Source organism: Myzus persicae, unplaced genomic scaffold (genome assembly GCF_001856785.1).
Source record: "Myzus persicae strain clone G006 unplaced genomic scaffold, MPER_G0061.0, whole genome shotgun sequence".
NCBI lineage: Eukaryota > Metazoa > Arthropoda > Insecta > Hemiptera > Aphididae > Myzus > Myzus persicae.
In genome coordinates, this window is record NW_019104206.1 from 1 (window position 1) to 115,859 (window position 115,859).

Below are 115,859 nucleotides of genomic sequence, written 5' to 3' on the forward strand. Positions count from 1 at the left end.
AATGATATTGTATCATTGAATTCAAATTTAATTCCATCCATTATACAGTGATCCACTTGTAACCTACTGTACAGCAGAGCGACATCCACTTACCCGCTATTTATTTTACAAAAAATTATGTATAACTAATAATTATAAACTATGACAATATGTAAGAAAACCATATTTTTTAGTTATAATGTGGTTACTGTTTTTCTTTTTTATTTGTAGGTAAGCCCCTAGTCGGGAAATTTTCACATAGGTCCTTTATTATCAAGTTGCGCCACTGCTGAGAGGAGCGTTTATATTTAATAAAACACAATTCAATTAAAATATATTCTCTGAACTTAGATCTAAATGTAGGGCTCAATCAAAAATTGATTATAATAAATACATTTCAGTCGGTTAACATTACAATTTTTTTTATAATTTATCTATTGTATATACACCAGTGCCGTGGCCTAGGGGCTTAATCAAGAGGTAGCCACTTCTGAGTTTTATAAGGGGTGGTGAGTCGTAGGTGGGTAGGTAATGGATAATCGCTCCAATAGGTGACCATTTACTATTAACTAATGGACGCTCACTAATTGCCTCCCATCTGACTATCGAATTGCCTCCCTTGAATTTTTTTAAAGAATTTACTCGAATTGCCTCTCTATACTCAAAAAAAGTATTCACTTGAATTGCTTCGTGTCTTAGGTAGTAACCCTCATTGTACTGAAATCGCCTTCCATAGCTAAAATTAATAACTTAAAAATCTTACATTATAGAAATATTCACAAATTAAATAGTAACTACTACAATAAATAATATTATATACATCGTGTTAACATTTTAGTAAATATATTGTTTCAAATTACATTCTGAGTGACACACTATCACACATCATTACGGTGAATCCCTTTATCCGGTTATTGGGGCAGCAGGGCGGGTGAAATATTAAAATAACCTCTGAAAAATGTCAAGTTCACCACGTCACTACTCACTGCCCACAATTATTGGTTTTATAGTATTTACCTGGGAAATAATGTGCATCTGCGATATATTATTTATTAACTAAAAGAGGTAACTATATGGTTGTAGATAATCATTTTAATCATGGACTAGGGCCAAGGATGCTCCAGGTACTTGTGTATTGTGTGACTGTCGACTGTGTACTTCCCACTAAAAATAAATTAACATACCTACATACGTTAATAAAATTCATTATATAATAGATATTTGATTGTACAAAAACAGTATGCTCATTATGTAGGTACATTGTACATAAATGCATTATTAAAAAATACCAAATCGAAACTTAACCATCATGTTTTAAAATAATGCAGCTAATACATGTACATGTACAACCATTCAAAATATGAACTATAGTCAATATCTACAAATTGATTTAAAAACAAAGTGAGATGATAAAAACGCATTTAGTCTAACTTAAATCATTTTCAATTTATCTTATTCTCGTGTAAGGTGTAACTAATAGAAGTACCTTAGTATGATAAACGTAAACCGATCAACTATTCGACATTTCGACCTTTTAATATAGATAAAGTCGATAAAGGTATAGGATAACTTGATAACTCATAGTCTCATACGTGGGTAGGTAATAGGTATATTATTGTTTTTATTAATAACTAATAAATAATAAAACACTGGGTAATTTTGTCATTTATAAATGTAAATAATATTTTTGAAATCAAGGATCAACTGTATATATTTTTTTATGTGTTTTTATGCTTAGTTATAAATATTGGTTACTTGGTTGGCTTTAATTTGGTTCACATAATATATCATATTATATAAAACGTAAAAAACCCATTGCAATTCACCGGATATCCAAAATTCTAAGCTTTCTAAAAAACTGTAGCTAAGGTTTTTTTTAAATTAACAATAGATATTTATTATGATTATTTCAATAATATTTAATACAATATAAGCTACAACTGAACATAAATATACATATATTAAATATAACGTATATCTATAAAATTAAAATTTACAATATAAAAAATTCAATTAAAATGAGTTATTAATTTTATGTTCAATAATATAAATAATAATATGCGATTTCATTGTTATAACTGAACTCTTATTATGATCATATGAATAATGTACGAGTTCAAGGTTTTAAAAAACCCTTCACCTTATCAAAATCTGCAATGATCTATGTTTTATAAGACTTAGTGTGAGCCAATAATAAGTCATAAATATTGAAATTTGAAATCTTTTATACTCATTATTTTTGCTGGGATTGCCTGGGATGTCCAACATATTATATCACCTTTTTATGTGTTTGATACCTATGCCTATTTTATACACTCATTATATTTTCATATTTTAAAATATTTTATTTTCAATATTGAATCTTGATCCGTTGAATAAAATTTCCATTCTGGTAAATTAATAATTATGTATGTTCAAATAGTTCAAACAAAATAAATACCTAACTTAATGTTGTCACCAACAAATTATTAGTTATATCTATTGGATAATAGATTCTGAGTGGAGCAAGGAATTAATTTTTTTACAATATTGTCTACGCCTTGCAATGTTGTGTGTTTTCTTTTTTGTGTAGTGTACGTGTCCGTTGCCACGGTTTGAAATAAACAATCTTTAATATTGGGTGGTTCCTGGCAGACAATTTTATCAAATTGGCACTTTGGGATAAAAAAAATAGGAAATGCTGAGAACTTTTCAGTGTTCATAGTATATGTAGCCATGTAGGTAACTGAAAAAAAAATGTTTATTATTATTTATTATTTATTGGAATATTTACGGAACACCAGTTTTTATATTACCTTTATTACGAATGAATATTAAAATATAGAATTTTTAGTCAACAGCAGTAACCTGTTATAGTCAAAGACCTAAACCGCGGGTTTATTGAAATTTAAATTCATAGAATAAAACTAAATTAGAAAATCGTAAAATGGTTTTATTTTAGATTTTTCTAAATATTTCTAGTGCGTTTTTAGGGTTTCAAGTAATTATTTTGTTTTTTTAGAGTTTTATATGGAGCTACAAAATGCCAACTATAACCAATAATTCAATTGTAATATTTCAATATATAATATACTGCAATATCTTCAACACCGCTAAAGCAGGGGCGTTGTGGGAGATATATGATATCAATACATCAAAGAAAAATAATGGACTATTTGATTATTCGAACAGCATCCGAAAATGAATAATAGTATAAATTATAAGATGTATTAGCCATTAGGTACCCATATAATAGCATAGTTCCGTTGTAGTTACTATTGGATAAATAGTTTGTAGCTACTTATTACGTATAGTATAATCGGGCATTTTCGATATTGGTACTTTCCGATGTAAATTCGTGACACGTTAAAGGCAGACCATAGCACTTGTGCTCGATAACAATTAAAAACAACACTTAGCTCGTATCGTCATGCAACTGTGTATAAATGTATTAGTAAGTAAAACGTTGAACGCGTAATAAAAAAAAATGGTATAAAATGTTTAATTATTATGAAGTCAATGCCGAGGTATTTGTATTTTTTACGGGACTATGCAACTGATGATGCGACTTGGTCCAGCGCAGACAAGGATGACCACGTGTCCGTCCCGCGGCGCGTCTGAACTGCCACGCGTTATTAATGGCCGCTGGACGGACCGCCTGCGCGCGATAAACGCGCGTGTGTGAGGTACCTACCGAGGTGTGTGTGTGCGAGTGTGTGTGCGTGTGTACGTACTTGCGATAAAGTGTTGTTGAGTTTGCAAAGCGGAATATCGTCTGGAATTTATTTTTCGTATTTATTTTTTTTTCGGTTAATACCGGTTCTTAAAGGCCGTTCATTGTCCTTGGGTGACTCTCGGGTCTGTTGACGCGCGCGAACGATCCCGTCTTCAGTCGTCGTCGTCGCCGTGGTATTATTACGCAGCGTGTTTGCGCTCATTCCGTCTTCTTCTCTCGCTCTCAAACATAATAATATTATATACATACCTGTACATTATACATTTCATTACATACATAATAATATTATACACACATTTTTCACACCACGTACGTGTTTGCGATGCACACACACACTCGCACACATGTATTATAAATTATAATATATTCGCACACACCCGCGAATACACACGATATAGATGAAGGTATAATACGTATTCTACTGTTTACACGGATCAACAACACACCAGATTTAGGTAGAGGAGGTACTTTTCAGTACTTACCCCCCGACACTTAGGTACGCAACGTAGATGTACTGTAGCCTGCAGGGTGATTATTTACAGTGAAAGCTCGTTTATTTATTAAATTATTTAAGTCGTTCAAAATATATTTTTTACACAATCCCAAAACTTAGGTAATTACAAAAGGATATTTTTGGAATAAAATTATATATTTACTTTAGGTGTTATCATTAGATATTATATTATCATATTGCAGTTATTTAGACAACATATTATACATTTTTAATTTCTTACTACAAAATATCATAATATTTTGGAGGGTTTTAAAAATTCAAAAAGTAAAAAATATTATTAACTACTTGTTCAAAATATTCAAAAACTACTTATTCTAATTTAGATAAATCTTATTCTTATTTAATTATAATTATAGAAAAAATGTTCTAATTTGAAAAAAATAACTTTGTTTCTTCCCCCAAAAAAATATAAGTGTCTCAGATTATGTTCTTTAAAGTTATGTAGGTAGGAATACCTCGAAGTTCATCAAATAGGAGGGTTCTTCACTCTGTGAACCATGTCTTGTATTTTTATTATTGTTATTTTCCATAAACCACATTCACTTATTGTAACACATAATTTAACAGATTGTGAAATAAGGAAACATTGTAGATAAAAAAATAAGAAAACAGATATACTCATAAATTTCAAAAATTTGAATTTGAAAAAATACAATATTTAAGGATAAAGAAGGGGATAATGCTACCTGGTGAATCCTCATGTATACATCATATGAATACAACCATAAACACACACATAAAATACATTTGTGCTGTAGGTATGTATATATAGGTACTATGTATGTATTGTAATATTATCATTTATTTTATAATTTAATAATAAATTACACCCATGGTATTACATTAACATATATAACTGATATATATAACTGCGCAATATCATACAGGTTATCATGGCTGTTCGAGTCGTATTGTACATAGGACTATAGAAGACCACTTTTTAGGTACCTGCGTTGTACGTTAAACATGCAGGACTCAAACTCCTATACGACTATACATCATGATATATATTATACTGTTCGATATGTATTCTTTTGGTGATAATTAAATATATATTATCAAAATATAAATAATGTTAAAGATGTATTGTCTAAAACACGGCTTTCTCCCAGAAAAAAAAAAATGAAAGTCGAAGTATTTGTATACACATCACGAAAATCCAACATTACATTATGATTTCTCTACGAATACGCGTCTTCACACCGTGTAGATACATACCGTACCTTACCGTTGATATTTATATATTATATATACGATGGTTGTTTTGGCATAATGTTAGGTATAATATTATCAATTTTTCGGAAAAAAGAGACATTGTACGGAATAATACTAAAAGCCTCTCATAAATAGAAAATGGTAAAAAAAGATCAATGATTATTGCGATACCGCGTAAATAAACGACAGAGTATAAAATCACCCAGCCCATACTTATAAAGATTTTGAAAATAATAACAGATTTCTGGTTCTGAAATTATTTTATATGTTTGATAAATTTTTATTTTTTTAACATATAATAGGTAACAACTACATTTATATGCACAATACACAGTGGCGCGAGTAGATATTTTCAATGGGTGGAGCTATATAAAAAATTGCACCTATGTATCAAAATAGTACCGAATCACCATGTGTACGCTACAGTATGTTCTGCAATATGGTCATATTTAATCTCCGTTAAAAAGCTTGACAATCACAAGATTCATACTTTTAAAAATATAAAAACGCACAATTTATTTATCCATATCGTGTTTGAAGTTCAAATTTTGATGAAATTGGATATTTAAACGAAAATAAAGATTTTTGTTTTTTTTATGTAATTAAAAAATGTTGTCCTTAGGGACTTGACACTTTACGTATCAGTATAATAATATTGATTATAGGTATTTATTAGTTATTATCTATGTACAATGAATTTTCCAAAATATTTTTGATTCATTTTGATTTATTCATACCATGAACATTGAAACTATGTATACATACCGTTCTCTAGTACATCACTATTGATATGTAACTATTAACTATATAAGTAGTAACTAGTAAGTAACTAATAAAAACTTAAAATATTACCAATATGTGAAATTGAAATAATATTATATGTGATTTGTTTTTACCTATAATTAGTTCAGCCTATCGTATTAACTTTTAAAGTCGTATTATAAATTCATATTATATATTACTGAATGACAGTATAATAGTTTTTGTTAAACTTGTTTATACATTGATATTTTACAATACGAATATTTAGAGGTAAATATTTCGGGGGATCAAAACAAATGGTTGACCATTTTAAATCGTTTACTATTAGAAGAATGTATAAATGGATATAATAATATGTTGTGCTAATGATAATTTAGAATGATTATATGGGATTCTAATTTAAATTAATGCTTGATACACTAAATGTATTTACTCTAACCTTCTAAGTTCTATGAATTTAATATATCTGATATTATCACTTAGAATTTTTAAAGGATACATTATTTTTCATAATTCATATATTTGTTACGAATTATATATAGTTATTCTAGTATTCTATTTAAAGTTATATGGATTATTTGCGTACCTATATATTAATATTCATAGCCTCACAGATTCTAATGATATTTTTACAAATATTTCTATTTTAACATCGATACATTATCATGTAGCTACATTATGATAAAAGTTAACTATGTGTTTTGTTATGTAGTAAAATGTAATTTTTTTCTAACTAGTTATTTTCACATTTTTTTCTCAAGTCATTTTGTACGCTTAGCTATAATACCTACCTAATCCCTAAGACTGGCCTTCAAGGCTTCAACAAAAAGTATTGTATCATCTGCATAATAATATAACGCCTATCAATAATGAAATCTAAGTATTTCATAATATGACATTCCGCAAATAACAATAGCTCTACACTTTATCTCTAAGTTATCCCTTATCATTGATCTTGACATTAAATCAATTGATAATGAAGCAGCACTTTTAGCTTCTAAGTGGAACGTTGAATCTATTGATTTTTCAATGATGTGTGTGATTAGTTTCTCTTACATGTTGACATTTTTTCTAGTAGAAAATATTATATGTTTCGATACTTCAGTATTTTTTTGGTAGGAAATCTAGTACGTACTTTTAAGAGGTCAAATTTGAAAATTCCCAGAGTACTTTTCAAAAATGTAGGAAAAACAAAAAAAATCAAGAAAAATATAAATTTTTGCTCAAAACCAATTTTTTGACAAATTCAATTTTGTTTTCTGGTGTAACTCCAAAAAAAAATAACAATGGACACATGCAATTTTTCATCTAACTGTTATATTATAATTGTATACATACCATAAAATGTTCAAAATATTCTAACTCTTTTTGAGCTATTTATAGGCAAAAGAAAATTTCAATTTTTATTAGATTTTTATGAAAATTATTGTCGATCAAAATTTTTTTTGCCCATTCAAAAAACTTCAAAATTTAATACAAGGTTACTCATACGTTATTGTTACTGGACTTAAGAAATACCTGAACGTAAATCCACAATAATTTATTTATGAACGTAAAAAATTAATATTTTGAAAAATTTCGTCATAATCACAAAAGTTATCAAATTATTTAGGATTAAATTATAAATTCCTAAAAAATATTTTGTATACATCTAAGAAAATGATACTGAAAATATATCTGAAAATGTAACTGAATATTCCTCACCGGTTGTCTGGTTTAAACAAAAAAAAAATAGAAGTAAGGTATTCTTCAAGAAACATACAAATCTTTTTTTATAGACATTTTAAATTCAAATTTAAAAAAGTTGGGTGTTCAAATGGAGAATAAAGATTTTCGTTGTTCTGGTGGAGTTAGGAAAATAAAATTTGTAGGGAATTTTTTTTTCATGCCTATATTATTATTTGTTATACACAATACAATTTTTCAAAATGTTTAAATTAATTTTAAGATGTTGTCTATTTATATTTTATACCACGAACCTATATACACACTCATACGCCGTTCTACGCGAAGTTGGTATTTACTCAATGTCTCTTGTTAGTAAAAATTATACATAATATATACATACACTATAATACACATATATAAATAATAATCTGTACTAATAAAATTTACGTATAATAATAAATTATAACATAATTTCAGTTTTTCCGCAAAAATTAATTCAACTTACTGTATTAAGTACTAATTTTAAAATATATTACTTTACTAGCTGTCTCGACTGGCGTTGCCCGTGCCAAAGATTTTTTTTTATAAATATATTTGTAAGTAAAAAAATGTATAGTATTATGTAAAATTTTGCATTTCTACAAATTATAATCTATATAATATGTATAAATGGATGTTTGTTTGTTAGCCAGAGACTCAAAAACTACCGGACAGTTTTCAATAAAAGTTATATCAATAAATTCTTAGAGACTTGAAGAGTATTTAAAGCGCAGTTTTTCAACCCTTATAGTTAGCTGAAGTTGTTTGTTTACATATACGGTTGATTATCATTTATTACATATTATATTATTATAATGATTAGCAAAATATTTTTTTTTTGGAAGAATTTAAAATGGCCAAATTTTAATCTAATAAAAAAATGTAATATTAAAAACGTTTATTCAATTCAAGTAGTTGCCGATGTACCGTTTAGGGACACGTTCCCAACGTGCCACGCAGTCCTTCTATGACATAGCTGAGGCACATATTATTGGCTGCAAGCCTGCAAAGAATATGATGAGGATAGCTGAGACTGAAGCAAGAGTAAATCAATACCCTATGGGTAGCCATATGCGTATTTCAGTATTTATAAATTGTATACATCAATGAATGATGACAGCAGAGGAGTAGTATTGTCCAAGCACTGGTTCTCTGCTGTCCGTTAAACAAGGGGGAAAGAAAGTCAAGTAAATAGTTAGTTTTTTATTATTTTTTAAAATGTCAATATTTTTTAAGTTAATTAATTTGAATATTAATAATTTGTTCCAAAATATTATTTTTGGGAAATTGCAGGCGTATAAGCAAATGTTAAATGTTAAATCATAGACTATATAATTTATAAAATTTTCATACTTTTTTTCATACGTCAAACTTGACGGCAAAGCATTTAGTTAAAGTATTCAAACACACGTATAGCAATATCCATCATAATTTATTTATTAAACGGGTAGTTTTGTTCAAATTTCCTCACCACCTTTGCTTAAAAACTACAACAATGGAATATTGAAGTCTGTTTAAAAGCATTACGTATTCAACATGGCGCGTTTTTTTTTATTGTGGTATCCCCGTTAAGCACTGAACTGGCTATCATATTCAGTGCAGTGCTTTTTAGACCTACTCCACTAGTATAAATAAAGTGTCAATTTAATCCACATTTTCACCACAAATGAATTTACTGTTAATGATAAATGGTGGATAAGTTTTTGTTTTTATGTACCTGTATAAGAATATAAAATACGAGTATAGGCATATGTGTTTTGACAAAGGGCCGACTAGGTTGACAATAATTTATTAAAAAAATAATTATGTAATTATGATGGTAAATGTGTGTGTACCCCAATTTGAGAACCGTCGGACTATAGCATACGCCTTACAACCATTTCTTAATTGTCGGTAGAATTTAGCTTATCGTGCACACATATAGTGCAGATTGTGTTGATTATAAGTAGAGGAAAAACAACTAAAATCATTTTTAACATTGATTTAAAGTTTAAACACTTGATATTAAACCTATAAAACAAAAAAAGTCAAACTTATTGGAAACACTTAAAAAATTACTCACTGTCATAATATTACGATAGAAATAATCAAATAAATAAATAATATTCGATTAGACATTTACGCAATGATGTATACATATAAAACAATATACAATTCTGAATTATCCTTATTAGCCAGCACGACATTACTTACTCTGATATTAATATACTAGCCAACATATTTTAGGGTGGCCAGGTATCAAATACGAGACTTCATTCTTTTCATTATGAATAAACATCTATTTTTAATGAAAATTAAAAAATTTTTTTTTTTAATATCTATTTGATCACAATTTTGCAATTAGTTAATAATAAATATTTTTTTAGTATTTATTAGTATTCATTAATATTAACTATTGCCTATTAATAATAAAAACTATAGAGCCAAATATTTTTCAGATAAAAAAAATTATTTCATAGAGACTGACATTACGGCGGGTGAAATCATTTACCTATATAGTATAATATACAATTTATGTACATAAATTGGGCTATAAATTATAATGATAGTATGTCTTATCGTCGGTCTTTTACGACTTCGTGGTCTATGCGGGCAGTGATCCATTACGACAAAGACCAAAAATAACTTTATAGTTTATAGGTATTCGAATAATCAAATTCGATACATTCTGCAAATCGGTTATCACAATAATTAAATGGTGAGAATAATATTATTATTCTACAAATGCATAATGATATATTTATTTATATTTTATATAGATAGGTAGATGAAGATAATAATTTTAAGTTTACGTAATTATCTTTGCTTATTTTTAAAAACGGAATATTTTAGTATCCCGGAGGCTGAGTCAGAACAACGGGACAGAAAAATACCGGATATCTGGTTACCCTAATCATATTAATGTAATATCAATTTTATATACGTGGGTATACGAGTATAATATATATAATAGTTGATTTGCTTTTTAAAGTAAAAGTTAAATTCCTGCCAGTATTATACTTAAACCTTAAATATGTTAACAATGTTATTCACATTATATCATTATTTATTTATATCATTATGTATCATTCACATTTTTCATACTCAATACATTCAAAACAAATTTTTCTTCGTTATCATGTAGGCACAAATGTTGAAATGTAAGTAGGTGAGAAAGGTACCTGCCTAGGTTAATGAAATAATTAAAACTAAGAAAACATGAAAAATAATGCTACAATATTAATATTATACTAATTCTAGTTATAACTATATATTAGTACTTTTTAGTATTATTTTTATAATCTACATTGACTCTTGCCACATAAAAGCAATGACAATTAATCAAAAAATCATATTTTATTATTTATTATCTAGGTGAAATAATTGGTTAATATCAATAAATCTCTCAAAAAATGTAAGTGTTTTGTTTATTCTTCGTCATGTATAGTATTCTACACTCGCTCAATTTTAACAATACACCAAATGCTTAATCAAGTATCTTAGTGTAATTTTGGCGAAAGTTTAGAAGTATTATAAAATTAATATCCGTATACATTAACCCGGCGCTTTTAGTTCTAAATATTTGTTTTTTTTTTTATAAAATATATCTGTAAAAAAAAATTATATGCCATATTTCTACTTAAGTTATAGTAGTAATATACCTAACAATAATTTGTAATCAAACCCTATAAATAAACGAAAAAATACTATTTTTTTGTGAGCTGAAAACTAAACTAATATGTGAAGTGTAAGCTACCCTTCAGCTAACTATAGGAGTTGAAAAAATAAGTCATAAACATCCTCAATATCTCAAGGAAATCTATTGTTATAACTTTTATTGAAAACAGTACAGTAGTTTTTGAGGCTATTAACACAGACAGTCAGACAAACAAACAGAATGCCCAACATTCATTTGTATATATTATATTGAAGACTAGCTGATACCTTGCACTTCGTTGTCTGTGAAAAATTCCACCACTTTAATAATAACCAACTCATAATTACTACATAGTTACCTAAGTTAATACAATATCTATAGCCATGTTAGCCCACATCGACAAAGACAACATTTTACAAATTATTTTCTATTTTTTTACTAATTTCATTTTACTGTAGGCAGATATGGTGCTAACAGTTTATTCCTATTTTATCTCTCAATATTTCGTGGACAGTTAAAATACTCAATTTTTTTTTAAAAAAACCGCATAACTATTAAATGAGTGGTTCCAGAGAATATGCGTGACAAAATTTCCATTCTCTTATTCATATATACCTAGATAGACATAAATATAATTACATTATAAAATATACTTAGTAATAACTAATAATATAGACGAACTGACCCTCTTCGAGCAGAATTATTTTTGTATACAATGATTTATTATTGAATTCAAATTTAACACATCCATTATTGGTGACCTACTCTGCGGCGAGGTATGCCCGATACAGCTATATATTATACAACTGTACAGCAGATTGGTTATACCTACTTTCCCACTTTTTTGAATTCATTTGATATAATGTCATTAATTGGTACGTTACGTATACAATTTGTAGCTTGTATATATTTGTATAATAATATATAAAAAAAAATCATAAATAATAGATAATAAACATTAAAATTATGATTATTTAGCAAACGACAATTATGCACCTATAGAAATTGTAATAATAACAAATATTCTTCTCATTAAATATCCAAAGTATTTATGCAACGGCTATAAAATGCGTAGGATAAAATTCAATAAAACAACACATTATTCAGTGGCGCCAAGTTCAAGTTTTCAGACCGGTTTCAGGCGCCATATACCTGGTCAACAGCAATAAAACAAAAAATGAGAAAAAGTGATAAAATACTAGATTTAGGATACATAATATTAAATTATTATCGTATAGACGTATAGTATAGAAATAATAAAAATAAAATAACCTACATGAAGTACGTATTACGGACAAATTGTATGATATATTAAATTAATAGGTGGAGGGGTATAAACTATGTATGGGTACTGCGTAATTCATTATAATAGTTTTATTTTTGTAAAATAAATAGTTTGGGCCATCTTGTCGTAGGTATATCTATAGTGATGGTATTTAATACACGTACTCAAAGGATAGAGGTTTGTTGAGGGCTCTGAGGTATGTCACTGCATGTGATACAACTCCACCTGATATGCTTCCAAAGTATAATATTATGTAACTATAGACTTTTACGTATTTATAAATAATAAATAAAATAAACAGCTATAACAGGTATCTAATTAAAACATAAGGTGGAAAAGAATCAATAAAAGTGACACATTTAACACATTTTTAAGGCACAAATATTTTTATTTTATTTTTCTTATTATTAATTAAAAGAAAGAATTTTAAAATCGTACGTATGTAATAGTGATAAATAACGAGACGACGATTGCAGTGCCGCTGATAATATAAATAATATAATCATTTTTAATAATATATTACCTATTTATAATAATGATTAATGATTATAATAATTTTAAATAGTACAATAAATACCCTAAACTTAGTGCATTATTTAACTCGTCAATAAACCCACTTTTACATAATCTATTTCAAATATAATTTAAATATTGCTGTAGATCAAACTTGAGTGGTAAAAACGGTAGAACACATACGACGAGATACGCCATAATTTACTATTATTATTTATTACCTATGTAAGTTCATTGTTGTAACTATAATTCAAACTGCTTTTAGATTTTCAATCTAATATTTGTTTTATTTCTATTATTTGTATTTTGTATTATAGGTAGTATATATTTAGGTAAGTGTACTTACAATATTATATAAACAATTCAAAATATGCTTCCAAATGCGTAGATAATCAAAAATCTGAATAAAATATTAATTTTAATCAGTAGATACAATTATATCATACTGGTATGTTTTAATTTTTCAGTGTCTACTTGCTACGCTGCAAATTTATTTCATTTTCTATCCGGTAAAGATCGTACCACCTACTGTGCCGTTATGTCTATAATTTTATTATTGTACAACAAACAAAAAGCGATTTCGAGTTTAGTAGATACCAGCTGGTATACAATTTGTTTAGATTGGAATATTATAACTCAAGTAAATAATTATGTATAGAAAAAGGTGGTACAGCCGTACAGACACGTAAACACGGGGGTTTAAGGGTTTAAACCTCCACCGAAATGTTTTCAATCAATATTATTTTTTGACATACAGCTTTATGTATAATACAATTTTGAATTTGTTTTAAAGATTGTTTCGTATAAACTATTAGACTATATTTACGTTCACGCGTACTACACAATACATATTATTTACAATCCTTGTACAGTTTATGACGTATATACCTATCCTTACCATATCTGCTGGTGTTATGCATTGTTTTATGATTTATTTAACAGTTTTCAGCACGTTTAGCATTTGAGGGTTTAAATATTTCTTGAAACATATTATAATATTCATGTATAGTGTCTATGCTATATAGGCCTATGTCCATCATGCAATGATGGTCATCATTTTTTTTTTTATACATAATATGTAACACTTTACTTCTTACAATTTATAGACGGCCACACGTTCTTTCAATAAAAATAAGTTTTTTAGAACATTTTTAAATTTAATACGACGACGAGTAAACGCACTCATTATCATTATAATTTATAATGTTTTGTTATAAATTACTTATGATTTAATATAAATTAAATAATATTGCTATACTCGCGAGTGTGTAATAATAATTTTGATGCACACCTATAATTATATTGTATTATACTACTGTATGGCCCAAACCATACGATGACCAAGGGACGAGGTTATATTATTTGATCACCTCATAACAATACATTCATATGCGGCCAAGAAAGATCTCATGTCTTACTCGCGGAACACCCATTAACTGCGGTCAACTACCAAGTAGGTACTTGTACCATGTACATATTTCACTGTTATGCTCATTTCATTAGATACTATTGACAAATTAAAGTAAAAGTGGGTTTTTAAGTTTAATGCATGATAATTTCATTTGTGCCACCATAATAATATTGGGGTATTATATGCTTTTTGTGTGTTATTCATAAAATGTTGATATTATTTTGTAAAAATTGATTCTCAGTTTTCATAAACAAAACTAATATTGCTGCCTGTTTTTTTCTAACAGATTATCATTTATCTTTATAGGCTAGAGTTAAGAATAATTCAATAATGTCGTGTGATATACAGATATGTATTATTCATATTTAAATAACATAATAATATTTGATTTATCACCAGAGAAATTGAAATTTAGGATTCCTAAAATTTTTTTTTTATAATTTATATTATATTATGTTCTAGTGTGCAGTGACTAACGTCTAACAATAATAAATTATTAGTTCTTAAAGTATTATTATACGAAAGCCCAAAATTAAACCAATAATACTTTAATGAATAATTGCATATATAAGTAATATTTTAAGATATAATACCTGCAAAGTAAATGGCGACTGGTGAGGCTTATATAATATTATGTATAGGTAGTGTCTTTAAGCTGTCATATAGTATATGCCATCTACCAGCGAAAATAAATGAAAAAAATTATTAAAACCTAACAGTATACCCCTATTCATTCCACAAAAAAAGATAAAAAGTTGTTTGAGTTGTTTAACATCCTTTCATTTGCGATGTAAAACTCTCCTTTCTTCACCCCTCTCCTTACGTATTTACAAATTCATCTCACTTCCACACTCATTACATAATTGGACAATTTATTAATTAAACAATTTGGTGGTTGATTCATCACTTCTTATAATTAAATCAAAATCTTTAAAGTATATAGACAAATATATAGGTGCAAAATAATTTATTCACCAAAATTAAAACCCTGACACCCCCTCCCCCCTCACCATGAATTAGTCTTTTAACTCACTTTATGGTTTACAAACAAATTTGAAATTGTAAGTAGGAAGGTACTGGGTACCCATATCGTTAAATAGTATTAAGAACCTACAAAAGAGCTCATTAATAAAAAGGTGCTGTAATAGTTGCTTAAAAAAGTAACTAATAAAATAATAACTAGTATCAATATTATTTACACATATTTTATATTTTATGAACAATAAATAATAACAAACAAAATATAATTTAATGACTTTAATGCGATTATTGCGATAACATGCCCGTGTAGTTGGCCCTTCTACTATGTTCAACTATTTCATTGAGTACTTCAACATATCTAATATTAATATATTATGCAACAGAGAAACATAAAATAAATGTTAAGTTCTATGAGATAGGTTGAGGAAAAAATATTTTAATGTTATAATATTATGTTAAATATGTTGCATTCTTTCTCATAGCTTAAAAATATTCAAAGATTTATTTATTTTTTGTATTGTTGAATTATCTGGGTTGCAAAATGATACCTCTGCCCTCCCCCCTGCAATTATGCCACTGATTGTGATTATGTACTTTCGATATTTTTAATCTACAAAAAAACAGTACCGATTTCGTCGAAAACTGTTATGGATTAAAAAATTCCCGATATTTTAATTTTTTTTTTATTTTTTCCAATTATTACTAAGAAAAGTATTGGGAATTTTCAATTTTTATCTTTCAAAAGTAGGTCAACTCGCTCTACTCAGAATCTAAAAAGATATTATTTATAATGTTCTGATGTGAAACATGATTATGATAAATAATTTTTTTTTTTTTTATAAATTATGGCGTTTATTGAAAATTTACAATCTGTACATTATATACAATAAGTAAATGTGATATAAGAATAATATAAAATGACTTTAAGTAACATGAAGGAAGACTCGCAGTCGAGTCACCTTTTACAAAGAATTAAAAAAAAAAATAATATGACTTATATAAATGTATTTTAATGGTTAAGCAGATCTCTGCACCAGTTGCGTTTGAGACGTCTTGTGGGGTTGTCTGGGAGAGTTTTTGAGGCCAGTTGAGAGATGAGGTGGTTGTGGTTCGTGAAGAGTTTCCCATGAAATCTTTTATAGAAATTGGTGGCTGTGTCGTGGACGGTTTTGATTTGGAGGTCATCATGGAGTAATTTGTTCGTTATGTACCATGGAGCTTTGGCAATGAAACGTCGACAAATTGATTGGAATGCTTGGATCGTGTTTGCATTTGATTTTTTGGTTGGGCCCCATAGTACGATGCCGTAGGTCCATAAGGGTCGGAGGAGGCATTAGTACATAAGGATTTTGTTTTAAATGTTGGTGTTAGATCTTAGTAAAGGTCTAAGTAGGTGAAATCTACTATTTAATTGTTTTCGTTTGTCCTTGAGATGAGGACCCCGGCTGAGTTTTCTGTCAAACGTGAGACCGAGATATTTGACACTCGTGCAATGAGGAATAGTGAAATTATTCATGATGATCGGCGGACAGTCATGTGGTCTTAAGGAAAAGGTTATATGCGATGACTTGGTTTCATTGATTTTAATTCCCCAATTGTTGAACCAAGGCATAGGATGTTTAAGTGAGTTTGGATTTGATGGCTGGCAAAGATAGGGTCAACACTTGAGGCAAATGATAAATAATTACAAAAGTTTTATTAGTAAATATATAATTGTCATTTCAACGTCAAGTTCAATATGATAATTGATAAGTACAATTACAATTATCTGAACGAAATAGACAACAACAATTCTGTGGGGGGAGGGGGGCTAAAATGTAGGTTCCCTAGATAAGTCTTTGTTTTTCCTGATTATTTTTAACCCTAAAATATCAGCTAGATCCAATCATCTATCAGAATCTATCCTAAAAGTTTATGGTTGTGATCTAAACTGCTCTCAACAGTGATAACAGACAAAAAACATTATTGTAAGACTAATACATTTATCACTCTTCCACTCAGATTCTAAAAATCGATTAAGTGAATCACTATTTTTAAACAGTAAAATATGAAAACGATTCTGAAGCTAAGCTTCGTTGAAAATTTAATATTTTTTGAATGAATAACCAGGAATGTCATTAAACAAGTTGAATTATTTAAATATATTTATTATTTCTATTATACCTACAGATTATAATCGATTATTATTTTTAATTTTCAAATATATTTGTTATATCGCTATTATAAATAATTGTTAATTTTTAATTCTCTAGTTTTGATGCTTTTAAAACTATTCCAACAAAACCCAAATTATTGTAATTTTTATTAAATATAAATAGGTACAACATGCATCTGTTGTAAATTGGGAATATTTTCAGCCGATTGTTCGTGGTGCATTATTGTAAAGATACGTGATATAATATTTAAAAAAATCATACTTTTAGAAACCGTTATCTACATTTAAGTCTCAATATTCTTATGAAAAAATGTAATCAGCTTACCTACTCTTTTTAAAACACAATGTTGTAATTTGTAACATAATCGTTCGGCGGAATATATTATGAACGCCTGGAAAATGCAAGTATAAGCAACACAACGACGTTCCATCTTCCGTGATTGTATATTTGTGCATAATAATATTATAATTCACCATGTACATTGTAGGGATGTAATAACGTATATATGTACACGAATCTCTCTATACTAACTGAATAATAAAAATATAAAGAATCATTGTATTTGAACAATACTGAGATTCCTGATGATTTAACTATTGCTATAACACAGTGGCGTAGCCAGGATTTTTTTCGGTTGGGGGGGGGGGGTCTGATCAATTTTTTACACAGCGGCGGTTTTGTTTTTGTTCGAATACCATAGACCATTAAAATAATTTTTAAATTTTATTAACATTTAGGGGGGGGGGGCTGCAGCCACTGCTATAACACTATTATTAACAATAGGTATTTTTGTTTAGGAAAATAAGCTTGAGCCGTAAACGCCTTTTTTGCTTGAAAGAACTGCGTTAGTATTGGTTATCTTAAGATTTACCTATGATTTTAGACATTGTTTTTCATATTTTTAATTATATTTAGTACCTATAGTCTCTGAGCAGGAACAACGCGCGTGTGTCAATTGCGTCTAAATGGGCTTAAATTTTGTATCATGCATTTAAACGATATAATAAATTATAAATAATCTATGTAATATTTGTTTTTACTTTATTAAAAATTACCGAATTTTTAACATAATGGTCATCCCAATTAAAACCTTTGGCATATTATAGTCATGTACTAATGTGACGTTTTACTATCATGTTGCATAAAATTTAAAAATGTGTATTTTATAATCAATGTTCATTATATTTACTGTCAAAATAATTTCAATTTTTTTTTATTATAAGAAATAAACAACATACATTTAATTTCAAAAAATGGAGGCATTATTCTTAATGTATATTATCACAGAATTAAGAAACCAATAGGAATTATTTTTGATAGTATTTTTGTTTATTAATTTTGATTGGTCAATATATTGAGTGATAACAACATAAATTGTAAAAATGATTGTAATTTATGATTTTGGATAATATATGTTAAATTTGTTAACACAATGTTATAACTTATAATAACAATATGTTGTCGCCGCCCGTAGGATATGGAACATGATCTGAAACGTCTACATTCTTAATTTTTATGCTTTTAGCTAATATTTTACGTAAATTTTAAGTTACTAATTAAACTTTATTAAACATACCAAACTAACGTAGTATCAAGTGCTTAAACTATTTTGCTATAACTTACTTTTATACTGTTCTATATTGCCAAATGAACTGTTGTTTATAATTTTACTACCTACTTAAAAGTAAGCATATACATTGTATAAGCATAGGGCCGGATTGGTATGGGTCAGCCCATTCGCATATTCACTGGCCTAAAATTACGTCTAAAATTGTTACGAGATGATAGATGGCTATTCGTATTTTAAAAATGAATTTACTTTCATCCACACTCACACAATCGCCCAAACTACTCAGTAGCTTGCCTAACCACTTCAGCACGATAGAAACAATTGTTTATAATTTGATGCCCTCAAAACATAGTGTTTATCATGATTAACATACATATCATCAATTTGTTTTTGCAGATACAATATGGCTGACCGCAAAGCAGAATTAGAGAAAAAGAAAGCTAAACTACAAGCCATCAGAGAACAAAAAGAAAGACTTCGCAAAGAAAAAGAAAAAAAAGATGTATGTAACAAATAACGGATAATACCATTAAAAGTTGTACATAAATTTAAAAAAAAATTGAGTATAATTTTACTTGTTAAATTTTTAATTTCATCCTTACATTGTTGTTTCATTTGATTGATTGCATATTACCTTCATTCTATATATCTATATAACTGTATTTTTATGTCTGATTGATTCTGAATTTTTTGTTGTTGCCACATCAAAAATACTTTTAAACTCATTTATAATAATTGCAAAAAGTACAATTGTATTGCAATATCTTTCATAATAGTTATCTTATTACTAAATTAATATTTTAAATTGCCAAACTAGTTTAATTTTTATCTCCACTAATTAATATATTAAATAGGGAGATGAAGCAGTTTTTCGTGGTATTGGTGTTGAGAAAGATCAAGGCAAAGAAATTGATGAAATGTTATCATCTCTCGGAGTTGCACCAGTTTCAGGTATATTTTTTTTATAATATTTAATTAGTTAAAATAAAGTTATTAATTTTCTAATTGATTTAGATGTATTGTCGAGTTTAACCACTTCACCTAATAAAAGTGAATTATTATATAGTTCAATGTCAACTCCTGATTCTAGTGCAAAAGGATCACTACCTCAAACTCCAGCAACTGGGTAAAATTGATTAAAACAAATATTAATGTTTATAAAATATCGCCAACTTACACATCAACTTTTGATTGGAAAGCACTACCGTGATAAAATTAATTGCTTCTGCTGCCTCAATCTATTTGTTTATAAACTTATATTGAGAAATGTTAACTGGTACAGTACTAATGTGTATGTGTGTGTGTGTTATTCAATTTAAATTAAAAATAATTAAAACTTGCTATTTGAAAAAAAATGTCAGTCACTTGCGTAGGCGTGCTCAGACTCTAGCTTTAGGTGCAGCATGCTAACATCTAGTATTCTAGTCCATTTTCCAATAATGTTTTACAGCTTTTGGTTTACTTTTTGAAATAGATCACACTAACTTACACTAATGGTGTTGAAAAAAAAATGAGAAATTGTTTTTTTTTTACTTTGGTAGGAAATAGGCTGCTATGCTAATTTTATTTATTTTTTTGGGGGGAGAAACCCCATACAAATTAAACATTTTTATGAAAGGCGGGCTGTAGAAATGTTTCTACGTATTTTCTAAGAAATGTATAAAAATAGTTTTTAATTTAAGTTATCATGTACATTGTATATAATTTGAGTAAATATCATTTTATGGCTCATTATTCAATATTTGGCTGCTAAGGCTACCCGAAAAAGAGTTCAAGGGCAGCATTTGCTGCCCCTGTGTGCACGCAAGAACTCACATTAGTACTTAAAGTTTACAATTTTTTGGTGGAGCACTTTCACCTGAAAAACACAACACACTTGCGCACCAACGATTTCATATAAAAAATAAAAAATACACAATCCTATAGCGCCCACAATTTATAATTTAGTGAAAACTATATCTTACATTTGTACTTTATGGGTTAACTTTATTTTAATCGGAACTCATTTTCTAATGATATTTTAATTTTCAGTCCAAAGCCTACAAAGAAAATTCGCGAGTTATCAATTGTTTCTCTTTCTTCTACAAATATTCCACCAAAAGAGGTAGAATGTTACACTAAAGCTGTTCAGACTACACATTCATCAAATGAAAGAGACGGTATGCTTTATATTTATTTTATATATTTTAATTTTAAATTAAGTATAAGCTTAAAACTAAGAAATGTGTGCATGATAATTTAGGTTTAATTTCTTTAAGTAATGTTACTTAATGATTTATACTTTAATACAACCATTGTCACTTGTTGTGTATTTATTATTGTTATGCTGCACTTGTTTCTGGTAAAATAAATTAAAGGATCCTGCACTTCTTCCCCTCTTAAAGGTTATTTTGAAGATTGGTGGAGGCCTAGAAAAGGTTAGATTCACAAATGTCCAGTAATAGTCTTTTAACTGACATTTTAAGACCACTTTTATGTTTAATCCAGGTGGTATACCCGGATCAAAGAATAATTAAAATGTACATAGAACTTACATAGAACTTAATTATATAATATATCAACATGAATATATAAAATATATATTAATCAAATTAAAAGTAACTATTTATCATGCATAGTTAAATGATAACGTTATCCATAAAAAAGTACTAACAGTTTTTGTGTATATCACTTGGATGTTTTATTTTCAATTTTATACTTATATTTATGTATTATAATTTTTTTTTTTTCCATTTGATGGGGACAATATCGGGAATCATGGAACATTTTCATCAACAGCTCAAGCATTTGGATATTACGGTAAGCTATTATTTAATATGAGTATAGGAATAATGTTAATAATTAGACCTTATAGAAATATCATTTTCAAAAATAGATGCATGGTATATGTTTTAAAATGTTGTAGTTAATTTTTTGTAGTTCATAGATGTAATAAAATTGACTACATTATTCATTTTGTTGGCAAATATATTAAATTTCAAAATAATTATAATAATAATACTTCAATTGGATAAAATTACATATTTGTTAAACAGAGTAATACTAGTTTTTAAAAGTATACTTTTAATAATATTAAATTACATCTAACAATAATAAATAATAATTATAATAATGAGAGTGGGACAATAAAACTTTCTTCATATATTAATAATTAATTAACGCAACCATCCAATGTAGGTGGTCCATATAATTTGGTAATACTTTCATTTGGTTTATTTGGTTATTCATGGATTTTAATATGATTTTAAATTGAAAACTTTATTATTAATACTTATACAACTATCTACTAACAATGATCAATTTATTACTTCATTTTTATTACTATTGCACTAATGCACTAGTCTTTATTATTTTTTTACTTGCACTGATTTTTTTTTTTGCTTCTTAAATACTTGAAATATTATATTTTGCAATTCAAATTTGTGTTTTAATTAGTTACATTGTTTATACATTTTTTTTTGCAATATACTAATAGAGTATACAATTTTAAATTATAATTTAGAATTAATTTTCTTATCTATCAAAAGTTGCTTGGAATGTGGTATAAGCTGTATATTTTTTGTAGTACAACTACTGAACAGTAAATTTAAATACTGGTTTATTATTTATTATTTAAGAGGATGTTATACCCACGGGGGTTGCCTCTGACTTACACATGCATAACAGCAAATTGTATGTTCTGAATTTCCCATTTAACATTGTTGCGTTTAATATTAGAGTGAATTGACCTATTATCAAATTTAAAAATAGGAATATTATCTACTATAAAGTGAATCTATATTTTTACATAGGTTTTTTTATACTTTATTTTTAATCCTAGTTTGAGTATTTAAAAAAATGTAAATTTTAAAATACTTATAACTAATATCAAAATAAAAATATAAAAAAAGTATGTGATTCACTAAATAATAATCTTACTTTTAAGTATATTATAGTAGTTACTATTATAATATGATTGTATTCACTCTAATATTGAACATAACAGAGTTAAATGTATTATTCAGAAAACATAATTTGACATTGTGTTAGTTTGTAAGACAGAGACAGTGCATGTGGGTATAGCATCCTCTTAGTTATATGTTGAAAATAATTTTCCTCTTCAGATTCAGTAACACAACAATAGAGGACCAGGGTTTATGTTTAAATGGAGGTTAGCCATAAAAAAGAAAAATTAATTTTTTTGGATTTATTTAATATTGAGGCTAATTTTTAATATGTAGAGAGGTAAAAGACTTCATTTTTGCAAAAAGATGGCCATTAAAGTTCTGAATAATTTGCTTTTTTTTAATTGTAAAAATATTATATATTATTCAAATTAGTAATTACAAGGTAGGTAACAAAAACAAGTTCGGTTATAAAGGCTGGTTCTTATTGACCATGTAGAAACAAAAATAGTATAAAAAAGCTTTTATATAATTATATTATACCAGTACGGGGGCCCCACAAAATCTAGTTGTGGCACCATTCAGATTATAAATAAATATAGCTCGTATAATTAGTAATAAAGGAAATATTATTATTATATCACTCCAGTGGATATATTTCTTCTTTATTTATTTATAAATTAAATACATTTCAAAAATAAAATTGTAAATAAATCACAAATAAAAAACCCTACTTTTGATGTTGGCCTAGCAGTTCTTACACTAAGTTGTTAACCTAATATTGAAATCTACAAAATAAAATTAGAGTTAAAAGTTTTTTTTTGTTTTAATGTCATTAAATATATGTTGTTTTTTTAAAATATTAATTGAACACTTCAAGATGTTATGTTTGTATACTAAAAAATGTAGACATGTTCAAAAGATTTTTTGAATTTATTCAACATAGTAATGAATATAATAATTTGGGTTACATTTTATTATAGTTTTGAATATTAAGAAAAAAAATATACCAGTAAAACCAATATATTTTATGTTTGCTCAGAATTTAAAATTATTATTACTAGTTGATTGAAAATGGTATATTATTATTAACTACTGAATGATGATTAAATTATAAACATAACTAAACAAATATATTATGATTTATGACTATTCACTATTATAATTTAATTCCAAATATTCTTTAATTATTAAAAACTAATACTTTTTTTAAAGATAGTTGATGGAATAATTTATTGTATCAGTACTTTTCAATTATTGCACAAACCAAAATAGCTCATCAAGATCTTGATAATTATTTGGTTAAGTTTATGTGGTATCAAATGCATAACAGTCCTTTTATTGGAATTCTAGAATGTATTGCAAAATATTTTCCTCCTCGAGTTAACTTACAAGTTTCTATATTTCTATAATACATTTAAATATTTAACTTGGTATTAATTTGATTTCTGGTTTTCGTTGCGTGTCCCATTTGGCCATTTTACATTTTACCTATCATTTAATTGGATACTGTTTTACCGTGTATATCAATTATATATTTTTTGATATGATCTTGTTTTGTAACTTTTAGTTTTAATTCTTATACATGTTGGTTACATAAATTAGCCAAATTAATTTTTTTTAAATTATGGTGCTCACTTGTTGTAGTTTTGATAATCAAATCATAATCAGGTAGTCTCACTAACCAAAAATTACTATAAAATCTTATGACATTGTGGGTAGTAATTGCTTATCTTCCTAGTATTTTACTGAAAATTAAAAAAATGTTTATTTTGTAATACTTATCTCTTATAATTTCTATTTCTTTATTACAAATCCATCTCAATTAAAGTCCTCACTTATTGCAGCAGTAGCGGTAAAATTATTTTGTGGTGGCCAGTGCTGCTACGGTGTGTGAGGACCTACATTTGTAAATAAGAACACATTTAGTATTTTAATTTTTAAACATTTATTTTTTATATAATTTTATACATTTATTGCACTTGGTTGTAATTAATAGTTTTTTGTAAATAGTATGTAGGTTTGCTTTTTGTTTTTTGAAATAGTAATTGTTTAACAATTAAACTTAATGAATTTTCTGAAATTTTGGTTTATAATTTTGTTTTCTTGGTATTGTATTAGTTTTATCAATACAACTGGTAGATAATTTTGAATAATGCATTATTTATATTATGTATTATCATTTAAAATATATTGATAATTATATTTAAATATACTGATATACATAATATATTATTATTATTGTCGTTATTAATTTGTATTTCTATAGTATTAGTCTATAGGGTTAATGTAAAAGGTTAAGCAGGGAAACATTTTATGTAATTTGATATTTCTATGTATATTATTATAACTAATATATATTAATATTTTGTATCCTATGATACACGTATTTCCCTGCTTTTGCCTTTTATAGAAATACATTAATTTAAGTTATATTTATACAAAAAGTGCAAAATTGATGCCTCTTGCAATTAACTACTTCACGGTGGTGTTTATGTCGTTTTGCTTGTTTTTGTTCTTTTTTCAAGACGAATACAACTTAAATCCTGGCTTGGAGTGGGAAGACGAATTTACAGGTAGGTACATCAGCAAATGCTTCAAAGCATTTTTTGAATTTGTAATTTAATTAGGTACCTAAAAATAATTTTTTAGTTTATAATTTGTATTTTTATTCCATGTGATTTAAATTTGGAAATTAATTTATTTTGTTGATGGAGGTTGCGTTAATTTTATGTTATGTATTGTAACTTATTCAATAAACAACAAGTTCATATGATATTTGTGTATTGCCTATTATGATTCAGAAGACTTAAACTTTTCTAACAATTCTAAAAGTAAACTGGGTTTTGAAATACTTATTAACAAACAGTTTTATTGTATTTGCTTTTATGTTGTAAATTTTATCTATTTATTTGAATTTAATAATCTTTTCAATCTTTTATACTTCATCAGATATTTTAATTTGATTTTCTGAATCTTATTTTATACATTATCAATGTTATCACAATGCTTATCCAAAGCCTCCTTTCATATTATAAAATATAAATGTTGACCTAATGTTTTTAATATTTGCTTAGATTTTTTTTCATATAACAAATATTATTTAATTTAAATATTGGTGGAAATAAATTTTAACACTATCTAACCAAATATAAATTAGTTTGGATACATATTAAATATGTATACTGTAAGCAACTATTGCTAGCCATTCCTAAGTAATTAACAGACAGTTCTTACGTATGATGATGGTTCTGGTCAAGCGGAAGATGAAGATATCAGCCTTACAAATTTGTCCACTTTCCAAAGCAAGCTGCCACCAGGTATTCTATCTCAAGGACTTCCACAAGTAAAGGAAGTTGCACCAGCTGTCACTTCACTGGAAAGAGAATTAATTATTAAAGAAGAACCTAAAAAAAGTAAAATAACTTCTTAGGCTTTGTATTTTTATGTAAATTACATCTTTTTTTTATTATTTAGTTAGAGAATTAAGTGATGCAGAAAAAATGATGATTGTTCATTCAGAAGATTTTCAACAATTTATGGACCGTGCAGGACGTGTGATGGAGCGGGCTTTATCTGAAAATGTAGATATTTATACAGATTATACTGGTGCTTTAGATGACAATGATGTTAAGTTAGTACAACCTAAATTAAAAAAATAGTAAACATTGTAAAATTGTTTATGTTTTATGTTTTTAGTGAAGACAAAAGTAGTACCCGATTATCATTGACACGTGTGTTCTATGATGAACATTGGTCTAAAAATCGTTTAGTTACTTCTTTAGATTGGTCTCCACAATTCCCTGAACTAACTGTAGCATCTTATAATATTTCTGATGCACCACATGAACCTGATGGTGTAGTCCTTGTATGGAATACTAAGTTTAAAAAGAATTCTCCTGAATATGTATTTCATTGTCAATCAAGAGTACTTTCAGCCACATTTGCTAGGTAATATATTGTTTTATTGAAACATTTGTGTTGGTACTAATTATAACATTATGTTTCATATAGGTTTCATCCAAATTTAATTTTAGGAAGTACTTATTCTGGACAAATAGTTTTGTGGGATAATCGAGCACAGAAGAAAACTCCTATTCAGAGAACACCATTATCAAATACTGCTCATACTGTATGTTATAATTTATAACAATTAATTATTTATATTATTTAAAAGTCATCCTTAGTCCTGTGATGAGATATTTTCTCACTTTGGTATTATTTAAGTTACCATTACCTATTGTAATAAGTGTATTGCCTAATCATCCACGTACTTTATTAGTGTAATCTAGAAATAATTGTATAGCATATATCATTATTTGATTGTTATTATTTGTCTAACTTGATCTATACTTGCACAGTGACACAAATTCTTTGTACGCAACAAATAATACTAAAATATTTTAATGCTCAGTAACTCAATTTTGAATGTTTATGTAAATGACGAGATAAATATTCAAGTATATAAGTTTAAAAGTGGTTGTAGCCAACACTAATTGCATAATAAATTTGTTTTAGTGATTTATAACATATAAAAAAATTTACTACTCGACCAATGACAAGTTAATGTTAGAATGAATTGACTTATTATACAACTTAAAGTTGAGAACCTTATCTGCTGGATTATTTTTCACAATATTCTGATTATCATGCAAATTATGACCATGTTATATATAACAATTTATAATTCTAGTACATCACAAAAAATTGATATATTGTAAAAAGCTAATATACAACATATATAACTTTAAGTGTGATAATAAGTAAATTCACTCTAATGTTAAATTCAACAACACAAGATTGGTTTTAATTAATGCAAATAGGCTATGTTGAGCATGGGTGAAAGGTAGAAAGAACATATTAAAGATATTGACTTACACGGTTTTTTTTGTATAATTTTTATTTTAGCACCCTGTGTACTGCATTCAAGTTGTAGGTACACAAAATGCACATAATCTCATTAGTATTTCAACTGATGGCCGATTGTGTTGCTGGAGTTTAGATATGTTAACTCAACCGGTTGAACGCCTTGATTTAACTGCCAAGCAATCTAAATCTGTGTCTGTATCTACTTTTGCCTTTTTGCATGATGATGTTAACAAATTTGTGTTTGGTAGTCAAGAAGGAGCTGCATATTCTGGTTGGTTTGCATTAAACCATTTCATTTTTACAAATTCAGTTGTATAATTCAATAATATTTTTAGCTTGTAGACATACAAAAAAAGCTGGTGTAGTTGAGAGTTATGAGAGCCATATAGCACCGATTACAGCCATTGATACCCATTGTGCTGTTGGAAACACTGATTTTAGTCACTTATTCTTGACAAGTTCAATAGATTGGACAATTAAGTTATGGAACATTAAGGTTTGATATTATTTTATTTTAATTATTTTATTTTCATGTTTAAATGATTTTTCAATGTTAATAAAGGAATCCAAACCAATTCATTCTTTTGAAAACAACAATGATTATGTAAGCAGTGTAGCTTGGTCTCCTGTGCATCCAGCTGTATTTGCTGCAATAGATGTTACTGGCCGTTTAGATTTATGGAATCTTAACAATAATACAGAATCACCAACAGCTAGTACAGTTCTTGACAACTCGCCATTATTAAAAAGTCTTATGTGGTCTCAGAATGGAACTCATTTAAGTGTTGGGGATGAGAATGGCAAAATATCCGTATTTCAAGTTGGAGAGGTTTGTATTAAAATTAAATATGTATAATAATATACTGTTGTAATTAGGTTGCTATGTAATCATGGTTTAAGTTTATAGTATACAAATAAAGCATTGTAAGATATTGTAGGAATTATAGTTACAATAATTATAATGATGTGTGATATCATTGAATTGTGAGAAAAAATTAATTTGGAACTTGGAGTTATAGGACATTGCACAGTCATGCATAGTTTGAGAATGAAAATACCAACAATATAACAAATAACTTTACGCTAATAACCATTGCCGTTGAAGCATTTTGTTCAATAAACAAAAAAATATATATATGTAATAAATCAAAATCTTATTATTCTAAAAAAAATATAATATGCTAAAAATAAAACGAGGGAGCATTATAATAGTAATATTCTTGTCTCTATGGTCATAGATTAAATATACTGAGTATATTTAATCTATGCTATGGTGGACTAATCTTATATGTATATATGAGAAATAGGACCATTCGCTTTTGTTCAGTTTTTTTTAAACAATTTTTTAATAAACCTTTTCCCATTTGTATAATGATTGTAATAATTTGTATTTTAATTTTTAAATGTAGCAAATGACTCAACCAAGACATGATGATTGGTCCAAACTTTCTAACACACTTCAAGAACTAAAGAGTAACCAGACAGACGAAATGGACAAATCTATTAACTACAGTTCAGGCTCAGTTTCTTCGGTTTTTTCTAGATCTTCTAGTATTTTGATGAAGTAATTTAACCATAATAAATAATAAGTTATATTATATTTAGTATGTGTCATGTTAATCTTACAGACATGTATCAATTTACAATCTTTATATAAAAAAACAGATGCTTGTTTTATTTAATTGCACTATTTAAAAATAAATTTACCTGTTAAACTTTGCATACTAATTTATTTATATTTTTAAACTTTACTTAATTTGTTTAATAATATACTGAAATAAAATATTGTCATTGATATTATCAAATATTTTTGGAAAGTAAGTGTGTACTTTAATTACTTTCCAATAATAAATAGGTAGATTAAAAATTGTACTCTTAAAATACTTAGAATTTTATTCACTAATGAAATGCTTAGAAATACATTAAGCCTTCACACCTACTTATTGTATAATAATGAACACCTGGATGTTTATGAATGTTGCACATTCAAGCTCTGACAAAAAAAAATAATTAAAGAAATAACTTGTAGACGATTATTGATTTGAAACAAGACTTCTTTCTCAAATTATACAACAGCCAAGTTGGAATATTAACGAATAACATTCTATTATTAAGTCAAATTATTAATTACAATACAATGTAAACATTCTGGTCAAACACCCTTGGTCTAATCACAAACTCCAATTAGACACTAACAGTATGCTAGGGAAGGACAAGCCGCATCCCGCCTTGGATATTCTTACAGCCCTTGGATTTATCACACATTTGTAAAAAAAATTTTTTGCAACTCGAATATTCCGGAATATGACAGTGTCCGTCAAATGAATGTAATTGACTCACAATGCGATAATGAATTAAAACACATTTTCAAAACATCAAAATCAAAAATAGATTTTTGTTACATTAATGTCAACAGAATAAAATGCTCTAGTCTGAGATATCTGGAACAAAAAGTTGTGATGCTATTGAATCAACTTACACCTGCAAATTGTTTTTTTTTTCAAAAATGAAATTCACCAAACAAATCTCTCAAACCTAAGAGTTGAAAACCTGCAACATCAATTTACAAAGATATGAAAATAAAAGCGCTTCTATAGATTTGCAAAAGCTAAGTGAACGAGTTGAGAAATAAATAATTATATTTATACTATCCATGTTTATAAATTGTGAATAATAAAGAAAATAATAATAATTCACTCTGTTAATTTTAATTAATACAACAAAACTTTTTTGTTTTGTCTAAATCTTATATGTACAATTTATTATGTGGCCCATGAGATTATAATGTATTTCTAAAGTGACCCACAAGCATAGACCTTGTACTAACATCATTTGGGTTGGCCGCTCCTGATCTATACTATCGCTACCACTCCTCACACCAAAATCTCCAATATTTTCTGGTAGGTATATTAGCTGAAAATCCATTCCGTTGTCTCAAAAGAAAACGGTTTCATGATTTATAATAGTAAAATGTCATAGGTCACTACTCACTAATGAGCAACTCCTATTTTCAAGTCACATAAACTTTTTTTTTTAAATATGCTTACTGTACAAATATAATGTATAGAAAATAATATATTATATGAATAGGCACCTACTACCTATATAAAAATTTTAAAATTTTAAAAAGTAAACCATCATAGACCTAACTAAATAATCTATGAAAGTTAGCTTATCGAAGAATGAACATAAAACGTTTACTTTCATAAAAGACTAGAACTTATAGTTCACGTTCAAGTTTGTTTCTTAAAAATGTGAACGAAGTGTGGAGAGAAGCATCAGGTTTTAGTGTGGCAAAAGGATACGGTTGAGATTAAAAGATGGATTTTTTTAAGAAAAGGATCAAAGAGAAGGAGTTGGAAGAAGAGATGAAATTACAGAATAGAAAATGGCACAAAAATAAATGCAAGATTTTTTAGGGAGAAATTGGAGGGTATCGATACTTATCGGGTCAATTTTGAGCGTTTAAGAAGTTCATGTGCAACATACAAACGATACATGAATCGCGGAAAAAAATCCCACAGAAAAGAAGCCAGCAAAAAAATTTAATTTAATAAATATGAACACATGTATAAGGTATAACTACATAATATATTGTGTTATAATTTTATAAGTTATCATTTATAACCAGTAGCGTAGCCAGGGGGGATGCTAAGGGGGCTGCAGCCCCCCCCCCCAAATGTTAATTAAATTAAAAAAATTTTTTAATGGTCTATGGTATTCGATCAAAAACTAAACCGCTGTGTAAAAAATTGATCAGCCCCCCCCCCCCGAAAAAAAATCCTGGCTACGCCACTGTTTATAACCATAGGTCTATAGATTGTTTTATATTTCGTTATTATGTAGTTAATGATTAATAGGTAAAACATCAGTCTTCGGTATATATCTAGTACATTTATACAAAAATTACACAACTATAAAAATAATAATTTAATAAGTCAATACAAAACAGGTGGTGGTGCCTATAATATTAATTCGTTGCTCAAGTTTAATATAGGAGGAATGGATACACACCAATGGACTTACTATTTTTTTTTTTTACTATTCATCATCATAGCATAACATCAGCTACTATAAAAAAAAAAATATATAGGCCATTAGTTATTATTATTATTTATGATAATTATATAATATTATTCACTTTTATTGTTAAATATTTTATTATGATTTTTCGAATTAAAATTTAAGAAATATTGTAAAAATATAAAATGAGTAGTACACCAGTATAATTGGACGCAAGAATGGACTTTAATTTCCGCGGGCTTTTTTTCCGCCTATTATTTTTCGTACAGACTCATACTTTGATACGAGTAGATACGTAACTATTCCTGTCGGTACGTAACTGTTCTCTATTGATAGGAATATAGGATAGACAGTATAGAATTTTTTTTTTTGAAAATCTTGATGGCGTGACTGCGTGTGTAAAATATATGTGGACTGTGGAGGACAGAACCCAACCTATGGACTCCGGAGTATGAAACTTGTGTAGGAGTGGGATAAGAGTGTCGTCCGTGGAAAAGATGCACCAGCGCCACCAGCAAACCCCAATCCCAATGCCCCATAATCCATGGTATACACAGATATACAATATAATGTATTATAATTATATATCTGGGACAGTATATTATTTTGGACTGGAGGACGAAGCAAGCTAAATTCAATTTAACAATCATATTATTGTCAATTGCATTACAATAATGTAAGTACAAAAGTGTAGTACATTTGGCTACACTGCAGTGTCATCTGTTATCTAACCCTACTAGTAGGGCACTGCTTGATTTTCAATGCAATGCGCCAATGCAAAGGCTTGGTAGGCGATACGTAAAATCTATTTTTCTCATTTTCAATTTCTACGTTTAGGTACCAACATTTGTTGTTAACTTTATAATATTAATAATAATTTAATAGTATTACCAAAAAAATTCAAAATGGTTATGCCAGGAATGACTCTAGATAGCTTGAAAAAACACAAGTCCGTAAGTACCGAATTTAATTTATTAAGTTCAATTTTAATATTTACTTCTAATACTTCAATGTTGTGTGTAGTATATTACGAAGGTCAAATATAAAGTTTATCAAGTAAAACTGTACTCTTATTTATTTTTCATAGTTAATCCCATTGTTTCTTTGTCTGGGTATTGGAATGGCTGGTGCTGGTTTCTATTTGACTCGATTGGCAATGAAAAGCCCAGAAGTGACATGGCATCCAAAGAAAAATCAAGAGCCGTGGGAAGCATATAAAGAAAAAACCTACAAAGTATGTTAATATTTTAGAAATATAGTGTTATTAATAAAATGTTCAAACTTACTTTTAACCCTTGATTGGTCTCACTTAAAACATAATGTATAACCTGATTCTGTGTAATCGCTGGACTAAAATCCGCCAGTTTTTGATTTTACAATCTATTTTTATAATCTATAATCAAACAAATAATTAATAATTTAAATATGAATAGCAATTAAAACAAATTGTTTTAGATATTAACTTATTCCTAAAAATTCCCTATTTTTAATTTAGAAATCAATTTATGAACTTTTTGGTTTCAAATTTGTCTTTTAAATGACACAATCTAATAAGGGTGTATATCTTAATATATTAATGTAGTATTAATGTACTAATATATTTAATTATTTAATTTTTATCCAATGCATGAAAGTTGAGAAACAGCAATGAATTCAACTATGCTTTTAGGACAGCTTGCAGCTGTATGCAAATGTACGTTTTTTTTCATCCATAGGTATTAATATTTTTTCAAATGATCTATTTTCTATAGTCACCTGATTTTTTCTATTTAATTATCCAAGACTTTACATTCTGTCATTTTGATGTTCAATTTTATCTCAGTAATATGCAGTATATTTCGGAAATTAATCATACAACTACTATTTTATACTACAATTAACTATTTTATCAATTATAAATTACAAACCTAGGTATATCATATTCAAATTATTTGGAAATTAAAAAGTAAACATCATTAATTTTTTATTTTGTTTTTAAACATAAATGGATTTTAAATGATTGCAAGCATTTGATTATAAATATAAAAAATAAATAAATTAATTAAAAATTAAAATTAATAAAATATTAAAAAAAAATACCGGGTTAAGTTCTGAAATAACATCTGTGAAAATGAATTTTTGGAAGTGATAGGTTCTTCTCAATAATCTATAAAAACTAGAGGTTTTAGCAATTTTACCCACCCTTAAAATATTGAATGTCTAAAATACAGTTATTTAAAAAAAAATCCATCTGTTTTATAAAATAAATAAAATGTCTACATTTTATACCATTTATTAATTTTTTATGGTCCTCACACATTGCATCGGTGGCAGTACAATTCTATTGCCTTGGCGGTGATGCTGTGAATTGTGTCCAGGCTGTATTAAACACTACCAATGCTGTGGTTTAATTTAATATTAAACTTATAACTAAACTCATTGTATTATTTGTTTCAGTTTTATTCTACTACATCAGATCCTCCAGTCAGCCCAGCTCCTAAATATTAGAAATTCACCAACATCAATATTGTTTGATCGGTTATATAAAATGAACATAGTGTTATGAATTTTTTTTTTGCTGTGTTTTCTATATTAAATAAAGAATTGATGTCAAATGTACTTAGATATTTGGTTATGAAAACATTATATTTATATACACTTTGTTCATCCAACATCGGTGAATTTTGTGTGGTAGTCTTGTGGCTTTATTCATAAAATATTGTCTAGAATATATATTATTTAACTTAATGAATAAATTGTTACGAGTAAAATGTTCCTTTGAACATTTTTCATTGTTTACGGTATAATGTATATTATTATGATTTATTTATTTTTTACTTCATATAATTACATTTCTTTTCATTACAATAATTATAATGCATAAAAAATATCAAGATGATACCTATTTTCTGTAAGCTCTTAGCGAGCATAGGAAATATAACTAAATAAAGGTCCCAAGCCCAACATTGAAATGCCAACCTTAAAGTTTACCCTAAAATTTAAAACTTAACTTGTTAAACTAAACTTAAATTGTTTTAACTTTTTTATTGCAAATGGATGATGCTCATAGAAAAAATATAACTTATGATCAATACAGCAAATGTTTCAATATAATTTAGTGGAATACTAGAATCTATAAATGGTCATTTCAAAAACAAGATGAACCATAATCATGATCCACCAGTGGCGAAGCATCATATGAGGCAGTGTTCACCAACAATTAAATTTTAATAACAAATATGATAAATTGGTTATAAATTATAATATTTTAAATGTCAAGTGGATGAGAAACCCTGATTTTATTTTTTTTTCCAAACTCATCTGTGTTATTTATACCCAATCATCCAAAAATTATACGCCATGGGTTGTCGAGACACCGAGTACAGGTTCACAACCACATGTCTCATAACGGATTTTTAGGTGGTGGTCAAGGTTGCACAAGGTTTTGGAATGCAAACGACAAAATTAATTTGTCCGTCACCTTGCACTCCGATGAGGCCATGCTTCATAATCATCAATCATCACACTCGTGGTCTCAATATGACCTTATTGTTATACTGTTATTACGTGGCTGCGTCTCGTACTCTCGCGACTCGTTCGGATTTCCACGACTTGTTGACCGTTGTACTTGCCCAGTTGTCCATAACAAATAGGTATTTATTTGGTTTTTAGAATATACTAATCGATATTATTGATTTTGAGCAGATCCGACGAATGTAATAAGTAATAACTAATAATGTATTATGTATAATATATTTTACAATAATATAGGTTTGAAATGTTCAATCGTAAATATGGTTTTTAATAAATTTGAGCATGTTTCCGTGAATGTCGTATTGTTGCATGATTTTTAACCCCCTGTGTCTCCAAACAGTGTCGTAAGCTTTTTTTAGATCGAGGCTGACTAGTATTATATTTTGATTGTTGATTAATTGTAGTGCAAGTTACTTGTTTATAATATGGCCATACATGGATGTTAAAACATTTAAAGAGGTTCAGAAAAACCGTTTAACGAATTACCGAAACTTTTTTTTTCTTATTATTATCATACATCTATTACAGTATTGTATTTTATTTGTTTTACTGCTTATAATTTAAAACGTTGGCACGAAAAATAGATGTGCAATCAGGTGTATAATGTCACAAGTGAATAATTGTACGAGTATTCCAATGTATATAGTAACGGTAATAAATATTCATAATAATATATCTCTTTTATTGTTGTATTTTTCTTTCGTTTTAGCTAATTGTATCGTTGTGTTTTTCTGAAAAACAGCTAAACATCGGTACTAGGTCAGTTTGGACGGTTTGGATATCTAATTTTCTACTACCGGTTTCCCCTGGACCTTATAATACGTAATACTACGTGACGTTTATACACATGTGACTGATTGGGAAATTTATTGCAAACCAACCGACAGAAACCTAACATATTATAATGTAGTATATATAGCTGACGGGAAAAATTTTTATTCCCTTTTCTCCCGCCCAAACGCTGTAGCGGGAAGAACTGCTGGCCGTAAATTAAAACAGACAGACTATTGTGACGCGTGAATATTTTAGCCATCAGGTCAAAAAAGAAAAAAAACGATCGAACCGTTTTTAAATCACGGAAAACGCGCATAATGGGTTACGACAGAGGGGAAAAATCGAAGCACATACTATATTATAATAATATATTATGTTATTAGAACTTTCGCACGCGTACGCAATCTCTAAAACATAATCACCCGATTTATGGTCGACTAGATTTGGCGTTAATTTATGATACGTCCGATTTTGCAACAAAAAAAACTGCCCTTGGGTAAAACAAAACTGGGCGGTCTTTTTCTTTTTAATTCCCTGTGAACATTTTATGATAATATTAATAAAAAATAGAGAAACGGACCACATGATGACCAAGATGTGATACCAATAATACCTATACACTTAGAAATAATAATTTTCATTACCTATATATAAATTTTATATGTACGCAATATGATGGATTCAAAATATAATTCAACTTTTACATACATCGGACAAGCGCTTGTAAATTTAATATCTAGCTAATAATCCATGAAAATTAAAGAGGTGCCAACGTATACACTGCCACCTTTTCATCTTTTCTTCAGCTAACTCCTCCTACAGTCCTACAGGTTCCATAGTGTAATACAATTGATATGATCACAGAAGAGCCACATTCCTGTTTAAAAAAAAAAACATAAAGGTCGACCCAAGACTCATATAATTAAAACGTTTGTTTTTTTTAAAATTAATGTAAGTGTAACAATATTTAATAGAGCACCTAATATTTTTCTGGCTGATACAAAATCAACAAAACATCGTTGCGAATTGCGATAGGTTTGACTAGAATAAATTATTTTTGTCACTCGAAGATTATTGACATAATGACATATGAGTCATTACCCACTTGCTACTCTACATTGAAGCATCGACTTGCGAGTCTGCTATATCATTGTAGGTACTAGCTTAATTCGTTTTTTGAATATGTTTACTTCGTCTGGATCTATCAAGCTGCTGTTGAGTGATACGAGTGATAAGATGAAGTTAGACGACCGTGCGATTAGTTCCCCCGTTGTGGATACATTGGACAGAGTCGACACGACAACGTGTACGTCTGAGCCGGAACTTCGGGTAACATCGGCTGGCATCCTGAAGACAAGCGAATTCGGTGGCCGTCGGTGGTCCTCAGCACCGAACATCCTTCTACGTTGTTCACGGACGGACCAATCAGAACCCGAAGCGCATGACAAATGTAGTGATACACCGGACAGAGTTGATACGACAACGTGTACGTCTGAGCCGGAACTTCGGGTAACATCGGCTGGCATCCTGAAGACAAGCGAATTCGGTGGCCGTCGGTGGTCCTCAGCACCGAACATCCTTCTACGTTGTTCACTGACGGACCAACCAGAACCCGAAGCGCATGACAAATGTATTGAAATAAATAAAAAAATGATCCTGCGTAAATGAGTTTTGTCTTGCATGTTGCGCGTAGGTCAGAGAGAAAACAAACAGTGCGCTGCCTTCATCATCTTAAGACTTCATTTGCAGCATAAAAAACATACTTTTATAGTTATATTGTTATGACTGATATATAGCTAGGTACAACAACATATTTTGTAAGTTTGAGTTGGGATAAATTTCTAAACAGAATCATGATTTATACCTATGTATATTGTATAATCTAGTGATTTGTCCACCCATTTTATAAATAAAAATGTAAAGGCTAAAGTAATTATGTTAAGGATTGTAGACACTCTTTATCAAAATGACAAAATATACATTTTATACAAAATAATAAATATAATTAAAAATCATTAAGTGTTTTAAAATTATATTTTTGGCTAAAATAATGCAATTATTATAATATCTTTTCATAATAGGTAGCTTTTAAAACATCTGTCAAAATAACAAATTTTGTAGTTAAAATATTCAATTTTAAAACTAAAGGGTTTCACATCAAAAATAACGACCATAACTTGTTTTTATTCTAAACTTTTTCAAAATTTGATCAGATACTGCGGTGACTGCATTTTCAATACTGCGGATCTGCATTTTAATTAATTACATTACTATAGAACCATTGCGTTTTTAACTATTTTATTTTATTTTTTAATTACCTGCAGGCTGCAGTTTATTTTATTAATACCCGATAATGGTACATTAAACAAGCAGCACAACTTCATCATAATATACCGAATTCAAGAAGTCTCCGACCACCGCGTTGAACACGTTTAACTTTTAAAGCTCTCGGCTGATCTGCACTGCATTGAGTGACTGCAAGACGTATATATCAATATTTGTAATTATTTAAAAAATTTATATTTTTTTAAATAAATTTAAAAAATCTAGATTTTTCAAAAATATACTCTATGTAAAAATATAATTATATATTTGCTATGTTAAATAAATAATATGGTTTTATTTTTATATGAGTAATTACTAATTATTATGGTAATATTGGTTTATTGTCTTGGTCGGCTTTGGGAGTTCGTAAAATCATATTATTAGTCAGCAGTCGCTTCATAAAAGAACATAATATGAAAAAAGAATTATCGAAAAATCTATAGGATCCATTTCGTAGATTTATAAAATTTGATATTTAAATATAAAGAATAATTAATACCAGTATACCACACTAAATTATTGAGCTATTCTAAGTTCTAACTGTAGATGGTCGTTAAGTTCAAAAACACAGAATATATATTGACCACTCAAAAGTACGAGTACCAACTAAATTCAAATGCTGCCAGAAATCACCAATAAAATCTAAGATCGAAGCTATTTTTCTATTACAAAACATGTACACGTATACACAAAAAAACTTACGTTCTTGTAAAATCACTATATTCATATCGTGCCACCCAGAATCTAAAAAACTGTACCTACAAGTATATAAAGCGAGTACAAATGAAATTGAAATGCCTATTATTATCTATCCACATTAATGATATTTAGAAAAATAAGAGTGCCCGAAATTCGACTCTGGCCACTAAGAACGACGGTCTTGCTGGCTAGTTACAAACGACGTCAGTGGCGTAGAGGCCCACCGAGAATTCGGGATTTTCCCGGTAGGCCCTATTTTGTGTTCATTTATCATTTATCAAGTACTGAACCCTGCGTGATGAGAATTTAAAATAATTTTAATAAAGATGCAAATTGACTAATATTATATTTTTAACCACTCTACAAGAAAAATACCATTATAATCTAGCTGTAAACTAGTATTATATTAGTGTTTTAAGCTGGACGTTAAAACGCTTACCAGCCGCATTCCCGCATTTATCTTACTTAAAAGACCATCTTTCTCACTTCTTTCAAGTCTTTCATTATTTTTAAGTTCACCCAGATCAATTGATAAACGAAAATGTTCGACAACAACAACACTACAATAATACATTTACACATTGCTACAATCCTATTTTAAAGTCTATCGAAACAGAATATATTTTTAACCGTGCATTATACAAGTTGTATTAACTTTCATTCCAAGTGCGAAACATGAAAAATAATAAATTAAAAGGACACCACAACAATACTACTCACTAGATAGTATAACATATTCAAGTTTACATCGTTAATGTGAGTTAAATATTGACAGTTGTATATTGTTGTATTTAGTATACACTATATACAGCGCCGTCCTAACCACCAATAACGCCATAGGGCATCAATATTTGACGCACCTCTCCCCCACCATAAAAAAATATTGACTTCACTTTTTTAATTAACCTATTTACTTAAATATTTTTAATACTTATTCATTAAAGGCTTCTGATTATTATTTTTATTATTATTATGTAATCTTATTTATATAAATGTATTTAATTTGTTTTTATGATTTTTTGAAGTTGACATCATTCTGAGTACATTAGAGAAAGAAATATATCACTATTTACACATGCCAGTATATATACAAATTATAAAAAAATCTTTGTATTTATAAAGTACATATAATTATGAGTTATTTATAATATATTAACATAAATAATCAAAGTAAATAATACCTTATATGTTTATAAGAACAAATAATTAATTTTAATAATTATAATTTCTATCTTGAGCCCCAATCGTTCTCTTTTTGGCCATTTGCAAGTAAAATAAAACACAAAACTAAAAACGTAAATATTAATTACTAAAACGTAACTAATATTATGATTATTACGCCACGGATGTATAATGTTAATAGTTAAGCCTAAATCATACGTTCTGCGTTGCTGTGTGTGGCGTGTACAACAGACAAGAGATAACACTATAACAGTCAACATTGAAAATTGTACATATTTTGTATTTTGTACAAGTGAATAAGTGATGTTTATTTACAGAACTCACAATCGAACTAACTCATTTATTTTTAGAATGGGTAAAATTGATGAATTATTATTGAATACTAGTATTTATATTTTATAATCAATGATACCTATACATATTATATCTTTGGGTAATTAACTAATAATAGTCATCATAGTTCACAGTCAGTCACAGATTATACCATAGAGGCATAGACGACCAGACGGATAGACATAATTTTCAAATAACTGTAACTGACTGGTATTAACCGATTAATAAGTATGTTTTATTGATATCGTAATAACTAATAACAGCAGAATAGTTATTCTGTGTAATAACTAATAACTACTGACATTTTCATAATTATTTTTGGTTGTTTTCTAGTTTATTTATAACTGGTGATTAGTTTAGTAGGTAGCTTGTTTCAATAATTATACTTGGCCACACTTCAGCGATTATATTTACCTAACGTTCTTAGACTTCAGTTCTCAAAAGGTTAAAATATTAAAATAATTTGGTTGTTTTTGCATTAGGTAACATCTTTCGTATTTATTTTATAGAAGCTGGAAACATTTAATTTTTTAAATAACTTAAAATTATCAAATCAATGGTGACACTTTATTTATTGAAAAATGCATTTTTTGATTTAATTTAGCATTTAATTGAAATGAATGCTGCAGGATTAAGTTTTAACAATCTACACATTTTTATAATTCATAAATAATTTCTACATTCCCTAACTGGATGAAAGAAAACATGTTACTAATAATACTTTCTCACTAATCAGATACTAAAACAAAAATTGAAAAATGAATAATGTATTTTGCTATTGTTCTTAATAAATTATACTAATAATAAAACACTCTTTTGCCGACTGTACGATATTTCGTCCAAGTCGAGAAGTGTAGATTGCTCATTGATATAATTACATTGCATTTAGCCATTTAGGCACATCGAATGTTGTACACGTTATTTATCGACTATCAAATTTCAAAAACATTGACAGTTGACGCACCTACCTATACATAGAACAAGAACACACAATATACAAGAACACATAATTTTCAATCGCTTTAGTTAATGTCGTTAATGATATGGAAATGTGCAGCCGATTGTAAACATGTGTTTCGATGGGTAAAAAATTGTACTATCCGTCTATCCCTCGTCGATTCCCAACTCAATATGGCGAGGCCAGCGGTTCTTAAACTTTTGTTGAACGCGGAACTCTGATGGAAGACTTTTAGAAATAGCGGACAACCCATTGATTTCCTTTCGAATACATTTTTTTTCGAAATATGTCATGTTTTCATAATCAATATTTTAATATACTCATATTGTGTATTACAAATCACATAAGTAGGTACACGTACATTAAAACATTCATGTTTATAAATATTTTGAAAACATATAATTTTTCATTAAAATGTAATATTTTATGAGTGCTGTGGACCCCCCTGGGAGGGGGGGGGCTGGGTGACAGACCACAGTTTAAGAATCGCTGGCATCGATTAATGTATAGACATAAATACAAGAATGAAGAATATTGTTATAATATGTATAAGAATTGTAGGTATCCATTAGTTACGCTTTTTAGGTTTCATAAATTAAAATGTGATATCGACCAAACAAACTACACAAAATATACATTTTGGAATATTCTATAATATACATAAATAATTGCAGTTGGCAATGTATTTTGATTCTTTAGGAACTATGTTGAATGTTAACTTACATATCGTAGGCACTTAATGTGTTAAACGGTACATACAAATCACGGATTTAATCATTTTCAGTTAAACGTTCAGCTAAAAAAATTATAATGTCTAAAAAAGTACGCAAAACTGATGAGGACTGTTTTGCATTGCCGGTAAAACGAAAAAAAAATCAGAATAAATCAACCAAAAAAACAAACGTCCACCACGGGTTTTCTGAGAAATCAATAAAAATGGTAACGATCATGTCTATCTTACTTATCCAAAACATGTCTTATTGCTTAACCTAATCGCTATCGCATGATCTATTGATGATTCAGCTGTCTATGGTTGATCCATTGCAACATTGAATATTAATATTAGGTACTATCCTGCCAATAAGGCGTATAAGGACAAATAGCATTTGTTATTAAGGAGAGGGAGGCTGATTGTATAGCACCTAAAGCTCCCTATTTTCACCTATGTTCCTAGTACCTACATAGTACATATTATACATTAAAGAATCATTAAATGTTTACATTTAAATGCAACTTTGCAATATAATATTAAAATGTGTTAAATGTTTTGGTATTACCAGTGGCGTACCTCTGTACACATCTATTTTCAATTGTGTGTGTGGGGGGGGGGGGGGGGAAGACCTATCAGTTTGCTGACCCAAAGAATTTTTACTCGCTTTGCTCAACATTTTTTAGTAATATATTAGATACATTGCTTACTATAAGTTGGAAGTTTATTTTTTATTTATATTAGTGTTTAATTCATACACCTATATAACTTTATTTAACTGTTCCTTTACTTATATATTGTTTTTTGAGTTGCTCATGCGAATATAAAAATATTAACAACTTATCATACTTTTACAGCACCCGCAAATACTTTACCCGAATAAGAAAAAAAAACTTTTTTTGACCTTCTATTCAAATTTCAAGTTTTTTTTGGACTGAGTGGAAAAAATTTTTTACCGCCGATAATTAAAAAAAACGAATGCAATTGTTAATTTTCTTGTGCCTATAAATAGCTCAAAAAGAGTCAAAATATTGAAAATGCAAATATAAACATTCGGTGAAAATTTCATGTACCTACGGTTATTTTTTTATGCACAACAAAATTCAAGATTTTATTAAAGAGTTATGATAATAATATCATGTTAACATTCTTCTTCGTATGTGCGAATCGCTTACTCACATGTGTAAAATAACATTTTTTACTCCTCGCCCTTAGACATAATTTTCAATTTAAGTATCACACTTTTTGCTAGTATGGTAATAATAAAATAAATAATAATAATAATAAAAGTAGTAATAGTAAAGTAGTAATAAAGTAGTAACACAGTCTACAATAGTTAGTAGTTACAGGCTATATTATAATCTAACCATTTATAATATTATAATAATATATGATACAGCCATAATATAGTATAATAACTACGTATTATTATCAACATAATATTATTGTAATTCGTATTTCGTAGTAGCATGGTTGTAGTGCAGTAGTGGAGTCATACTGGTTGCAGATATAAATCTTAATAAATACTATGACTATTTTTAGTTTTTACAGTTGAATTACTTATCATAAAAATAATTTTAAAAATGTAAAATTATTTGACAACTGGCTATAATATTTAATTGTTACGAAAGTCAAATTTAAATTAATTTTAATCCAACAAATTTTATGTTGATTGAATCTTATGATTTAATCGACTTAAATTTAAAAACAAAAACGTGGGGGGGGGGTGAGTCTTATTTTTTATAATTCTACGTGTAGTGAAAAAAATACCAAGGAGGATGTACGCCAATGGGTGGGTATTACCCATTACGAAGAGGCCATCCTTAGAGTTTATACTAATATTGTATTTTGTTTTTTGTTAGAAAGAAGCGAAAAAAGACCGTGAATGTCGAGAGGTGTTCCGCACAAATTTAGTGGATGAGTACTCTAAGTATTTAGATTCAGAAGACAATGCGGTATCGGACGAGAGCACATTTTTGAAATACTATTTTTTCATTACCCAAGGTGCTGAAGCTGACACTAATTATTTGGCTCCCATCGATCCACGAATAGTAAATGGTATACTTAGCAGATTGTCAGTCGAGTACCAAAAATCACCATTTTTACCGGAATTTAAAAACGAAATTCTTAACGTAAGCTTGTATTGTATAATATATAGGTACTGAATACTATAGGTAATATTAATAGTTGAGAAGTAGATAAACGGATTATTTAGACCAGTCTTAACGCGTTGAAAAAAGTAGTCTCACTTTAGCTCAAATTTGCTATTGTAGAAACATTTAATTTCTTTTGATTGATTGAACATTTAAAAATTAAAAGAAGAAGAAACTGCAGTGAAAGTCTGTCTATTTTATAGGCATATAGTAGGTATTGACTATTGAGTGCATGTTGTCAATGAGCTATGTAGGTATTACTGGTTTCTCCCAGCTTATCATTGTAATAGAATAGATACTTAAGTTATTACTTATTACATTTGATTTCAATGATGAAATACGAAATTCTGAGCGAAAACTGTCATGCGTTAGTCTCTATTTCTAAGGATATTTTATAATTTATACAACATCTATATTATTTACTGTGTGACTAGGATTAGAACCTACGCAAATAAAGACATCGGTAAACATTATTTTACTCATAAAAATAGTATTTTTAATTATGTTAAGTTTTACTATATAATATTAATATATGAATACTTATTTTATATAGTAACTATTAAGTTCTATTTAAATATAATTTGTTTATAATATATATTATATTATATAATAACATAATTACTTTTAGTTTTTTGTTAAAAAATTATTTTAAAAAGCTAAACAAAATTTCAAGCTTTAAATATTTATAAATAATTCAAATAGAAAGTAAAAATATTTTTGAAATTATATCATGTGTAGAAAATGATAAAATAAACATTTGGTTATTCGTTATTCGTATTTGAGTTACATAAAAATAATAAAATCGATATTGTCGTAAACGGGATAGGTACTGAGTAAAATGTATTCCCGTTTTCCAGTAATTTTCTGTTAGTCTTCACGATTACTTTGAATATTACTAAGAATTTTTACTTTGACCCTCCAACCATAGATCCAATTCGGCATTCACCACCAGAAACCACCCTTAAAGTTGATGGTTGAAACTTTACCTATTACCGCTCCAAAAGGTGATGTCATAGACACAAAAACACACTATGTTCAACACCTATTTGTTTCAATCCACCCCGTTCAGAATCAAAACCCCCCCAAAAAAGTTTTCTTAATGTATAATAACAATTTTTCACATATATTGGTTGTATGCAGGAATGTTATTTAAAAGCGATGAAAGAGGCTGTCGTAGCGTATTCATTGAACGATGTGTATGCGATACATAATAAATTACCGATACTAGACACTCCATTGCGAAAAGAGCTTCGAAAGGATAGTGCATTATGGAAGAAGTCAATGGTACGGGCCGCTTCGTTCCTTCGAGATAACTTGCACCAAGCCAACCCTTTGATAGCAGAAATGATCAAAATTTGGCACAGGAATTTTGAGTACGTCTATATAAAATATATTATTTTATAACCGTTTGAGGTTTATAAAGCTTATAATGGTGCTTAATTGAAAAATCACTTTGTTAGTATAATATAGTATCTCTAATCTCATTTAATTATTAATAATCAAGACAATTATTCTAAGTCTCAATAGGTATTTCAGTACCAAACTTGTAACTAAAGTAGAATAATTAACATTTTTTTTTTTTACTACAAATAAACACATTTAGATATCAAATTAATGTTACTTACCTAATTTTATAAATTATTTTAGACTAATTTATATATACGTCAATCATTATATTAACAGGCCAACCCAAGTATTTGATTATTCAGAAATGGCGGCCAGAGGTATTTTGAAATACACTTTACCCGAATATATGGTTTATGTACGGAAATGCATTGCTGACGCCAGTGTTTTTATGAGAATTAAATGGTTCGAAAGTGTACAGCAATTATTCCAACAAGTAATATTTAATTCTTAGAATAGGTACCTACCACATATAAATGTCCATATTTAAATTTAACCTGTAATATGTCTATGGTGTCTATATGTAGTAAATACTAATGTATTATAATACTATGATTTAAGATTTAGATATCAAATATAATTTATAGTAAATATTTACATAGGTTATATACTTATACATAGTATATACTATATATATATTATATAATATATGCGTTGATTTTGTCAACAATTTGTTTAACACATTAATTTCCTTATGAGCGGTTGAAATATATGATTTGGAATTTGGATACAACTAGATATCCAAACGTAAAATAACGATTTATCGGTTATCCATATTCCTCAAATGATTGTTTGTGCATAATTTTAAAAATATTAATCTTAGGGGAATTAATTGTTCAGAACGTAAAAATTCAGAAAACTTTTTCTGAATTATATTTAACTTCAACAGTATTATAGGTGGAAAATCATTTAAGTGTCCTGGGGGGCTAACATTTTTAACTTCGATATGACCGGGTAGCTTCGATCCCACACAATTATAAAAAGTTGTCGGTTTTTTTTTGGGGTGGGAGGGGTGGGGTGGTTTGTATGTTCAGTTGAAAATTATTAATTATTATTATATTAATTGTTTTTGTTTTAGACCAAACTTAGTCGTTTCATACCAAAGAAAGATAACATAAAAAAGCAAACTTCATTTTATAATTGTGTTGCATATATTATGAAAGTAAAATATGAAGAGTATGTGTACAAAATAATGCATGAATTTACGGAAGTTATGTGCAACCCAAAAGTATAAAACAATTTTTATTAATTTTTTTGGTTAACTATTTCATTCATTTTTGATTTAGACTAATCCTGGATTTGTAACAGATTTAATATATAGAAATACGATGTTACAATTTTATCCCACATTCCGAAAAATTCGGGATTTTATTATGTCTATTTATGATCAAATCAGAGAAATGGTTATGAATTTGGAACGCCTTGAACATAGATTATATAAGGATTATCCTTACACTATCAAAATTTTACAAGTACATGTTTAATAAAAAAACACACTAAACATTTCATATTATCATATTATATTTCTTAATATATATAGGTTAATATAGATATGAATATAGTAAATAAACAACGTAAAAAATTAACGTTGGTTTTGGACGATTATTGGGTATTGCCCGAATTAGTTATACACGATTTAGATGAACATCTTTATTTAATCAATGGACAAGCTCAAGATGAAATCGATAAATTTCTATCTACCGAACACACAATCGAAGAATATAAAAAATATGTGATTAATTATCATACAATTTCTTTAGATATACCAGTCGATGTTAGTCCTGAAATAGAAGTTGGAATATTTGAAGTACATCGTAGTGATACGATAAAGGCATTATGTAAGCAAGCAGAAAAATTGAAAAATATGATAGTCAGTCGAATGACAAGCACTTATTTAGCAATTGGAAAAAAGTAATTTCTATAATGTCTACAAATGTATATAGTAGATTCTGAGCAGATAAAGGAATGTATTATTTTTCCAATGATAATTTTTTGTTTGGATACCCTTTTGAGCAGAGAGAGTTGGTTTTTAAAATTGTTAAATTATAAATTTGAATTTTTTTTATTGTTTCAGTAATTTCCTTTTAGTTCGGAATCGTTTTTGAATGTGATGATTTATCCTTATATAATTAAAAATTATTATGTATGGATTTATCATTATTTTAAAAATGAGTATAAAATAGCACTTTTTGTTCTTAAGTTAAATATGTTCTCATTATTTTAGATTAAATGAAGAATATGCAACTTTACAAACTGTAGCCCTTACTCCGCCCAGAAATACTAGAGAGCTCGTGAATTTAAAAAAATATATAACAGATGTAAAAAATAATATGATTCCGGAGATGGAAGAACGAGCTAAAGTGGTGCTATCTTATGAATTATTTTTGTCAGATTACACTCTACTGACGGGTGTTGAATTAAAACAAAATGGAAAGACTTTTCAGTGGGTAGAACTAATTAATGTGGTTTTTGAGGAAAATACAAAAATGATTGAACAGAAAACAAAACAATTACAAGACTTCTTATTAAATCGTATTTATAAATTTAAAATTGAATTGGAAAATTATCAGAATCAAGTGGCCGAGTTTAAACAATTTGGAAACGTAGAGCTGTTATCTGTGTACTTGGATAAGGCGAATAGTCTAGATAATAAGTTAGGTAGTGCTTTAAGTACTATAGATGGATTTAACGAAGAAGAAAAACATTTTGGATGGAAAGAAAGTTCATATCCCTTAAGGAAAATAGTTAAGTTACTTAAAAATTAATTTGTTCATAGTTACTTAATGCAATTTGTTAATTAAGGTGGCAGATGCTTTAGCTCCATATAAAAAACTTTATGACAACTGCTCAGAGTTTTTAGAGAACTATGAAAAATGGATGAATGCTAAAATATGTACTTACGATCCAGAACAAATTGAACAAGATGTCACCATGTATTATCGTAACATTGTAAAATTAGAACGTACTTTTGTGGATTGTCCTGCGCCCTTAGCTATTGCTCTAGCGGTAATTTAAAATATTTTTTGTATTTTTCAAGTAAAACTGAAAATGAAATTATATAAAAAAAAATATATATTTTTATTAGGTAAAACAATCAGTTGAAGCATTTAAAGAACATATGGCTGTAGTTCTAACGTTAGGAAATCTAGGTTTAAAAGATCGCCACTGGGAAAAAATATCTGAAATAATTGGGTTTCCCTTGCATCCTAACCAAAATCTTTCACTATCAAAAATTATGGATTATAACTTGGATGAATTTGTACCAAAATTTGAAGTAGTCAGCGATGGCGCATCCAAAGAAACAGCTTTAGAAAAAAAATTACAAGCAATGGAAGAGGAATGGAAAGATTTATACTTTACATTAGTGCCACATAGGTTAATTGATTATAGTTGTACTCAACAAATATTACAATTTACAACAATACTAAATTTTTTAGAGATTCGGGTACTCATATATTATCTGGTGTAGACGATGTGCAACTGTTGCTTGATGATCATATACTAAAAACCACAACCATGAAAAATTCACCATTCATAAAACCGTTTGAAGAGAATATCAAGTAAATTATTTTTATAAATATTAATAAAATAGTAATTCAACAAAATATTTTATTATCATCTATTATTATTTTAATTAGAAATTGGGAAGCAAAATTACATCTCTTAAATGATATATTAGATTACTGGATTAAAGTCCAAATCACTTGGATGTATTTAGAGCCCATATTTTCCTCACCAGACATACAAACACAAATGCCTGAAGAATCCAGAAGATTCAATGTCGTCGATAAAGTATTTCTTTTTGTAAATATTAAAAACATTTTATATACTTAAAAAGTATTCTGAATTTAGGTTTGGAGAGATATGATAAAAGAAGCACAAAAAATAAAAAAAGTTATATTGTCTATAAATATTGATAAACTTTTAGACAAATTAAAAAAAAGCAATAGCTTATTGGAGTTGATTCAAAAAGGTCTTAATGATTATTTAGAAAAGAAACGGTTGTACTTCCCAAGATTTTTTTTCCTATCCAATGATGAACTTCTTGAAATTCTATCTGAAACAAAAGATCCGACGAGAGTGCAACCACATTTAAAAAAGTGTTTTGAAGGAATTGCCAAGCTAAAGTTTACCATTGAACAAGATGTAATTAGTATGATATCTAGCGAAGAAGAAATTATACATTTATCAATGGTTGTGGATACTGCAAGAGCTCGAGGTCAAGTTGAAAAATGGCTCGTAGATTTAGAAATATCTATGAAATTGACTGTACGTGAAGTAATTGAAAAAGCGTTAATTGCATATAAAAATACTTTAAGGCAAGAATGGGTCATCCAGTGGCCTGGACAAGCCGTTCTAGCTGTTTCTTGCACGCATTGGACATCCGAAGTCACACAAGCTATATTACGTTATCCTCTAGGTTTACCTCGATATTTGATGAAGTGCAATGATCAAATAGACAAAATAGTTAAATTAGTTCGAGGCGTCTTATCTCAACAAACTCGTTTAACTTTAGGTTAGATTTCAAATTAAATAAATTAATGAATAAAGTAGGTATTTATTTTATTTTTATCAAAGGAGCCTTAGTTGTAATGGATGTTCACGCAAAAGATGTCGTGGAAGATATGACTAGAAAAGATGTTCATAAGACAAATGATTTTAATTGGCTTTGTCAACTGCGATATTATTGGATAGTAAGCATATATTAATTAAACACAGTGGCGCACAGAAGTATTTTGAGAGCACATGCAACTAACAAAAGTGACCCACCCACCCATTTTTTATTTAAAAAAACGTTCTTTTGAACTGTTACTAATTGTTTACCTATACTTTATCTAGGTACCTATAACCATAGGCGTCTATACNTTTTATTTAAAAAAACGTTCTTTTGAACTGTTACTAATTGTTTACCTATACTTTATCTAGGTACCTATAACCATAGGCGTCTATACCTACCTAACCACCCACCCCCCACGAGAGCACATGCAGTTGCACCCCTTGCTAACCTATCTGGGCGCCACTGATTAAACAAACAACATATTAATAAATAACACTTAATATTTTAGGAAGGCGATTTGGATGCATTTATGATTAACGCTTCTCTAAGATATGGTTATGAATATCTTGGTAATTCACCAAGATTAGTAATTACACCCCTAACTGATCGTTGTTATCGTACTTTATTTTGTGCTTTACAACTAAATTTGGGAGGTGCGCCAGAAGGACCTGCTGGTACTGGAAAAACAGAGACTACAAAAGATTTAGCAAAAGCGGTATCTAAACAGTGTGTCGTATTCAATTGTTCGGATAGCATGGATTACATTGGTTTAGGAAAGTTTTTTAAAGTAAGATGAAGGAGATAGAATATTAACAAATTGTATGACTATTATTTCGTTAAGGGTTTATTGTCTTGTGGTGCCTGGGCGTGTTTTGATGAATTCAATCGTATTGAGTTGGAAGTATTATCGGTTGTTGCTCAACAAATATTAACCATTCAACGCGGTATACAAGCAGATCTAACTAGAATACATTTTGAAGGTTCTTCATTGATATTAGATAAAACTTGTGCTGTATTTATTACCATGAACCCTGGATATGCCGGACGCTCAGAGTTGCCTGATAATTTAAAAGTAATTACCTATTTTTATAAATTGATTGGGTTGTGAATCAGTTTAAGTCTTATTCATTTTTAGATGACTATTATTTTTAATTACATACAATTATTTTACGTAGGCGTTATTTCGTCCAGTAGCAATGATGGTACCAGATTATGCACTCATATCTGAAATAGTTTTGTACTCTCAAGGATTTAATTCAGCGCGGTCGTTATCAGTAAAAATAGTGGTGACTTATAAACTGTGTTCTGAACAACTCTCATCACAGAATCATTATGACTATGGTTAGTAAAATCGATGGACTTAAGACTATAGTCCATAAATATTTTAAAATAAATTTAATTGTAGGAATGAGAGCAGTGAAAACAGTTTTAACAGCGGCTGGTAATTTAAAATTAAAGTATCCAGAAGAAGACGAAAATATACTTATCCTGCGGTCTATCAATGATGTCAACTTACCAAAATTTCTCGGGCATGATATTCCTCTTTTTAAAGTAAAAAAAAAAATTAGTTTGATGTAGGTACTGCAAGTTGATTATTTTATCATAAACTACTTAGTATAATTTATTCGGTGGTTTTTTTATTTAAGACCGCGAATTTTATTTCCTAAACAATAAACATAATAAAAAATAACTTTTAGCACAAATAGATACTCTAATTTATATGAATAAAATACATTAAAAAAAATTTTTTTTTATTCCATTGACAACACTCAGTTTTAATTTTATAATCCAAAGCAGAACATATTTTGGAATACTTCGTCTCTTCGACACATAAAAATCAAAACTTGGACTAGTAGGTTATGTGATGAGCGGAGTTGATTACAGAAAAATGCTGGTCCATTACTCCACTCTTAATAATTTAAAACTCGTCTGAATTTCGATTTTTATGCATAAAAAATACTCCAAATGGTTGTTTGCTTCGGATATTAAAATAAAATTTGTATAATGTTGTGGCCTATAAATGTAAAAACTTATAAAATTATAACTGTACTTCTTTTCGAACATTTACGTTAATTTTTTTTGAAATAATAGATATTTTATATTAATGAATCACATTGTATACAATAAATTATGATGTTTCCTTTAATATTTGAGATGAAAATATTTTAACTATGACTAAATAGTTATTTTACCTATATAGATTATATATTAGTATAATATAATGTTAAGAGTTTTAAAAAAAGTAAAATTATATATAATACAAAAATCATTCTGAATTTTATCCTAGTTTATGTTATAAAATTGTAGTTACATTTATTTGCAGGGATTAGTATCAGATTTATTTCCTGGTATTGTGCTACCACAACCAGATTATGAAATATTAAATATGTGTGTTGAAGAATCATGTAAAAAATTAAATCTTCAGTGTACATCGTACTTCTTAGAGAAAATACAACAAATTTATGAAATGATGATTGTAAGGCATGGTTTTATGATAGTAGGACTGCCATTTAGTGGTAAAACCTCGGCATATAGGGTACTTGCAGGTGCATTAGCAATTATTGAAGAAAAGGTATGTAAATCAATTATGTAAAATCTAAATTAAATACATAAGTTCCCTATTACCTTATTTTAAACAACAGAAATATTATTTTTAATACTTACTTCAATTTATATTTCTTAAAAAATTAGTAATTAAGTAAATAGTCAACCATAATTAACAATTCCAAATTCCATATTAAAGGTAGTACTGGTTTACATAGAGATAAAAAATTAATAAGTTTAAAAATTATATAACTTCTTTACTATTTCTATGTCACTGTATAAAAAATGTATAGCTTTTAATAATACAATGCATTCGATTAAAATTTAGTTTGTTTTGTTAGAAATTAATGGATGAACATAAAGTTGAAATTATGGTTATTAATCCAAAGTCAATAACTTTGGGTCAATTGTACGGTCAATTTGATATGATATCACATGAGTGGTTCGATGGTATTATAGCTGTTGGATTCCGACAATTTGCATCATCTGAAAACTTGAATAGAAAATGGCTGTTGTTTGATGGTCCAGTTGATGCGATATGGATTGAAAGTATGAATACGGTACTCGATGACAACAAAAAACTTTGCTTAATATCTGGTGAAATCATTCAACTTGCTAATACAACTAATTTGATATTTGAACCAATGGATTTAGATGTAGCATCCCCTGCAACGGTAAATCTGCAACAAATTTGGTTATATTATTATTTTTACCAAGTATCAAGTGTTCACTAAAAATAGTCCAAAAATAATTTTTTTAATAGGTATCTAGATGTGGAATGATTTTAATGGAACCAACTGCATTAGGTTGGGAATGTTTATTGCAATCATGGATTAAGCAGCTATCATCAAACATAACTTCTCATTACAAACAGATGTTGCAATCACTTATTTTGAGATTTAGCTATCCGATTTTATACTTCATAAGACGATGCAATATTACAGTATTAGGCACTTAAATAAATAATTATCACTTGTACTTTATGTTTTAATTTTTGTTTAGGAAGTTTTTCCGTCCAACGATTCAAATCTTATTAGATCATTAACAAATATTTGTGAAACGTTTATGGATTTATATAGTAATGAAGAACACATGAAGGCAGTTTCGCAATCTGATCTTAGAGCTCAGCTTGAAGTGATTTTAAATTATATCAAAAATTGTTTAGTTCAATACAAAAATTAAATTTTTCAGGGTATATTTTTCTTTTCGTGTATTTGGTCAATGGGAGCAACTCTTGATGCACCGAGTCGAGCCAAATTTAATATTTTGTTTCGAGCATTATTGGAAAACAAATTTCCTAATAAAGTCACCCGATCTTTCAAATTACCTATTGAACTATGTTCTTCTCCGAAAAAAGCTTACACAAATTTTCCTCCTAAAGAATATTCAGTCTTCGATTATAGATATATTTTAGAAGGTCAAGGTAAAGGAGAGTGGAAGCTGTGGTCAGATTATGTAACAGAAGCACCACCTATACCTCAAGGCATACCTTTCAATGATATTTTAGTGCCAACAATTGATGTAATTAGACATCAAGTTATTATGTCAATGTTGATTAAACATAATTTGCCAATGATGACGGTTGGAAAAACTGGAACTGGAAAATCAACGTACATCATGGTAATAAATATATAAAAAACGTATATGTATATTTAAATAGATATATAGTTTTAGATATTGTATATTATTTAATATATATTTGTTTAATTATTTCAGAACTACTTATTCAAAAAAATTGATAAAACTTTATATCAATCTTCATTTATTAATTTCTCAGCGCATACATCGGCTAATTTAACTCAAGATATAATTATGAATAAGCTAATCAAGAGAAGACGAGGGATATTTGGTCCTCCAGTTGGTACAAAGTGTATTATCTTTATTGATGACATTAGCATGCCCCAAAAAGAATATTACGGGGCTCAGCCACCCATTGAACTTTTAAGGCAGTTCTTAGATAAATTTCCGTGGTATGACCGTAAAGAGCTTGTGCCAATGGCTCTTCAAGATGTATTATTAATTTGTGCTATGGGTCCACCATCGACAGGAAATACAGTTTCTCCAAGGTTTAGTCGACATTTTAATGTTGTAGTTATAAACGAGTTCGATGATTCAACCATGGTATCGATATTTAGTAAAATACTATTATGGCACTTAGATACAAGGTATGGAAATTTGAAGTACCTATAAAGTATAAATGTTTCATATGTTAATTTGTTTTATATTTAGAGGTTTTAGCAGAGAGTTTGATTTGTGCATGCATCAGTTAGTTAATTCAACATTGGAACTTCATAAGAAAAGCATCATTCATTTACTTCCAACTCCTTCTAAATCACATTATTTATTCAATTTGAGAGATTTTTCAAAAGTCATACAGGTTCAATATTTCAACTATTAATACAAATGTGAACTAAAAAAAGTAGGTAATTAACATGAATATTATTTTAAGGGGGTTATGTTTTCTGTTCCTGAAACTATTGAAGATGCCATTGCTATGAAACGACTCTGGATTCACGAAATTCTTAGGGTATATTATGATCGATTGGTAGATGACTCCGACTGTTCGTGGTTTTTTCAAAACCTAAGTGCAGTTTGCAAAGGGATTTTAAAAGAAAATATAAATGATATATTCAGTCATTTAATTAATGGGCCAAATGAAACTGTAAATTTAAATTAATATCGAATTATTGTATGAATTAAAATATATAGCTAAAATATATTATCAAATTATAGGTGGGTCAAAATGAATTAAGACAGTTGATTTATTGCGATTTTTCCAATCCCAAAGCGGACACTAGAAATTATATGGAAGTACACAATTTGAATAACCTTCGAATAATCGTTGAAGGATACTTAAATGAATTTAATAACATGAGCAAGAAACCCATGCATCTAGTTTTATTTAGATTTGCTATTGAACATCTTTCACGGATTTGTCGAATTCTAAAGCAACCTCGAGGACACGCTTTACTAGTTGGGTTGGGGGGATCAGGCCGCCAGTCACTAACAAGGCTTGCTGCTCACATATCAGAATATGATTTGTTTCAGGTTCAACAATTATAATTACCTTTTTAATTTGATAATATGTATGGTTAAATTTAGGTACAAATGACGCGTTTGTATGGAACTAATGAATGGCAAGAAGATTTGAAAAATATACTTGGGCGTGCAGTATCTAGTTTAGACCAACATGTTGTATTTTTATTCAACGACTCCGAAGTAAATTGTATTTATTTATTTTATTTGCATAGTTCATATGAAGACGGACATTTATAAAACATATGATAAAATATGAAGTAATTTTAATGATGACTAATGAATAGTTATGGATAATTATGAGGAATTTAAGGCTAAGGAGCGTGCAATTATGCTGCCCGTCCTCAGTAGGGTGAGGTTACAACTTACAAGTGAGATGATAGGGAATTGTGTATAAACCCCCAACAAAATATTCTGGAGCATTAATGGATGCATTAAACAAGGACCTGTTGAAGTTTAGATCAGTTTCAATCGTGAGAGACGGATAAAGAGGATTGGCATTTTTAGAATTGTTGAGTGTCGCGTTATAGCAGTTGCAAGTAGAAGTACATGGAAGGTGCTAGTACAAGCACTGCTGGGTACCATCGATGCTCGCTTTTTTTCAACCGCCACTAACCACGGGAGAGGAACAACGTGATTAGGTTGACTTTCCCACGGTCCCGTTATGAGGAGAGGTAGAGCGGAAGAATAGGAATTGAGCCGTCTGGACGTACGGTCCAGCGCAAAGGCCAAGCTCTTCGTTTTGTAACTCAATATTGTGTTGGTATGACGATATATTTTTCATAAAATATTAAACGGTCGTTGGATGAAATGTTTTCAGTAGGTACCGTGTTACAAAACGAATAGTGATTAATGAGGCCTTTGCAGCAGTGGCGTCCAGCCGGCTCAGTCCCTTGTCCTGCCTCTCTTTGTGGAATAGCCTTGTGAGTACTTACTTGTAATACGGAATGAGGCAAGTTTAGAAGAATTTAGGTATCACACATTTGAGTATTTAATACCTATAAATATTAATAAATACATTTTTAAGATTTGATTTTGTATTTATATTTTTTTTTATAAAAATATGATTGTAATTTGTTTAGATTAAAATGGAAAGTATGGTAGAAGATATAAATAACTTATTAAATTCAGGAGAAGTACCAAATTTGTATACAATAGACGAAAAGATAGAACTGTGCGATAAAATCCTTCTTATAGACAAGCAGCGTGACAAATCTATCCAGGTATTATTGTATATTATATTATATCTTAGAAAGTTAAAACTCAGTGGCTACTATCCTAAAAATAAGTGTTAATATTTCTGGAGACCTATCAGACAATAATCCCTAGAATTACTAAGCATTAATAATTCTAAAATATTCAAAATTTACCATCTAAATCTCAGTACTCAAAATTAAAACCTTACAAATAAATTTTTTATGTACTGCGAAGGCAGCACTTAAACCACAAAATAACAACCATCACTATCTTTTTTTATTTTATTGGAAATACTAGTCATTATTATTTTTATTAGACTGATGGAAGTATGACAGCTGTATTTAACTATTTTATTCAAATTGTGAAAGAACAACTGCATGTAGTATTAGCTTTCAGTCCAATTGGAAATGATTTTCGTACAAGAATAAGAAAGTTCCCATCATTAGTTCAATGTTGTACCATTAATTGGTTTCAGGTAAAGATTTTATTTCCATAATATTTTAACATTTTTTTTTTTTGTAATTATTGAATTTGACAAAAGAATATTCAATTATTATTTAATATTTAACAGGCTCTTTTTCTGCATAGGTATTATATGTAATATTATACTACATGATGCTAATTATTTAAAATTATTTGTTTTATTTGGTTTCAAATATTACACTTTACTCTATCAATAGACTAAAATATTACTAAATTACGTTTATCTACAGAACTGGCCATCAGATGCTTTGTTGGCTGTAGCAACAAATTTCTTAGACGCAATTGATTTAACTGAACATGAACGAAATGTTTGCGTTACTATGTGTCAAAAGTTTCATTTATCGTCTCAAAATTTATCTATCGAATTTGAAGTTAGATCACAACGTAAAACGTATGTTACTCCTACGTTATATTTAGAACTAATGTCTACTTTTAAAGATCTATTGGGGAAAAAAAGACAGTAAGTACATTGTTTAAAACAGATAATTGTTTATTGTATCGAAAAATTACTTTAATAGGGAGATTTTAATGGCAAAACGTCGATATGAAGTAGGTTTAGAAAAATTACAAACTGCTGCTGATGATATATCAATAATGCAAGAAGAATTAAAAGACTTACAACCAAAAATTATGGTTGCGGCAGCAGAGGTAAAAGTTATAATGCAAAAAGTTGAAAAAGAAAACATAGAAATTTCCAAAGTAAAACAAATAATTAAAAAAGATGAAGAAGAAGCTCAGGAAACAGCAGAAGGAGCGCAAAAGATCAAAGACGAGTGTGATCTTCACATGGAAGCTGCGAGACCAGCATTAAATAATGCTTTAGCGGCACTCAATACCTTGACACCTAATGACATCACTTTTGTAAAATCTATGAAAAATCCACCAAGGCCAGTAAAATTAGCTATGGAAGCTGTGTGCATTATTAAAGATGTGAAACCTGAAAAAATCATGGATCCAACTACTGGGAAAACAACAGATGATTATTGGGTAGCATCAAAAAAACTGTTAAATGATATGAAATTTTTAGAGCATTTAATCAATTTTGATAAAGACAATATTCCACCAAAAATAATGAAAGTTATCAATGAAAGATATATAAATAACCCCGAATTTGATCCTAATAAAATAAAATATGCTTCGGTTGCTGCCGAAGGATTGTGTAAATGGATAATAGCCATGTCAAGTTATGATGTTGTAGCAAAAGAAGTTGCACCAAAAAAATTAGCACTTGCAGAAGCTGAGGCAGTATATAATAATGCAATGAGTGCACTAAATGGTAAACGTGAACAGCTTGCTGAAGTTGAAAAAAAAATGAAAGCTGTTCAAGAAGATCTTGAAGAAAATGAACATAAAATGAAAGCATTTCAGGATGAAGCTAATAATGTGCAAACGAAACTTCAGCGAGCTGAAGAATTAATTGGTGGTTTAGGTGGTGAAAAACAACGATGGGCACAAATGGCAATAGATCTTGGAAAGTCATACCTAAATCTTACAGGTTAATAAGACAATTCATAAAATAATCGTTTTCAAGGATGAAAAATTTTAATTAAACCTATTTTTAGGAGATATATTGCTAAGTTCTGGTATCATTGCATATTTGGGTCCATTTACTATGGATTTTCGAAATAAACAAATAAAACAATGGCTTCAAGACATAGTCAATAATGATTTAGTGTGTGCAAAAAATTATCAACTAAGTACTGTTCTAGGAAATGCAGTTGATATCAGAGCATGGAACATAGCTGGACTACCTACAGACTTATTCTCTACAGATAATGGAATCATTGTAGTGTAAGTTAATATCTTTTAAACAATTAGTAAATAAGTATATATTCTATTTTATTATTGATTGAATTGTTTTACCGTAGAAATTCTAGACGATCAGCGCTTATGATTGATCCTCAATCTCAAGCAAACAAATGGATAAAAAATATGGAGGCAGATAATTCATTAAGTATTATACGATTCACTACTCCGAATTATACAAAAATATTAGAACATGCTATAGCCAATGGAACACCTGTAAGAATATAATTGAAAACAAATACTAGCATTAAAATAAATATGTGCCAATCATAAAACCATAAAAAATTAACAGGTATTGTTGGAAAATATTTATGAAGAATTAGATCCCGTTTTGGACCCTGTGTTATTATCTCAAGTGTTTATATGTGGAGGCACATATTGTTTAAAATTAGGAGAAACAATTGTTGAGTTTAATGATAGATTCAGGTAATACTGCGTTTAATTGTTTACTCTTTATTACAATTTGATATTAATTATTAATAATTAATACATAAGAATTAGTATTTATATTATACTTTGTTCAACGTTGAGAGAACGGCGCGACGACAATCGGTTTTTATGCGCAGTCTCTTAAGACTCCGTAAGGGAACCGGTTTCGATAGCTGCCCTGTGCACAGGATCTGCGTGTTCTACCGCTGAACAGACTATAGAATTATAAACAAATAAAGTTTTTTATAATGATTACATTTAGGCTATACATTACAACAAAGCTTAGAAATCCTCACTACTTGCCAGATATATCAGTTAAAGTAGTTCTTTTAAACTTTGTGATAACTCCAATTGGGTTTGAAGATCAGTTATTAGGTGTAGTCGTTGCTAAAGATAGACCTGATTTAGAAGCAGAAAAAAATCAGCTTATAATACAAGGAGCTGAAAATGCCAAGTAAACAACAATTTAAATATTGTCCATTTGTAATAATTAAATAAATAAACATTGTGTCTGTGTCGTTTTTAGATCATTAAAAGATATTGAAGATAAAATTTTGCAAGTTTTAAGTTCTTCTGAAGGTAATATCTTAGAAGACGAAGAAGCTGTAAATATATTAAGTTCATCAAAAACTCTTGCTAATGAAATTGAAGTTAAACAATCAAAGGCCAAAATTACTGAACGAACTATCGATAAAACTAGACACCAATACAAACCTGTTGCTACATATTCTACAACACTGTTTTTTATAATTGATTCATTAACTAACATTGATCCAATGTATCAATATTCACTAACATGGTTTATAAATTTGTTTGTGATGTCTATAGAAAATAGTCCTAAATATGAAAAAATTGAAGAACGTACAAAAGCACTAACAAACCATTTCACTTATTCTTTGTATGTCAATATATGCAGAAGTTTATTCGAAAAAGTTATTATTCAGTTTTATTTTAAGTGCAAACTCTTTAAAATAATTCATTTATTTTGTTTTTATAGGATAAACTTCTATTTTCGTTAATTATGGCTGTCAGATTATCGTCAGAAATAAATCCCGAAGAGTGGCTTTTTTTTTTGACCGGAGGCGTAAGCTTAGATAATCAAATAACAAATAAAATTAGTTGGCTTCAAGACATAAGATGGGATGAACTTTGCAGACTTGATAACCTACCAAAATTTAAAGTATGTTAAACTTTTTAAGATTATTATTTAAGCAATCGCAATTATTTTAAGTCAAATATTTTAAAGGCACATTTTATAAAATATATACTAACAATTATTTTACTTAATATATCATTAGATAGTAGGGACTAGTATGTATTGTAGTGGTATATTAATGGTCTTCTACTCTTTTTTTTAAATTCTGTGTATCCTTTATAAATCTTTTTTTTAAACTTTTGAATAGTAAATCGTCACACGGCACTGTGAATTACGAATACACACAATCATTGTAACACAACTAACAAAACCAACAAACCACTAAAGTAATGAAACAAATGTTTTTCATAACTAAAATATATTAACATTAAATTGGTAGGAGCTAGCTAATATACTTATTGTTTAAATATATTAAGTGCAACAATAATTTATGCTACAGCAATAGTCTGATATCTTAATAAATAATAATAACTTATATATCTTACTATATGAATTAGGAACGATACCTATAACCGATAACTAATTATGTAATATTTAACAGATAATAATGAATCACTGTCATTATTCTTTTAATCCGTTTAAAAAATATATATATTATATAACATACTAATTGTGAGACTGCGGACGTCTGTTGTGTACCTATAATATTAAATATTATTTAAAATTGTATTATACTATCATAGCTTTAAAAGTTTAACTATTATTTATTATTTGTTAACCATACTAACTTCTCCTTTCATAGAAAAATTTTTTTTATGAAAGTTCGTTGAACTTTATTCAACAGACATTATTTTAGTAATGATGTTTATTTATATAGATGTTAAATAAACTAATATGACTAATTTGAACGTAAAAACCAATAATGGGGAGTATTGATTTAGAGAAAATTGTATAAGTAACCCAAATTTTTTTTTTAATACCTATTACGTTTTGTATTGTATGAAAGCTATAGGGATATTGGCTTTTCTAAATATGTTAGTCAATTTTCACTTACGAATTTAAGGAATAAATAATAAATAATATGTTCTAAATATGGTGGCTGCGGCTGTTCTTTAACCTAAAATTTCAAAATCAAAGAATATAAGAGTTGATTTTGAGAACAATGAAGATAAATGGAAACAGATTTATGATTCACCTGAACCACATTTGATGGATTTCCCGGAACCTTGGAACACGGATTTAAACTATTTTCAAAAGTGCATCGTATTACGGATCATTAGATATGACAAAATAGTACCTGCAATTCAATACCTTATATCAAGTAACCTATATGAATACTTTATTACTTATACAAAATACATAAACGTGTTTTTCACTTGTTTTTAGATGAATCAATTTTGGAAAGTAAATATATTGAACCGCCGCCGTTTGATTTAGCTGCATCTTTTGAAAGTTCAAATTGTGTGACTCCTTTAATATTCATTCTAACTCCTGGCGCTGATCCTACATCAATGTTAATTAAATATGCTGATAAAATGGTAAATTTAACTGAGCACAATTGTTTTATAGTAAACCTTTTAACCTTAATGCATGTACATAAAGACGGCGTAAAAGTAACAAAAACACGGGCAAGTATAGGTAGGTATTAGGTAACCGCTTTGTCGTACAGACATAAAGTTGTGTAGGACGTAGAAGTTGAATAATCCTCCGTCCTCGTACCTATTGATCAAGTTACCTTCTGTAATGAATGTGATAAATTTTAATTCAATGATAAATCATTGCATACGAAAGACCATTTTGAGTGGAGACGATCGATCTGTAAGCATATTTTTACGCGTGAATATCGAAGTTCGTCAAAGCTCATATATACAATAATATTGTAGATTTGCGAGTTTACTCAACTTTTTCTTTCAATGTTCAGGATTAACAACTTTTTAGGAATCTTGAATTGCATTTGCAAGCTTTATGACCAAGCATAATATGTTTTTATAAAAACACCAAAAAATAATCAAACATTTTAAATATGTATAAATAACTCAAAAAAAGTATAAAAATATTATCATAATATTTTAAAAATTATAATACCATCTATAGAAAATGCAATTATATACATTTGGCGAGTATTTCAAGTAACTGGTTTCAATAAAAACATTTATTTTGAAAACAGTCGAAAACTGATTTAGCTTAAAAATTTACTTTTTTCCCGATTTTTGTTTTGTTTTTCATAATTTTTTTGAAAAGTACCGGGCTTTTTTTTTTATTAATTTTCGATCCTCAAAGAACCAACTAGGTACTTTCACATGACTACCGAAAAAAAATTATAAATTGAAGAATTTTTTTTGTGGTGTTAGTGACACAATACCACAATAAATACTAAAAATAAAAAATCAATGAACATTGTAAATTCAATATAGTCCTGCAGGCTTCGCTCAGAATCTAAAATTGTATAGAAAAAAGTTGATTCTGAATTTTGATTTAAATTTTAGTTTAAATCTTTGTTGCTAGTATTACATCTTCTGCCTTTCATAAGTAAAATATTATCATAACTCATCACTTATGGGTCATAATCATAAATATTAAATTGATTGTTACAATATTCTGAATTGTATATACACGTCATAATTTAATTTAAATGGTTGTAAATTTCAGGGCTTTGGTTATCGTTTAACATCATTGTCATTAGGTCAAGGTCAAGGCCCCATAGCTACAAGATTAATTGAAGAAGCAATAAGAACAGGCAATTGGGTATTGTTGCAAAACTGTCATTTAGCCAAAAGTTTTATGCCTGAACTTGAAAAGGTTAGTCAATTGTTAAAAAAAAAATCTTATTCATAACTTTATCATATAAAATTTAAATTTTAAGTTTCATTTAAATTAGATACTTATATGACTTATGAATTATGACTAATTATATGAGATATAGATAGCATTATAATAATAACAATAACGGCCGCCTTGTGTCGTTCATTTAATTTTAATCACTGCTAATTATTAATTAATAATTGATATATGAATATTTAAATGTAAACCTATTTAGATTTGTGAAAGTTTTTCGGTCGAAAATACTAATTCTGAGTTTAGACTTTGGTTAACATCTTATCCCGTGGAATATTTTTCTGTGTCTGTACTTCAAAATAGCGTTAAGATGACTAATGAACCACCAAAAGGACTTCGGGCCAATATACATAGGTAGGTATTATAATATACTATGGATATATTTAAATTTTAGATAGGTACGTTTTCAAATATTTGTGGTGTTATTTTAATTATTATTTAACGTGCATTTTTCAGATCATTTACTAGTGATCCGATTACAAATGAAGAATTTTTCGAGGGTTGTAAAGTGCAAGGTGTAAGTTTTAAGAAACTGATCTTCAGCCTGTGCTTCTTTCATGCATTGGTCCAAGAACGTCGCAATTATGGTCCAATCGGATGGAATAGACTGTACGAGTTCAACGAAACTGACCTGAGAATCAGTGTAGTGCAATTGCAGAATTTTTTGAACGAATATCCAAACGTCCAGTTCGATGCCTTGCGTTATCTTACCGGTGAATGCAACTACGGTGGACGTGTAACAGACGATTGGGATCGTCGTTGTTTGACCACATGTCTACACAAATTTTACACTAAATCGGTTATTAAAACGGATAGTTTCAAGTTTGATAAGGCTGGTAAGACAATATTATTGCATTTTAATTATGCGATGAAAAATATCTATTGTTATGCACGTAACCGTGTACTTTCAATGTGTTTTTGTTATTCTAGGAGTTTATTGCTGTCCTGATTCAAAAGAATACGACCAAATCTTAGAACACATTCAAGGATTTCCGTTGGTCACAAAACCTGAGATTTTTGGTCTGCATGAAAATGCTGATCTCATTAGAGAGCGGCAAGAGAGCGAATTGATTCTTAATTCCGTTCTTAAGACCCAAGTAAATTAATTGTTTTAGTTAATAATTTAATTTACATGCAATTATTTATGCCATTTGTTTTTAAAAATTACTTTCATTGCCACATATAGGACCGAGTCGTGAGTAACATTAATATTATTAAGTATTAACTATCAAGCTGTAAAATTGTTTATGTATTCATAACAAAAATTATCCAACAATATAAATCATTACATTTATTTACATTTTTATTGCATTTTAGGAGTAGCTAGTATAAATAATATTTTTCACTTTCTGTTCTAATTATTATTAGCAGGTTCCTATATATTTATTATTTTTGAGTAACCATTGTATATCTGTATTATCTATTTTATTTTATCATGCTGCTATTATACATTAGGATTTATGGGAAAAATTTCAATTTAATAACGTAAGTATCAACAACTTAAATTTAAATTTAAATTTAAATCATCCTTGGTAGGTAATCATTTATAACCACCAAATTAGTAAATACTAGGGTTCGGATTTCGATGCATTTGCATCTTTTTTTGGAATGCTTGACACAATACTTGCCAAGATACAAATGTGTTTCAAGTACCCACTTAGCTAGCAATACATTTTTTTGATGCATTTTTTTAAACTTTTTAGGGCATTATTTACTGTTTTAAGTCATTAACCCTTTCTGGTAATAATGCGAAAAAAAATAATATATATACCTATAAATATTGTACTAAATCAATTTAATAGTAATAACAACACTTTAATCTGGTTTTTAAATTAAACGATCGACAAATTTATCTCGATTTTTGAAGAAATCTTGGGCCAATTTCGGAGAATCTTTTAGAGTTTTTGAGTCATAAATGAATTTGTTAAAAGGTTGGCTATTAGGTCATTTAAATTCGAGCCCTATAATAATCACTATAAATGATATAGGTAAGTCCAAAGTGTCAAAGTACTACTGTACTTGCTAGGTCGCGAATACTTCTACAGTTCTACTACATTTAAGTACAATGTAGGCACCTACCTACTTATTGCGGAACGCGAATCGTGAGCACTTATATAACGAATTATCTTCTTCAGTCTGTTTTTTTTTTTATTGGTCTTGAGCCCGGCAACTATTCCCATTACCTATTGTAGGTGTTACGGTTTTTGTGGGGTATTGGTGCGGTTGTTTTGGCAACTCATGTATGTGTGGCAAGGCTTTAAACACCAAGCCACTTTATAGCTGTTTGTATTACTTAATCAAAACCATAATAAATCACCCAGTAATGTGTTATGCTACATTGTTAAGACGAGAATGGCTCATTTGATATTTGAATTTATTACTATTTTTTAAAACCGTACCTACTACCTCCAGATAGGAATAATTGCAAATAATTTAGTTTTTATATCTAAGTTTAAAGCAATTTTTGTGGATTTTGCAGGACTCAAAAACTGCCGGCGGCAAAGGAGTATCGTCCGAAGATCTGATTTTGACATTTTCCACAGACGTACTTAACAAATTACCAAACAATTTTGACGTTACACTCGCTCTCGAAAAATATCCTACCACTTACAATCAATCTATGAATACAGTTCTGGTGCAAGAAATGGGTCGGTTTAACAAACTATTAGATGTCATTAAATTTAGCCTGGCAAACTTACAGAGAAGTGTTAAAGGTACTGTTAAACCTGATATTATTGCATGTCAGTGATCTACCTACCTACTATTTAATTTGATTTACCTATTGAATATTTTTCAACTATATTTTTAATTTATAAATACATTTAAAAATATTATACATTCATTTTTATTTCCATCTGTTAATTTTATTTAAAAGACTACATTCTAAATCTATCCTAATAGAATACCTATTCTTGTATCTTTTAAATATCTGGTAGGTAATTACCACAAAAACAAGCTACCTAAATCAACAATTTCTTGTTTAACATTAAAAAATATTAAGTTACTTATGAATAACAATATTGCATCTTTTACTTACTATTTAGTGATACAATATCAAAAATCAATATTGTAATTAGCTTAAATATTAATTATATAATTCAAATTCTTAGTTTTGATTAGAGTAAGACTTAATTGTTATTTTATGTCTAGGATTAATTTTAATGTCTAATGAATTAGAAGAAGTCTATCACAGTATCTTAGTAAGTAAAATTCCTGTGGTTTGGGCTAATAGTTCATATCCATCACTAAAACCATTGGGAAGTTATATTAAAGATTTCTTGCAGCGATTGGCATTTTTACAGGCAAGTAAATTAAATTCTAATTCTATGATTATTTACTATCATATATCACATTGAATGATTTGAATTTTTGTTATAGAAATGGTATGTTCATGGTACTCCAAATTCTTTTTGGATTTCCGGCTTATATTTTACACAAGCATTTTTAACCGGATCCCAACAAAATTATGCAAGAAAGTATCAGATTCCTATAGATTTGTTGACCTTTGATTATAAGGTAAATGGCACTCTTTTAAACATACAAGCATATATTAGGATAAAACTCAATAACAAAGTTCAAATGAAACATAGTTCTAATACCAATAGCTCCCTTACACACTTAAAATCTGAAGTTGGTAAGTGTATTATAAACTGGTGGTAATAGTCACAATCAGGGCCTAAAAGTTTTAAAAAGTAACCATAATGGCTTAATGCTACCATCTGTTACTATGTAAAAGTTTGTCCTGTGTGAATGTATACGTATTATGTGTTTATAAATAAATAAATTGTGGAATGATGGAGTGTAGAGTTTTGTCACCTCTTTTTTAAAACTTTTTAAGTACTGGTAATATTGTTTTTACTACTAAATTGTTTACATAAAATTATGTTTCTAGATAATGGATAGAAATATGACAGTAAATTCAGCACCAGAAAATGGTGTTTATATTTATGGACTATTTTTGGATGGGGCCAGGTGGAGTAATAAAAAATCAAGTCTTAAAGAGTGTAAGTTAAAACAACTATACTCCAGGATGCCAATAATTCACATGATACCAATAAAAAAAGAAGATTTAAAATTCGACACTGTTTATTTATGTCCATTGTACAAAACGGCTGAAAGAAAAGGGACATTATCAACAACAGGGCATTCAACTAACTTTGTTATTGCTTTATTGGTACCAACAATTAAACAGCCAGAACACTGGATAATGAGAGGAGTTGCTCTACTATGTCAACTATCGCAATAAACCTGTATTTATAATTTGTTGTAATACAATTTAGATTTTGATCAAGACAATGTGTTTTTTATTATTTTTTTTATTACACTTTTAAGGTAGAAAAAATGATTTGATTTGATACTTTGAAGGGTGTTACCAAATTGTATCCATCTAACCTAGCCCTGGTGAGGAGTAAAATATCCTCAGTACTTTTCAAAATAATCAGGAATTACAAAAAAAATATACTTACATCAATTATTAACATTTTTATATTCCCGTGACTGACATTATTTATTTGTTTATTATAGTATAATGTCTATGAATTCACTCTAACCTTCTTAATATTGAAAGTGTAACACCCCCTCAACGTTAGAAGGACCCAAGGTATCATGCTTCTCGCTACAAGATAAACCCTAAGTCCAAAATAACCTTAAAGTAATGAAGCAAATCAAAGAGGGCCTAGAAAATATTCAGTATTCTTACCTAGATGTTATAAAAAACAAATCCACTCTAGCCACCGTGGATATCAAACATCTACTTCAACAGAACACCAAGTGAACTCCTCTAAAAAACACCACACCTATATTATGTAACAAAAACTTAATCATATCAAAAAACTTCCCAATTCCACAGTAAAAACACAGGCACATTAAAAATGGTTAACTCTGTAAGACCACAAAACCGCTCCCAAATTTTAGTTCTATCTACACAGCAGAAGGACCGGAAATTTTTTATGTTCTGGACCCTATAAAAAAGACTCATACACAAAAAACAGCTAACCTCAGAAACTCACCAAGTACATTTAGAAGCATCGACAACAATTTTTCTCTAACTGAGATTGCCAGGAAAATCCAAAACCGACTACATAACTTACTGATTCGGAAACTCGATTTCGTTGATATGGATAGAAAATGAGACAAAAAAGCACATGAATCAATTGTATCCTCTTACTCTAACAGAGTTCACCTAACTTAGATTAATCATACATTATGTAGTAACCGTGATGTATCGAAAGAACATCTAAATTACATCACACACACACACAAATGGCCACTCTCACCTGATATCTCGAGAAAAACAGAAATCTTAATCAATTGAATAAGATACCACCACACGCTAAACCACCAACACCTGATGTACCTAAGCAGTGAAGGCCCCCTATTGTACCAGTCGCAGTATCCCCTTACGGTGAAAAACATTTTAACTGAATTCCCCATGTACGGAAGTAGATTACAAGTAGAAAGAATTTCCAATATTCAGAAGCACTCAACCCAAACAACTGAACAGTTTTCATAACATTTTAAAATAAAATTAACTATGCAAAAAAAAAGGAATGTAATATATTTAAGTATTGTAATTTAAAAAGCTAACGACCACTGTCACCAAGGCTAAATAAAAAAAAACCAATTATCTGTTGCCAATAAAGCATTTACTTACGAAAACGTTTTAAAATAATATTTTAATTTTCAACAATTATACAGATAAGTATGTATATAATATCATACATAATAAATAAATGTACTGTAACTGTAAATTTCAAAAAAAAATTGATAAAAACAAAATCAACAGTCAAAAAATATAAAAAAAAATTGTTAATTTTAGCTTAGCTAAATTTTCTTTTTAATTTATAAATGAGATACTAGGGAGAAAGAAAAAACATTTTTCACTGTGCTTCTAAATAACTAACTATAAATACTTGAACAATTTTTATTAAGTTCAATATTGTTGGCATGTGTAATGCATCTTTATTATCACTTTTCTTATGCCAAACTTTTGGAAATGGATTTGGAATCATATGAACTACTTCAATTCCTACAAAACAAATATCTTATTATAACATTCAAATTTAGAGGAGCATTTCAATTTTAGTATTACCTCTTTGGTAAAATGGAATATGATCATCATCAATTTTAACAAATGCAGACATTGGACGGAAATAGGTATCAGTATGTTCATTCAGACAACCAGTCTTGTTTAAGATCGTTTCAGATTTGATCAAAGATCGATATAGGTCAGCAGTTTCTAGAAAATAATTATAGAATTTTGGATTCTTTGTGCCCAACAAATCTAGTAGCATTAGAAATTCCTGAAAAAAATAAAATAAGAATAATAAAATGTTTAGTTACATACTTGTTAATAAAATTATGAAGACAACAAATAACTTACGATTCTATATAATTGATTTAATTGTCGACCATTATGTAGAAATTTGGTATTTTCCATCTTTGAAGCTAAATGTCGAGAACCGTAAAGAGAATCTGAATCTGACCATTCTTCAAAAGCTTCTTCTCCATCGAAAAATACCATCATCAAGCTTAAAGGCTAAATTATTTTAAACAATAATATGTTATAATTTATACTAAAAGTTAAAACATCAATTTAATATTATTATATCTAATACATTCATAGAATAAAACTAAGCACCACATGCTAAGATAATACTTTTAATTTTTTACAAGACTTCACAGTATTTCCTATAATAACATTCCTGAACCTATATGTTCAAGAGAACCACAATCTTGAATTAGTTTTATAGGGTGAATTTACCAAACTATCATTCAACTTAAAGCTAAGAACATTATCTGTGTTTGTCATTGGGTTGTCAGTTAATCCGACATAAATGAAATCTAGTCTTTATTTTATGCTATATTGTAAATACCAAAAAAGTTGAATATGTTTTTTATAATGTTTAAGCTACTTAAATAGTGTAGCCCTATTATTTCTGGAAGATATCTCTTATTGTGTGGTCAGTTAAATAATTTATTGCTATCCAAATCAGAAAAATCTATTTCCATCTTTAGAGGATTCATTTGAAAAGCATAGGTAAGTATCAAACTAAGGGGATGACCACAAGTTTTAAAGTTTCCTTTAAGAGGATGTGATACCCGCATGTGTTGTCTCCGTCTTACAAGTGCGTAACATAGCAAATTGTACGCTCAGCAGAACACGTGTAGCTCCGTTAGTTTAAAAATTAGTGCGAATTGACCTCTTATAAAATCTAAAGGTAAGATTATTATCTAGTCAACCTCATAGGTTTTTTATTATATTTTAATTTTAACGCGAGTTATGAGTATTTTAAAATTGTAAATTTTTTATACATTTTAAAATACTCATAACTCGCGTTAAAATTAAAATATAATAAAAAACCTATGAGGTTGACTAGATAATAATCTTACCTTTAGATTTTATAAGAGGTCAATTCGCACTAATTTTTAAACTAACGGAGCTACACGTGTTCTGCTGAGCGTACAATTTGCTATGTTACGCACTTGTAAGACGGAGACAACACATGCGGGTATCACGTCCTCTTAAGAATACATCGCTGTTGTGAAAGTTCATGCTGGTTTTTACTTTACGTATGTCTATTTTTCAATTTTTTTTTTTCTGCAAAAATATTTATTTTTTTAAATTCATTTCAAGTAATTTTTGGTGTCTTATACGAGCAGCATGTTTAGTAAGCTCATGCTTTTCCTAATAAATTTTACCTATTAAAAAATATGAAATAAAAAGTAAAAACAAAACCAACTTCAAAACGGTACACAAAACCAATTAGAAGAAAGAAATTATTTTACTTACAAAAGTATACTATTTAGAAACATGAATAACTATTCCAAATTGATCTGAATAGTACAACTATTAATTATTTTTTGATTTCAGTGCTAAGCCCTGGCACAACTCTTTTGTTTCTCTAATAATTGATTAAATCATGATCTTACAACTGCAGAATAGTAATACACTTTTGGGAGTAAAATTATTTCTTTGTTTTTAATGGTTCTTGTATATTGTTAGGAGTTGGGTTTTTTTTTTTTAAAGATTTTAAAATTTATAAAATGTTTGTAGATTAACCACATTATTCGCTTATCCACGGTTGCAGCGCCAACCTGATTCAAGGATAAACGAGAGCTTACTATTTGTGTTATATTAATACCAATAATATTTATTATATGAGTTACAAATGCATATACATGACAAAGATAATACCTAAATGAAATAATAATTTCATTTGACGTATAACAATATTTAATTCTAAAATTATTAAACTAATGCCGGGTTGTATGAAAGATGAATTAATTTAATGGTTCAATAAAATGTAATGGACCAATCATAGGCCACTAAATCACGTTTATGAACCATAAGGGCATTAGCTTACAATTGATTCTTTAAATATTTGGTGACTGTTCATGCAACTCGGCATAAATTACCTAGGTATTGATTTGAAAGTTGATCAGTAATTGTTGACATATGAAGTTAGAAATAATTATAATAGTTTTATATTCATTTTTATATTAACTTACAGTATTTTTAAAGGCTTCAAGTCGTTGATTTAATGACTCTGCCATGTATAACATCATAGCACAGGGCACTGCTGAATCAGTTGCGCCAACAAAATAAAAATCCATTAATTTTGAATCGTAATGGCAAGCAATAACTATATACCGATCAGCCATGGGGTTTAGAGTAGCCACAACATTAGTCATATTATACACGCCTTTTGGTGTGGAAGCTTTGAATTCATCTAGCTCCACTGCCCAACCATTATTCTTCATTTCCTCAGCAATATACTGTAATTTAGAAAAATCAAAAACATTCAACTGGTTTGTATACAATACAATTGATTATTAATTATTTCAATTTGTTTAAAATTTACCGTTTTTATAAATTCGTGATTATTCGTTCCAACTACTCTTTCAATTAACATTTCATCTAGGATTGGTTTAAAGTGTTGTTCAATCCCCATGTGACATAATTTATAAGTAGTATCTTGAGAAATAGCAGTGCTTCTCTAAATTGTTAAAGAAAACACATTATTAAGTTGATCCAATAATATTATGCTAATTAATAATATACCCAGTAAGATAATAAGTCCAATAATATTCCAAATTTCAAGTGACAGAAGATTTCACTATGAAATATTGAAATAGAAAAAATTAATCTGTTCTATGTGAAACCAAATTGGAATCATATAATAATTTAGATAAATTGATTAGGTATCAATTATAATTCATTTTTTATTAATTAAATGGGGAAAATTGAGTAACTTTTAAAATTTGAAAGGAAATCAATATTTTTAAAACAAGATTCATATGATCATTTAAGGTGATGAGTGAGTCAGTGTAATGTAAAGTAGAGAATGGGTACTTTTGGAAAACAAAAAGCAAACTTGCCGTAACAAATACTTTATCAATATCGCCCATAATAAAACCCATTAAAACTAATTTTAAATATAACATGACAGTGCATCGTCTTCATAAGCTCTTATTGAAACCACCAGGTCAATTGATAATTAAAAAGGAGAAATACAACTTATATCTAGAAATAAATTATTACTAAGAGCAGTATGTGCACAAATCATGAAAGAAATACAGTAATACAGTTTACTTAAGAGTGCACATAGAAATACATAGTCATACTGAAAAGATTTTTTTTTCTTTATGAATGTAGGTAATGTTGAAAGGTAAAGTAAATTCATTACAATTTTACTTGAGAAACAAACAATATTACTTAAGTAACGAGTAATGAGTAAAGTAACTTTATTACTCTTATCCCTAAGTACTGAGCAAAAGTAACTTAATTATTTTATAAAAATGACTAACACAACACTGCAAACTAACTACTGAGGTGTTAAAAACATTAATTAATATTTTCAAATAGTATAAAATGGGCACTAAGACTATTTAATCTATAATAGCACCAACCCATTAAAGTTGAAGTATTATCTGTTTATTTTCAAATTTGAAATTTTCAATTCACTTCCAGTGTCGGATTTAAATGCCGACGAGACCCCCTCTTTGATTATGTCCTGACTACTGAAGCCCACCTAAATTATGTAATTGATTTTTTTTTAGTTTTGACCAAAAAAAAAAAAAAATGTATATTACAAACTCCAGTTTGTTTTATTAATAAAATATTTAGGAATACTTCAATATATACGTAAATTTAAGTTATTGAACATTCTATATTTCTACGTGGTGGGCATTGATCACAAATAATATTATTTATTAATTATATTCGATGTTATAAATTATAATATATAACAATATCGCTGCATTGGTTTTCCCATAGACCTATTAACTAAATGGACTGCGTCTTGAGCAATAATGAATCAGACAATCAGATGTTGACTTATTTTTTCGCCGTGCTATGGGTATGGAAGGCGCAGTCCATAATATTTTATGATTATAGAATTTATCAGTATAAAACTAATAAACCTGTTTATTATAAAAACTGTACAACGGTTTATCCAAATAAACAAATAATCAATACAACTTTAATTTTGATACCCAATAGCAAAAATATTAAAACTATGGGCTGGGTTTAATGGTGAATTTGAAGAATGGGCCGAATTAATCTCTTGCTGCCCCTGAAATTGGAGTCTGCGCACGCCTATGCTTAAGTTTTTTTCTGATAGAAAAATATCTAAAAATTTTGAATCGGGGGCACAAAAAAGAAAAGTCAACTAAAAACCTACAAATTATTGATGTAGTATCCCGATTATTAGTCAAAAAGTAATGACTAGTTTTTGGTGGTACACATGCAGTTTCCAAACTGTAGTTAACAAATTAAGTGTTTTAAGAACTCATGATCAATTTGTTATAGAAGAAAAAACTGGTCAAATTTTGATATATTTACAGAAGTTTTGGGACCAGCAAAATTTCCAAAGAGGACAAAAAAAAAATGCCTTTACAAATTGATGAGAATACTAGAGGTATAATTTTATTAGAAGAAGAAAGACATAGAAGAATTTATTTTGAAGCATTAGACAACATGATTGTTGAACCAGAGCTCAAAAATTGTAATTACGGCCTTACCAAACACAAATAAAAATCAGTATTTCAACGTAATATTACATTATCAAAATTATTGTATAATATGACCTATCATAATAGCATAATAAAGGTGTATAGAACTAAAATAAAAAAAAACTATAAATTATAATTATGTAATAAATTATACAAAATACTGAAATACTACAATGTGAACATAAAATTAATTTTACTAAAGTATACTTGTTTTTAGAAAGGTATTAACTATTATGTAACCAACAACTAGTGTTTAATAAATATTATTTTAATTTATGACATATTAATAACAAGATGAGTCCAAAGGTTAATTATATTGGATTCAATAAGGTAGTTTTTTTTCAAGATTGAATAACATTTTTAAATTCAATAAACAAACTGTTTTAGGTAGTTTATAATAACATCTGAATACCTAATTGTTGATAATCTGTATAATTAATTTGTAGACAAATTACAATGGATAATGGTAAAATAGTCACTCGAAAAAATGACTATTAATTAAGTGGACCCATTGATTTTATGTCAATACATTAAAATATAAATAAAATATAATTAGTAACGATTTCATAAATATTTTGAATTCAAGAGTTTTCTCAAATTGTAACCTAATTGTTAAGAATATCTGATAATTTAAACATTGACACCGAATGTTCAATCAGAATTTCCATTTTTCTACCACCATTCGTTATTTTGTAACTAACCTATCAACTGCCATTACATAGGCTGGTCTGTCCATAATTTAATGTGAGTTATATTTGTGTAACAATTTTCATACATTTTTTTATGGATAAGATTGGCAAGTCTAATTTATTGAATGAATAAAAAAATAAGTATTTTTATTTACATACCGGGGTTTTTTTATCCAGGGTCTTTTTATTTCAATAACCAGTTAAAATTATTTATATAATATTATATTTAATATCAGGTCCGTACTAATTGTATCTATAATTGTGAAAAGTTTTTTGAAAATCACACTGTTTAGTTTAACGGTACAACAAGTACCCACCAAATATTTATTAGATTGTCAATATTCGTTATTATTGATATGCATCAAGTATCTACCTATAATTAAAACTAAAATAGTACGGCTTACATATTATAATTGTTAATGCTCAAACATATTATAATAGTCTAAACTCTATGTTAGATTGTTAGATAAAGAGAAAGTAGATATTATTATTTAAATAGTTTAAATAGTTCTGCCTACATGTAATTCTTGGTACTCAAACATATTATAATAGTCTATGGTCTATAACTATATGTTAGATAAAGAGAAAGTAGATTATTCAAATGGTTTAAACAAATATAATAGGCATTTTATTAAAATGATTAAAACTAATCACTTATTATAATAATAGGTATATAATATGATTATAAAATACAATAATGAAACAAAAATAATCACACTGGAAAATTAGATCACTTACTTGTTTATTTCTGGAGCTGATCTTCTGTGACGAAACAATCGTCATGATTTGAATAGCCACGAAAGCACATCTTAAAAATGACATTTTAAAATAAAAAGAGAATGCCTATAATAAGTAGTGATTAATATTAATAACGAAATCAGCAGACTCGTCCTGGATATTTATACTAAAAGACATCGAAACGACATATAAACGAGCGTCCGCAGTGCACCATCAGTACGTTTCGTTTGAGTGAATACGACCATAAGGCATCAAATAAAACTAGCGTACGGTGGTCCATTGTTAATTTGAAATTAGATAGGAGGTAGGTAAATAAGGTATCTCACAACGATTCAACACTATTTTGAATTGCGGAAGAGGAAATTGTTTTTGCGCTGTGGTGATAGTATCCCGTAACTGATAAACTCGTGATATATACGACATGGTGTGGTTGACGAAAATCCGGATTTGGTTCAAGTCTACGCATTACGTCACTCGCCCACCACTTTTAACAGCACACAGAACACCATTGGGCATAGGCTTATGGCACCGACAACCCATGATAGAAATATTTCTATCATGCGACAACCGAAAGATCAGGCCATTGGGGCAATATTATAGCAGGCCAGTTGTGGACTGTGGTTTCATATATTTTGTTCCAAAAAACCCATGGAAATTCTGGAGAAAATTACTTGGTAATATTACAGTTATCCGCCGTGGTCAAATATTAAAAACTTGACAACAAAGTATAAATAGACACCCACACTTTGTTAGAACAAGTCAAAATTACAAAATATTTCATGAATGTCTTATGCCCACAGATATGTAAACATCATACGTATGTTAATATAATCTGTGATAATAGCAATATAGCAATTTGTGTTCTGTAGATATAATAGTTTTGTGATAACTGATACACGACAATAATACTAATCACAATTGCCTATTAGTTATTTGCTAAGCCAAGTTTCATTATTATTATTCTGTCTTTACGTTACACCAATTATTGTATTACAATTTGATTCGTCTATGAATCTTTAAAAACGTCGATACTTGAACACAATTATCACAAACTTCTTTGTAATTAGAAATGGCTGGGTGTTCTAGGGACAGTCAAAATATCGATTCTGATAATATACAAACCAATTTTCAGGTAAATTATTATTTTCCCCTTCGTGTGTCTTTTAAATAAACTGTAATACCCATTTTTATGCTTACGATATAGAGATCATCTTGTTGTTATGTGTGCAATGGTTATTACGGATCATGTTTTGATGAACAAATTTGTCAAACATGTCATTTGTTTCTTTTTTCTGAAGAGCTCACACAGGCTGTCCAAGAAGATGTGCATAACACAATGGTAATAAAGTCTAGTGAAATAACATTATTCATCAATGAGTAATATAAATTAATTGTGTATAGTAGATAGGTGACAAACAAATATTAATTTTAGTGTTGTCGTGTAATGTGTATTAAACGGGTGTTTTGTCCCCATCAGTTTGACACGGCTCCAGCGCCGGTATCAGAGTATGATACCGTTTCGTGCCCAAAGTTATTTTTATTTATAATATAATAGCATGTCAATGTTTTGTTTTTACTATTTTTAGGTACTGTAAATACCATAGGGTATACAATTTACCCTTTTTAAAATGAGAATACATCTTGCTTTCTCATATGTAACCAGAGCATTATTCTGTGGAGTGAGGCAGATGCCCAAATTAAAACCAGATTTTGTCCGCACGCTGTGTTCTCATTTGAAAAAGAGTATAGAACTGATACTGAATTTTAATGTTTTACAATTATCTGTAATAAATGCAATACTCGATACACAATAATACAGTAGAGTTTTTATATCAACATATTATATTATACGGGACCAGAAAATTGATCAATCGAAGCTAAATGTGAACTGATATGTGCTATGTTATGTACTTGTTAGGCTTAGAACAAAGCTAATGAAAATCTTACTGGCCCTGATAATTGAAATACATTTTGCAATGTCGTTGGACTTCAACAAGTGGTAGTCATCACAATAATTTCTTTTTATGACAAAAAATCTGAACAAAACAGAACACTTCTATTTGCTCCAGAAGCATTTCTTGATATTCTACCTAACATAAAACGTATATATTGATGGAATATTAATTGCTACTTATCCAAACAAATTCTACTAGATGTATAGTATACATACTGCAATGGTCACTAAATGTATTCCATTAGTATACTCTTTATAGTTATAGATGACTATATTTTATACAATTTTCATAGTAATTGTTTTTAATGTTATGTATTTTATGAAGTGTTTAAAAAATGTATTGATATTTTCAAAAACACATTTATAACATAACTTATTAAGAGCATGTCACTGCACCATTTATTCTCACCCACACACAATGTAGAAAATTTACGTTTAGCAGAACTAACCTTGTGAACCTAAGAACATTACCTGAGTCTCTATATTGGATATTTTATGATATTTTAATGTTTACGTAAGTTATGAGTTTATGTAATTATTATAACATAGGGTAATTTGGTATGGTGGATTAGAGAGGTTGAAGGATGGCTTTTGGGAAGGAGAAAAATGAGAGAAAAATAGTGCATTGGTTGGTATCCTCATAACTCATAAGCCATATCTTATTAATTTTAGTTGAATTTTTTCAAGACTGTCTTTAAAATAAATATGTAATTGTATATTAAGGGAGTTGAGGATGGTGATAGTGGAAATGATGAACCAGCAGATATATTTTATAATGGCTTTCAACGACCTGTTCAAGATGTACCACTTGATGCACGTGAACAAGTTGCTCCATCACAAGATCTTGCACGGCGACTTCAGTTACTATCAGAATCATCTGCTCTGTGTCCTCAACCCTTTGATGATGATAGTGATTATTTCCAAGAACTTCCTCCAGAAGGTATATTTTTTATGGCCTATATCCTTTTATGATATTTATTTATATAATAATATTCAACATTTTATAATTTTTGACACAGTGTTATTGACTGTATTTTCGTATTTGGATGACTTCAGTTTGTGGTGTGTAAGTAAGGTATGTACACGTTGGAACCAATTATTACGTTCACATATCCCACAAACATGGCGTAGGTTTGTAGTTGATTGTTGGCCTCTTTACCAGCCTTTAAAACCTGTTGATGATTGGCTTTCAGTTAGCTCAGCACTGTGAGTATAGTACTTTGCTATGTAGATAAAAAAAAAGAAAAAAAAGTACCCTTAATTAATGTAATTTGTTTCATTTGATAGATTTAGCAGTTCTTCGTGCTTATTATGTATACGCCGAATGTATTATCGACCACATGCTGAATGTCAAGAAAATTCATGGAGAAGAAGACGATTACGACATGAAGTTAAAAGTTAGTATTTATAATTTTATAAATATTTTATTTGATCACCAAAAAATAAGTATAAATATAATTGTTTATTTCTTCTAAAAGATAATGGGCCTCACTGAACTGGTTTGTGTGGAGGCCATGATCAAAATATATACTTTTTATGTTTAAACCAGTATTTAAGTAACTAATATATTTGCTTATGGTATAAGTTGAGTTAACTATATATGAGATACACTCCTATTTTGTTATACAATTACAAACAAAAATAATTTTCATCATAGCATGTATTTTTATTTTATTGCTGAAGTCTGAAGTATCCGACCCCCATATTTTATATTTGTATGTATCAAATGAATGTTACAATTTTGATTTTGTTCAGATTTAAAGACTGATCCACCTGAAGGTATCAGAGCAATATCTCTGGACAATCATTGGTGTCACTGGCAAGCCACAATTTTAGGACCGGCTGGTAGTCCATTTGAAGGAGGGAAATTTTTTCTGTATATACAAATACCTTATGGGTTAGTTGAGATAACCTCACTAAAATATTATTCCAAATAATTAGTTATTTTTATTGTTATTTTTATTAGCTATCCAATGACTCCTCCAGTGGTCAGATTTTTAACTAAAATATTTCACCCTAATATTTCTCGTCATGGAGACATTGGATTAGATTCACTCCATTATAATTGGAGCTTAGCATTGACCATTGCTAAAGTATTGATTTCAATTCAGTCACTGCTTACTGATCCATTTTGTGATGTATGCATGGAACCTGACATTGCACGTCTCTACAAAAATGACCGACAGACATACAATACTATTGCACGATATTGGACTCATCGATTTGCTATGAACGATATATTAACTTGGACTAATTAAGTATTTGTTTTTCATTATTTTCTTTCCCTCTTATCAAATATAAAGATCTGGTTGCCAATCCCCTTAGTATCATGTTGAACATAGCTTGTAAAGCAGTGTTAAACAAAGTTATACTAAACTTTAAGAAAGGATAAATATCAGTAAAGTAATGTACCTAATATGTTATAACTGTGTGAAAAATATATCTTTTTTTGTTGCTAAACATTAGATTTGAGTTTGTTATAATTTTTATTTATAGTCCAATTTATATGTCTAAAATAATGTATTATAAATTAAAATAATGTTAAAGTGTAAAATAAAATAGCTTTAAAGATATTAATATGACACTTGATTAAATTAAAAGTTACAATTAAAGTTCAACAACATATAAACTTATGTAATGTATGAAAGATACAAAATTGAATTATTTTTATTTTGTGATGATATATTTTAATTTTTAATAAATATTTTGTACAAACTACATAGTTATGCAAATTTATTGTGAGTTAAAGTAAGAAGTTATTAGTTTTACAGTTATTATATATACCTATGTTCCCCATCCAAAACTCACCTCTTAACATTGTTAGATTTATCAATTATCTAGTTATGTTAGTATGTTAGATTTATCTACTGTTAAAATATAATTGATTAATGATAGTATTATTTTATTCATGCAATGTGTATCCAATAGGCAAGTATAAGAAAACCTCTTAATCGTACTCTTAATTGTTTTGATGAAAAAATACTACCAAGGGCTGTATCTGACACATTTTTCTTAACTCTTGGCTAATATTTTGTTTTACTGATAGAGGAAAACACCACTGTCTCCTGACCAAGGAAAGCTGTTTATTATTGTTTGGCGTTATTGATCAGCCATGCGAAAATGGGAGTGAGTAACTATCTCTTTTCTCTAGGCATTCTAAGCTTGTATAGAACGAAGAATTGCGTAAAAGATAGGGTATTTAAATTTTATAAACAAGGTAAAATAGTAAAAGAAATTTATCATTAGTTAATTCTAGATTCAAAGTACTATTGTGAAATTATATACAACTATAATAGTACATCAATGTATATTGGTAGTTGCTACGATAACTGTGATCTACCATATAATGATGACAAATATACAAGCGCAGAAAAAAATTATTCTTAAAAATATATTTTTCTCAATCATTGTCCATCATACAATAATTATGAATTTAATTTTTTAAGTGAACAGCTGACAGTACAAAATTAAAGACATAAATTATTTTATACACTTTAAATAAGATGTCCAAAGAACAATGTATTTTGTAGTTGTATTAATATTTAACCTATATCTGAGTCATACTACATACATTATTTAAATATTTTATATGTAGACACAGTGTTAACTGTAAAAGGGTTAAGTTATGTAAAAAAAAAACAAATTAACAGTTTATGTTTTCGTTACTATAATTAAGTAGAAAAAATATTTAATTTTACATATTTCAAAAGCCTATAATGTAATATGTTAAAGGCATAAAACAAAATTAACAATAGTTTACAAATAATGTACATGACAAAATAAACAAAAAAATTAAACAATACAACAAATGGAATAAAAATATTTAACAATATTTACTTTACTATAGTTAAAAATTGTTTTATATGTAGTTAACATTTTCTAGAATCACATATTTGTTTTCTCATCTAAATAAGAATTAGTTGGTAAACAACAGATAATATAACTTTTAATAAATTATACTTAAATATGTTGAAAGCTAAAGAAGTTGAACATAAAGAATAAATAAATTTTAAAATGGTATTTAGAAATAATAACTTTAATATGAAACGTATGTTTTTCTTTGAACAGGATAAAACAATTAAGAGTTAATTCTTGATTATTTGAACATGATATTCATGGAAATCAATACTTCTTTGTAATCTTTTAATGCTTTGATGATTGATAGGCAAAAACCCTTGGAAAGTGGTAATAATGGATATCCAGGAACAAGTTTTTCATCTAAAAATTAAGTGTACCAAAAAAAATTATAGGATTAGAGTTTATAATAAATATTATAATTTAGTGTTAACTGTATCAATTAAAACACATAATGAACTAATTATTGTTGAACTAATAGTTATTACCTTCAGTTAATTCTTTTTCAGACATTTTAATCCAATTTTCAATTGTATTGATTAACCTAAAAATTTTGATATGTTATACTACAGTTAAAATCATTCTATTACATAGTTAAAATATACAAGAAACATACTTTGGACCATGTGTTTTTACGTGTTCTAGTATTTCTTCTTTAAAATACCCTGCATTTTTTTTAATGTCTCTAAATGAAAAAATAAAAATAACATTCAAGTTAATAATAGTTACTGCATGATGATGTGGAAAAAAAGAGGCATTCTCAAAGGGCGGAGAGTTTTTCTATAATACCAAGTAACTGGTAAATTTGATATTGGTGTGTTTTTCAATTTTCATGCACTTACTGCATACAAGAGGCAGATGATATGTATTTTGTGATGGTTGGTAATTAATTGGTTATTTTTAAAGTAAATACTGTATGGGCGACAGCCAGACGTTTACTGTGGAGTGTTAAACCCCCAATCCCCCTCTCACCAATAATAGGTGTACAATTGAATTAATATATACAGTGTGTTTACCAATTTAGGGAACACTGAAATTCATGGCCGGATCATGTTGGAATAAATTGATTTTTTTTTTTCAATGTAACCGGCGAGAAATTCAGTGTTCCCTAAATTTATGAACACACTGCATATGATTATATTAAAACATATTTTAAAATATGTAGGTTAGGTTATACTAGTTATAACTGTTATTGCTAAACCAAGAATATTGCACAGAAAATCACAAAATTTCGAAATGGAAAGAATTGTAAATTTCTTAAAGCAGCCTTTATAATATATACTCATTCAATATTTTCCCCCCAATGCATATAAATCATTTAAAATATTATGCAACATGAGTGTTTTTTTGGACTTGTTTGAGAACATTTTCATGTGATAAGTAATTTGACTTTTGTAACTTTCCTTTTTTTTTTTTATTGAATTTAAACCCAGCAACTAAGGCCATTAGCTGTTGTAGGGGTTATGAACTGTGGTAGGGGTAAGGTTGGTACGGAAGGTTGTTTTTTTTTTTGTATGATTTTTACGGTAGGTAGCAAACACGGTTTATGAGTGGCAAGGTTCTTAACTACTATGAACCTGGGTGGTCACCCATTCGGGAGCTAGTAGCTGTGGCCGTTACTTCTAGTCGCATTTTGCAACTGGTAGCAGCCAACGCACCACGCCAAGCCACTAGTAACTTTTTATTTTTCCTAGTACAACATAATTTTTAAGAACTGTCATAATGTGTCAACATAAATCCCAAATAAGTTGTCCCAATTAAGCTAATTAATTAACTTTCATTAGGAATCTGGAAATTGTTTTAGGGGCCATCAAAATTGCAGATTTTGGTAAAAACCAATGAACAAAAGTAATAAATTATAACACAACGTAAATATTCTAATTTTTTAATTTTTTTTCCTAGTCTTTGAGCTACTATTTGATGACCTCTGGTAAATAGTACAGTGAAACTCTTAACTAATAACATTTTCTGTTTAACAAAATATTTTAAATTTTTAAGAACCAAACCAAAGTAGACCCAAATTTATTTAATTCTATTTTAACAAATATCTCTATAACTTAATTATTTTTTTGCCCATGAGACTTTATAATATGAACGTTTCACTGTATATAGTACAAACTTTAATAGCAGACTAAATATACATAATTCTGATAAAATAAGTTTCATATTATACAACTTGAATAACCCAGAAAAGTTAGTTTTAGCGTACACAAAAGAGCACAAAACATCACTGAAATCCTGTTGTTAAGATTTCTTCTTATTTAGAGAGTATGTAATGGAAATCTCCAATCAAAAAAAACTATTTCTAATATAATTAATTTAATCCATAGAGTCGTAGCATACTTTAAGGCAGTAGTCAAAGGGTTAACATTTCATTTTTTTAACTTACGAATTAATCATGTTTAACATATTTGTCATTGACTGCACTACTTTGATCAGAGCCATTTCATTATAAACACGAGAGTTTTCTTTTGCAAGCTTTTGACCTCGCTGAGAATCAAATCCAGCCTCATTATAATATGGTTCACTCACTAATATCAGTCCTGAAATAATTATAAAATATTAATATTAGAGTAAGTATAAACATGAACTTTCACCACCTTGTATTGATACTAGAAGCTGTAATAAATTTGAATCATTAGGTGACCATAATTCAACACCATGACCAGACCAAGTACCCAAAAGACTTAGGCATACTTTTCCATCTTCGTATAGATTTGGATTTAACCGGTCATCACAATAACTATAATAATGACAGAGTGGAGGTTGAATTGGATATGTGGGTGGAATTTTGACATCAAATAGAAACAAACCACCCGCATATGGAGTTTTTTCTGGTCCTCTGATCATTATAGAAAACAAATCCTAAGATAATAAATAATTAAGATACAGATTAGAGATATAATCATTATTTTGTCAACTTCTTCAAACTGGCTATTTATATATGACTATTATTCCAATAATAATAATATTTGAATATTTGCTTAATAAACCAATGTAATTTTTAATTCATCAACGTAAAATATTATTAATTACCACACGGTTTTCAAAAGTTTTCACCCAAATTCCTGCCGGTAAACTTTTTTGAAGTATTTGGATGTCTTTGGCAATGACTTTTGGTAGCGATGAATGTAAATTATCTTTATCATTGATGTATTTGTGTGAATTATCCATAAGTGTTTCCACCACATCAAAAACTGTAAAATAGAATAGATAAAATTAAAAACAATAATTAATTTTTTTGACTCTAGAATTTAATATATATTCTTTATAAAATGCCTACAGCCTATTTCACATGGGCGCATATTGAATGCGTGCACACAAAATGCATACCAATCGGTAAACATTGGTTAAGTTAATATGCGCCACTACAACATGGGAAACAAAGTCATTTTCTGTACACAATGTTCAAAATATTTAAGATTAATTTTAAGTTATTCATACTGTAGTGATCTGACGACTACAGGTGCCATTGAGAGGAAGAGGATGAGAAGTACTTTTAAATGAACTTGTAAACTGTTGATTGTGGTATAATTTATTGTAATATTTTCAATACTTGAATGTAAACTGGTAAGCTAATATTCTATATTCGAATATTTGGCTCAGAGAATTATTCTAAGTGTTCAGAAAATATCGGTTGAACTCAAATATTTTCTAAGTCCAAAATAATAAATCTAAAGACTGACTGGCGTAAACGCGCAACAAGTTCGTCTGATCAAATTACGTCTGAATATGGGCTGTTCGGGGCTCTCCTGTGTAGGTCTACCCACCCTCTACTTCTCCTCGACCCCTCGATACAAGAATCGTTCCCACGGATGGGAATCTTCTCAAAAATTCTAACAGCCTACGCCTTTACAAGCGCGTACTGTGTAATTGCATTTTTGATTATCTACCACGTATTGTGCCATATCCTATTATTACGAATGCATTATTACATATTATATTTTATATTTAATTTTATATTATCAGGAGCCCCGTACTTTTGAATCTTCTTCCCATAGTTTAAACACTATCATTACCACCCTACGTTATTACCCAGACTCACTCTCCTTGGATATCCAATCGTGATTGTACCAGGTCTACCCTTTTGATTCACGGTTGTGTAGACTGTAATGTTAATTATACTCTAATAAAGTTCAATGCGGGACGCAAGTCCATAGCAGTATCATGAATGTAACAAATAATTCTGCAGTTACACTTATATTCAATTTATTTGGCAAAAATTAGTTCAAACTAACTGGATTAAGAAATTATTAATAATAATACAAATCAAATAAGAGCCATAAAAATATAAACTGATGAATCTTGTCTCCTAGACACAAAATATCAGTTCTGTGTATAAAACGGTGAATGGTTTAACATTGCATTCAAATTTAACAAACCCATTATGCTGTTAACTTGTATTTCAAGCAGTTAAACTATTTGTTTTTATAAAATTATTCTTATATTTTTGATAAAATTGATTTATTTTAAATGTAAAATATTTGGGTAATAAAAAATAAGTGAACATTCTATTACATAATATAAATAGAATGTAAATTGAGGAGAAGTTATTTTCTTTTTTGATACAACGTTAGTAACTATACAAGAAATATACAAAAAAAGGTTTTAAGTTTTAATTTATGTGTAGTACATTAATATATAGGGATCTTTAGTCTTTACATACCTCCAGCTTCTTCTGGTTTAGTTATAACTTCATACACAGGTTCTGTATCCAATGTAATAAAACGACATTCAGTAGAATCTGGTTCAATTGCTGGAAGTACTGATGATGGCTCAGTAATATCCATTATTTCAATACCAAAGTCATCGTGTTCATTTTGGTTTTTTGTATCACCACAATGTTTTATTATCATTCCAAACTTAGAACGATATGATTCATTGAAAATAAGATTAACTTTCTTCATGAAATCTGACACAACCTGTTTTAATTTAGTTACGCTGTCCTATAAATAAATATGTTATTAATACCGGATTGCATGAAAAATTGTTTAGCTTAATGATTCAATGAAACTCAATGGACCAATAATTATAGCTTGACTATTTATGAACTACTCATTAAATGTTTGGTGATTTTTATGGAATCTGGCATAAATCAATTAAATACAAGTTAATAAATAATATGAACTTAAATGATATTTCAATTATTTACTTTAATTAAAGTCTCATATGATAGTTCTTCTTCTTCAGCTAATTCTCCTTCCTCTTTCTCTTTACTATCTATAAAAATATACATTTAATTATAAAATAAACATAGACCATAAATCAAAAATGGAGCCATTATTTATCGTGTTAAGTAAATATGAAACTTTTAACAATCTGACTTATTATTACAGAACAGTAAAGTATGTACAATACACAAACTATCTATCAATTACTTTGAAATAATTTAATTCTATGCCAAAAATACTTGTGCATGCTCGTTCAATAATAGTGCTAATTATGGCTCCACCTATATAGAGTCCACGCCAAACAAACTGGCAGTGGGTGACTCCACCCAACGTGAGATGTTTCACAGCTGGTACTACAAATTGATTTAGTGTGCTAACAACTATAGGAATGTGGCTTTTGTGTATGAATGTACCTAAAATATACCCTTTGATTGCTATCATCAACTGGGGGCAGTCACCAACCGTCAGTTTGTTTGGCATAGGCTAACATAATATATATATAACATAAATCATGTGATCTATGAAATTAAAAACAATAAAATATAATACCTATTCTTGAGATTATTTTGTTTATTAATTTTGAGATATTATCCATGAGATCCTTGTACCATGATTCTATTTGTTTATATTCTGAAGTTGGCAAAAACGAACTAACGTTAAATCCTAGCCTATATATCAGTATACCAGTTTTACAATTAAAATTGTAAAATAATTTTTTAATTTAACTGACAAATTACCTATATTGCTCCAAAGCTTTTTTTAATTTAAGAACTTTATCCAAGTCACAATTTTGTTGAACAGCATCTAGAAATATATTTACACTCGCAGCAGATTGTCTTAGTAATTGGAGTAGTAGTTTTGCATATCTCTGTTCCTCTTCTTTTTGGTCATAGCTTTTACTATATAACATACACAAATAAAATATGAAAACAAAATTACTTGGAAGAATATAGTATTAAGAATATATTTTTAGAATACAATACTTATGATTAAATTATTTTATGTAATAAGATTACAAAAAAAAATTTTTTTTTAATTTTTAACATTTTTATGGTTATTTAGGTTATTAAAACTTAGCTAAGTATACATACTTAGATGATCCAGGACTGGTTGCAGACATCCAATCTTCCGATAAGTCATCATCGACAGCAAGAGGTGCATCATCATCATCATATTCTTCATCTTGAAAACTGAAGGCATCATCATTTAGTTTGACAACAAATAATTCTTGAGGCCAACATTCGGTTTTTTCACCATTAACCCACATCACTAAAATCTAAACAATTAAAACAGTAAGCAAATAATAATGTTAATATTTTAAGCAAACATATTATTATTTAATGAATGTTATAAAAAAAATTACCCTGCCATCCGGTCCTGCACTTAATACTTGTCCAGCAGTTAAGGTATTTGAATCTGGGTTTGTATCAGGATTAATATGTATAATAAGACAACCAGACTTAAAATGGAAATCAGGATGATCACGTAAATCATATACACTAAAATAAGTCTTTTCAATAGGATTTGGCCTAAAAAAAGTTATATTAGATTCAATATTGGTTTAAAGAAATATTGATAAAATTCATACAATGATGGATTTTCAGGATAAACTTTAAACCATTGTATATGAGCAGTGCGTTCGGCATGGTCCACAGATTCTACAACACCATAAACATCTGATGCAGGATTTTTTTCAGTAACAAAATCTCCAGGAAAAAACTCAAGGTCATCAAGCGTTTGTACTGGATAGAGATCAGTGGAAGAAACTCCTGTTTCCCTAGTACCATCCTAAAAACAAAGGTTCTATATGATTAAAATTTAACTCAAATTATTAGATACTAGATATATTATATAAATAAACTAAGCATTGAAAATGAAGTTCATTTATAGGTTTGCTACCCAGTTCTTCCTTTAAACCTAATAATGTTCTGCAGTTTATTATCAATTTGTTGTGTTCTAGGCAGAATCCCATTTTTAACATTACATTCTGTTTTTCTGTGTTTTAGTGATTAGTTACCAATGATTGGTATTAATTATAGCTGGGGATCTCCAAGTTAGGATTATGCAAACCAAAAACTGAATTTTGTCAATCCTCAGTATATTCTTAAGAGGATACCAGTTTGTTTTCTCTCTCTCTGGCCCACGCTCAACATAGACAAAATGCATTTACGCAGATTCACTTTTTAAATGGTTTTGAGTTATCTTAGAGTAAAATCACCTATTAAAAATTTGATATAAAATAATATTTTTGATGGAATGTCACATCGATTTGTCTAAATATTATCTCAAAACGGTTTATAATTACAATTTTTATTTTTTTTTATGTAAGTCGAATACTAAGTCAAATAATAATAAAATATAAAACAAATATCTCATACCCTCAAAAATATTATCCTTTATCATTTTTGTAATAATTGATTTTACTCCAAGGTTACTTGGAAATCATCAAAAACGATTTTAGGTGAAAGTGTTTTATCTATGTTGCGTGTGAGTCTGAGAGAAGATAAATATTGCACTGACATCCTCTTAATTATATTTGAAAAAATAAACATGTATCAAATTACATACCTGCCATATAACATCTACCATGGATTTTGTGCAGCAAATTTCAACCACAACTTTGGAATTTGGTTTGGTTTTTACTTTGGGTACATTAAAATGTTTACTTTTTTTAATTAATGATTTCCACATACGGTTCCTCTTTAGTCTGTTCGATTTTAATGTACGTACAGAATTATTACCTAGAGAATATATAAACAATTTTTTTAAATAGTTTAGTATGAACTGGGTGTATCTTCTGTTGTATGTAGGTTTTTTTAACGATTATGGACCAATGATATGCGATTTAAAAAAAACAATAAAACCGGTTTCTTTATTTTTAAAGGAAATGTTATGTAACAATTTTTGAATTGTTATAAAAAAATGTAATGTTAAAAATAAAGAAATAAGTCTTTTTGGTTTTTTCAAAATCCCACATCGTCCATAATTGTTAAGAAACTCCAGGTACAATGACATAAGAAACACTCGGTATATTTAAATATATTATAAATGTGTATGAAACATTACACAAATGGTTTTTTTTTGAAAGGTTATTTTTACCATTTATTCTATTTATACCATTAATGATTGTTTATTGTATGTGTTCTAAAAAAACCACACTTTCAAAATAAACTAAGATTAAAATTTATAAAATTTAAGAATTTAAGTGAAATATTTACTATCCAAACTGCTTCACTAAAAATTAATTATTATATTTTTTTTTTAAATACCAACTTAAATTTGGGAAGTACTTCCTGATTAATTATATGTAGAACTTAATGTACTAAAGATAATAGTGTACTATTTGAGTATAGTACCTATTCTTAACAGATGTGGTTTAAAAACTTACATGGTTGTACATTGTACATGTACAAGGCATAGTTTAAAAATAATCAACTTAACTAAGTATTACTGATTAATATCAATTTTCTTAGTTTATAAATATTAATATAAAGGTTCTAAACCCCATACTATACTTAATATATAATATTGTATTTAAAGATTTAGTAGACTATTATTCATATTACATAAAAAAACAACTCAGAAATAGATAAGTAATTTTTTTAAATACTATTTAAATTTTAAACATATGAACATTTAAACATTCTAACATTTTTAAACAGTGAAATGGAATATAAAAAAACCTCGAGACAGTTTTAACACTTGCGCATAAACCAAGAATTAAAATTAGATTAAATGGTGTTTAATAAAATGTAACATTTCAAAAAATCAGTATTTGTATAACTTTATAATTTAAGTGAGTATTGCAAGGCGGACATACTTTTAGATAAAACATCACTTATCAGAAAAATATACTTTTAATTTACAAAATTGTTATTATTTTACCTGTTGTGCTTGTAGGTTTCAATTCCATTTTTTTGGTTAGTAATGCAAATTTAAATTCCTTATTTACTATTTTTTCATTTCTTTGTGTTGGCGTAGCTGAAACGTTTCTACTAGATACATTTGGTGTACCTATATGACAATATTCAATAGAATATTAATTTATCTAATATATACTTCATATTACATATGAAGGTTGATTTAGCAAAAATATAATTAATTTTATCATATATAAATAAACACATGTTGTACTAAAACAACATAAGGTAATCAGGTTTTTAAATATGAAAATAAATATAAAAATAAACATTGCTATTACATACATTAAATATACAGTATATATTATATACATACTTGATAAGTCATCACTATTTAGAGGATCCAAATCAATAGGATGTGTATTCTGTGATGATTTTTTGATACCAAAAAGTTTGTTGCGTAGCTTATCTTTATTAATTTTACTATGTATTAAACCTGGTCCAATATTAAAATCTTCTGTACATTTAGATCGCCACTGTTTTAGCGTCATTAAATTATCTGTATCTTTAATTGTATACCAATGTGTGTCTCCCACTTGAATTGAACACGACTCAAATAAATCAATAGTTTTTAGTCTAAAAATATAAAAATAAAATTATTTGATAGTAAAATAAATAATATCAAACTGTTTATTTGCATTTATGTATAATATTATCCACCTTGTTGTACACCACAAAATTTCAATACCATATTATATAAACATTAATTTTTTAGCATAACATTTTTTTTCTTAACAAGAACTACACAATCTGTTCCCTTGGGCACAATAAGAATATGTGATTTGTGAGACATTTTGTACACGAAAAAGCGTGAAGGAAGAAGCCATCCAGTGTAAGCACTAACTATTTGTTTGTAGATTTGTTGATTTTTTTTTTAAATTAATCATTATGTAAATCTCAACCTCAATTTCTTTTCAGATACCTATGGAAGTGCACAGAATTGTACAAGAAGCTCAATTTGATTCACTGGGATTGGGATGAGATGGAAGTTTATTCTGAAATTTTTGTAAAAAGTTATTGCTCCAGCGAGAATTTTATTAATATTTAAATCTGTGTGCACAGAGTATAGTTGGAGATGTATGGTGGGGGGCATTAGCGAGTAAGCATAAGGTTTTATTTTGAATGGTTTGAATTTTGTTCATATTACATTTTTTGTCATAACATACAATATTTTTTATTATTTATTATACTTCAAAAGTAATAAATATTATTTATGGTATTGACAGATTAAAGTGTATTTGATAGTTAGTGGTTATTCTCTGGGCCTGATACCAAATGAATGCTTAAAAATTAGAGGCATAAATAATCTAAAATCTTTTTGCTTCAGTGTGATAATTTTTCATTTTTGTCAGCCAACTTAATATTAACAAATATAGAAAACATTACATGGTCAGATATGAAATAAATATTAAAGTAAGATTTTTTATGTCATGATAATGTGATAATGATCACATAGTAGTCACAATAACATCAATGATATTGGTATTATTTCAGACAAGGCATCAAATATAATAAATAATTATATTCATATTATAAGTTATATTTCATAACCATCAACAAGCATAACCTCACCTCATAAATTAAATACAGCTTAATTTCTACAACGATCACTACTTATATGGCTTATCTTATACTTCCGAAGACTACACTCAGTTCGAATTAAGAAACACAGTCAGCGATGACCATATTTTTCCCCCCTCCTAGACAACTATCTTATACCTTTTTTATTCTATATAGCATAGCCACATGAGGGCTAATTTGTTTGCAAGTTGCTAAGCCCTCATGCAGCATACAATCTATATTTCGGTCAAGTAGTATTACCACACCCCTGCACACAAATCAGCAGCTTCTTAACTTGAATAGAGTATATATACAACAAAACAACATAGTATTAAATATCATTTATCATATTTAACAAGTACATTAATATTAATATTTTTTTAGTATTTACTTTTTCAAATTATCTCCAGTAAATATTCTCTCTGGCCAATATTCTTCACGTGGCTTTGTTCTACTTGATGTTTGGCAGTACCATTCAACTTCAACTGATGATACAATAACATCCTTAACATAAACTTTGATCCACTAAAAATGATAAATATAGTATGATTGGAACATCAATTGATTTAAATAATTACTTTGTTTAATTACCTTGGACCCAAATTTATAGCTGAATTTCTTCTTATAATTGTGCCATAAACATTTCATTAAGTTACTGATACTTAAAAATGTTGCATTTTCTAAGGAATCTAGACACATTTTTAATTTTTGCCCATGATAGAATACATTGTCATCAATAGAAAAACTCTAAAATTTTAAAATATTAAAATCAAAATAAATTTGTTGGGCTATTTTATAAATGGAAATAATTAATAAATAATAAAAGGAAATGTAAACAAAAATATTTTAAATTAGTATATTTTGCAAAATTTTTACTTTCTTATATCAGAATAATTAATTTAAAAATTAACTTACATCACTTGTAGATATACTAATGAAGTCTCGTCTATATGGATCCTCTAATGTAAAAATAGATCCATCTTGTGAAACAAATGTAACTTTACATTTGACATCATAAACTCCACCAACCCATGATTCATAAAAAACCGAGGAATCAATTGCAAAAGGCTATAAATAAAAAGTAAAATCAATAAATTATACTTCTAAAAAATTGTATTAATAAATTAGGTAGCTGAAAACTGTTATCACATGTCAAAATAACATTTGATATTAGTGTTGAACGAGTTTGTTTTATAATTTTGTGTCGAGTCAAGTTCAAAATTTTAAAAAAAGTCGAATACTCGACCAATTCTAAGTATTCCAAAAAACGGTCGAGTACTCTGAATTGCTGGAATATTTTAAACTGTACTAGAATTAGGGTTCTATCAGTTATTTATAGTTTTAACATTTATTTTTTAATTTTTAATTTTAAAAATAGTGAAACGAATACTCAATTCAAGGTTAGTAGTCGATACAAGTATAAATAAAATTTTAGACGAGTCATGTACTTAAAATTTTTTTCCGAAGTTGAGCTGCTCGAACGACACTATTTGATATCAATAAAAAGAAGACGAATTGAATTTCTATTTTCTACAATATATAAGATATGCATCATACTTACTAAATAACACTTGACTTTAGATTGTTAGAATACAAATTATAAACAAAAATATATACTTTTTATAGGAAATATGTGAAAGATCTACAAAATAATAAAATAGATCATAAATAGATAAATTATATAGTTGGACAATTTAAGGAACACGAGAACTGATTTTAATATGATATATATCTTTACATCACATTATTAGGTCATTGATCAACTAATAGTGGGAATGATATAATTGAATAATAGTGTAATTTGACGAATTCAAGTATTCGTATATATACACGTCAAATACATGAGTTGAGGGAACCTGCCATTGGTCTAATAATAAAATATTATTTCTTAAAGCAAAATAATATATTAAAATTAAAAGAACTTCAATTTATTTGTGTAAATATAGTTGCCTAATATTTAAAATATCAAAGAAGTGCATACTTTAGTGTGAGTAAAGTTTCGGGAATTGATATTTTCTATTATTTTGTTGGTATTAAGTATTTTGACTGTGGCATATATATCAATATTTTCACAATATCCAAATTGACTTGGTTTGCCTTCACTAACTTTACGTACTACATCACCAGGCATTAATGATCGATCCATTAACACAACCTAGAAGTTAAAAACAATTAAGACTCTAGTTTCAAAACATTTTAACTGTTGATAGATAGATAATATATACTTTATCATCAGAGATAATTTCTTCAGTCCCATTTGGATGCCAGATCACTTTGATTTCATTATGATTTTTATATGAGCTTTTTTTCAACTCGGTTTCTGATCGCGATCTGTTCGTCGTTAAAACCAAACCATACTTCATTAGACCAGTTTTTGAAGACACCATGGCAACTTCATCTTCGTAAAAGAACTTTTCATCATCCTTCTCCATTATTTTATTGCACTTTATAATACGTAAATAAAAGCGGGTTGGGTGAAAATACCTACACCGAGTACACCGACTTACATCAACGCACAATGTATGTAATTGTTTTTAAACAATAAAAGTTGGAAGCATGCGACTTAATTACTTAAATATACAGAAATTCCTAATTGCCAATCTAAAAACAAATTCTGTTCTAAATCTAAATGATTCATATAGAAATACTGATAAACGTTATTATTATTTTTTTAAGTGATGCAATGAGTAATCATATGGTAACATTGATTTGATATTCTTAACCAATCATATCAAACTACAAGGACATTACACATTCTTTGTTGTAAACAAATTTTTGGCGCTTATTTTGAAAAAAATTTTTAGATTTTGATCGGAGTGATTTTACAATTTGTTTTTTTTTGTGCATCATCACCTTTTAGAGAAATTAAAATTCTTGGATTTTCTAACTGAGTATTTTTTACAGGTTGAAAATTAAATATAGGTTGGTAATATGTGAGGTGGGGAGGCAAAAGACAAAAGTAAAAAATTCCTAGTAGTTTTCAAAAAACTGATAAGCATAAACGGACAATTTTTAAAACCAGTTAATTACAAATTCGATTTTATTTTTTTGTAGTTACTCAAAAACAAAAAACTGTGGATATAACGAAATGTTTGTATGTCAATTTTCACTATATGATAAGATTTTTAAAATATCTCAACAATTTTTGAGCTATTTAAAAATATTTTGTATATCTTTTTACAAATATCAATAATATTCTTTGACAGTTTTATACCGGTAAGTGATGTGAGGATAACCAACAAGTACTATTTTCTGTATTGACATTATCATTAAGTATAATTTATTTGAATGTGCAATAAATGTATTCATTTTCAAACATGTATACACGAAATATCTATCTAAACATGTTTATTATAATTTTATAAATACATAAATGTATATACAGGATGTAAGTGGAAGACCGTTTGACCAGGTAAATAAAATTACTGTTGTTCTAATCAATATTTTTAATTTTTTTTAAATTTATATTTTATTGACTCAGAGCTACTAATCATAGATATTTTAAACTAGATAGCGGACTACAGGATAATATTAGTCGACAGTCATATGCCAACAGGGAAAAGTTGCATGATTGAAAATAAATATGTATAGCTAAACGTATCTTATTTATTAAATTATTTTGCAAACATTGCCCTATTGACATATGGTAGCACAACTTCAATGTTTCTATGGAAATTGGAAATGTAATATGCAGTTCGTTATCTAATTAAACAAACAAAAAAAAAAATTTTAAAATATTGATTGGAATATAAGTTATTTCATTTGTCGGTTATTCTTATTAGACTCTGTATATAATAAAACAATTTTGTTTAAGGACACAATTGTATTACATTATCATTATAGAATACGCATTTTTATTATTATTAGGTATACTATATTATCTCATACAGACATGTACCTAATTAATAAACTTTTACAATCACTTGAATAATATCAGTATAACTTAATAAAAACATTATTTTTAGTGTTTATTTACATTTTACATACTATTCTAACCCATAAATGAACAAATTATAATTTAAGTTCTTTAAATAGGGATAGGTAAATCTTTTGCAACCAACATTAAAACATTTTCAGTTGTAAGTCTCCAATTGTTAATGTTTTTTGATACAATACACCATGCTTCACCATGATGAGGTTCTGCAGCAATACACCTCTTTTTAATATCTAGTTGAACTTCTTCAGTTCCGTGTAATACTTCAAATCTATAAAAATATGCCCAAGCATCACCAAAATCTGGATCAATTTTAACAGTTCTATTAAACCATTCACGGCATTTTTGTAATTTACGTTCACTCCAAAATAATTTGGAGACAGCTAAAAGTACATTTACATCATGTTCACATTTTTTTAAAGCATCCACACTTTTAGTTTTTCGTTGTGGTCTTGCTTCTAAGAATATAGCTTCTGACCATAATATTCCAGCATTTGGACATTCTTGTAGTGCTTTGGCCATCATTGTGTTTGCTATGTCTCTCATACCCGCTCGAAATTCTATACGTATAGCTTCCAACCATAGTTCTGGATTATGTGGATTTTTCAAACGACCTTTTTCCAATACTGATCTTGCTTTGGTTAACATTTTTCTTTTCTCATCTAATCTAGCTAACCAGATCCACAAAGGAATAGAACTAGGACATTTCTTTAGTGCAGAATTAAAAGTTTCATGTGCTCTATCTACATCTCCTTGTTGTTCTTCAATCTGACCTTTCATTAACCACAATTTAGCATAATCTGGAAACTTAACAAGAGCTTCCTCGAGGATTTGTAAAGCTGTATCTAAATTGTTCAAACACCATTCAAGTTTAGCAGACTTCATCATCACTCTTGGAGTTGGCGCTGAAGCTCTGGCTTTAGATAATAAACGTCTTGCACGATCAAATTCTGAATTTTCAGACTCTAATTTGACAGCAGCAAGCCAAATTTCTTCTGAGTTTGGGTTTGCTTGAAATGCTAGAGATAAAATACCACGAGCAGCTGGTACATCACCAGCTAACCATTTTGATTTGGCTCCCATTAACCATAATACTTCAGATTTTGGACAATGAGCAACAGCTTTTTGTAACAATGTTTCTAAGGAATCTCTAGTACCATGATTTTTTTCAAAATAAGCAGCTCTCAACCAAATAGATTTTTTACTCGGAAAAGCAGCTAATGAATGAGAGAAAATGGCTCTTGCACACTCATAAGCTAATTGACTAGCACACGAATCAGCATCTTCCATCCAAGTGTGTTTACGGTCTTCGTCTTCTATTCCATATCCAATTATAGCTTTGATAAGAGCTTGACATGTTTTTACCGAACCACATTTTTCAGCTTCTATTGCTTCTTTTATCCATTGTTCTCTGTTAATTTCAACACCATTAGCACTTAATGAAGATATAGCGCGGTCTATGATTTTTTCAACCATATTTATATTACCATTAGCTTCTTCTAATTTAGCAGCCGTAGTCCAAATTTGTCTGTCAGTGGGAATATTTTCACGGGCTTTATTTAAAACTTTACGTGCATTTTCATAAGTTTCTAATCGAGCCAAAGCTAACCACAGATCAACACTAGTTGGACAACATTCAACAGCACGACTTAATAAAATTCGAGCATCTTCTGGATCTTCTAACTCAATAGCAGCTTTCCACAGTCTAACTGAATTTGGAATATGTTCTAAAGCTTTTCTGTAAACTTTTCTTTTACCTTTAGTTTCAGATTCTAAATCAGCAGCTTTAATCCAAATACGAACTGATGTTGGAATATGCCTAACCGCTTGGGCAATAACAGCTTTGGCAGTCTCTGGAGGTTGTAAACGAGCAGCTTCAAGCCAAAGATCTTCAGATTTCGGGTTATCTTCACAACCTTTCATGATAACATTACGGGCAGCTTGAATTTTTCCTGTTACTTCTTCAAGGCGAGCTGATGCTATCCAAGCAGGTGGATGATTAGGATTAGTTTCTCGAACAGACTTTAACAATAATCTAGCTTTTTTTATGTCATTGATATCTCCCCCATATGTTGGAATCATACTATGCAAATCAGTCAAATAGCCTTTAGGATCAACCACAGTTTGTCCCTCAACGGAGTCTGACACTTGGTTCAGTTTTACATTCATTAAAGTATTACGAGCTTGTCCCATTTTTCTCAAATCTAAGTCACCAGATGGAGTTAACATTCCAGGCGTAACAGCGCCATGTGGATATTGACTCATAAGACCACTTGCCGAATCAATAGAAGAAGTACTTTCACCACCAAGACTTCGTGAAAGTACCGTGTCTGGAAGTGGTGTAAATTTTTCAGCCCTAGGATTCCTTTGTTTACGATTTCTAGCATCACCAACTTCTGGAATATTGCGCCATTCGTCTTCGCTAACCATAGTCAATCTAAAAAGTATTACATTTTTAAAAACAGTAATTAAATATTGTGATGCAAAGTCTCAGAAGAGTTTAACCAACAGAAACATAAAAATTGTTTTATTTGAAAATACATAATAGAATACAATATATTTTGAAATGAAATAAAATCAACCCCTTAAATTATTGTCTGCTAGATGATAGCACAATTTAATGGAGCATTTGAATTGAAACATTAATTTTATAGCACCTAACTACTGAAATACTGTGACGAAAAAAAAAATTATTGGTGAACTTGTGAGTTAAACTGTTAGGAAACTGTGCTACAATTATAATATATGAATAATATACATATATAAATTTACCCTCTTTTTAAATCACTGAATTGTTGTTGAATCTTTGGTCGTTCCTGTCGATATTTCTCCAATTCTTCTTTCAATCTTTTCTCTCTGTATTCTTTACGTTTTTCATCCATTCGTTTATCAATTTCTTCATAAATCATATCTGCCTCTTCGTCATCTTTGTCGTATGGATCCTTACTGAACAATGAACCACCATAACCACTGAATTCATCATAATTAGAGTCATTCAAATCCTCATCATCATCTTCTTCTTCATCCTTTTTTTTTTTTTTTGTGGGTGGGGCATGTCTATCGTCCGAAACATCATTAGCATCTCGAGCTGGACCAATATCAGACCGTGTTGTAAATCCTGTCGCTCCTCGACCAACACCAGCGACATATCCAAGAGGTGCAGGAATACCGATAAAATGTTTCTTCACCTTGCTCACCAATGCGGCTGGGGGTGCAGCCATAGTTTAATGAAAATATCCTATTTAATTTTAAACTCTTAAATATCAACTAGAAACCACTACAGAATAAATAAATGTATATAATGCATCAAAATCAGACTATCAACTATCTATAGTTTTGTTGACTCTTGCCTGTTGTTGTTGTCTTGATCAAGGCACAGATTATATAATCTGTGATCAAGGTGTATCAATAGTCAATACACCAGCTTCTGTTGATTAAATAAACCAAATATTGTTTTTCCACCATGAATGAAGGTTTACTCCATGACTATTTAACCTTGAATATTATTGAGAAGTTTATCATTATAATTCATTGTATTTTTCATCTGTGAGAATTATGTTAGGTTATCCGTTATCTTTATTAACTCAACTAATTCCTAGTGATATTGCGGGTTTTTCCTTCTTTAAAATTTCGTTGTTATGGCGAATCAGTAACGATTATCATTATCGTAATATCCGTTATTAATATTTTACGTTATTCATTATTGGCTATTTGGCTATTGCTATTGTAGCTCTTACTGCTCTTAGACATTAGTTGATAGTTCTTTACCTTTTCGATTTGGTCATTTGCAGTTTGCACGTTTTTGTGGCTTCTTCTGACTCAACATTTATATTTTTTTGTTCAAGTAATAATTCTACATTTTCGTCTACAGATTTAGGTAAGTCACTAACAAGTTTTACCAACAAGTAGTTAGCTTTTAAAATGAGTAAATTGGGTGTCTTATTCATACATGTATATTATCCTACACGATAACATGTGCTTTTGTCGTTAGTGTATTCATTTTTTAATTATGGTCAATAATATTGGCATACATTTAATAGAATGTTTCTGAAAATCTATTACATTTGGCGGGAAACCAGTTTTTGTTTTGTTCGAAGTTTTTTTACAACTAAGCGAACTTTTGCATTGTTCCTTAAGTATTGTACACTTCAGAATTCGCATTAATATATAATAATGAAAAGATACATCTGTCCTATTGTATATTTATCAATTAAGTGACTAATAGGTACTCCAACCTATTCTTTATTATCATGTAATAAGTGTGCTCACTATTGAATAAAATATATATTTTATGTTTTAAGTAGGTACATATTAAACCAAAGAAAAAATAAAAAAAATAATATTATGTTTAGGGTGGTGGTATTTACCTTGAATTTACTAACATTTTATTGAGTTATAAAAATAATGTTATGCTATACTTATGTACGATTTGGAACCTACCTCACTAAAATTGTTTGAAAAATATATGTTATTATGCAATTTAAATAACCATAAATATGCAGTTACAATTAGATATAGGTATGGTGGAAATAATAGTATAAATAAACCTCTTTATTGTTATATTACTTTTACTCTAAAACATTTGACGGTTATAATCATAGGTTATATAATATTATGGTTGACAATCATAATGTAAGATACAAATAATAATCTCTTTACATTAAATTGATCAAAAATGATTTGGTTATCAGGTTAAATATGTACTTTTTGTAATATTTAACAAAGCTATGCAAAGTTAAACTTAGTATTTTATTGTACCACTTCACAAAAATTAATTTATATCTTACTTAGAATATTCTACAACTATCACAAAAAATCATGTTATTGCTAGAAATCCCAACGGTACTTGTTTGTTATCGCCCCGCCAGTACAACGTTGAAAATTTATCTCCCCGCCACTCATGTTTGCTATCACCCCACTATATAGTTATTTGTGCATAGGAAAAATAATGCTGGATGTATTCTGCCACAGCAATAGATTTTTGGTGGGATATATCGGAAAACCAAAGCGTGTTTTATTGTGAGTGTACCTGATCGATCGGAGAAAACATTGCTACCTATAATACAAAAATATATAAGACCAGGCTCAATAATTATGTCGGATTGTCGGAAAGCTTACAATAATTTGCAGCAAGCAGGATTCAAACATAATACTGTTAACCACACGTATAATTTTGTTGATCCGGACACAGGGGCACACACCCAAAACATCGAGAGGTTGTGGGGATCTGCTTAATGGGGAAATAAAAAGCATCGTGGAACTAATAGAAATTTTCTGGAATCATATTTGGCAGCCTTTTGTGGAGAACACGTCTCGGAAAAAATGATGTATTTGAAACAATATTAAAAGATATTTCTGAGTTCTGGCCTCCTTTGTAAATTTATAATTGTAGTACATTTTTATATTTATTTTTTTATTGTTTATTTTATTATACTATAATATATTTTATTTATGGCGGGGCGATAACAAACAAGTACTATCCCAACTTTTAGTTATAAGAAACAACCACATTAACAATTAAAATAAACTGTGGCTCAATAAATATTAAAATGTTTAGTTGAAAATTTTAATTCTGCCTAAATAATTAATTGGATGATTTGGCTCTAGGTCGAACAAAAAAAGCAAATAAGTTGTCACACAGAAAGATCAACATAATGATAATTTAAACTTACTTTAATATTTTGACATTGGCTATGCTAAAAACTTATTTACCACCAAGTGTAGCACTTATAATTTAAGCTACCTATGTATTGTCTCCGTCTTACACGTACAACATACCAAATTTTTATTCACCGGTATGTTTTGGTATTACAGTGAATTAACCTATTATCAAACTTTTAAGTAAAAATATAATCCATCCTAACCTAACATTTTGTGAAATTATCTAGTTCCGCTGCATCTATTTAAACTTTTAAGACGTAAAAGTAGAAACTGGGCTTGTATGTACCTACTAAATATGATGCAAATATGCATGATCAAACTGTCTAAATATGCTGTATATGCATTGAAAATTTAGGCCAAAATAAAAAAGGAAGTTACCTAATACATTTTTAAATTTAAGTTACAGATGATTATTAATACAGCATAATATCTTAAGTAAACTATTGTCAAATTATCATTGAAATTAAATAAATAATCTTAACTAAATCACAATTGAATTCATTAAAAAATGTTGAATAAATTACACAATTATTACAAAGATTTCTGTGAATTTTTAAAATAAATTGTTGAATCAACATGGTTTTTATTTTGAAAAGGACCAAAAAAATGATAGAAAAGTAATTTTTTTTATTAAAAAGTATAAAATATTCAAATTATATGTTATAATAACAAAATATCCTTTACCCCTCATAGTTGTGTATACGTTCAGTATGAATATGAAAATGCATACAATTCCAGTCTCTTTTTATAAGTTTTAACTGAAGAACAGTTTATTAGGTTCTTAAATGTTTAAAATATGATTCTATTATGCTTTAAAAAAAATCTTAAAATATTCTCTTAACAATTATCAGACTAGTAAAATATATGGTGTAAAATATGCCTTTTTTATTTAAATGTATAGTTATTATAATTAAACATTGAATTTTTTTAATTTATAATATTTATACTTACCATCCATTTATTGCACACCATGTAAGAATAGGTAGCTTAAACTTTAAAATAATTATTGCATATGTTTTCTTTGATAAATTATTTAAATTGAAAACATTATTTTTCTTGTGACAAAATATTTCAACTTAAGAAACGAACAAGTAATACAAAATATAAAATACATGCTGTAATTTCTTTTTCTAATTAAATTCCTGTGAATTCTGTACAGAATAAGTAAGTTGTCCATATTATTTATACCCCTGTTGAGCTGCTTAAAGCCAAAAAAAAAACCTACAAATCTGCTCCTTAGTTATAACTCAAAAACTACTAGTCCTAAATTTGTTTTTTATGTACTCATTCTCAGAAAAATATTTTGTTTTCAAAGATGAAGTTAAAGCTGTATGTTGTTATTCAAATAAGTAAAAAAAATTTCTAAAATGTTAATACTTTTTGAAATAATGAATGGTTCATGATGAAAGAATCACCCTGTATTAAAGACAGAGTACAATATATATGTATAAATAATTATGCTCTGTAATTTAAAATGCCACAAAAGCTATTTGAAGCAATAAGAGGAAGCCACGCCCCGATGTGTTGTCTCTTTCTTACAAACATACAACATAGCAAAAACTGTTTTGCGCAGGATAGAACCACTGGCTTTAGTCCTAGCTAAGCAACCAAATTTTCATACTATTAAGAGGAGAACATTTACTGTGCAAAATCGTTTTTATTTTTTTCGATATCCCGAATACAAAAAAAAAGTTATTCAAGTTTGTAATTATGAATTTTTGAACAATTAGAACTTTTCATGGATTGGTAATATCGAAAAATAAAAACTGTTTCATAATAAACTTTCTCCTTTTAATCGCATGACAATTTGGTTGCTTGAGCTTGGACTTCAACCTGAGTGGTTCTATTCATCGCTTAATAGTTTTTGCTATGTTGTATGTTTGTAAGTCGGAGACAACACATGCGGGTGTGGTTTGATTGGGGCCCCCGTTAGCATTGTTTAAATTTAAATAAAATGTTGTGCTTGTATGGCATATAAATGGTAAGGTATGACCCGCCAATACCCAAAAAAAAATACCTTTATACTCTAATACTATATGGATGCGATAATCTCATAGCATTCAATGTATTAAATAATTTCATTAAAAATTAAATCAAATTATTAAAATATATACAGGGTGTCCTGTGAGGTTAGGTATTATACCCATTATCAGTAGAGAGGACATGCCACCTAGACAAAAACCAGTTTTTTGCCGTGTTACCTATAAACAAAAATAATGAAAAATCACAAAATATTCAGAAAAATTATCTCTACAAAATAGATGTTTTCAATTGTTTCAAAAATAATAAAATGTATGTAGTCCTTGTTTCTGCAAGTCTAATAAAAATACAGATTAAATATATATTTACTATCTCAGGAGATATCGCAATGTGTCCTCAGGGGACATTCTGTATACCTGTTAAAATTATGAACAGTAAATAATTGTGATTGATGCAAATGCATTATGCATAATCAAAAATGTTTAAATACATTAAACTTACTGATGAGTTATTATTAAGTTAGTATCATAGAAAAAATACTAACTGGTTAATATGTGATTTGAATATAGATTTAGTTTTTGAACTATTTTATGGTGACTCTCATTATCTTAGATAAAATAATCCATAGAATGCTAGTTAAAATACATAAAATAACTGCTATCCATCCCATATTTACACTCCAGCCTAGTGAGTATATTCTAGCAGTCAACAATTGTTCCCAAAACTTCATTGTTTGACACATATTTCCACCGGCATTGATCATACCATCTATAAGTGCTAGTGATTGATTGCAATTATTCTGGCTATGAGTTTTTCTTGAATTATGTTTATTGTGCATTATTCCCAATGTGAACAAACCAAAAGTAGCTATAAAATAACAATAACAAAATAATGGTTCTACATCATATACTATGTACTTTACTCCGTATTAAAAATTGTTAAAAGGACCTTTTTGAAATTATTTTTTTGGTATAATTTGAAGTTTACAATATGACACCTAACATATTGTGTTTTTAACTCAAATTTTATGGTCTGTGTATGAATGCTGGTAAACCTAGGTATTACTGATGATATTTTGTCATACTCCAAATGTTTATTGTAGTTCAGCTTCTTACAAACAAGAAATGTGCACCTTAAGATAAAAAACCTGCTATGGTAAAAGTCTAATATATGAAAATAAAAACTAGGTAACTAAAAAAAATGTATGAAAGTGAAAAAAGTAAATTCCATTTCAATTTTGTAAAGTGTATTTAACGCACACATTTTCAGTTATAACATTTCAATAAGGTATAACCTATAAATTAATTTGATTATTTTTTTGTTCAAAATTATTTAAAAGAACCATTAACTATTTTCACTTAAATTGTATTTTATATCAGTTTATTATGTTATAATTTTTGGTAGTTGTATTTAATAAACAGTATATGCTAAAAGAAGTTAACTAAAATAATTGTACACATTTCAGATTTTATATTTCAGACTTATAATAGATTGTTAATTCATCCTTAGATTTACAATTTTCATTTGTTAAAACCAAAATTAGCATTAATCCTTATTTTTTTTTTATCCTAGAATTTACCAATCAATCGGTAAAAACCTGAAATTCTGACATTTTGTAGAAACTTTATTTTTAAAACCTAGGTTTTACCAATATTCATACTTAAACCTTAAATCACATGCACACATTTGAATTATTTATATAATATTTTAGAATTGTAAACTTGATATTTCATATTTTATGTAAAATATATGAGCTGGATATTTACAATTAACTAACAATTACCTGCTAATAAATACATCACAGCAGTGATTAACATAGCACTAATTTGATGACGGCAAATAGAAAAAAGTCCAATCAATGATGCAGTAACAACTATTATAATGCATACCAATGCACATGATATTGACATATTTTGCATTCCTTTAACATAATAAGTATAATAAGTAATTAAAAAAATATTTCGTAACATTCTTATAAGTAATAGATTATTACTATTTCGTTTTTTTTTCAATAATAAAATATTTTGGCTTTGTTTCTATAACTATTTAATAAGGTAGTCTACATATTAAATGTAATATTTGGAAGCCTTGAATTTTAATGTATAATTTTAGAATATACAATCAAAACTCAACCAAGTTAAGACTGCATGGGGTTTTAGGTTATCCTCTTCACTTCACTTGTCCTACAATATACTTTAAACCACTCTAAATGAATAAATAACATTATATTGGTACCCGAAACCCAATTCTCAATAATTTATGTCTATATGCCAATGTCCAATATTATTTATATATTGTACAAACATCCAATAAGATGACAAAATGTAAAATTTCCTTTTTTTTATAAATACTGAACAGTTTTCCTCAATGCTAAAATTCGAGATTCCTATGTAATACGTACATTACAGTGATTAACATCTCGGCGACGAAGTTCACTCGAACCCTGCAGTATTCAGCTGAGCGGCTGCTTACTTACTACCCCCTCTTTTAAAATGAAAATATGTACACTACTCAAAAGTATTTATTGAGATTGAAAAAAATAAAATATTTCACTAATGTGGAAGATAATATTTCTAAGGATATTTATTATTCTCTAAAATATGTAGTTATTAAATTCGGTCCTAAAAATCGCATAAAACCGTTAAAAATATAAATTATTAATATGTGACGTATAAAATTAAAATTAATTTATAGAATGTAAGCTAAATAACTATGTCGTGCATACTACCTATTTTATATTATGTGAATAAATGTACAAGAATTATGCAGACGTACCAATTAAAGCATGATGTTTACAAACATAATATAATAAATATATATAATATAATATTGTATATAGGTATAAGTAAGAAGTCTAAAAGTAATAATGGCGTGACTAATTTACTTCACTATTTTTATTCATTTAACGATTTTTTTTTGTACAATGCAAAAAGAATGACTTTTTAAAATAAGTTAAACATATTATTGTAGTTATTAGAACTGGTAATGTCCTAAAAACCCCTCAAAATTTAAATACTGCACTCCCATTTTTTACTTTAGGAAAAATTTTAACCATTAAATATACAGTTAACAAAACGTTTTGCAGGACTTCTCAATTTCTAATTTTCTACGTAGACTATATGAAAAGAAATTATTCTCATTCTATTTTCCGTTGCTAATCAAGAGTCTTATGGATCCGTTGAAAAAAATGATGATTAATAATATTCGATTATAATATAAATTCGTTGTTTGTACGTTACAAAGTTACTTTATTAGCAAAACTTGAGTGTAAAATGATTTGAAAATGCAAAATTTATTTTTATTATTATTCTGATTCTAAAATACATGTAACGTATTTGTTATAAATCAAGCATCGTTAGATTTGGAATCAGATGAGTGCATCGAAAGCCCATCCCTAATTATTATTTATTTTATATGGCTTAAAGGCTAGAATAATGAAGTTGATTCCAATAATATGATAATAACAGGTTAGATATTATTACTTACTATGATGCCAGTCCGGTTTAAAATATTCTTCTTCTGGAGGTTCTTCAGCTAAATAATTTACGCATTTGGGTAGCACGGATCCCATTTTATTATTTGTTTCTTCATACAGTTGTTCTAACTGATCTTCTGAGAATTAGCAAAAATGTTAACCATAAATTATAAATTCTTACATTCATTTAGATGTATACTTTCAATTCAAATTGATTAAAGTGATACATTAGATAATTTGGGGTGCTATTTACGAAGTTTTTATGACTTGTGAGTGCATGACGCCATAATTAATAAAAACACAAATGAAAGATTTGTTACAAAATATATATTTGCGCCGCCTTGGCGGCCATTCTGCAACTGCATTTCATGACCTCTCGTCTTTACTTTAACTGGTGTTAAATTAATTATTTTACCCGTAAAAATAAATGTTTTATATTTATACTGATATGTATTAATAATTCATTTTATATTTCTGATTTTAAGTGAAACGATCTAAATACTTTGGAGTAAGTTGATATTTTTCCGGAATATTAAATTAATCAAATTGTTAACTCATATCTGCATATATATTTCTCGTTGGATACTGCAAATATCGTGTAGCATGCATCTAATTTATACTATAATATATTGTGCATTTTATTTTCTATTGAAATTAGCTCGTAATGATAATAATACGAAAATAGCCATCCAGATTTATTTTACTATTAAGTATAATTGTATTTCCTTTGGTTTAACGAGTAATAAATATAAATTGTTTAAAAACACCGACTTTCGAAAACCTTGTTAGGAAATAATAAAAAGGATTGTATATAAATCCATTAGGTGGCGCCGTTTTGTCCTGTCCTTAGTTTAATTTCACGTTTGTTTTAATACTTTAAATGTATACGTAGTGTTATAGTTAAAATTGATAAAAGTACCTGTTAGAGAGATACATAAAGTCCAAATTCCACCGTACATTGGTACAAGTATAACTGTAGTCGTTTCTCCTGTTTCGTGTAATAGTGGTTGTATGTCGTAAAAATCCGTTTGGTGGTATTGATTTGCTGTAGCCAAAACTAATAAGGCATCTCCATTGTTTACCGGTGATGGCTTTGCAGCATTAATTGTTATTTTTAATGCATTCCCATTAACTAGCCATTCGGTATTTACGCTATTGAACCATTTTGACGACGTATTTTGTGTTTTCAAAACCGAAATTGCCTAAAAAAATGTATATTTATATTTTATCATGGGTACATTTTTCTGAATTAGTTCTTATTGAATTCTTGAAAACTTACTTCTTGAAAATCCCAATCCATATTTTCCCAATGATTAGTCCAAACAGATGTGCATAACAAAAATGTTGTACACGATGAAAGTATGAGCGTGATGGTGAGGAAAAGTGTAAGTGGTTGTATCAATATGCAGCCCTGTGCCTCCGTTGGCCAATAATGAACCGTCACAGTATCCATGGTCTATATTTTATAAACTACGTTATGTCTGTAGCAGTAAAAATATTTTAATTAATTTTTAATTGTTATTTTATGTATGGTTTACTTTACTGTGGGGACATATTTAATTTTGCAACTTTATGAAAACGTAAAAACGGTCAAATTAAATAATCAATTATATTAATAATATTCATTTTTACGTATGGTACTTGTATTTCGCACTGTACATAATTTAAAAAATATTTCTCTGATCTATATTTTTTTATAGGTATCTGCTTTAATATTTAGTATAAACACCTGAGACATTATTATGTATTTCTATTTTAAACTGTATCACAATTCACAGTTGACTTCTTATTTTTTTTATCACAAGGTCGTCACTCGTTATACTTCTTTATTATGTATAGTTAATAATAATATACAATTACATGTAGGTATACGACATTTAATAGTAATTAAAATAGTACACAGCCGTATCGATTTCGTTTCTTTACTTCATCGTTAACTGATTAAAATTCGTAAATATTTTAGTACATAATGTTGTGTGCTGTGTTATGTATTTGAAAAAGATTTACCTACTGCATTATATTAATTGTTTTATATATGTTGTGCCATTGATTAAACTGCTTTTCTCATGTCCATTTTAATGTCTTTGGGACATGGGCACCGCAAAGGGGTGCAGTTGCACCCCCTGGCTTTTCAAAAACATTTGAAAATTCAATTAAAAAAATTGAATTGTTTTGATTCTGTTTTATTTTGTTTAATTATTTACATCATTTCTATTATTTATTATTATACTTATAATATTATATATTTTTTAATTAATAAAGGTAAACGCCTAGGTTTTTTTCCAAATTCTTCAATTGAATTTTGGATTTTCTAATCGTAGCCACTAGCCCTCTTTACATTGTAGCCGTTGAAAAAAAAACTAAAATAACTTTGTATCGTTATACAATTTGAAAAAATATTTTTACATATTCAATTATTATTATTACTTTTATTATTACACAAGCATTATTTCTAAATCAGCGTATACTTGCACGATGCACCCCCTGATAAAATTCCTGGCGCCGCCTATGGTTAGAGATACATTTTTTTGCAGTAGGTTCATTGTATGGTATATATGCCATTTTACCTGTATCAAATATAGTTTGGATTTGTGGTTACCAAATATTCCTTGGAATAATTTAAAAAATAGTCTAGTTTCATATTATTGCTCAATCAAACATACAAACTGTTGGTACTTTTAGTTAAGATATAAAATTTAAATGACTTATCATTTAATATCACAATTCACTGATAAAATCATCTCCATTCTTAACAATTATAATTTTTTTTTTTTAATTTTAATTTGCATTTCATTTTAAAATAATTATAGCAAAGCGATTACAAAAAAAAAATTATGGTTTAAAAATATGTTTGTATAATGAAAATTAATGAATAATGATGAAATCTTATTAAAATAAGTGCTTACTGCATATTACAGTTAAACTAATTTTGTCATATGCTTGTAACTAATTAAACTAAAAAATATAACTGCACATATATGACAATTATATATACATATTATATATGCACGTATTATAATTTATGGTTTTTAATGTTCGAAATGTACGTTTAGATTTTAAAGTTTTTTAGCTTTTTTTTAATGAAATCAACTATATTTATAAAAAAGCGTGGCCTTACCAATAAATATAATATCGTTATTAATAATAAATGTATTTGGTGTAGGTGTTAGTCCAAATATTAAATGTACTCCTGATGATAAATTTAGAACTACAAAACCACACGACTACTAAGCATTAATAATAACTAGGTGCTGAGTAGACTGTTAGACTCCAGTGTGCGTGAAAGCAGTAAAGCACGTTTACCCCGATCTATAATATCTGGAACTGGGGTATAAAGGGCGCCAAGCTCTAATAAACATTCTCGGCTACAAGGATTGCCAACATAAAAAATTATGTTTACAATAAAAATGTATTATACTGATCTGTACATTTGTAAAGTTCACTGTGCATGCTGGATTAAAAAGTTCAAACTTTCAAAGACATTCACAATGGCATTGAATTATTAAAAACCTTTATTAAATTTTAACTTAAACATCGAAATTCTACAAACCGTGTTACTATATTATTTTACCCCAGTTCCCCCCCCCCACTTAACTTAGATTATTGTCATTTACATTTTTCAGATAAATACAAATAGTAATTAAATTGAAGACACCTTACATTTTTAATAATTTATAAGCTTAAATTTAAAATTTTATAAAATGTCTGAAAACTAATGAATTCTGTCATATGTATTACAATGTAATGTGTAATAATTTATTATTACTAATAAAATATATGACATAATTGTCTGGTATTTATTCTTTAAAATAATATATGTTAAACATTGAATTATTATTGTATGTATGTAACTTGTTTTACCCATATTAATTTTATACAAACAATTAGGCACACAATAATATTTAAGCAAATATCACCAATAGTTACTAAATATGTACATTTTTCTTTTTAGATTAAAATGCCTTCTGAAGTAGTACAAAAAGAAGCTGAGATTGATGTCAAAGAGAAAGATATTATTGGAAAAATAGATACAAAAACAGGGACAAAAGAAAACGATTCTCAAGAATCCAAAACAGAAGAAATTCAAACAGTTGATAAACCCGAAGAGCCCGAAATCACCGAAGAAGAATTGTCTGAAAGTGAAAACAAAGAAAACGAGGAACCTACTGTTGAAGATATTGAGTTGCAAAAAAAACGTGCCGATCAACTTTTAATTGATGGTAAACGTCATTTAATAATTAAAGATTTTCAAGTAGCTGTTGATGTCTTAAGTGAAGCGTGCAGTCTATTTGGAACCATTTATAGTGAATTGGATGAAAAGTGTGCAGAGGCTTATTTCAATTATGGTTGTGCGCTTCTTGAACTTAGTAAAAATCAAACAAGTCCTGTTGGACTAGAAGAAAAAGATGAGGAAGAAAATGACGGTGAGACTTCATCTGAAGAAATGGATTCAAGTAATGTGACAAATGAGGATAGTAAAGCTTCTGTATCAAATACCACTGTTGAAGTAGAAGAAAAAGAAAAAGAAACAGACAATGTTGATGACAAATCAGCTGAAAAAAAAGATGAAGAATTAATTGAAAAAAAAGAAGAATCAACTGAAAACAAAAAAATTCTACCAGAGGAAACATCGGTTGTCGAAGAAGAAAATGAAGTTAAAGGACAATTCACTGAAAAAGAAGAAATGTCTGTTGATGAAATTGAAGAAAAATCCACTGAAAAAGAAGAGGTTTCTGTTGATGAAGCAGAAAAACCAGATGAAGAAGATGTTGGGGAAGATGATGTAAATGATTTACAGATAGCTTGGGAAATGCTTGACTTGGCAAAAGTGATTTATAAAAACAAAGATACTGAAGAATCAAAACTCAAACTAGCTGAAGTATTAATGAAATGTGGAGAAGTAAGCATTGAAGATGAAAAATTTGAAACAGCTATTCAAGATATGACTGAATCCTTGGAAATCCGAAGGTGAGTTATTGTTCTGTATTTTTTTTTTAAATTATAAGAAATTTGAATTAATAAGTTACGTTTTTATAGGTTATTATTACCAGAGGACAGTCGTATCATTGCTGAAACATTATTTCAATTGGGCATAGCGCAGGAATTGGGTGGAAGCGGTGAACAAGCAATTGAGCTGCTAACTGAAGCAGCTGCTGTTTTGAATCAAAAAATTAAAACCTTGGAAAGTATGGACAATGATAATGAAACAACCCAGGCAGAAATCGCCGAAGTTAAATCTATTATTCCCGAAATACAAGAAAAAATTGTAGATATCAAAGAACGTAAAAAGGCTGCTGTCAGTGCATTGTTGGCAGCTGTGGGTGCTTGTAACGTAGCTACAACAAATGGTGAAGCATCGTCAACATCCAAACAGGCATCCAACATTGGCCATTTGGTACGCAAAAGACCTAAACAAGAGGAAACAGCAGATGCAGCTCCAAACAAGGTTCCTAAACTTGATGACTCCTCAAATGCCAAACAATAATTTGGAAACTATACATTTGTTTAATTTATTATAATATTCCTCCAGTTTTAATCGTTGGTTTAATTTTTATTTTTTAAAACTCCAAATGAAATACTTTGTATTTTAATTAATTAAGTGAATTATTTTTGTATTTTTTTTCTTTAAATTAAGGTAACGTAACATGAAAATAAAAATCAAGACTGTCTTTTATCATATTCATTTTTTTTTTTTTTTTATGTTCACATTACTTCCACATCTTATTAATAAACCGTCTAAACCCTATTTAAAAATAACAATTCTGCAATATTCTATTTACACAAATCTTTGAATGGTAAACATGTAATTTTACCAGTAACTGGACCACTTGACCACAAACCTTAGGTTGCACATCAACACATAAATTATCTGAATCTAATTTTATTAGTTCTGTTCCTCATCTAGCTTGCTACAGTCTACTATTATTACTCTGCCACCAATATTTGAATTAACAGTTTCAATGTGATTTTGATCCAAATTTAATTTTACTATTTAACAATAAATGAACCAAGCATAAATAATAGCATGTTGATAAATCATTACCAATTATACAGAGTATAGGCATGATGGCCTAAGACAGGGATGGCGAACCTTTTCGTAACAGCGTGTCAAATAAAAATTTTGGTAGGATTTTGTTTTTCCTACGTGTCAACTAGTTCGATAACCCTACAATTTTTTTTTCAAAAACTTTAATATTATCAAACGTACATATTCGTGTGTCACTAAAATAGTGTGAGCGTGTCACTCTGTGACACGTGCATAGGTTCACCATCTCCGGCCTAAGAAAACGTCTTATATTAATTATGTAACATTTGAAGAAAAAATACTTAAATTTTGGATTTTGTCAACTTTTTGACATATTTTTCGCTTTTAGAGTAAAATTACCAGTGTTGAGACTTATCTAGATAAATAGTTGCATTTTATCTAAATAATTATCTTCGATAAAAAATTCGTTTATACGAAAACTGAAATATCCATTTTTATTGTCAATTTATTTTTTTGATAATTAATACTTTAAAATTTAAATTGTCAAATGATTTCAGTAAAAAAATTGTATTTTCATAATAATATTATACAGTGAAACCTCTGAATAGCGGACACTCTCGGTCAATGAATTTTAAGAATGAAAATAAAATACATTTATGAAAAAATATACATTGAAAACAAATATTAAAATCAGCAGTCTACAATATCTATATTCCTAAACTCATAGCTTTATTTACAATAATTAGATCATGAAACAATGAATTTTTATAATGCAGTTTATGGTTATCAAAATTTAATAAATGTTCTCAAAAATTTGTCCTATAATTAAAATTTAAAAATAAAAATGGGAAGGGGGACATGGGTGCCCGCAAGCAAATGAATTTTAGGAATGAAAATAAAATAAATTTATAAAAAAAAGTGATAGAATTGAAATTTAAAAATAAAAATGGGAAGGGGTACATGGGCGCCCGCAGGCAAATTAATTTTAAGAATGAAAACAAAATAAATTTATAAAAAAAAGTGATAGAATTCAAATTTAAAAATAAAAATGGGAAGGGGGATATGGGCGCCCGCAGGCAAATTAATTTTAAGAATCAAAAAAAAAAAAGATTATAAAAAAATGTGAAAGAATTCATATTTAAAATTAAAAATGGGAAGGGGGACATGGGCGCAAGCAGGCAAATAAATCTTAAGAATGAAAATAAAATAAATTTATGAAAAAATGTACATCAAAAAGAAATATTAAAGACTGCAGTCTACAATATCAGTATTCCTAAACTCAAAGCTTTGTTTACAATAGTTAAGTCATGAAAAAATGAATTTTTATAATGCAGATTATGTTAATCAAAATTTAATAAATGTTCTTAAAAAATTGAATGAGAGTTTAATTTGTAAAATAAAAATTTGAATGGGGACATGGGGGCCCGCATTCAAATTAATTTTAAGAAAGAAAATAAATTAAATTTATGAAAAAATGTACATCGAAAACCAATATTAAAGACTGCAGTCTACAATATCAGTATTCCTAAACTCATAGCTTTATTTACAATAATTGGATCATGAAACAATGAATTTTTATAAAGCAGTATTTGGTTATCAAAATTTAAAAAATGTTCTTAAAAATTTGAACTAGAATTAAAATTTAAAAATAAAAATGGGAAGGGG

The 115,859-nt window shown here is 28.4% G+C and overlaps 9 protein-coding genes across 14 annotated transcripts; 5 read left to right on the forward strand and 4 right to left on the reverse strand.

Annotated features, from left to right (window-relative positions):
* Positions 1-19,288: 19,288 nt before the first annotated feature.
* LOC111039972 (cytoplasmic dynein 1 intermediate chain) lies at positions 19,289-29,918 on the forward strand. 5 transcript variants are annotated; one of them, XM_022323659.1, is made up of 16 exons: positions 19,289-19,559; positions 19,842-19,947; positions 20,300-20,396; positions 20,460-20,571; positions 21,477-21,604; positions 21,803-21,862; positions 22,182-22,244; positions 25,858-25,905; positions 26,560-26,745; positions 26,807-26,963; positions 27,029-27,280; positions 27,344-27,461; positions 28,238-28,469; positions 28,534-28,694; positions 28,761-29,027; positions 29,608-29,918. In XM_022323659.1, exons 2-16 carry the CDS (start codon positions 19,849-19,851, stop codon positions 29,764-29,766), a joined length of 2,139 nt encoding a protein of 712 aa, XP_022179351.1. In that variant the 5' UTR covers positions 19,289-19,559; positions 19,842-19,848; the 3' UTR covers positions 29,767-29,918. The 5 variants fall into 5 exon arrangements, with proteins under 5 accessions (XP_022179351.1, XP_022179352.1, XP_022179353.1 ...); XM_022323660.1 differs by having other exon boundaries at positions 26,590-26,745; XM_022323661.1 differs by having other exon boundaries at positions 22,224-22,244; positions 29,608-29,766.
* Positions 29,919-32,960: 3,042 nt separating this feature from the next.
* LOC111039977 (cytochrome c oxidase subunit NDUFA4) lies at positions 32,961-34,825 on the forward strand. Its single transcript, XM_022323669.1, has 3 exons — positions 32,961-33,174; positions 33,309-33,455; positions 34,658-34,825. The coding sequence occupies exons 1-3, from the start codon at positions 33,127-33,129 to the stop codon at positions 34,706-34,708; spliced, it is 246 nt and encodes an 81-aa protein (XP_022179361.1). The 5' UTR covers positions 32,961-33,126; the 3' UTR covers positions 34,709-34,825.
* Positions 34,826-42,660: 7,835 nt separating this feature from the next.
* Positions 42,661-68,548, forward strand: LOC111039973 (dynein heavy chain 7, axonemal-like). Its single transcript, XM_022323665.1, has 50 exons — positions 42,661-42,944; positions 44,577-44,846; positions 46,008-46,240; positions 46,551-46,707; positions 47,350-47,499; positions 47,558-47,743; positions 47,812-48,182; positions 48,496-49,015; positions 49,074-49,277; positions 49,357-49,646; positions 49,709-49,831; positions 49,910-50,063; positions 50,124-50,787; positions 50,850-50,965; positions 51,338-51,616; positions 51,671-51,901; positions 52,005-52,170; positions 52,235-52,380; positions 53,153-53,401; positions 53,715-54,047; positions 54,137-54,316; positions 54,376-54,507; positions 54,565-54,993; positions 55,090-55,538; positions 55,603-55,750; positions 55,823-56,035; positions 56,107-56,421; positions 56,476-56,592; positions 57,492-57,632; positions 57,923-58,081; positions 58,320-58,549; positions 58,608-59,584; positions 59,652-59,880; positions 59,958-60,111; positions 60,188-60,321; positions 60,587-60,778; positions 60,851-61,256; positions 61,322-61,504; positions 62,558-62,741; positions 62,807-62,958; positions 64,070-64,219; positions 64,458-64,609; positions 64,712-65,091; positions 65,186-65,352; positions 65,442-65,450; positions 65,711-65,740; positions 66,735-66,969; positions 67,406-67,557; positions 67,634-67,771; positions 68,148-68,548. The coding sequence occupies exons 1-50, from the start codon at positions 42,816-42,818 to the stop codon at positions 68,499-68,501; spliced, it is 11,862 nt and encodes a 3,953-aa protein (XP_022179357.1). The 5' UTR covers positions 42,661-42,815; the 3' UTR covers positions 68,502-68,548.
* Positions 68,549-69,878: 1,330 nt separating this feature from the next.
* Positions 69,879-77,102, reverse strand: LOC111039976 (glutaminyl-peptide cyclotransferase-like). The gene is made up of 6 exons (XM_022323668.1): positions 76,699-77,102; positions 73,120-73,254; positions 72,767-73,033; positions 70,638-70,793; positions 70,347-70,557; positions 69,879-70,283 (listed from the first exon to the last, which is right to left on the reverse strand). The coding sequence occupies exons 1-6, from the start codon at positions 76,780-76,782 to the stop codon at positions 70,135-70,137; spliced, it is 1,002 nt and encodes a 333-aa protein (XP_022179360.1). The 5' UTR covers positions 76,783-77,102; the 3' UTR covers positions 69,879-70,134.
* A 474-nt stretch (positions 77,103-77,576) lies between these two features.
* On the forward strand, positions 77,577-81,368 carry LOC111039975. Its single transcript, XM_022323667.1, has 7 exons — positions 77,577-77,830; positions 77,903-78,037; positions 79,376-79,592; positions 79,672-79,858; positions 79,940-80,049; positions 80,408-80,549; positions 80,619-81,368. The coding sequence occupies exons 1-7, from the start codon at positions 77,768-77,770 to the stop codon at positions 80,908-80,910; spliced, it is 1,146 nt and encodes a 381-aa protein (XP_022179359.1). The 5' UTR covers positions 77,577-77,767; the 3' UTR covers positions 80,911-81,368.
* Positions 81,369-82,302: 934 nt separating this feature from the next.
* Positions 82,303-95,823, reverse strand: LOC111039974 ((E3-independent) E2 ubiquitin-conjugating enzyme UBE2O-like). Its single transcript, XM_022323666.1, has 21 exons — positions 95,384-95,823; positions 95,140-95,313; positions 94,074-94,226; positions 93,750-93,905; positions 93,550-93,683; positions 91,915-92,174; positions 91,564-91,692; positions 90,247-90,419; positions 89,267-89,466; positions 89,042-89,207; positions 88,770-88,954; positions 88,416-88,577; positions 88,228-88,346; positions 87,660-87,727; positions 87,174-87,453; positions 85,544-85,704; positions 85,108-85,372; positions 84,897-85,050; positions 83,124-83,192; positions 82,996-83,051; positions 82,303-82,870 (listed from the first exon to the last, which is right to left on the reverse strand). Exons 1-21 carry the CDS (start codon positions 95,588-95,590, stop codon positions 82,749-82,751), a joined length of 3,393 nt encoding a protein of 1,130 aa, XP_022179358.1. The 5' UTR covers positions 95,591-95,823; the 3' UTR covers positions 82,303-82,748.
* Positions 95,824-97,009: 1,186 nt separating this feature from the next.
* On the reverse strand, positions 97,010-100,465 carry LOC111039978 (pre-mRNA-processing factor 6). The gene is made up of 2 exons (XM_022323670.1): positions 99,865-100,465; positions 97,010-99,529 (listed from the first exon to the last, which is right to left on the reverse strand). Exons 1-2 carry the CDS (start codon positions 100,311-100,313, stop codon positions 97,186-97,188), a joined length of 2,793 nt encoding a protein of 930 aa, XP_022179362.1. The 5' UTR covers positions 100,314-100,465; the 3' UTR covers positions 97,010-97,185.
* A 190-nt stretch (positions 100,466-100,655) lies between these two features.
* On the forward strand, positions 100,656-113,801 carry LOC111039980 (protein HGV2-like). Its single transcript, XM_022323671.1, has 3 exons — positions 100,656-100,969; positions 112,161-113,176; positions 113,246-113,801. The coding sequence occupies exons 2-3, from the start codon at positions 112,167-112,169 to the stop codon at positions 113,691-113,693; spliced, it is 1,458 nt and encodes a 485-aa protein (XP_022179363.1). The 5' UTR covers positions 100,656-100,969; positions 112,161-112,166; the 3' UTR covers positions 113,694-113,801.
* Positions 105,025-111,958, reverse strand: LOC111039981. 2 transcript variants are annotated; one of them, XM_022323673.1, is made up of 6 exons: positions 111,327-111,958; positions 109,488-109,689; positions 109,128-109,410; positions 108,220-108,345; positions 106,517-106,654; positions 105,025-105,600 (listed from the first exon to the last, which is right to left on the reverse strand). In XM_022323673.1, exons 2-6 carry the CDS (start codon positions 109,659-109,661, stop codon positions 105,317-105,319), a joined length of 1,005 nt encoding a protein of 334 aa, XP_022179365.1. In that variant the 5' UTR covers positions 109,662-109,689; positions 111,327-111,958; the 3' UTR covers positions 105,025-105,316. The 2 variants fall into 2 exon arrangements, with proteins under 2 accessions (XP_022179365.1, XP_022179364.1); XM_022323672.1 differs by lacking the exon at positions 111,327-111,958 and having other exon boundaries at positions 109,488-110,965.
* Positions 113,802-115,859: the final 2,058 nt, after the last annotated feature.

Excerpts from the sequence above, each read along its gene's own strand:
- LOC111039980 (XM_022323671.1), top strand. The coding sequence starts at position 112,167 with ATGCCTTCTGAAGTAGTACAAAAAGAAGCTGAGATTGATGTCAAAGAG. Across the intron at positions 113,177-113,245 it reads GAATCCTTGGAAATCCGAAG|GTTATTATTACCAGAGGACA; the intron begins GTGAGTTATTGT and ends ACGTTTTTATAG.
- LOC111039972 (XM_022323659.1), top strand. The coding sequence starts at position 19,849 with ATGGCTGACCGCAAAGCAGAATTAGAGAAAAAGAAAGCTAAACTACAA. Across the intron at positions 19,948-20,299 it reads AAGAAAAAGAAAAAAAAGAT|GGAGATGAAGCAGTTTTTCG; the intron begins GTATGTAACAAA and ends TATATTAAATAG. Across the intron at positions 26,746-26,806 it reads TAAAGAAGAACCTAAAAAAA|TTAGAGAATTAAGTGATGCA; the intron begins GTAAAATAACTT and ends TTTATTATTTAG.
- LOC111039974 (XM_022323666.1), bottom strand. The coding sequence starts at position 95,590 with ATGGAGAAGGATGATGAAAAGTTCTTTTACGAAGATGAAGTTGCCATG. Across the intron at positions 94,227-95,139 it reads GAAACTTTACTCACACTAAA|CCTTTTGCAATTGATTCCTC; the intron begins GTATGCACTTCT and ends TTTTATTTATAG. Across the intron at positions 88,578-88,769 it reads ACCAGTCCTGGATCATCTAA|TAAAAGCTATGACCAAAAAG; the intron begins GTATGTATACTT and ends TATGTTATATAG.
- LOC111039975 (XM_022323667.1), top strand. The coding sequence starts at position 77,768 with ATGGCTGGGTGTTCTAGGGACAGTCAAAATATCGATTCTGATAATATA. Across the intron at positions 77,831-77,902 it reads ATATACAAACCAATTTTCAG|AGATCATCTTGTTGTTATGT; the intron begins GTAAATTATTAT and ends CTTACGATATAG. Across the intron at positions 79,593-79,671 it reads CCAAGAACTTCCTCCAGAAG|TGTTATTGACTGTATTTTCG; the intron begins GTATATTTTTTA and ends TTTTTGACACAG.
- LOC111039973 (XM_022323665.1), top strand. The coding sequence starts at position 42,816 with ATGTCTAAAAAAGTACGCAAAACTGATGAGGACTGTTTTGCATTGCCG. Across the intron at positions 51,902-52,004 it reads AGTTGCCTGATAATTTAAAA|GCGTTATTTCGTCCAGTAGC; the intron begins GTAATTACCTAT and ends TATTTTACGTAG. Across the intron at positions 54,048-54,136 it reads ATGTAGCATCCCCTGCAACG|GTATCTAGATGTGGAATGAT; the intron begins GTAAATCTGCAA and ends TTTTTTTAATAG.
- LOC111039976 (XM_022323668.1), bottom strand. The coding sequence starts at position 76,782 with ATGTCATTTTTAAGATGTGCTTTCGTGGCTATTCAAATCATGACGATT. Across the intron at positions 70,794-72,766 it reads TTGAAGCCTTTAAAAATACT|CCTTTAAGCTTGATGATGGT; the intron begins GTAAGTTAATAT and ends AAAATAATTTAG. Across the intron at positions 70,284-70,346 it reads TATTCCATTTTACCAAAGAG|GAATTGAAGTAGTTCATATG; the intron begins GTAATACTAAAA and ends TTTGTTTTGTAG.
- LOC111039977 (XM_022323669.1), top strand. The coding sequence starts at position 33,127 with ATGGTTATGCCAGGAATGACTCTAGATAGCTTGAAAAAACACAAGTCC. Across the intron at positions 33,175-33,308 it reads GCTTGAAAAAACACAAGTCC|TTAATCCCATTGTTTCTTTG; the intron begins GTAAGTACCGAA and ends TATTTTTCATAG. Across the intron at positions 33,456-34,657 it reads ATAAAGAAAAAACCTACAAA|TTTTATTCTACTACATCAGA; the intron begins GTATGTTAATAT and ends TATTTGTTTCAG.
- LOC111039981 (XM_022323673.1), bottom strand. The coding sequence starts at position 109,661 with ATGGATACTGTGACGGTTCATTATTGGCCAACGGAGGCACAGGGCTGC. Across the intron at positions 109,411-109,487 it reads TGGATTGGGATTTTCAAGAA|GCAATTTCGGTTTTGAAAAC; the intron begins GTAAGTTTTCAA and ends ACATTTTTTTAG. Across the intron at positions 106,655-108,219 it reads TAAACCGGACTGGCATCATA|GAATGCAAAATATGTCAATA; the intron begins GTAAGTAATAAT and ends ATTATGTTAAAG.
- LOC111039978 (XM_022323670.1), bottom strand. The coding sequence starts at position 100,313 with ATGGCTGCACCCCCAGCCGCATTGGTGAGCAAGGTGAAGAAACATTTT. Across the intron at positions 99,530-99,864 it reads TTCAGTGATTTAAAAAGAGG|ATTGACTATGGTTAGCGAAG; the intron begins GTAAATTTATAT and ends AATACTTTTTAG.